Source organism: Carettochelys insculpta, chromosome 27 (genome assembly GCF_033958435.1).
Source record: "Carettochelys insculpta isolate YL-2023 chromosome 27, ASM3395843v1, whole genome shotgun sequence".
NCBI classification, from domain to species: domain Eukaryota; kingdom Metazoa; phylum Chordata; order Testudines; family Carettochelyidae; genus Carettochelys; species Carettochelys insculpta.
This window is the reverse complement of record NC_134163.1, coordinates 8,839,162-8,963,195: the sequence shown is the minus strand read 5'-3', so window position 1 is coordinate 8,963,195 and position 124,034 is coordinate 8,839,162. Positions and strand designations below refer to the sequence as shown.

The following is a 124,034-nucleotide window of genomic DNA, read 5'->3' as shown; positions in this document are numbered from 1 at the left end:
GACCCCGCTATTTCGATGTTGCGGGACGCGGATCATCTACACGTGCCCTACTTCGACGTTCAACTTTGAAGTAGGGCGCTATTCCCATCCCCTCATGGGGTTAGCGGCTTTGACGTCTCTCCGCCTAACGTCGATGTTAACATCAAAATAGCGCCCAACACGTGTAGCCGTGACGGGCGCTATTTCGAAGTTAGTGCCACTACTTTGAAGTAGTGTGCACGTGTAGACACGGCTATTGAGTTTGGGAAGTTTTTTGAGGAGTAAAACAAATGACTTCAATTCCCAAGTACAGATGGTGATGGCTTGTATGAGACAGGTAGCCATATTAGTCTGTAACTTCGAGAACAACAAGAAGTCTTGTGGCACCTTATAGACTAAAAGATATTTTCCAGGTGATGGCTTGGTCTACACTAGGCAGGTAAGTTGATTGCAGATACACAATTCTAGCTATGGCAGCTACGCAGCTAGAATTGACTTATCTGCAATTGACTTACCTGGCTGTCTTCACAGAGGGAGGTTGAGAGGAGAAATTCTGCCATCAATCTCCCTTACCCCTCACAATATTGAGGAGTAGGGGGGTTGACGTCAAACCCAGATAGTTCAATTTCACACATCTCTACCAGGCAAGTGAAACTGAGCTCCAGAAGACTGACCCTGACTGGGTTGATCTTCCACGTAGTTTAGATGTACTGGCTCACAGAGCAGTCTACCCTTTAGCATCCCCTGAATAAGCAGGTACTAAGTGGTCATAATGCATGCTGGGAGATGGAACTTCTGAAGCAATACAGACAGAATCCTGAAGCCCGCACTCGGTGTGCCAAGCAGGAAGAATGCTTGCTGGAGGCCTCACCAGTAACTTGATTCTGAGGTTACACTGAGATTTGGATTTGAACCAAGAGTTTGTGTAATTTCTGGCACTGGCACTAAAAGAACTTTTGTCCCAGTGTCCAAATAGCAGTAATTATAGTAGAAACAGACTTTCTAGGATGTTCACTCTTTGAAAAAAATATTTATTTTTTAAAAATAAATGTTTGAAAATTGGTCACTTTTATAATATAGATGGGCAAGCCTATTATTAAACTTGCCACATACTTCCCATTATAAGAACTCATTTGGCTTATAAGATTACTGCACTTCAACCACTTAACAACTAGTCAGACAAAGTTACAAAAGTAACTTGAATTGCACATAAAGCAGGGATCCAGTCAGAACTCTGGCTTGGATCCAGAAACGCACATCATAACACAAATTGGCTATAACCTGTGGTTTCACCCAACATAGAACCACTGAACACTAGAACTGGAAGGAACCTTGAGAAGTCATCAAGTCCGATCCCCTACAATTGTGGCAGGACCAAGCATCTAGACCATCCCTGACAGGTGTTTGTCTAACCCACTCTTAAAAATCTCCAGTGATGGAGATTCCACAACCTCCCTAGGCAATTTATTTCTGTGGTTGACCACCCTGACAGATAGTTCTTCCTAATGTCTAGACTAAACCTACCTTGCTGCAATTTAAGCCCATTGCTTATTGCCCTATCACCAGAGATTAAAGAGAACAAATTTTCTCCCTCCTTCTTGTAACAATCTTTTAGGTACTTGAAAGCCATTATCATGCCCTGTCTCAGTCTTTTCTGTTCCAGACTAAACAAACCCAATTCTCGTAATTTTTTCTTATAAGTCATAGTTTCTAGAACCTTATTCTCTTTTATTGCTCTTCTCTGGACCTTGTCCAGTTTCTCCATATTTTTTCTGAAATGTGGCATCCAGAACTGGACACAGTACTTCACTGAGGCCTAATCAGCACAGAGTAGCGTGGAGGAATGACTTCTCAGGTCTTGCTTACAACACGCCTGTTAATATATCCCAGAATGCAGGCTTTTGGCAACACTGTCACACTGATGATTCATATTTAGCTTGTGATCCACTAAGATCCCTAAATTTCTTTCTGCAGTACTCCTTCCTACACAGACATTTGCCACTTTGTACGTGTGAAACTGATTGTTCCTTCTGAAGTGCAGTATTTTGCATTTGTTTTTATTGAAATTCATCATATTTACCTCAGTTCATTTCTTCAGTTTGTGTGGATCATTTTGAATTACAATTGTATCCTCCAGAGCACTTGCAACTGCTTCAGCTTGGTGTCATCCATAGGCTTTGTGAGCATATTCTCCATGCCATTATCTAAATCATTGATGAAGATATTGAACAGACCTGGTCCCCAAACTAATCCCTGCAGAACCTCACCTGTTATGTCCTTCCCGCTCGACTGTGAACCATTGATAACTAGTCTCTGAGAATGGTTATCCAGCCACTTCTGAACCCACCATGCAGTAGCCCCTTTTGGGTTGTAACAGCAGCAAAGGGTCCTGTGGCACCTTATAGACTAACAGAAAAGTTGTGAGCATGAGCTTTCGTGAGCACAGACTCACTTCATCAGATGCTGGTCTTGGAAATCTGCAGGGCCAGGTATAAATCAGCCAGAGCAAGGGTGGGGATAACAAGGTTAGCTCAGTCAGCAAGGTTGAGGCTTACTACCAGCAGTTGATCTTAGTTTATTTATAAGAAGGTACGCAAAACTGCATCAAATGGTTTGTTAAAGCCTAGGTATATCACATCTGCCACTTCTTCCTTATCCACAAGGCTCGTTGTCCTATCAAGAAAGCTACCAGGTTGGTCTGACATGATTTGTTCTTGACAAATCCATGCTGGCTGTTACTTATCACCTTATTATTTTTGATATGTTGGCAAATGGATTTGTTAATTATTTGCTTTGTCGTCTTTCCTGGCACAGAAGTTAAGCTGACTGGTCAGTAGTTTCCTATAGTTTAGGGTGATGACAACAGACCTTCCCATCTGCAGTGGCTTCAGCCCCCATGTGCTGGGGGTGGGAGAAAACTCAGAGATCCAAGAAGCAGAGGTGTGGAGCAGCAATCATTTTCCCTTCTTGTTCACAGCAGCTGAGCCCTATATGAGACAAACATAAGGGCACCTACCCATGTTGACTGCTCTTCCAGAGGGGTAAAAACTATTAGGGCACATTGGGCAAGGACTAGCTCTGGAGGAAAGGAGGACTATCATGGTTCTTGGGAGGAATAGCTTAGTGGTTTGAGTGTTGACCAGCTAAGCCCAGGGTTGAGAGCTCAATCCCTGAGGCAGTCATTTAGGGACCTGGGGCAAATTGAAATCTAATTTAAAAAAAAAATCATCAGGCTCCTGTGTTGACCACACATATCCACCAGGGGGCCTCAGAAGCTTTGCAGTGCAAATTTCAGATTGACTCAGTTGACATCAAAACAAACCAGCAGTCATGTACCACTTTAAAGACTAACAAAATGATTTATTAGCTGATGAGCTTTTGTGGGGCAGACCCACTTCTTCCAATCAATAGCATTTCCAGTACAGACTGACATCTATAACTGGAAATGCTATTGATCTAGAGAAGTGGGTCTGTCCCACGAAAGCTCATCACCTAATAAATCGTTTTGTTAGTCTTTAAAGTACTACATGACTGATATTTTGTTTTGTTAGAATACAGACTCACACAGCCACCTCTCTGTTACTATTCAGTTTACATCAGGCATCCAGAAGCCCTACAGACCTACGAAGAGGCATAACTCCAAGTTTGGTAATGTCTGGAGCGAGATGATGACAAGGCAGACTGACGGCATGTGGGAGGCAGGATTGCTGTATTAGTTCTGTAACATTCGGGAGTGGATGGTGTTTGTCTGTCTGGGAGACTCCATCCCCAGCAACTTGGGAGTCTGTCCACTTCCCTGTGTCTGTGACTCTTGATTTGGTGTGTCTGTCTGCCCATGTGTCTCTCAATGTCGGCTCTGCCTGTCCCTGTGCCATGCAGTCTGCTTTGTCTCTTCTGGTATCTCCCAACCTGTAACTGCTTAGTCCCAGGACCTGGAAGAGGGGGAAGCCTGTCTAGGAGTGGGCAGAAGAAGCAGATTACAGACTCACTCTCGTTTGCTGCCTACCCTCATTGCATGGATGGTTTCATTCCAATTTGGCTACACTTCACTCACTGGCATGACAAGTTTTGCAAGCGTTAACTTGACCGTGGAGGGAAAGTCTCACACACATAAATAGAACACTTGTGCCTAAAGCACTCACACTGTCCTCACTTCGAGAAACTTGCACAAAACTTCCATACCATCAAGGTGGCTAAGCACTGGAATAAATTGCCTAGGGAGGCTGGGAAATGTCACTTGTCGGAGAAATTTAAGAGTAGGTTGGACAGACACCTGTCAGGGATGGTCTAAATGGTTCAGTTCTCCAACTCTGGAGCACAGAGGAATGTTTGCAGAGGGGGAGCTGTGAAGCCCAAGCCAGCCCTTGCAGGGAGAGAGTGCCACCCAGTTTTGTCCTACCCCCCAGCTGTTCTGGCCCTCCTACCAGCTGCAACCCTGGTTCCTGGTCCCAACCTCAGCCCTAGCTTCTGCTCCACACCTGGCTGCCAGCTTCCACTGCTGCCCAGCTATGGCTCTGCTCCCACCACCAGACCAGACCTGGTTTCTGGCCGGGGCTCCATTCCCAGCCAGGTCCCATCCCCAGACCTGCCCACCTTTGGAACCATGGCCCTGCTTCTGGCCCTGGCTCTAGGGGTGGGGGAGGTGGAGCATGACCCTGAAACATTGCAGGACTGATGGTTTAGAGAATGCTTGGTCTTGCCTTGAGTGCAGGGGACTGGACTAGAACAGTGGTTCTCAACCTTTCCAGGCTGCTGTAACCTGCCAGGAGTCTGATTTGTCTTGCATACATACAAGTTTCACCTCACTGAAAAAACTACTTGCTTACAAAATCAAACATAAAAGTACAGAAGTGTCACAGCATACTATTACTAAAAATTGCTTGCTTTCTCATATTTACCACGTAATTATAAATTAAATTGATTGGACTACATTGTCCTTACATTTCACTTTACAGAGCAGCATAAACAAGTCATCATCTGTGTGAAAAAAACTTTTGCACTGACTTCCTTAGTGATTTTTTAGGAAAGCCGATGTAAACAAAGCAAATCTTTAAATAAGTTGATATACCCTGGGGAAATCTCTGCATACCCCAAGAGGTACAAGTATCCCTGGTTGAATACCTCTGGATTACAGGACCTCTCAAGCTCCTTTCTATTCCTGTTTCTATGATATGCTGTATTTTGTGCTGCAGGGGTTATGAATCAAAAGACAGCACAGGTTGAACCTTTCTCGTCCAGCTTTCTCTCATCTGGCAACATCCATAATCTGGTATGATTTGAGTTAGCTTGATGACCATTTCTCATGAGCCTGGCCAAGTTTCCTGCAGCCCCATAAAGTTTGTTTCCAGTCACCAGCCCTGGCTCGCAGTGTTCTGTGCTGTTATTTAGCTGTAATTTATCCCTACGTGTCTTCTAAGAGCCCAGAAAGCAGTGGAAGTGTTGATAATGCTGCTACACGGTATCGATCTCCCATGGTCTGGCAAATTCTCTTGTTCAGCACCGGCCAGGGCCTGAGGGTGCTGGACCAGAGAGATTCCACCTGTATTGTTAGTAATCCATTAAAGATGCAGATGAAGTAGTAACACAACTACTGATGGAATGCTGTGATGGTCTCTCGGGAAAGCTATGTTTAAGTGAATTTTATATGTGGAGTACAAGGTAGTGAGGCACCAACCTGCGATGTCAAGCAATCCCATTAAATATAAGTAAAGCAGAAGCTACGAGATCAAATCCTACCCTGCAGTCAATGGATTTAATCTGGGACTTACATCGTAGTAAATAGAAAAGACATAGGAAAAAACCAACAATACCACTGCCCACAGTTACCAAAGGTGTGAAAAAAGGAACAGGAGAAGCCTTTTTATGTTTGGTTCTCCAGCTACAGAACAGGTTGAGTTGTAGGGACACATCTCCAAGGAGAAGAAACATTAGAGTTTGAAGTGAAAAGTGGTTGTGTTTAGTGAGGAGAATTTTGTGGCAAACTTTCTTGGGGTTGTGAAATATTAAAGAGACATACTGTATGCATTTAGAAGACTGTTGCTGTCATTATTGCTATCTTCTTTCTCAACAGTGACCATATTTCTTGAAATGAAGGATTTTTCTCCCCTCAGGAATTCAGCCTTAGAAATGCATTTATTGTGAAACACTGAACACATGTCATTAACATTCATTGCAATCAACAGAATAGGTTTGATTTTCCACTCCAAACACTGTTAATTATGCTGAATGCTAGTCTGATTGGACTTTTTGTTTCTGATACCAGATTAGTGCTGATGTTAGAACTAATTCTATCCACATTGTATAAAAAACCTTGAACAAACCTAATGGTCTGACTTAAAAAAATGAAAAAACCAAACAGTTCTCAAAAGAATTTCCTGGGACACCAAGAACTCACAGGGAATATTGGAATTGTGTTGGTAAAGCTGATCAGTTTAAGTAACTGCAGTCCTGGAAAGCCTTGTGCATGTTCTTAACTTTACTAACGTGACTAGTGCCATCAATGGCCATGATTGTGAAGTCAGTGGGACTATTATAGTGCATAAGGATAAACAATTCCATAAGCCTTTTCAGGATGGTAGGAGACTGATGTGTTAGCAGGACTGACCTTTGGCAGTGAAAGATCTTCTATTCAAGGACTGTGACTTGCTACCATCTATAAAGTGCTTAGGGCCAGAGAAGGTTCACCAGGGTTAGCCCCTGGCAGGCTATCAGACACTTTATTTATCTGAATAGCAACAGAGAGGAAGCCGTGCTAGTCTATACACTATCAAAACAAAAAGCAGTCAAGTAGCACTTTAAAGACTAGCAAAATAGTTTATTAGGTGAGCTTTCGTGGGACAGACCCACTTCTTCAGATCACAGCCAGACCAGAACAGACTCAACATTTAAGGCACAGAGAACCAAAACCAGTAAGCAAGAAGGACAAATCAGAAAAAGATAATCAAGCTGAGCAAATCAGAGAGTGGAGAGGTGGGGGGGAAGGTCAAGAATTAGACTGAGCCAAGTATGCAGACGACCCCCTATAGTGACTCAGAAAGTTCCCATCACGATTTAAACCATGTGTTAATGTGCCAAATTTGAATATAAAAGCCAGCTTGGCTGCTTCCCTTTCCAGAACGGTGCAATAATTCTTCTCAGGAACACCAGTCCTGGAACCTTTCCCTGCAACAAAGCCCGCTGCCAGCTTAGTCCACATATCTTCTCTGGAAATACCATCACTGGACCTAACTAGGTTACTCACAGAATCACGGGCACTTTCTCATGCTCCTCTACTAACATCGTATATGCCATCATGTGCCAACAATGCCCAGATGCTTTGTATATTGGACAGACTTCTAACTCCTTTAGACAAAGGGTCAATGGGCACAAAACGAACATCAAAACACTCCAGATCCACAAACCAGTTAGTCAACATTTTAATGGAATGGGACATTCTGTCAATGACCTAAAGGTATGTGTGTTACTGAAGAAGAATTATCGCACCGTTCTGGAAAGGGAAGCAGCCAAGCTGGCTTTTATATTCAAATTCGGCACATTAACACACGATTTAAATCGTGATGGGAACTTTCTGAGTCACTATAGGGGCTCGTCTGCATACTTGGCTCAGTCTAATTCTTGACCTCCCCCCCCACCCCTCCACTCTCTGATTTGCTCACCTTGATTATCTTTTTCTGATTTGTCCTCCTTGCTTACTGTTTTTGGTTCTCTGTGCCTTAAATATTGAGTCTGTTCTGGTCTGGCTGTGATCTGAAGAAGTGGGTCTGTCCCAAAAAGCCCACCTAATAAACTATTTTGCTAGTCTTTAAAGTGCTACTTGACTGTTTTTTGTTTTTATTTATCTGAGCATCTGCAAACACAGCTGCTTGCAATTCCCATTGGCTGCAGTTCACTGTACCTGTCCAATGGGAGCTGTGGGAAACAGCGTGGGCTGGGCCACCACTTCCCACAGTGCCCATCGGCCAGGAATGGTGAACCATGGGCACTGGGAGCTGCAGGACTTAATGTTTCTGGATGCTTGGGTAAATAAAGTGTCTGGGGCCTTGCCAGAGACTAACTCTGGCAAACCATGAGAACAACAAGAAGTCTTGTGGCACCTTATAGACTAACAGACATTTTGGAAAACAAAAAAGCAATCAAGTAGCACTTTAAAGACTAACAAAATAATTTATTAGGTGAGCTTTTGTGGGACAGACCCACTTCTTCAGACCATAGACATACCAGAACAGACTCAATATTTAAGACATAGAGAACCCAAAACAGTAATCAAAGTTAACAAATCAGAAAAAAATTATCAAGGTGAGCAAATCAGAGAGCAGGGGGTGGGGGGCAGGGAGTCAAGAATTAGATTAAGCCAAGTATGCCAAAGAGCCCCTATAATATCCCAGAAAATTTGCATCTCGGTTCAAACCACGTGTTAATGTGTCGAATTTGAATATGAAAGAGAGTTCAGCAGTTTCTCTTTCCACAGCAGACTGAAAATTCTTCTTCAATAAGACGCAGACTCTTAAGTCATTAACAGAATGGCCCATTCCATTAAAATGTAGTCTAACTGGTTTGTGTATCAGGAATGTTTTTATGTCTACTTTGTTCCCATTAGCTCTTTGTATGAGAGAGTTTGAAGTCTGTCCAATATACCAAGCATCTGAGCATTGTTGGCACATGATGGCATATATGATGTTAGTGAGGAACATGAGAATGTGCCCATGATTCTCTGAACAACCTGCTTAGGTGCAGTGATGGTATCGCCAGAATAGGTAATGCACGTAGATGCATCTGATGAAGCGGGTTTTTGCCCATGAAAGCTTATGCTCCAAAATATCTGTTAGTCTATAAGGTGCCACAAGACTTCTTGTTGTTCTCGAAGCTACAGACTAACACAGCTACCTCTCTGATATCTGGCAAACCATGTCTGTCTCGCAGGCTGCTTATTGCCCACTCCTGGCTAAGAGTGCTGTTGACACTATAAAAATGATAATTAAGAGTAGTAGTTAATAGTTAATAATTGCAGTAACGGTGATGAGAAAATTAATGGTGATAAAGCCATTGGAATCCTGAGAGTAGTGAAAGTAACAGCCTGCAGTCTAAAACCATTATAGTGATAAGTGGTGGTGGCCACAGTGATTAAAAAGAGAGCTACTAACAAAGGAAATTATAATAACGCTTTTGCTTAATAGTGAACATAATAGTGATCGCTATTTACAGCTCACAATCACAAGTGTGCTCACAATCACGACATAACACCTGCTGCCTCAGCCACGCCTGCGGGTTTTGGTGGTGGGGAGGGAGCGCTCTCTGTGGTACTCCTGCCCACAGGGGGCTCCGTAGCAGCACATTGCCTGAAGGGTGACTCTCTAGCCGCGAGTTGACTGTCGGTGGTACTACGCTAGGGTCATTCTCTCCAACGCTCTTATCGATGGTAGCGGCGGAGCCACAGGGAGGCGGTCGCTCCCCCAGGCCGGCAGGGGGCGGAGTGGTTTCTGACGTGGCGCGCCGGGAAGCACGGGGGAGGGGCGTGTGTTCCTCCGCCGTGCGGGCCGGCTTCCGGTCTGGCCAGGGGCGGAAGTGTGCGGCGAGGTGCCATGTAACGTCCGCTGAGGAGCAGGAGGAGGCGGTGGGGGTGGCGGGCTGTGTCGTGTCTGTCTGTCTGTCTGTGGGGCGCTGCTGGGGCGTCCGTCCGTCTGTCCCTCCTTCCGTGTGTCAGGGTCCCTCTGTCCGCCCGCCTCCTCCCCTCGGGCTTTGCTCTGCGTGTCTGCGGGTCTCGGGCTGTCCCTGGCCAGGCTCGGCTCCGTCTGTCCTTGGTCTCAGGCTGGTCCGTGTGTCCGGGCAGCCGGTCGGTGCAGCGCTGGTCAGTGCCTGGGCCGCCGGGGCCGGGAGCGGAGGCAGCATGTCGGTGGCTGGGCTGAAGAAGCAGTTCTACAAAGCGAGCCAGGTGAGAGACCTAGAGACCGACACCCCCTTCTCGTCCCGTCCTTACGGACACACTCGCGCCCACCTGCTGCGGGTTGCCCGCTCCGCTCCTCTCCTGCATGGCCCCAGCTGGGTTACACTTTGCTGGCTTGGCCAAGGGTGGGCGGACTCTTGCTCAGAGTCGCAGGAGTCTGTGTGCCCAGATTGACTGACGCTCAGAGCGGCTCCTGTTTCCAGGGCTCTGCTGTCGTGCCCACAACAGCTCCCCCCTTATTATTGTGCCTTTAGAAATTTCCCCCATTTCGCCTCAGGACAGTGGCACACATGCTGATTCTGCGGTTTGGGGGTTCAGTTAACACAGTGCTCTTTAATTAATGGTTTCCCAAAGGGAAAAGAGAACTGACAGTTGCTCTCTTGAGCCCCCATCCTACAAGGCTGCTGCTGGAAACCTTCCTCCCCCTTTCTCTCCCCATGGGGCTGACATCTCCGCTTGCCCCAGTAACCACTGCACATTCCTCCTCACGCACCTCAGGTTTTTTTTTAAACAAAAATGGGCATTGTTTTCTGTTTGCTCCTGCCAGCTGATGAAGTTAGTAAGAGCAAAAGGGACAAATGCAGAGGTTTTTTTATGTTTAACACCAAATCCAAGACAGGGCTCAGAAATGGCACTGTACCAACCACAACAGGATGTATGGTTACCCTCTCTTTAATTCTTGGCATTGTTTCTCTGTTCAGATTTCTCTACTGTTGTCTCCAGTAAAATGCTGATCCCTACGTGCAATAGACCCTTCCTTCTGGACAGTTGACTCAGTCACTGAATGATTGACAACTGCATTGTTTCATCTCAGTCTATTTTTGAGTCTGGTGAGAAGGGGTTAAGTAGAGAGGGAGACGGCTCAAAATTGCAGCTGTGGTGGAGGCAGTTATGATGGCAAAGGCAGATGTTTCTGAATTAAAAGTGTCATGTTGACTGTGTCACTGCCGACTGACTATACAGTACATCATCTTCTGGAAAAATATCTAGGTTAATGTCTTAAATCTGCTGATGCTGAATATCTCTGTCTTTTCTCACAACAAATCTAGCATTTCTTTTGCATACTAAGTTACCTTTTGAGTAAAGAGGTTTGTTTTGTATTTTGGCAGAAATGATGCAGGCTCACTGTAGTGTTCTCTCTGTAAACAAAAATGTGCCCAGGGAAGCAGCAGGTAAAACGATGGCTGTTTGTTATTCCTGCATCAATTTCTTCTTGCCCCTCAGTTCCTACTTGCTTTACATCCATGGTTCCTTGTAAATTCCATCTGGCTGGTGTTCTCTTCACTTGGCACTCATTTGTTCTGGGAGTGCAGAGAAGGGGTGGAATAAATACCCATGTTATGCTGAAGTTTGATTCAGAAATTAAATGTTTCTGTTTTCATGAAAGATAAAAAGCTCAATCTAACTAGTGACTTGCTGATCCAATTGTGTCAGGAATGCTGTAACGTTTCGTTGTTTTCAGGGGTGAGGAATGCTGGCTAAGACCAGCTGATTGTCACATTCTACACTATTGGTGCCCTTGGGTTCTTCCCCTTCAGCAAAAAGAGAAAAGAAATACTGTCTTGCTAAATATTCATGTCTGTAGTTCTTTTCTTGACAAGTATTGGATTCAACATGTTAAATTGTGGGTTAAATCCACAAATAAAACAATAAGACAGCAAAGAGATCCTTTTCTTAGCCTGCCTTGTGCTCTTTAGGTTTTTATACCCTCACCATGACTATTTATCCTGAACTCAGGAGGAAGATGAAACTAGGTTCTGTTATGTAAAGTGTCATCTTAATTCCTCTCAGATGTAAATTCTACAACTCAGTGTAATTCTACAACTCCGATGTGTCATGTGTTGCTTAGTCGAAATGCTAGCTCAGAGATAGGAGTCTTCCACTGCGGCTAGTAAGTGGAGAGGTATATGGTCCAGAATGACTGTCTGCTAGTGCTTTTGCGTATTTCATTGCTATAAGTGCACCATTCAAAGGTGTATTACAAGTAATGAGTGATGATTTTCATATGTTTTTTAACTGTTTTGTTATGAACAGTTAATTGTGAGTGAACTGCAGTAGTTTTTTGGTTAGCAGCCATAAGTACAACTTATGCCCTGTAGAGTTTCTACTTTAATAAGCTTGACTATAAAATGGACTGCAATTCTCCGCACATTGAATTACGCTTTTTTTAAAAATTGTGAGAACTCTGAAAAGATGGGAAGACTGTGAGGGATACCACCTGGAGTTAAATTCTGGCCCCAGAAGGTGGGTTTGCAGCTAGGAATATCAGGCCCATGTTATACCTGGGATCGAGTAAAGGACATCAGCAAGCTGCAGCATAACCTCCGGAAACTCCCTCTTCCTTGATAGTAACTGGCGTCAGGAAGTGGAAAAGGATTTTGTGGTGTGTGCATGATGAAATATGAGTTTTGGTATGTGTGTGTGGGGGTGTGTGTTTTAAAGGAAATGGAAGCGTTCAGATTCCAGGAGGGAAAACCTGTCCAGTGTGCAATTTTTTTAATGACTTATTACACAAACAGTTTTTTAAAAACTCCCTCAATAGGACCAGGAAAAGCTGTTATCCTGAGTTCAAAGAGTGTTTGTTCATGCTTTCATCAAAAAGGGATTCTACCACTCAGTTATGAGAGCCAAATTCCTCAGATAAACTGAAAGGAAGTTTTTGGGGGTGACTTCCCTGCTTCTCATTAAATTCACACACTAGTTCTTCCTTGTCCTCTTGGCTTCTGCTAACCATGCCTGTCAGAGATGGCTTACCCTTGTGGTTTAGTAATACTTTGTTGGAATGCACCAGGTATCGACAAAGATTTCTTTGTGGAGAACACCCTGCAAATACTCCGAAACACTATAATTTTACCCCCTTTCAAATGACAGTTGAACACTGTGTGCTTCTCTACCAATGGACTCCTTATATTTTCCAGGCACAAAGTATAAACAGTTCCAGCAAAGTTCAGCTTAATCCAAGTTGCAGTGCTTTTTGCCTCCTTTCTCAGTTACATCTTCATAAAGGCACTTTGCTTAAATGGAAAAACAGAAGTGTAGACTGCAGAAGTCTGTAGTTCCCCAGCTGGTGAAACAACCCCCTGGATCAGGTGCATTATGGCAACCCAGCAGGAAAGCTCATACTGGGATCCTCTGGAGGATTTCACTGCTACAGACTACTATGTTTTAAGCAGAGCAAGTATACGTGAAAGTTCATCTCTAAGTCAAAAGCAGTACGTTTCTCAAGATTAAATACATCGCTCTTGAAAATGTGGTGAAAGCTTTCTGCCAATGTCTTGTACACTTATGGAACTGTTAAATTCTGCAGATGATTGAAGCAAGCAATAGCCACAATGCAGAAAATTTGTTGGCGGCCTGTTTGTTTGAGGAGTCCTTCCCTTTTTTCGCTTTATTTGAACATGTAGCCTGCTTCTGAGGTCACTTTAAAAAAAAAAAAAGCGATAAAGAGTATGCACAGTTGCATCTTGAGTCATCATTTCTTACATCTCCCTGCTGCAGCCAAGATTTGCAAATTGACCTAATCTGACTCAGCCTAGTTTAATTTGAGGCTTGCTGCCAATGTTCATGGCATGGTTGCAGAAATGAATTGCGTGTTTCACTGTGACGTGGAGGAAGGCAGTCTGTCCCGCTGCTCTTCTTTTTGAGGATGGACATATCTAGCTGCTCTCAGGTGTTTGGCTTTGACAATAGCACGAGCTGCAGAGTTTCTCTGGGAGGTCAGAACCAATACACCCATTCTGTTTCCCTTGTTTCTGCCCCATGCGTGCATGTACAATGTCCCACCCATTTCTGCTATGCTGTTGCGGGAGGGGGTGAGAATAGAAGACATCACAGACTGTACTTTATTTTTTGGCTCTGACAGAGGAATTGCATCTGCCACACGTGTGTATTTGGCAGTGGCTTTCTTAAAGGCCTGAATTTAATTCCACTTCAGCTGTTGAACAGGGCAAGACATATGAAGATTAGGCCTGTAAATGAATCTAACAATCCTTCCCTCAAAAATACTCCTTTGTTGTGCCAGTAAGTTTAGGATCTTCTGGCTCCTGGCCAGGCCAGGCTGCCAAGTCCTCTTCTTCCAGCTGAGCAGGGCGGTGCTTGTGGCTATGAGGGGGACTTGATCCTGTTCCATTGTGTTCTTTAGAAATGCCTTTTGGCTTCTATTTCAGTGGTCTGCTCTTTTCTTGGGTGAAGCTGCCGGACTCCCACACAGCAGAAAGCAACAGAGCTTGTAGCAAAAAAACAAATCAAACCAACCTCTTCCCCTGCCCAATAACCCGTACTGGCAAACTGTTCCAGGTGATGAATAATTATCCCATGTGCATCTAGAACAAGTCCTGCAGCTTCATAGTTACATATCCCTCTTTTTTAAAAGATGCGGATTTCTCCACAGAGGGAAGAGATCCAGAAATGTGGAAGCTGTTTCTTTGGTTTTGAATTTCAGCGCATAGATTTGGAAGCAAGCTAGGAAAAAATCATTGTAGCACTCTTACCATTGTGTCAGTCATAGATTTGTTCCAGCCTGGCAGTTCCTAAGGTGGTCTTATGCCAGTATCCGTTCTCTGACAGTGGCTAGGTATCAGGTGTTCCATAGTGAGGTGTGAGAGCCCTGCAATGGGCAGATGGGGGATACTCTACCTCCTGTAGAAGTCTCATCCTGCTCTCTGACAGTTAGAGATCATTTTAAGCTCTGAAGCACAAAGTTTAATAGCCATTCCAATATGTTTGATATCATGATATGGATATCCTGAATTATCCTAATTAAATATTGACTCCTTATTGAGTCTTGAGTTAAATCAGACTGGCCTAGTCAACCCTACAATGTTGTACTGGTGTAATTATGTCAAAGGTGTGATTTCCCCCTCCTCCACCCCAGGTTTTGTTGTTTTTTTTTTTTTATTTGGTGTAATTTTACCAGTACAGGCCCTAGGATGGATGCAGTTACATTGGTACAAAGGTCGGTTAGTGGCTAGAGCACTCTGGAATAGAGCTGAGAAGACCTGGGTTTTATTCCCAGCTCTGTCACAGGCCTGCAGGGTGACATTTCACCCCCTTCTGCCCCAGTTGCCCCATATATAAAAAAATGATAAAGATACTGTGATCACCTTTTGTAAATTGGGACGTGGGGGGGGATAACTATTCTCTTATTACAAAGGGACAGTAACCCCCTTCCTGTACTTGTACAATCACCTTTATACAGCTATAACTGCATTGGGCAGTGGCGTGTACCCCTTTACTAGTACTGCTAAAGCAGTACAACTTTGCAGTGTAGACAGGGCCTAACGCAGTGGTACAAAGTAATGTAAACAGCCACGCTTGTCCATCAGGAATGAGGAAATGGTTCTGTCTCGCTAGCACTAGCTGTTTGCCTTTTACTTGATTTCAGTCACAGTGTGGGCAGGGCTGTAAACTGGATCACATCGATTTACACATGCAGTCTGCACTGACTGAAACTGTAACCGTGTGCACACACAATCCTGCCAGTGATATAATGGGGGATTTCTTCTCACTCATCCCTACTACCTAACCTCTCTTGTGGTCCCACCTACACAACAAGACATCTGTTAGCTGACACTGCTTTTATAGTGCTCTCAAGCTAACAAAAGCGGAGAATTGTGTATCTGGGCTGGGTGTTTCAGAGATTGGAGACAACTAGCCCTCATCTCAAATGCCTTCGTAAAACCGGTCCAACACGCTTGGCCTCAATGAAGCTGACCTCACAAACCTTGCTGAACCCTGTCCTTTTGTAAACTGGCTCTGCAAATAGTGGATGATAGGTCTATCTGCATTAGAAACATTCTTCCCAGTTCTTTAGCCCTCTATCCTTTTTGATGCCAGAGCCTGGCTTGCTGGCTTCCTAAACTATATTAGGGAGATCTCGGGACCAGCGGTGTTCCAGTTGTTGAGGAAATTTTGTTAGCCTATCCCCTCCTTGTGAGCTTCTGACGGTCAGACAAAACAAAAAGCTGTCCTTGTTGCAGGTAATCAAAAGAGTTGAATCAAAAGATGCTGTGTAGTATGAAAGCAGCATAACTTGGTCTGTGAAATAAAGATACACTCTCCTCCCTCATCAGGATTGATGGGAGGGACAGCTCAGTGGCTTGAGCATTGGCCTGACTGAACCTAGGGTTGTGAGTTCAATCCTTGAGGGTGCCATTTAGGGTAAATAAAAGGGAAAAAAAATGTTTGGGGGTTGGGGATTGGAGCTCAAGAGGGCAGGGGACTAGACTCAATGACCTCCTGAGGTCTCTTGCAGTTCTGAGATGCGTATCTCCATGTGCATGTGTATATACACACAATAGCAGGATTTGTGAGGAGGGACAGTTACTGCTCCCTCTTTCCTGCTCTGAAATGCAAAGCCCAGCAGTCTCCTGCCCCCATGTATGAAATGCAAGAGCCAGTGGCCAGGTGGGAAGCACCACATAGATCTAACCACCCCACAATCCTATGGCTAATACTGGGACCTCTGAAAAGTGGCTGGTGTCCATAACTCCCCCCTCCCTCTCATAGATACACTTTTGTGAGGCTGATGGCTGCTTTCATGATCTCTTCCTTTGACAGAAGAAAGAGCTTTTCCTTTAGTAGTCTAGCAGCTGGAACAGTTCTCTGTAACCTGATGATAGTTGTAGCTAGAAGGGTCAGGAGATCTCTAGGATCAACTTGCATGCAGGCACCCTCTCCAGCCAGTTGCTGGTGTATCCCAAGAATTTCCTTCCACTTAATTTAGCAGTGCCAGCTCAGCAATGCGGTAGTGTGCCTGTAATGCCTGAGCAGTGTGGTCTAGTTCAGTCCCAGGCATGCCATTCAAGGACAGTTTTGTGGCTGGGGTGTGTCTAGATTGAAGAGATCTGTCGGCAAAAAGATACGCAAATGGCACAACGCATTTTCATGTATTTCCTGCTGACGCTTCTCTTGGGAGAGGCTTTTCCAACATTTGGGACATCCACATGAGGCTAAATGTTGGGAAAACCCCCTCTGCTGACACCTCCCTTCTTCATGGAATGAGGATGACTGGTATGTTTGCAGAAGGCTCCTGGAGTGGCAGTTGTCTGTTGGGAGGCCTGTGTTTCCAACAGAAGCTTGCAATGTAGACAAAACCTGGGAAAGAGAGAGGATTTCTCATTCTTCATTTTTTTTGTTGTTGTTGTTGTTTTTCTCACTCGGGCTAGGCTGATTTCCTTGATTTATTCACCCGAGACATGTTCCTTCTTTTTGTGGCTTTACATTTGCATCTTCATGCATTTTTTTGAGGTTGCTGATTTATAAGAAGTATTAAAAAAAAAAAGTCTGTCTAGCTATGTCAAGTCAATTCCTTATATTGTTCTTTAGAATTTTTGTTGGAGTATTATTTTCCTCTGTTTACTTCCTTCATTCTGCATACGCAGACCAGGTTGTGGGTTCCTGGGGAAATTTGATGACTTGTTTCAGGGTGGCTTAGTTTTGTTAGATTTTTGTCTGCATCTGGAATACTCTGTTTGAGAGGTTTATTTTTAAAATTCATCCTCTCATGGGAGCACTCAATTCCACATTTCAAATCCTAGGCAACAGATTTCCATATCAGAAGACTTCAGTCTATTCCACTTGGCCACCAAAGTTAATGAAAGTGATTTTCCACACACAAAATTAGTTTGCACTCCTGTAGTGTAAGTAAACCTGTTTCACATCAATTGGCAACTTCCCACTGAAACTTTAAGTAGACAAGTGTGTCTATATATAAAATGCATTTGAAAGAAAAAGTGGTAACCTGGTCAGTTGTGATATTAGCCTGGGAAGAAAAATTACATATAGTAAGGAAGGACTAGGGGAGAGAGAGAGAGAGAGGGATTCAACAGAGATTTTCAAACTGTTCCTTTCTGGTGTCAGATTCACTCAAGCGTAAATGGTTTTGAGAAAAATCAATATACAGTCTCAGGTAGAAACATGAAAATATTTTCCAAGTCAGACTAGGACCTGCAACAGAAAGGAGGAAGATGACATTAAATGTCAGGGTTAGAAAGCCACCAAATGAGGGAATACGCTTTCTGATATAGAATTCCATTATGTCTGACTGTGTGTGGAAACGGCGTTCTGTGTAATTATTCCAAACAGTTCCTGGGAGAGGCTGCTCCAGGACAACCTAAGTATGAGCTGGGAATGGCAGAACTGTGTGAGTTTGTATGTTCTGATGATTAGGACTGCAGACAGAGCACAAATGTGTGCTGCACTGAACACCTCAGCTCCCACTGGAGTCAGAAATGTACTGCACCAGGCAAGTTTGGGTGCCAGTTGCTGCATCCATAAGTGTGGAAAACCTGAAGAGGTAAAGTTAAACATTGCTGCCAGAATAACAGTGAACATGACTTACGTGGCACATGTTCTGTTAATATTGGCCCAGCCAGGAATCCTCGGCCATCCTCCAGATCTGGCTTTCAGCATTAATGTGCACCTGTGGGACGGAGCCTGAGGAATCAAGCCAGCTTGAGTCTGGGACAGCGTGGTGTCCCATGTGCAGAATGGCACTCATGTATTGCACAGCATGGAATTTAGCATGTTGACAGGACGTTGGAGAGGGACTCTCCTATTCAGCTAATCAGTTGTAGTTCAGTCATGCGTCATCCTCATCTGATGCTGGGAGGTGCCTGTGAGGTACTAGCTGCTATTGCTGGGGATCACAGATTAAATGATTCATGTGTTTGCCATTCTGTATGCCTCTGCAGAGGTGGGAAGCATAGGAGCATTCAATTCTGTCGCACCCATTTCTTCTACAGTGCACTTGGTTGGCATTGAATTTAACATTCTGCCCTATGTACAGTAACGCTGTTTAACCGCTATTCAGCCCACCAGAATTATCAATTAACTGGGATTCTGTTCCACCCTGGCCGTCGACGCTGCTTTCCCTTCTTACCACGGCAGCCTATGTGCTGAGTGTGCGGGTGGCCGGCAGCTCCTCCAATCTTCTGCCCAGTGCCCGCCACCCAGAGTGGCTCCCTGCATGGCACGGCCATGTGTGAGACCTGCAAACAGCTCTCTGCCACCCCCACGAACAAGGTAACAGGGCAGCAGTTGAACATTATTTGGCGTATTTTAACATACGGCAGTCCGGGACTGCCGGATATGACAGTGTTTACTGTAATGATACTTAGTTCTTATAGAAACGCTTGCCTTTTCAGCCACCTAAAGAGATGCCAGTCACAGTACATTGTAATACTATTGCCCATACAATTGGCCTTCTCCTATTTTGCATCAGTTGTCCGTGGTGAAGTAGTTAAAATAACAGTTTTGGTTATCCTCCTAGATTAGCATTAATAATACCATCTCTGAGCTATGGTTTCAGCATCTCTGCAAACTCAGGCAGCTACTGCTGCATTGGGTGCACTCCCGTCACGTTAAAGGTTTCCTTTGCAATCATAAAGCTGGTAAATTTCCTTTGAATGAAAGCTGAGATTCTTGGCACAGATAAGTACTAGCCCCGTGCCTGCAGCCCAGTTAAACACCTTCATCATGGGTGAGGAACATATTACCCATTTTATGAAGGAGTAGGGCACCACGAAATTCATGGATTCATGGTCCTTTTTTTTGTGTGTGGTAAATTTCACAGTCAGAGGATTTGAAGAAAAAAAAAAAAAAAAAAAAAAAAGAGTAAATGTGATGGTTCCAGGTATATAAATCAGAAATTTTGTGTTGCAACTGTGGGGATCTTAATCCAAAAGGGAAGAGTCACATGGCTCTTGTAGAAGGGCTGCAGTATAAACATTCTTAGTTCTGTGCCAGTGAAGGCAACACAAAAGTGAGAATGGCAATATTGTGACCACCACCACCACGCTCCGGTAGCCAGTTGTCACAGTCTGGGATGTGTTATTCTTAGCTGTGAGTTTGGCAGGGCCCTAGAGGTAAGCGATGCCAGGACATAGAAAGGATGCACAGCTCCTTCAAAGCCAGAGTGGCAGATCCAAGCCTAGGACTTAGGAGTTCTGGCTGTTAGTCCTTTTGGCTCTTCACCAACTGGGACTCGCCCCTCTTTCCTATTTGTATATATTTAAAGTTGTTGAGACCTGTCCTTCTTTCATGAAAGGTCAGTAGGTCATGGGTGAGAGTCAGTGAACTATCAAGTGTCAGAAACAGGAAGGTGGGTGGTAGAGGATAGATTCCTGAAAGCAGAGAGAGGAAATATTTCCTCCCATCTCTGGCCACCGATCTCCTCCCCCAGCAAGGAGGCAGCAAAATAAGGATGAGATAAGGCAAGCTATGTTTTAAAAACAGATTCATTTCTATAGCACATCCTTGTTTCTCTCCTTTCATGTATCCATTAGTGCCTCTGTGTGGGCTTGCTGCTCCATCACACCTATGTGAAGGGGCTCCTAACCTCAGCACAGAAGGTACTGCACTTTTCTGCAGTGGTTGGAGCCAAATAGGTCACCCTCTTTGAGGAACCACTGTGACAGTTGTATAGATGAAAGGCATAATTGTGGGGTTCACCAAACTGCTGTTTCTTAATGTCCTTCCCGGGGAGGCTTTTATGGGAAGGGTAGTGCGCACATTAGGCCAAAGGAAAAGGTTCCCCATCAGTCCCATTCTGGTGTTAAACTAGTAGGGGAGTGGGGGCTTTGAGTTCCGGGCTGTGACCATATTGAGGTGTGCTTAGTGTAGGGCGTCTGCTCCTTAGCAAATATCCTCTTCAGCTTTTCCACTGATCTCACGCTTTGGTGAGGCCATGTACTACTGCTGAACTACTCGGCATAGGTTCTGCAATAGGGGCTCCATGAGGTGCCATGCACAGAAGAAAACAATGTGCTGTGCAGGAGCCCATTCTCCGATACGTGGAGTTTCCAAAACTGGAGTAGCTGTGCCTCCAGTGAGGATTGGCTATGGAACAGGATGGGAGAAAGGGTGCTCAGCCATCATGAGAATATGCTGCTTTCCTGCCCAACTTGGTAAAGTGAGTTGCTGCCCCTCACACCCACTTGTTCGAGTTCCTTACCTGTGCCAAATATGCCTTCTGATTTTTGGCTTAAAAGGGTTAACAGAGTCTTGTGAAGTTTGCTTGTGCAGAAGTGCAGCAGTGCTTTGGGGTCTTCCTTGCTGTAGCACTGATGGTGTGTTCTGCTATCTGCTGTAAATCATTAACATTGTCAAGTCCTGTGACCTGAGCTTAGCATGTGATGAGTGAGTCTACCTTTACTCTGCCAATGTTGGTAATTTAATACATGATCCCTCATGGCTGCTATCTGCCAAATGACGTTTCTCACTGTGCGTGCAGAAATGCTCTCTCAGAAACAGTGGTCAGGCTGCTCCAGCTGGGATGGGGTGAGTTGGATGAGTGCTCAGTTGTGACGTATAGAGAAGGACATTAGGAAGCCCTAGAAATTCCCAGTGGGGCACCTCCAACTTCTTTCTAAACAGGCTTGTGTGTGACACCAGTGGAACTTCTTCAAGTGTTGAGCCTGTTGTGGCCCCTCTCTCTCTGGTTAGAACAGCATCCTCTTCCCAAGTGTGATTTCCTCCTCCCATCCTGTTAAACTGCAACCCCATCAGTTCCAGAAATGGATTGCTGTTGGCAGGAAATGGATGCATTCAGCAGGCAGAGACGGAGCAGTGGTGGGTCCCGAAGCTAGAAAGAAGATAAACAAGTTGTTCCTGGATTCAGTCCAGTAATGGTGTGTGTATCTCGGTTGTGCGTTAGCTGATCATTGTGTCTCGGGTTGCAGAAATGATAGCCATCCTAGCAGAGAGAGTAAGGAGTGTGCAAGTTCTCTGTCTCCGAGGCTGATACAGATAGGTTGGGAACTTACCAGTCAGAGGTGGTAGCAACGCCCGTGCTGATTGTCTGTTATGAAACACTTCGGCTACTGGAACTCAGGCGCTTTGTAGTAATACTACATGTCACTTATCTTCAAAGACCTTTTATTGTCTGATTTGTTTGATTAGCATCACTGCTGATACCTTATTAATAAAACTTGTCTCTTGCTGCCACTGGGAATTTCAGAATCCTCTTGTTGCGTTTGAATTGCCAGATAACACCTCATAATGTCGCTAATATTTAGTGTTCTAAAAGTGACTGAAACATGGAACCCCTGGGAGGTATCTTATAGTTCAAAGGCTTCAGGGTCACGTTGGCTCCATTAGCAAGCTTTAAAGGGGCTTTTTCCAACTATGACTATCCTTAAAAATTTGTTGTAGGATCAGAAAGTAAAGTGGTCTTCTTACTAGCAAGCATCATTCCCAGGCAGTGAAAATTTATTCATTCAATTGATGAAGTCAGAATAGAGTGACAGTAGGGCTAGCAATACTTTATTTTTGTTGTTGTTACCTTTCTCGCTGTGTACAGATGTAACTCTGAATATACACTCATCAGCTCTCAGGAGCCTCCTTTCTCCCCCCTGCCCCCAGAAAGAAAAAATTTCTTATCTTAACACCACATTGAAACTGCTGTAGGGGAGAAACATTTTTAAAAACAAAACACCCACAAACCACATATCTTTTTGTCCCAGCCATACATCTATGCACATGTTTCTGGGGATTTATGAGAGATTGGGCTGGTCTGGCACAAACCTGGAGAACTAGATATTGGGATTATTCTCACTTATAAAGCTGCTCTATATCAGAGAGAAGTAAAATGCTAAGGGATGACTCTTCATTTGTGCCTGCAGGACATAGTGATGTTTAAGAACAAGTTATCTGTTGGATTCAGGTTTTTGAACGTCCTTATGATTGCAGTAGCATGGCAGTTAAGCTACATTCAAATCTTGATAGTGTTCCCTTAAGCATAAAAATGATCTATGGAGAATCTGCGGCATTGTCTGGCATTTAAGCCTTTGTAAAAACCAATGTTAGCAAAGTTGTCTCAATGATTAGCAAAGATGAGCTTTACCTAGGCCAGGGGTCTGCAACCAGAAGAGCCATTTTTTCAAATCCGTTTACAGAATCAATACTTCCCCAGGCTGCAGTGCATGTGAATATTTGATCATCCTTAACAAATAACGTCAGACTGTACTTCTTGTCACCCCTAGTTTAAGAGCAGCAGTGCGCACACACAGTGATTTGTACCAGTTAGAAAGTTTGTTACTTTCACCCTTGGATTGGAGAGGCAAACGCTGTGCTTGGGGATAGGCTTTTAAGCAGGAAGGAGTTGTAATGTTTGCCTCAACCATCAATCCCTCCACCTCCAGGCTTTATCCACCCCAGCCCCAAACCCGTGCCCCCCATCCTCAGGATTAACCCGCCTCAGCCAACGAGCTCCTCCAGCTGCTTGTGCTGCTGCTCCTCCACAGCTGCCACCTCCTTCTCAGCGAGGGAGGGGGAGTACGCGGCTCCAGCAGGGTCAGGCTTGGCCATCCCTCCCCCCAGCTTTCCTGTGGGCTTAGCATTTCCCCCACCTGCAGCTCAGGCAGCTCCCTGCCCTGCCGCTGCTGAACTAATGGAACTCAATTGAATTGGTTTAATGGCCAGATCCCTCCTGCTGCCCTGCCGGCCGTTAAACCAATTCAGTTGAGTTGCATTATTTCAGCAGCGGCGGGGCAGAGAGCCGCAAGAGGAGTGAAGGCTAGAGAAGTGCCACACGATGCCGTACCCTGGTGCTGCAGCATGTCGGAATCTTCCTTGGAGAACAGACACTAGGGGAAGGAACAGATCTTGTTTTGGGTTTTTGCTCTTCCATGAGGTTTTCCCACTATTTTTTTTTTTTTTCAATGTCCAGAACTAAATGCAGTTATTTCAGCTGCATTAAAGCCGGGATGCAGAATCATTTCGTTTGGTCAGAGGCCGCTGACCCACAGAAGAATCAGTCAAGGGCCACGTGCACATGAGAAGTTCAACCCCCCCCTGCAATCCCCCCCCCCCCCCCCAAAAAAGAAAATGAAGAACCCCACACTTCACGAACGTGGCCCTGACTGAGACAGGGCATGGGGAGGACAGTCCTCTCTCATAAAACTTGGGTGTCCGAGTTCTTCTCACACCCCAGCCATGTGGGAGAGGGGGGGCACCAAGACCCAGGGCTTTACCCCAAGGCCTGGGGCTAGTAGATTTTGTGGGGCCTAAAATGTGGGGGTCAGTGTGTGGGAGGTGACTGCCAGGGAGCAGGCTGGGCATGCAGGTGCTGGAGGTGGAGTGCAGGAGCTGGGTGGGGTGTCTGAGCAGGAGATGAGGTGCAGGAGTGGGTTGTGGTGGGAGGTCTGGGCAGGAGGGAGGGGGGCCAGGGGACGGTGGTACCTACCTGGCACAACTCTGGCTGCAGGGTGGGGTGGGTGCCTCCGTGTGCTGGAAAACGCCACCCTCTCCTGCTCTCATTGGCCAAGATTTGCAGACAATGGGAGGAACAAGGCAGAGCCTGCAACCAGCGCAGGAGACATCGCTTCCTGTGGGTTGGGTACCAACTGTAGCTTGCTTTGATCAGGCCTGCAGGGCTTAGGGCTCCTCCCCCTCCCCCAAGAAGATACTGATGCTCTTCCCACACGCGGCTAGAGCCCCAGTGCTGGGTCCCCCCTGCTGGAGAAGGGGAAACCAAACCTTGCAGGCCTCTTCCCCACCTCTGCATTAGAGCTCTCCCCAGAGCATCTGTAACGTACCCGCTGTGCGAAGGCATCTGTGTCTGCAGCCCAAACCTTAGTAGTAATGAGCAAGCTCCTGCCTGCGGGCAACATACGGCCGATCATGCCAAGTGTGTGGCCTGTGAGGCATTGTGTCTGCTGTTGCCCGTGTGCAGGATGGCCATATTCTGCTGGTTTCTGCCCACATGTGGGTGTTTTTTTGTAACAGTGTTACTGAAGTGACACACACGTGAAGTGCGGTGCGTGCTGACTGCACACAGCATTGCTGTGGGAGACGTGCACTCGCTCTACAGGCAGACACTGCTGTAATGGTGCAGCCTGCGCATTCTAGGTGTGCAAGCGCAGTGAGGAAAAGCCCCCTACCTTTGGAGGCAGTCTTGGTTCCAACAATCTTGCTGCCCACTGATTTGAAGGAGGGCCACTCATGTAGCCAACTCACTAGCCTAGGTTGCCCATCCCTGCTATATATAGTATTTGCAAATCTATGCTTAATTACCTGCCTACTTGTCAGCTCTAAATGTGGCTCTTGGCATTCCTGCTTTCCAGCTTTTCATCACCCATAATCCTGGTTGAAGTCACATGCTCTAGAAGTACTTATTTATTTTTGTTAGACCAATATACTCTCTACATACCTTGTGTTTCAGTATTAGACTTTACAGTATGCTGCAGAAGTTAGAGGATCTCTGGATACCGCCATGGTACTCAATCTATTATTAAAATCTCATTAGTATCTGGCACGAGGGACGAGAGAAAATTACAATCCTAATTGGTATGTAGCACTTTGAGAATTGGAGTGATACTTTGAGGTCTGTCTATGAAATGTACCACTGCAGTATCAAGTGCTGTACGAATGTTAGGGATCAGATTTTTTTTAAGGAGGTGCTGAGCACCCATAACTCCTATCACGATGGTTGGGAATTGTGCCTGCTCAGGGTGTTTGGAAACTCAGGCCTTTGTTGATTAAGCCCAAACTCTTCCTTACAGGGAAGGTACATCTCACCATGAGCTCAAGTATGTATGCTGACATTTGCCTCAGCTTGGAATATTTCCTTTACATGGGGCACTGCCACTCTGACAAGGGGTGTCCGGGCTCTGTTGATCTTTATACTTCATCTAAGTGGCTCTCACTTGCCACATCTGCCTAAATGCATCTGCGTGGCAGATTAAAAAGTATGGCAAAGGCAAAATGGGCACTGGCTTTGCTCTTGCCGGGTTCTCCTGCCTTACCTTATTATTCCACTCACTTTCACAGTCCTCTTGCACTAGCTAGAAGAAGTCCTGGTGAACTTCCTCTCTCGCTAGTCTAGGAGTATAGTCCTAGTGGATTAAATCAGTAGTCCATCCAGTCTGTCTCTGCATCAGTGGCTAGTGTCAGTGCATCCAAGGAAGATTCAAGATACTCTGTATCCAGTTATGGAATAATTTAGGCAATTTTCTTCCTAATTTCCATTACATAGTGGTTGATGTGTGCCCTGAAGCACCAGGGTTCAAATGCCTGACAGACTTAATATTCTGTCTAATGCAGCTGTAGGCATAAATGTATATTCCTGTTTTGACTCCTGGATATCAATACTTGTGGCAGCGAGAACCACAGATTAACTGAGTGTACATATATTCTTTACTAATTAAAAAAAAAAAACAGCTCAGTTTTATTTACTGGCCTCATATCGCAAGAGATGTTGAACAGGAGGTAAGAACTTACTTTCTCCTTATCTTTAATATGTCCAGCAAACGTGGTAATCTTCTTTGTCTCATATAACATAATGTTTTGGGCCACATCCATACTGCAGACTGTTGCCAGCACAGCTGTGTCAGAGTATGATGAAGTGTGATCTCTGACCAGCAGATCTGTGTTGGCAAAAGCCCTAGTGTAAGAAGTTCTCTGGGCCAAAAGCTCCTTTCACCAGTGTCGTTGATTTAAACTAGGGCTGTGTCTAGACTGTGGGGACCTGTTGTCAATTTACGTATCTTTTGCTGACAGTTCTGTTGGGAGAAGCTTTTCCAACATTTGGCCCATCCACATGGGGCCAAATGTTGGGAGGCTGTGGCAGGGACACCACACTCTCTATCAAGACATTCCCTTCTTCCTTGTAGAAAAAAGTATGCAGGGATGTTCTCCGAATGCTCCTGACTGGCAAATTTCTTCCAAGAGCTCTGTAGTGTGAACACATGCTCTGTCGACAATACTTCTGTCAACAGAAGCCTGCAGCCTGGGAACTGGTGTGCACAATCCTGGCAGAACTGGTTCCTCAGTGTGAGCTGTGTCCGTGCTAGGAAACTTTATATATATATATATATATATATATATATATATATATATATATATATATATATATATATATATAAATGAAAGTGTTTGCCTCAGTTTAGAATACTTGCTTTACATGGCATATGCCGTTATGGGTTTTAATACTGTCCCACATGACCGCCTCATAAATAAGCTAGGGAAGTGTAAATTAATCAAGCTGTTATAAGGTGGGTTGTGTGATTTGTTGGATAAACATTGCTGAGGTGTAGTCATCAGTGGTTGGCAATCAAGCTGAACGTGCTTAACGAGCGGGGTCTCCCAGGGACAGATCCAGTTCTGTTCAGTCGCTTCATAAGTGACTTGGAGAATAGGATTAAAGTCCAAAATGATCTGGAGAAGATAATAGAATGAAATGACATTCAGTAAGGACAAATGCAAAGTAGTACACTTGGGAAGGAACAGTCAGTTGCATGCAGCCAGAAAATAGGAAGTGTCTGCCTAGGAAGGAGTACTGCAAAAAGGAATCTTGGTATCTCTCATTGACAGTGGATCACAAACTAAATAGGAATGAGGTGTGTAATACCGTTGCCAAAATAAAAGGACAGCAAATACCATTCTGGGATGTTGGACCAGAGTATCGCAAGACAACAGAAGTAATTGTTCTATTCTTCATGCCAATAAGGCCTCACCTGGAGTGTTGTGTTCAGTTCTGAGCACCACACTTCAGGAAAGATGTGGGCAAATTGGAGAGAGTCCAGAGGAGAGCAGCAAAAATGATGAAAGGTCTAGAAACCATGACCCATGAAGAAAGACTGAAAAAGCTGGTTTGGTTTGTTCAGTCTGGAGAAGAGATGATCGATGGTAGCATAAGGTTTCAAGAACATGAAAGGGATTTTTTTTTTTTTTTTTTTTTTTTAAGGAGGAGAATGATGAAGTCTTCTCTTTAACTGCTGGATAGGACAAGAAACAATGGGTTTAAATTGCAGCAAGGAAGGTTTAGGTTGGACATCAGAAAAATATTCCTAGCTGTCAGTGTGGTTAAGCACAGGAATGTATCACTAAGGGGAGTTGTGGAATCTCTGCCCTTGGTGGGTTTTGAGAACTGGTTATTCCTGGTCTGCCTGGAATACGAGACTGGACTAGATAACCTACTGACTACACATGTATCCTCCAGGTCCTGCTGGGCCATGGAAGGATCCTCATCTCTATAGCTGTCTCACTTGCCTCACCTGACTACGTGTATCTGCCTGCAGAAGAAATTAGAGTGTGGCACAGGAGCAGTGGGTGCTTGCTTTTCTTGCACAGTGCTACTGGTGTGGACCTGCTGTCAGTCTCTCTTCACAGGGAAATCTTTCTGAGTTATAAATAACTTTTGCTGCCCGTCTCTGCAGTCCGTGAACTCCTACGTGTTGAACTGAGCACTTGCACGCTGCTGAGTGCTGTGGCAATTGTACGAACATTTTTTGCTTTTTTTCCTGCCTAGTCTTAGTACTCTTACATCACGTGATCTCTAGCATTTAACACGTGCGTCTAAGATGTATGTGTATATGCAATAGAACTGATATTCGCTAGGTCTGCTGTATATTCTCTTGGCTCCTACTGCAGTTGCCCCTATGAGTCTTCCATCTTCCCCAGAATCCAGCTGCTTCTCCCACTTCTTCCCTCAGTAACAAAGATGTCATGTTTTCCAATTCACAGCCTCTTGCTTTTGGTTTGCGTGATGCAAATAATCCAACATTTGGGGCCAAACTTCTCTAGTGTTAGCAGGTGTGACTTTGATGATGTTAGTTGCATTAAGTAAGTTTTTACCAGCAGTTAATGGGCTCCAGTAACTTACGTTTTAGTGGTTTTGGTGGGTGAGTAGGGGAAACCTGTTACTTCTCTCTTTTCATATACACCTATCTTCCCAAAGAGCTTTTGTAAGTTAGATACGGAGTTTGAAACAAGGGCTTTCTTAAATGGCGCACATGGGAAACGACAAATAGGAAAAAGTGTTTATGGTGCAAAAAGCTTGTTTCTAACTGAGGCTAAACATGTCAAGAAATATTATGGGTAGAGATTTAAAATGAAAATGGACGTTGAAATAATTTTTTCCCCAGTGAGTGTCAGTTTTATAGCACAGTTGCACTTTTCCCCTAAGGCTGTATAGTGCACTTATTCCTAATAAGACCAGCCAAGATAAGGTCAAATTGTCAGGTTATTTTTTCCTTTCCTAAGAAGAGGAGGGGACTGCTTTCCTCTTGTTGAGAGGATAACTGGGAAAGCATTGATAAGTTGACAAACGTGAAATATTCTTGTAAAAGCTTCTGGAGCATAGAGTGGTAGCCAGTGACCAGGGAAAGAATTAATCGTGTGTGTGTCTTAGGAGAGGCAGGGATAGGTCTTCTGATTTGTCCAATGGATTTTAGAACTGCGTGGCTGTTTGTTCCTGTAATATAGTATTGCATCCATAGTTAATCATGTCTCTGCAAAAGCAAGGCCTTCAGTGGTTATCTCCTAGGGGGATACTAGCTGCATAAGTAGGAAATCAAAACCCAGCTTGCATAGTTGATGTTTAAACAGTCCATTATTAACCCTCTGACAAAATGAAAACGCTGCAATGGCTGGGCTGCTTCTTACGCATCATCTTCTGCCCAACTTTAGCTTCACTGTCTGTCCTGATGGCTGCTGCTCAATTAGCTATGTGTTTAGGGCGTGTCTGTACTGCAAAATGAAGTCAACCCTAATTTATGTCAGCATCCAGCTGCTGTGCTAATTGCATGGCTTGCCCATGTCTACACTTTGCTCTTTGTCATCAGGAACACTTGTTTTAATTGTCCTGTCAGTGTGGGGGATGTTGTGGGGCGGTTCTGAAAGCGGTAATATGTTGATGTAAGCAGTACAGCATCTACGCTGATAGTGTGTCAACCTTACTGTATTGCTCCCTTTGTGGAGGTGGAGTTATCAAGTAGGTGTAGTGGGGCAGTTACGTTGGTGGTAGCAAAATTTTACTGTGGACATTTCCATAGATAGGTTGATGTCCTCTGCCGTGCGTCAACCTGATTCTGTAATGTAAATGAGGCCTTAGTTCATAGTGAGAAATATTGTCTTGATCTTTTTGAGCCCATTGGTCTGGGATTCAGTTTCTCTTGTGGGTGATTCATGTTAGTGAGGACAAAATTGAATTGTACAAAGTATTTTTAGCCCACTGACAGCTCTTCCATGGACAAGTTCATGGCGGTACAGCAGCACAGCCATAGTACTGGGGTGTGGATGCTTCCTGCCATGACAAAGGGGGGTTTTCTAGCAATGTAGCTAATCCACCTCTACACGGGGTAGTTGCTACATAAACAGTTCTTCCATCACTGTAGCTGCATCTGCAGTGTGGGTTAGGTTGTCCTGACACATTGCATAGCGTGCAGAATTTTCTAAAGTGTAGCTGTGTCAGTCTAACTTCTAGGTATAGACCAGGGCCCTCCTTTCATCCCCTGTTTGACATTTCTTCTGTAAGCTTAATGTCTATTGAAGAGCCCCCTCCTTGATGTCTAGTTTGCTGTTCCTCTCCCTATGAACCAGAACACCAGTTCTCGTGATTCACTGTTAAGTGGGACAGTAAGAACTGCCACAGACGTGTTTGAAATATGATGGGGATATGGCGAACAGTGTGATTGTTTTTATTTCTAGACATGTTTCCATAATGCATTTGTCCAAAGGTGCTGGTACTAACTGGCTATGTCTACACTAGCCCCAGAACTTTGAAAGGGCCATGATAATGAACCTTTTCGAAAGATGCTAATGAGGTGCTACCATGAATATGCAGTGCCTCATTAGCCATAATGGCGGCTGCAGCACTTCGAAAGTGCCACTTTCGATTGTGCATGGCTCGTTTACATGACACTTTCAAAGTGCTGCAGCTGCCATTATGCTAATGAGGCGCTGCAGATTCATGGCAGCTCCTCATTGGCATATTTCAATTAGGTTCATTATCATGCCCCTTTCAAAGTTCTGGGGCTAGTGTAGACATAACCATCTTGATATGAGTTTGCGCAAGAATGTTGCCAGTGCTTTGATTGTTATGAATGAATGAAATTATTCCTACTCTCTGAAGGCAGTGTAAAAAGCAGTGGCGTGATGCTAAGGAAGGAAAAGTAGAGGCTAGATAATGGCAGAATTCCTAATATGAGCAGTTTGGCAATGGACTAGACAGCCAGGGTACATGGTAAAGTTGCAGGGGCAGTTGATACTCCCTGGCAGGCTAAAGAAGATAGTAGCAGGAATGACGTAACAAATACATTATAAATATACTGGTGGGAGAACTGGCTAGATTCTATTATATTTTTAGCACAACTATCATTATTGAATCTACTTTGCTCTCTTCCTTCTGAAGTGAGGTCTGAGAGGCAGAGAGATCTAGTACAGCATGAAATGAATCTAGGATAATCTAGTTGGGCAAACTCCCAAGGAGAGAGGATCCCAGGGACAATTCTTCACTAAAACTAGTCTAAAAATTAATCCTTCCTCTTTACTTACTCATAAGCCCCATAATAGTTACTTGTATTCTTATTATGAGCATTATTTGTGCACAATGATCTGAGCTTTTTAAGAAAAAAAAAAAAAAAAAGTAGGTCATTCTGGCAGTTGATCCTGCTTGAAGCAGGGGGCTGGGCCAGATGACCTCCTGAGGTCCGTTCAAGCCCTATGATTTTGTGATTCTATGATTAGTGGAAATTTTGCTATATACGGTGCTGATCTGTCATCAGACAAATTCACCTAGTGCCACACAATAACTTCCTCCATTCGATTTTCTTGGTGACTTACCCCTGAAAGATTTACTGTGACGCTTTCTTGACCAATGCAAGTTTGATTGGTTCACCACTCCATCAATGGAAAGTGGACAGATATCAGCCTTTGTAAGCTGAACAGTCTTATTAAACACTTGAGTCAAACTCACTGGTAAAAATAAAACTACAGTAAGTGTATTGATTACAAAAGATGGATTTTAAATGACTGTAAATGATCGGCGAAATATAAGCATGCAGTCTGAATTCTTAACCTGTAGATGGACAACATCTAGATTAAGCTGGTTTTCCTCACCCTGTTGCGGTTTGCAGACTAGCCCTGAGGCTTAGAGAGAGAGAGACTGTGACCCATTTCTTTGATTCCAATGTTCTTGTGGCCATTGGTATAGGTGGTTGAGAAGAGAGAAGTGAAGTATCTCGCAACTATGTTCTGCTTTTACCATGTGCTCGGAGAACATAAATCCAGGCATGTCTGTCTGTCTGTCTGGGCATTGCTGAGCTCCCAATCAAGCTTATACAATTCCCTCAGTGAGACCTTGTGCAAGTGAGTCATTTGAATTGTAACTACCTTGCTGGGCAAAGGCTATTGATGCTTGTTCGATATCCGCCCAGGTGTTGGGCACCTCCCATGCTGCTATCTCTGGTGAGCTAACGTTTGGGCACTACCCCAACTCGCAGCATATTTTGGTGACAAACACACAACACAATCTAGTAGCGTCATACACACTAATGATATGCATATTTACATAGAACAGTGGCTTTCAGCAGATCATAACTTTTCCCAGTGTACCTTACATGACAGGCTTTATATGAAGCATCACAGTTATAGTCAAATGATGAATGTGGAGGTTACAAGGGTGCTCCCCGAGCCATAGAGTCTCTCAATTACATTTTTCTGGCTTCTCCTCATCTTCAGCTACGTGCTCAACCTGATGTTCCTTTGGCTTTAGACTCTCCTACGCGAATGCCTTTGGCAGCGGCGCCCAATAGGTATTCAAAGCTCGCCACGTGGTTGTTGTCTCACCATATTCACCACATTATATACAAAATTTTATTAAATAATAAGAATATTGGTAGCTAAATAAATGCCCTCCCTCAGAGCCAGGCACCCCTGCCCCTCCCCCACTATAACTGAATGCTCTTCCCCAGAGCCAGGCACCCCCCTGTTCTAATTCAATGCTGGAGCTGCCACTCGCTTCTCCAACCAAGCAGTGGGATGCGGAGCAGGTGGACGGCATTCGCCGTGTGCAGCTCTCAGGAGGAGCCATATTTAAAGACTCCAGGAGCGACGTGCAGCTCGAGAGCCTCTGGTTTACCACCCCTGTCTTATTATTTAGGTATGCATGCATTTGCCACAATTTAGTGTCCTGCTCACCACATTTGGTGAGTAGCAAATGTAATGGACCCTGCAGGCCTTTGGATTCTTGCTTTATTTCCAGGGACTGCACCAGGTGGGAAGATAGCAACTAACCTTTCACAAGAATGTGCTGAGATAAGGCCATGAAATTTCAGTGTCGGACTTGTTCCCTGTGTAAACACCCATACGGTTCTCACCACGTTTAACATAGAGCACCACCTCTCAGGAGCTTGTTTTGCTAGAACATGGTTCCGTGGTTCCGCTGCTCAGACAAAAGAGGGAAAACTTTGCTAGTTACAGGCCAGCATTTTCCATGTGCCTCATAAGTTCTGCAGTACAACTGACTCCCAACAGGCTTGTTCAGAGTATGCTATTGAAATACAATGGATTGCAAGGATCATTGGTAACTCTGTGGGATGATCGGCAGCGCTTCAGCTGTCCGATACCGTAATAAAGGTTGCAGTGAGATTATGCTTGTGAATGACCGTACCCATTACTCCAAATCTACTCATAGCAGCAGAGTAAATTGTTACTTGGACCAGTGAAACTTGAAATTGTCCCGTCTGCCACTTTTGAGAATATCATCAGCTTCCAGGGAGGATGGCTTGAATTACACTTAATTTTAAGGTGTTCTCCCTTATAGCTGTCTTTAGCATTTGTAGGGAAAGCCCACAGAAAAGTGCGTAGGAGGAGAATTTCTGTTCTTAACCCCATGCTGTGTGTCTCTCTCTGCTGGACTTTCCTGTTGTTCTAAGCATATTGGTCTTGCACTCAAAACATTGTAGCACCTAATTATTTTGTGGGCTTCCTTTCCCCACAGTACTTTCTCTTTCCATTTGAGCAAAAACCAGTTAAGCGGGGGGTGGTGTTTTTGTGGGGCTCCTCTTTATTTGGGAGTCAGCACCATAGGGTCTCAGTACGTGACCCCAGAGTACGCAACCCTGCTCTTACCCGTTTGACCCCCGATTCCTACAGTAAACCCTGGAAATGCCTGATTTCCAGTTGTGCTTAACCCACCCTGGTGTAGCCCCACCTCCCACGGCCCCAACTCACCACCAGGCTTAACCCACCCCAACTGTCCCCCACCCCTGGATTTACCTTTCTGCTGCTTCCCCAGCTGCAGAACATGTGTTCCACCAGGGAAAAAGCCAGACGCCCACTTACACAAAATTCGGGTTACACGAGGGCACGTGGAACAGAACGTTTCCGTAACTCGAGGGCCTGCTGTATTCACAGAAGGCTGCTGTAGGAACCAGGAAGGCTTTGATGTGCTGTGCTCCACAAGGATAGCATTTCCATTCTAGTGGGGGCATTGTTTTGATTCAGTGGTTGGACGGGTTTGTAGGGGAAGGCAGAGGGATGGCCCACATCATCTTAAGTTGATGTTCAGTTGGAAGAGTGTTAAATCACTGCCCTTAATCGTTTAGAAGAGAACAAAATAGCAGAAGAATCCAATATGTAAAACCAGGTGGAAAAGTTGTTTGGTAGCAGGCAGATCAAAATGGCAAAGAAACTGGCCTAAATTTCTGAACTGACTAGTGGGTGTTTTTTTTTTTTTTTTTTTTGGTGCCTCAGGTAGGAGACCCAAAAAAATCTTACAAATCTAAAGGCCTCTAAGTTCTGAGAGCAGGTGCACAGCACTTTGTAAACTGACTTTTTACAGTGCCACAAACTGGGTATCAAAAACGGAGGCAACCAAAAATCACTTAGTGGTTTTGAATAACTTTGGCCAGTGATTTAATATAAAAATCCCACTCACGTGATCTTTTGTAGTGTCTCAGTTTGTCTGTTCTAGCATCCTTCTCTCTGGTGGCAGCCACTACTTGGATACTCTTACTAATGACACAGTCCTGTAAGGAAAATCCTGTTGCTGTCTGGGGTGGGGATTGCATCTTCCACTTTCAGGGAAAGCACTCACAAACTAGTGTTTCCATGAGCTCTCCTAATGTTTGCTGCTGCTGGAAGCGTTTAGGCATGTGTTGGTAGAACACACCTCCAGGTTGTGGAACATGCTGGGATATGTCCTAATGCCCCTTTTTAGCCATTGCAATGTGATTGGAGTAATAATGAGAGTGCAGCGGATACACCGGCTAAATATAATCCAAGGATTTGGGAAGGGCATGTGTATGTTTCAAACATTGCTATTATTTTATAGAAATTCATGGCATGAGTAATAGAGTGGGCAGGACAAAATGCACTTTATATCGTTAACAAGCTTCCTCGTTTCTCCAGTTTGTAATTATTGGATGTATGTGGCACAATATACCAAGTATTCCCCCTTTGATCCTTTTTCTTGCAAGTCAGTTGCCCTCTGCTTGATGGCAGTTGTGTACGCCAGTTGGTGAGCGAGTGATGGCTGGTGTGTGACCTGAACTCTTTAAAGAGTGTTACCTCACCGAGACCTATTTGGTGATATTCCCGTGACTCTAACCTGCTAATGGCATACCCACCCCTCTGACTCCTTTGCTTTAGTCCAAGATGCTACTGCAGCAATCAGCGTAAGGTATGGAATGTCTATTTCTGAATGTTTTCCTCCATGCACAGCCCTTCCATTTCTTTCAAAATGTTAGGAAAAGACCCAGCCTATTCTGATTCCCACCCTGCTCAGAAAGAAAAGAACTGGAAGGCCCCATGACATGGGATGTTTAAAGGAAGGCTGGACAAAGCCATAGGAAAAATACAGTCCGAAACAGCCCATGATTGGCAGCAGGTAGACTAGCTGTGACCAAGCCCGTCTCTTCCATTCCTGAGGACCAGGAGTTGAAAATGAGTTTTTAACAATGGTGCTCATGGCTGTCTCTGGAGGTGATGGAGCTACTGCAACCACAGCTGTGGTCACAGCAGCAGAGGCTGGGTGTGGCACTACACCCATCTGTCATTTGTAATCCAAGGTCATTGCTGTCTCAGGCCTATTTTTAATTGTTATTTCTCTATTTTAAAGGATATGCTGTAAGAGGTTTAGTCCCAGACTTTTGTTCACAAGAGATCAAAAGGAGGAGAAAAGAGACCTAGGTGCTCTCTGAGTATGTCTGGGTCCTTTCTCCCACCTGTTGATTTGCTCTTGACTTCTGAGTTTCACAGCCTTTCAGGGAAATCACATACCTTGTGCTGGTTCAGGGCTCACAACTGTATCACCTTGTGTAAATACTTGTAAGAACATTCCACCTCTGCTGATACAAGAAGAGTGAGTGGCACCTCTGAGATTTGGGTTTGTGGTTTTCCCTTGTCTTAATCTTGCTGTCTGTAATATTCTAACACTTGCTTCAGGGAGCTGGGAACAGGGAAATGTGTTAGAAGATCTTCCGGTCCTGCTCGGATGGGGTAAAGATAAGCAACTAATTTTAATCTTGCTCACTTCTCTTTCACATCTGCTGACTTAGGCAATACTGATTATTTCCGCTGCCCTCTTGATCCTACTGCTTTCCACACTGAGGGGTTCACCTTCCTCAGGGTACTGTTGATCAGGCTCTACAAGTGACAAAGAACAGGCAGTTTGAGGCCATGCCAGCCTTTGTTGGCTTCTCTGCTGCTCAATCTCAGCTGTGACCTCCCGTTTTTGCTGTCATTCCATTTCAAAATTGTATGAAGAAAACAGGAAGGGCAGAAAATGCAAACGGATTGCTGTTCAGCCAGTTCTTGAGGCATCTGGTTGGGACAGCTAGATCTCTAGATCATCAGAGAAGACCTCATTTCATTTTGTCTCTCCCAATATTGCATGGGGGCTAAGCAAGAGCCAGCATCCACTAAATCTTTGATCAGAGACTCAACAGTTCCCAGTTCCATTTTTAATTTCTTTTTCTCAATAGGTATTATTACCATTCTTATTTCTGGGGCACTACCAAATTCATTTTGGTCAATTTCATAAGGCACAGGGTTTTTTAAAGTGGTGAATTTCATGATTTCTTCTATTTTAAATCTGAAATGTCAAGATGTTGTAATTACAGGGAGTTGCATGTGGGTCGTTGGGCCACAGCATTGCCTTCAGAGCTAGAGAGGTGGCTGCTGGCCGGGAATCCAGCTCTGAAGAATTACAATATTGCCACCCTTACTTCTGCGCTGCTGCCTGCAAGTGTTGGGCCCCTTAGTCAGTAGTCGCCACTCTCTGGCCATCCAGCTCTGAAAGCAGTGGTACAGAAGTAAGGGCAAAATGGGTATGATATTACCATCTTTACTTCTGCAAGGCTGCTGGTGGGGTGCTGCCTTCAGAGCAGGGCACCCGGCCAACATTATGACCACCTCTCTCCAGTTACCTAGCTCTGCAGGTGGTGCAGAAGTAGGAGTGGGAATAACTTTACTCTCTTTAAAATAACCTTGTGATCCACCTGCAACTCCCTTTTGGATCGAGGCCTCCAATTTGCGAAAATCCTGGTCTCCCCTGTGAGCTCTGTGCAGTATAGGCAAGCAGTAGGCCAGATTTCATGGTCTGTGATGCTTGTGTGGGATTGTGACTTCGGTAGGCCCTACCTTTTCCATATGAGACATCGACTGAGCTGACATAAATGCCTCCAAGTGTCAGTGACCACCATCCTTGAAGTTCAATTTAGCCAACCCAGATTGTAAAGGGATCATGTGCAGTCACTTTGCTCTATCTTCCCATCTGCCCCAGAAGCCACAAGACAACACTCTGCTCAAGATTGTGCTACTGTTTTCTCCCCGTCATTTCTGAAGGGAGAGGCTTTGCAGAGCCCAAACAATTTGTTGCTTATTGTCCTGAATGAATGCAGGGAAAGGGTTAACCCTTAGAGGGTCCTCTGTGTGTGTGTGTGGGGGGGGGTCAGCTAAACCACTGGGGGGAAGAGAAATTCCTTTAAACTGAGAACAATTGCACTCCGAGGGTTCTTCGTCTCTGTGGCTGACGCAGAGAAGACTGATGTGATGGATCATAAGCAGTTTGAATGAATCCAGTAAGTCTCCTAGCTGTACCCTAATCAGCCATAGATATGTAAGTAGAAAGGAAATGTTTCATTAGATGTGATCAGGTTTTTATTTTGGGACTTGGTGTGGAGTTGCTCTGGTTAATGATTTGATTATTTCCCCTGTACTCTCTAACTTCTAAGTTGAATCCTGGGGAAGTAATTTTCTGTGCTGCAACTGGAATGTTTTGAGTTGTTTTCTCTCATTTTGTGAATAAATTGAGTTTTTTTTTTTTTAAGTCAGTGATTTGATTCCTGTGCTCTAAAGAGGGGTCTGTGTGTATTCATGCCTTTAGAATGGAAGGTCAGCTGTCAGATTACAGCTCTTTGTTTCCAGGCTCTTTCCTAAGGGGAGGTTAAGAGCTTGGGGTTTTCCCCATAGGGCAGTGTTGTCCCAAACAAAATTTAACAATCGCTGCAGGGCCCCCACCTGCACAAACTGCTGGTGACTCACTGGTGCTGCTGGCCGAGCTGCGCCGCCCTCAGTGAGCCACAGGAGGAGCCATCTTTTGCCACTGCCACCACACGCTTGTCCCCCCAAGTGATGGGCCACATGTTCAGAGGGCTGGCGAGCACCCCAAGTGGGCAGCTCTAACACGCTGCTTTGCCACACTGTGCTGCCTAGTTCAAAACTTGTGGCAAACGGACGCTATATTGGGCACCGTGGCCACAGGGAAACCTCTCCAGTGTGTGTTCTTGGTTAAAAGTTTTGTGTTTTTTTTTTTTCATTTGGGTGGTGGCAGTGATTACCCCCCAGGGTCAGGGAATCTGTGACCTTGGGCAGCTTTTTTTGAACAGACCCACAGAGGCAAGGCATTTTTAAGGTTTTTGTGGGCACCCGTTTTCTGCACTGAGAGAGGGGAGGCAGCCCTGACGTGTAAATTTAGCTTTGATCTCCCTTAGATTCTGAGCTAAAGCAGCGTCTCCCTGGCTCAAACCTCTTTAACTGTCCTGGTGGAGGGTCCGCAGCAGACTTTTTTCCTAAGTCTATTACAGGTAGATTTAGGGGCATGGGAGTTAGGCTGCACGCAGAGAAGAGAGACGCTGACTTGTTTTCTTCTTTGGGGAGGAGTAGCTCTTTGCAGTATATTGCCCTTCCCTCGTTCCATTCCTAAGGAAGCCTCCCAGTTTAACTAGACTCAACAGGAGGCAGCATCCATCTCATTCTGCCCACCCAGCAGGAACACCAGTAGAATTTCTTGAAGGGTAAAAGGAGGATTAAATTAGTCTGAGAGTGAGGAAAACTCTGAGTTTGTGGAGGGTTTTAAAACTTCCAGAATCACTGGTGACCAGTGTGGTTTATGTGGCATGGAATGCCTGCCTGAGTACAGGAGGAGCTTACGTCACTGGGGTTATTACAGCCTGTTGGGTAGAAAGCCTGAGTGGATGGATGGATAGACAGGAGACACAAGGAACTGCGTATTTAGTCACAAACATCTCAAATGTATTATTAATAAAAGTGGTGTTTCTCCTTCAACAGATGCAGCCTACACATGCATTGCCTCTGCACTGGCACGGGTTTCTTAAGAATGCTGTTTGGCTATAATGACTAATGCAATCACCTGCTGCAGTTAATGAGTGGGAAGGACAGCCTGGCTGCTGGAAATATACATCTTGGCTCTGAGTCCAAAGACCCACTCTAGATTGTCCATTGGAGTAGGGGAATGGTAGACAAGAGATTCTTGTTTTCCCTGCTTTGGAGTGAAATCTTTGGTCATTCTGTTACAGAATGTCTTCATCTTCCTAGATTAGCAGTTGCTCAGTGGAGATGTGTGCTGCGGGGGGTGGGGTGGGGGGTCTGAGCTTTAACTTTAAAAGTCACCTGACTCCTGGGCCAAAAAAGGTGAGCTACCTTTGTTTGCTGCCTGCAAGTAGATCAGGAGTGATCCCTCCATATATACATCCCAGTCTGCGTTGGTGATGGGTGGTATGTGTTTCAGGTAAATGTCTTGGCTCTGTTTTGGAGCATGCCGGGATTAGTCAGAGTCCTTTCCTAGGTGTGTGTTCTTACCACCTGTCAGAATCCCAGGCCGCCTTCATCATCTCTTTTCTATGAGAGCAGAAGCAAAGGAAGGAAGGAAAAGCCTGATTGCATTAGATGACAGTTGCTCAGAGTATCCCACACACACTTCATGAGGCTGGACAGCCTGGTGAGATTTCCCTTCATGATCTGGATCAATATGATACACAGGAATCTCACCTGGCAAGTGTAATTAATTTGAGTCATGCTGGGTGGACAACCAAAGCCTGAGCCACTCCCCCAGTGTTTAGAATGTCTTTGGTTTAACTACAGCAGCTCTTGTCTGACTGGTGTCTGCGGCCTTCAACTAAACCATTGCTTGCCTTCCTCAAAAAAGAACCTATTTTCCAGTTACTGAAACCAGTCCCCAGTGCGGGTCCCTTATTTGTCAGTTGTATTTTTCATATTGCAATGATTTATCCTGCTGCTTTTGATGAGCACTGTATCCTGTTGGGACAAAAGTGCCATTTGCTTTCCAAGCATTTCTTCCCTAGAGAGCTCTGTTCTGCCTCCTGCGGCTACGAGTGGTCTGATGGCCATTACAAAAGGAAAGAAGATGCGTATCTGGCTTCTAGTACTTTCCTGCTCTTCATAGTAGTTGTCCTCTGACCACAGACATGTAGTATCCATGTCCCCGATCCATAACCCTGCAGGCAGATTCTAAGAATTGTTTGGTGCAGTATTCATTTTCCTTTCTCCTTCTTCCTAGTCCCAGTTCTGAGGCCTGGGGGTTCTTCGGAGCTCTGAAAGTTGTTTTTTCTCCTCTGCTGTAACAATCATTTCTCCTACACGGCTTGTGTGACAACCCCCATCACTTTTTGCTAAGCAACCCAGGGCAGAATTCCCGCTGGAGATAACATTACTAAATCATCCTAACGCAATGATTACCAAAATTATTTGGTTAGAACCTTCTTCCTTGTGGCCAAAGGCAGATTGGAGAGCAGCAGCTGGTGCCCACCTCTGAAGGCAGCACCGTGTCAGCAGCAGCTCAGAAGTAAGGGTGGCAGTGTGAAAAGTGATACCCATTAATATAGGCAGTCCTAGTGCCCCATTGCCATGCTTACTTCTGCACTGCTGCTGCCATCCTGGAGCTGACAGCCAGCACCCCTCTTCCAGGTGAGGGACTGTGGATGGGGCTTCCACTGTCCCCTTTATCACTGCCTGTCTGGTGTACGTGGCCCTCCTGCACAAGTGCAGAGAACAAGGGAGGTGCCTCCCTTGTTCCATTCCTGTGCCTTCCTTGGGAGGCCCCACCCCTTAGTTTGAGCAGCATTGCTCTAAAGAAATCACTTGGTGCACCGTAACCCTTGGCTCCCTTCGCCACAAAGGCAACATGTATTATCCCCTCAGCATTTTGCACTGCCTTCAGCCCATCAAACAGCATTGGGAGAACAGGGTTCCTTATGTATGGACTCCCAGGAAGAGCACTGTTTTAGGCAAAAGTGTATTCAATCCATCTAAGTCAGCAGTTCCCAGCCTTTTCCAGACGAGGCCCCATTTTGACAATTGAGGAAGACTTGGCAACCCAAGGGTGGAGGGAAGGTGAAAATTACTTACTGCAAGAGTCTATTAAGTGGCCTGCCTGGGGTGGCTATGAATATGAAAGGTGGAGAAGCTGTCTTTGTAATGCGTAATTGGTTCTCTGTTGATAGCGATAGCTGCTGGATGTGGCAGCCTTGAGGAGCTGCAAATGGCTTTTTTGAGAGCAAGACAAAAAAGCTGTCAAGTAGCACTTTAAAGACTAACAAAATAATTTATTAGGTGAGCTTTTGTGGGACAGACCCACTTCTTCAGATCATAGCCAGACCAGAACAGACTCAATATTTAAGGCATAGAAAACCAAAAACCGTAATCAAAGTTGACAAATCAGAAAAAAATTATCAAGGTGAGCAAATCAGAGAGCAGAGGGGTGGGGAGTCAAGAATCAGATTAAGCCAAGTATGCCAAAGAGCCCCTATAATGTCCCAGAAAATTAGCATCCTGGGTCAAAACCACGTGTTAATGTATCAAATTTGAATATGAAAGAGAATTCAGCAGCTTCTCTTTCTAAAGCAGACTGAAAATTCTTCTTCAATAAGATGCAAACTCTTAAGTCATTAACAGAATGGCCCACTTCATTAAAATGTAGACTAACTGGTTTGTGGATCAGGAATGTTTTGATGTCTGTTTTGTGCCCATTAGCTCTTTGTCTGAGAGAGTTTGAAGTCTGTCCAATATACAAAGCATCTGGGAATTGTTGATACAAGTGCATCTCCCAGCTGCTGGCAACCCTTAACAAATCTAATCATGACCCATGTTTGGGTCCTGACCCATAGGTTGGGAATCCCTGATCTAAGTGTTTCTGTCTGGACTAGGGCGACCAGATAGTAAGCATGAAAAATCAGGGCAGGGCTGGGGTAGTAAGCACCTATTTAAGGCAGCCCGAATATCAGAACTGTTCCCATAGATCAGGACGACTCGTCACCTTAGTCTGGACAAGCAGATGGGAGCGTTATCTTTTTACAGCTCTGTCAAACACCTCACCTTTTCACCTATGTTGACATAGGCTCCACAGACACCTTGAGGTAGGTGTTGCTGTAGCTTCTTACAGATCTGGGTGTCCTTGGCTTAGAAACTCGGGTTGACTTTCTTTATCTTCCTACAGCAAGGCTTGTTGCTGAATCCCCCAGTTGATGTGGCAGGAGACTGCAGTGTAGGGATTAGAGCAAGTGGCATCTGTTCTGTCCCAGTTATTCTGATTCACTGTGTAATCTTCAGTAGTGTACTTACTCCTCTGTGCCTCAGTTTCCTGTCCGTAAGGTGAGGATGATGCTTACCTCAAACAGGGTAGTGCAGCTTGTTAAGAGCTCTCAGAGATCCCTGTGACTGAAACTGTAGAAGTACATAATATTATTTGTGTTTCTGAGGCAAAAGTGTGCTGGGGAAAAGTATGCTAGATCTGCCACGCTGGTGCTTTAAAGGAAGGGTAGTTGGTTTGTGCCCTTTTTTCTTGGCTTTCTGATGTACGAAGAAGGCCTAAAAATATGCATATGAATAATAAGGAACTGGCATGCAAGGTCTGGTCTTCTGTGTATTTTGCTGGAGGACTCTTTAGAATCTATATTATGGATTGGGAGTGCTCTCAGAACCCTGCATTCCCCTCTATATCCTGTCCCTCCACCTTCCTCTACTGTTCGTGTTACAGGGGTGTTCATTTAAAAAGCTGCTTGGTTTTATTAAGTGAATCAGAAACAGTTCCTTCTCAATCAGGCTTCACACCTAATGGTGTGGCCCTCCTAGTTTGCTGGTAAGTCAGAGCTTTGCAGAGACCTGCTTTTATTTTCATTTTTACATTAGAAATGCAAAATACTTCTTTAAAAAAACCTAAAACTTCCAGCCCTCCTTTACAAGAAACATGCAAGAAAAGAGGCCCTAGCTCAGTTCCTCACGCTCTCCATTTTCTTTGCAGGTCTTTTAAAAACTTTCTTGTTTTGAAGCGCTAAAAAAAACTCATCAGTGTCCCTTTATATTCTTCGTGTACTGTGTGTCTCAGAGGATCCTGCCCCAAGGAGCAGCTGTTTGTGCAGTGTTCTGAATGCTTATACAGCTCTAAGTATTTATTAAAGGCCATCAAAGGGCAAAGATGTGGTTTGGTTTGGTTTTTTTTTCCCCTGTATTCCTGATGCTGTACTGTGCTGCTTGATACCTAGGGACTGGGATTTTACTAAGTGACCAGTAGCACAGATTTCACTGTACAAAATAATGTTAAAATATTCTGAACTAGACTATGCAAGTGACTGCACCGCTCTAGCTCTTCTCTGTATGTAACTCCTCTACAGGTGCAACATAAAATGTCATGCATCCTTTAAAATCTGGCATCCTGACTTGAGAGGAGAAGCTGAGGGATTTGTGCTTTAGTCTACAGAAGAGTGAGGAGGGATTTCATAGCTGCCTTGGAGGCTGTTCTCGCTGGTGACAGATGGTAGAACAAGGAGCAAATGTCTCAAGTCGTGGTGGTGGAGCTCTAGGCTGCATATTAGGAAAAACTATTGCACTAGGAGAATGGTGAAGCTCTGGACTCGGTTACCTAAGGAGGCAGTAGAATCTCCTTCCATAGAGGTTTTTAAGTCCTTGTTTGACAAAGCCCTGGCTGGGATGATTTAGTTGGGATTGGCCCTGCTTTGAGCAGGGGATTGGGTTTGATGACACTGTGAGGTCTCGTCCAACCTTCTGATTCTAATATGAGAAAAGAGAAGCTACAACCTACACCCAACTACCTGGAGAAATTCTTTCTTTGCTTCTCGTTATGGTCTTTTTGCTGCTGAGGTTCTTCTTTGTTGTAATCAAGAGACCTGATTTCCCAAACCCAGAGTGAAAGCAGCATTGTGTCCTGTTTAAATATTTAAACAAAACTCAGTTAAATCTTGCACCCGCCCTTCCCCAACAGCTGTCTTGAAACAGTTCATTGTTGTCATTTCGGAAGCTGCATTGTCGTGCCTCTGAGGTTAGGAAAATGCAGTTTGTTGGTGATGATGTGAGCAACTAGACTTGTTGGCCGTAGTTTTAAAGGTGCACTTGAAGAGGCTGCTGGCTTCCTTGAAGTTCTGATGTGCCCTCAGGTGTGAAATCTAGGAGTACCGTTACTAGGAGGTTGCATGGTGTTGACTTAGGCCAAGTTCCTTGCATCCCTGTAGTCTTCTCCACTCACACCCCTTGTTGTCATCCTCCCAGCCTCTTCTGTTTCAGCACTCAGTACTACACACACTCTCTCCCTCGTATCAGGGGCTTTTCTTCTCCCCAGGTACCTGGGTCCCTCATTTTCCCACCATGCCAGGAACTCTGTATACCCCTGTGCTAGGAGTTGGAGTGCTTCTCATCCCTTTGCTTCAGCAGCGTGTGTCCCCATTACTTCCTTCCCCACTCTTTAGTTATTTGCATTGTTGTCATTTTAACTCCTGTTGGGCGAGGGGCCAAAGAGGAACTAGAGGCTTTATGTGGAAAGGTGTTACCAAATGCCATCAATCAGATCCTTGGCTGAAAGACCATCGGGCTTACAGCTGTGGCTCAGCTAACCCGATGGTAGGGGTTCGGTGTCTCTTCCACCCGCACTCAGAGGGGTTATGTCTCATTAGAAGCACTAACACTAATCACTAGCTTCAAAGAACCACATCTTTGTGGTATTTCCCTTACAGTTGTCTGGTGCTGCTGTAGCCGCTAACGGCCACTGAGGTTCAGTGCATATAAGCAGTACAGGTTCAGACACATGGGGTACGCTTCTGTAAAGTTGGAGTAGGCTGGCGAGGAAGAGCTGGATCAGCACAGTACTGAAATAGCCCCTTGCATGGCTGACACACACCTCCCTTGTTTTCTGTGTCTCTGCAGCTAGTCAGTGAGAAGGTTGGTGGAGCTGAAGGCACCAAGCTTGATGATGACTTCAAAGAAATGGAAAAGGTGAGTTGGGTAACAGATGGCTCCATGCTGCCCCCACATGTTTCAGAGCTGGGTGCTGACTGGGTTTCATCTCTTTTGGGTGTTCCTCTCCCTGCAGAAAGTGGACGTTACCAGCAAAGCAGTCACAGAAGTGTTAACCAGAACTATAGAATACCTGCAGCCCAACCCAGGTAAGTGCCCATAGCTAGCCCAGCACTGCCAGCATCCTTCTGGTGCTCCTCCCATTGCACAAGGCAGGAGACTGGCCTAAATTATACACAGTAGAGAGGCCCAGAAATGCCTGTCCGTTTTTGCTGCAGATTGGCCCCTTTGCAGTGGACATCTGGATTATAAGCATTGCTGCCCTCTAGACACTGGCTGGCACAGCTTGTGTGACAGCCATGTCCTTACCCCTTCCATGATCCAGTGGTGAATAGTCTGAGGGGTAAGTATGTTAGTCTGTATCTTTGCAAAACAAAGCAAGCAGTCCTGCAGCACCTTGAAGACTAACAGTATTGTTTATTAGGTCATGAGCTTTCATGGAACTCTTTCCAGAATCTGAAGAAGTGGGTCTTTCCCATGAAGGCTCATGACCTAGTAACATTGTTAGTCTTTAAGGTGCTACAGGGCTGCTTGCTTTGTTCTGCGATGATATAGTGATGTCTGCTTCTAGCTAATTAGTGCTTTGGGGCTCACATGAACCTAAATTTGAATTTGGTTGCCTCCTTGTGTCACTTCTCTTGACTCTTATCGCAGGGGCTTGGCAGTTGTGACCCTGTCCGCCCTCTAGTTATGTTTCACTCATCCAAGGGTAGCCCATGTCCTTGAGATGTTTTCTCTGAGCCCAGAGAAACAGACTGCCTTTCAAGTAGTCACCTGTGTCCTACAGGTCTGAGATGCAGCAGGCAAGGGAGACTGATTCTGGGGTGTTGAAGAATGGCCTCACCTCCTGTGAGGTACAAGGCAAATATTGCTGACATGCCTGGAGCCTGCCTGCCGGCTAGAGTCCAATCAGACTCGTTGAGTCAAGTACCCTAGGAGTTAACTAGAAGTGCAGGAGGGCTGGTGAACTCTTCTTTTGACCTTGTTGGCAAGCACTGAATTATTTTCTACTTGCTGTCTTGAAAGGGGCTTTTTAGAGCCAGTGATATTTCTGGAAGACTGACAATAAGGTTTCTTGGTGAGGGGAGTAACTTGAAAAACAAAGCTGGCAAACGGTCCCTGTTTACTCGTAAGTCCCCTGATTGCAAACACAGATGTGGCTATTTCTTTGTGCCAGCTTCCCGAGCCAAATTAACGATGCTCAACACGATGTCGAAGATCCGAGGTCAGGTGAAAAACCCTGGCTATCCACAGTCGGAAGGGCTCCTGGGGGAGAGCATGATCCGATACGGCAAGGAGCTGGGCGACGAATCCAATTTTGGTGAGTGTTCCCTGAAGCGCTCCCCTGGGCTGGTCAGCACATAAGTGAGCTGATAGGAAGTAAATTCCTCATACTGGGTTTCCTTCAATTTTACTACAAATGGCTGACCAAGTCATGAGTCAAGTGGAGAAAAAAAGGAAACTGACCAGTTAATATGCAGATAGGGAAATGATAGTTCAGTGGGGTCAGGAGTGGGGGGGCAGAAAATGGGATGTGAGAAGCTCCCTTGAAAGGAGTGGTGTCTGCAAACTGAACTCCTCGTATGCCTCGTTAGACCCCTAAGCCTGCTGCCAGCCATCTTTCTGCTGCTTTAATTTGTTTTTTCACGTGTCCTTTAAAGTGCTAGACGCTCCTCCAGCAACATAAAAAAACGCTGTCGGTCACTGCCATGGAGCAGATGCATCCCCAGAACAATGAGCTGGCATCTAGCCTGTCACGCAGCTGACAGTTCTATGGATGGTCAGAGGTTTGGCCCTGACTTCGGCTGAAGTTGAGCACCTTCTAGGAAATGCTGAGCACCCTCTTGCTCCCAGCGCCTCATGAGAAGTGCTCAGCAGCTTGCAGGATCAGACCAGCTTGTGTCTCTAGGGCTCCCCATGGGATAGGTGGTAGAGTGAGTGTCAAATGCTTATTAACTTTACGGAGGCATCTGTTGCTCCTAGCGTTGTAATGTGATCCTTTCATTCCATCCCAATCCTCTCCATGCCCCTAAAAGCGCTAGCCCCCCCTTACAAGAGGGGCACAGGGCATTTAATTGACTTTCCTAAGACCATTCAGGGAGTCTGGCAGGACAGAGACTGGAACCTAGAACTTCAAAGCCCCAGTCAGTTGCCTCTTCTTCTGAACTATCTTTGGCTTTTAAAGCATCCAGGAGAGCCCTGTGTCTTGGAGAAGCCAGCTTCTGATTCAGACTGAGCAAATTTGACATGGAAAAAATAGTGAGGGAAAGAGATCAAGAGCCATACAATGCAATTTTAACTGTAACTGCACTCCCAGGGGGCCACAGCCAAAAATCTTTCCGTGTGGTAATGCCTCATTCCCAACAACTAAACCACATGTGACTTGTAGGAGGAGTGAAACCATTTAACAGCAATAACAGTCCTCCAAAACATTGCAGCCTTCCCAAGTGGTTGGGTTGAGGATCGCTCGCACCTGTGTGATCACTTCACAGTGTGAGGCAGCACACTCCCTAATGCGGAAGATTAAACAGTAATGGGTTTTGAGGGGGAAAAGCGGACGTGCTCCAGTGATCATGACCAGCTCTCTTGTGAGCTGGAGGAGTCATTGCTGCAGTACAGGGTTTAAAAGCGGTCGAGGGATATTCAAGTTTTAAGAGGACCCTTCAAAACATGGCTTTCTTAAACGTCCTCCTGTTCTTAGAGACACCATGAGGTTTAAAACTTAATGTTAAAAACAAGTCTCTGATTCTCATTTATCCTCTTTTGATTCATACTACTGATAATGGGCCATTTCCACCTTGACTGAATAGACCTTGTCAGCTCTGGCCCTCCCTTTTACTGGGACCCCACTCATTAAATAGCCATCTGAAACCCACCCCCCATGCATCTGATGGAGCAGGTCCTTGCCAACGAAAGGTTATGCTCCAAAATATCTGTTAGTCTATAAGGTGCCACAGGACTTCTTGTCGTTCTGTTTAAACGAGACATCTTTCCCTATGTTTTGATATTTTGGGTTAACAACACTGAAAAACCTTTTTTTTCAAATGGCTAAAAAAGCTTTGTTTTGCAAATTTTTGTTTTAATTGCAGCAACAAAGATATATTAAAAATAGGTTCACTTTATTTATTGTAAATTACACTTTGATATTCGCCTGTTCTAGCTCACAGCTGAACTGCTTGGGTTGCAAACACTGTGGGAAATAATTTATTAATTCATAATCGCTTCCACTGGACTTTTAAAACATTAAATTACATTTTGAACTATTAGCTTGTCAGACTCTGGACACTTTGGTCAGGGAAGGCCTATACGAGAAAACTGAAAATAGAAGGGTTTTGTACAAACGTGGGCATAAATTGTGAGCGTAAACTGAATGTAGCAGTAATAGATTTGAGTTAATTGTCATAATGTGAATGAAAAAAAAATCTTAGTTTGCTGCCAACATGTAGTGAAGTGTTACTTTTAAAACAGATCAGAATGCTGTAAAATACTACCAAGACTTAACTGGGTTCACATGCAAATTTTCCTCTTCTGTAGCATCTTGCATCAGTGTGTTCCAACTGTTTTTATATAGACATTCCTTCATGATGTGTCTCACCCCGGTGAAATAGCAATTTTCTGCATTGTACAGGTGAGGAATTGGAAGCACAGAGAAAGGAAAGGGGTTGCCTGAGAGCACACAATCTGTGTCAGTACTGGAAATAGAATCTAGGACTCGCAATGCCACACCTTCTTGTCTAACCACTAGGCAACAGTCCCTGCCAATTCTCTCCCGTCGATCCACATGAAAACTTTTTGGTGTTTTGATACATGACTGGGGCTCATGCCTGCTCAGTGTCTTAGCAGAATGGCTCTGTGTGCAGCTGCCACAGATTCTGGCTTTTACTGGCTGGCTCTTTCTCTTTTCTTCCGTCACGTGAAGGTGACGCACTTCTTGATGCTGGTGAAGCTATGAAACGATTGGCTGAAGTGAAGGACTCGCTGGATATTGAAGTCAAACAGAACTTCATTGATCCTCTCCAGAACCTGTGTGACAAAGACCTGAAAGAGATTCAGGTAATGAAGAAATTTTTCTCTTTTTTCCCCTCTCTCTCAGGCTCTGGCCCCTTCAGGTTTTCAGCGCAGGCTGTAGGGTCCAGTTTCTCTCCAGAAGCCTATGTAGATGTGCATATACCATCTGTTTTTGTTGTCCTGTGTTTTCCATGGCTGCTCTGGCATTCTCCTCTAGTGTATTTAACATCCACTGCTGCCAGCACTGCTGTTTTCTGAACGACCATGCCATGGCATGTTTCTTGGAACAGTTTCCAGACTGATTCATTCACCCTGTAAGCTACCTTCATAATGTACTTCAGATCTTCTGACTTACATTCTGTCGCTGCTAGTACTTGGATTCTTTGCCTTGTGAATCTCTGAGACTGACAAACTGGTACATTGGTATGTCTTTCTTGCTCGCCTGTGTATCCTCTTGAGAAGCCCAGTAGCTGTCCCACTGAGGAGGTCTGTGCGCAGCTAACTAGCACCTTCCTCACACTCACAAGAGCCAAAGCTCTTGAATATTGCAAGGGTTTGATGTGGAAACCATTGAAACCTCTATCAAACCAGTGATAATCTCCTGAGAACAAGTTCTTGCTCACAGTGACTCCCGAACTAGCTATAAAACACAGAGTTACTGAGTAACCACAATCGTGGTAGGTGCTGTACAGCCAACTTAAGTGCGATGCGATCCCCCTTTGCCTTCAGTGTCAGCACAGATGTAACAAGCACAGGGCCTAAAACCAAAGTGTTGCATCTGAAAACTCTTGGCTGCCCAGCAGAGAGCTGGAGGCAAGGGGCCAGCTGTGCAGCTCTCCCTTAAGAGTGATTTATGGCAAGCAGACCCTTGCTGAACTGTGGCGGTTTGGTTCCACTCCAGCTTATGAACAGAAGGGGGGAAAATTTACCTTCTTGCCAGATTCTTTATGGCTGTTTCCAAACAACAAAAAAGAAACTGTTCCCAGTAGTCATAAACCTTCTGCTGGACTGGATTCAAGCAGTTTCCTCATCCCCTGGCTGCTGTTCAGTCCTGCCTGCTGCACACCCCTCCCCCCCCGTGGAGTGTTGCATTCTGGGATCTGTAGTCCGCAGGGCACTCTCTGTAGGTGATGACAGCAGTCGCCCGCTCTGGGTGTGGGGAGGCTGGGTGGCTTGGTTTTGTTCATTGAACATCTGCAGCCTTGGAGTACCTGGCACGTTGCCAAAGCTGCCCTTCCAGTGGGAAAAGTTTGGGTGACCCAGCTGATGGTTTTATTTTCACCACTCGTAATCATTCTCTCCCAAGCACCATCTGAAGAAGCTGGAGGGCAGGCGCTTGGACTTTGACTACAAGAAAAAACGTCAGGGGAAGATCCCAGATGAGGAGCTCCGACAGGCTATGGAGAAGTTTGAAGAATCCAAGGAAATAGCTGAAACTAGTATGCACAACCTTCTGGAAACTGACGTGAGTGTCCCCGAGGGTCGCTGCTCCTTTCCCTCTTTGCTTACCTGTGCACTGCTGGTGTGCTGCCGGAGTGTCAGCACCCCTGGACATGTATCTGGGGCAGTGGGGGGGCTGTGTGCTTTTTACTGGTGGAGGAGAGTGGGGCTCTAATGCTCACAAAAAAATATACATCTGTTGAGATCGTGCACCTCACACTGGTATTTCCATCCCCCTCCCCACAACAACTTTGCAAATGCCCTTCAGTTCTGACCCGGAGCCCCTCCCTGCTGTTGCAGGCCGGGGCTGGGACTGATTATTATATGAACGAAGTAGTGTGGAGACTCTTCCACATACACGCGTTGGTTGGGCTGTGGCTGACGCGAATCATTCGGTCACAGGGCAGAGTGTCCTCTGAACCCACGTCCCCCAAGGCACCAAGTTATCAGCCGCCATCTCGCTGAGCCTTAGCTAATGGCTGCAATTCTAAAATTTCTCATTGCGTGTAAACGGGAAGCTGCTTTCTGCACGTCTCCCAATGCACTCAACCCCCCAGCGGAGCAGTAGACCCCTCCTGCAGTAGCGTGTGAAAGCCGCTCATCACAGGTTATGACCCTTGCAGATCGAACAAGTAAGCCAACTCTCAGCCCTGGTGGACGCCCAGCTAGATTACCACAGACAAGCTGTGCAGATCCTGGATGAGCTCGCAGAGAAACTCAAGCGCAGGTGAGGCTTCCTAGGGCTGCTGCAGATCCTGCCAGAGGAGAGAAGCATGGTGGAAACTGTAACTTTGGTGCTTGAGGGCAGTAAATATCTGGCCCCATCCTCCACAGTTTGTTCCTTGGCATTAGGAGCCTTCCAGGATCATTTTATCACTGTATCTCTTTGACTTTCCTGGGGAGTGATTGTCTGTGTGATCAGTTTCCTATAGCAGGTACTTTGGGCACTGGCTGTGAAACCTCTCTGCATACTCCCTGGGTTAAATAATTTCTTGCTGCTTTTGGCCATCTCTGGATAAAACATGAGTGCTCCCAGTGCAATGGAAAGTGCAAATTGATTCATCCTTGAGGAGGGTGTGGGGAGGAAGGTTGGGGAGCAGGGCAGAGCACACACAGAATCCTGCATTAATGTAAACGACTGCAGCTCCTAAACAGGCCACTGGCTTGGATGTGGGAGTTGTAACTGCAGTGCTGTTGGCATTTCTGCTGTGGTTCTGTTTTAGCTCAATAGACTGGGGTGGGACCGTCAGGTCTGTGGGCCACACGTGGTTCCATAGGGTTAGCTGCTGGCAGACTGCTAGACTCTTTCTTTCCCTGAGTGTCTGCAGGCACAGAGCCTCACTGCTCCCGGTGGCCATGGTTTGCAGTTCTCTGACTGGCAGCTGCAGGAAACAGCCCCGGCTGGGGCAGGTCACTGTCTCCTGCAGCTTCTGTTGGTTGGGAACAGCGAGCTGCAGGGCTCTGCCTGCAGGAAGTCAGGTAAACACAGCATCTGCAGGCCGCCAGGGGCTAGCCCTGACAACTCTTGTGTGCTGGAGGTTCCTCACCCCCGCAGTACCCTCTGCCTCCATTATCAAGAAGGTGAACTATCATTAGGCTAATACATTTGAATTAGCACCCTCTGGCTTCACTGGCTATTTGAATGCCTGGCCTTGTGTCTGCATTGGTATAAGAGGATTCAAAGGCCCTAATCTGGATCGGAGCTTGTTGTGCTAAGTGCTGGCCCACACATTGGGCAAGGTCTCTGCCCCGAACAACTTATGATCTGTTTAAAGATGGGACACACAGGCTGTGTCTACACTAGCCCCAAACTTAGAAATGGCCATGCAAATGGCCATTTTGAAGTTTACTAATGAAGCACTGAAATGCATATTCAGCGCTTCATTAGCATGCGGGTGGCCGCGGAGCTTCGAAATTGGTGCGGGTCGTCCCAACAGGGCTCCTTTTCAAAAGGACCCCGCCTACTTCGGAGTCCCCTTATTCCCACGAGCAGATGCGAATAAGGGGACTTCGAAGTAGGTGGGGTCCTTTCAAAAAGGAGCCCCGTCAGGACGAGCCGCGTGGTGGTGAGCCGCGTCAATTTCGAAGCGCTGTGGCCACCCGCATGCTAATGAAGCGCTGAATATGCATTTCAGCACTTCATTAGTAAACTTCGAAATGGCCATTTGAATGGCCATTTCAAAGTTTGAGGATAGTGTAGATGTAGCCAGACAGAGCCAGGAAGGTTGTGGGGAAGGAGGGTAACAGGATAACGCTGTGGTGACAGACGCTAAAATAAGGCACAGCCTCACAAAGCAGAGCTGGTGGACCTGGATGTGTGCTTGTGAGAGTCCTTGTTTTTCTGCAAACTCTTGCTCCAGCCTCGGTGTGCATTAATGTCTCCTGTTAAACGTATGATTTCCATATGTGCCCTGGAATGTTGCAGCTGGAGCCCTGGAGCACTGTCTTGTAAATGGAATACAGATCAGTGTCTGCTGTGGAGGAGCAGCAGGAAATGCATTCCCCGAGTGACTCTCTGCAGAGTCCTGGCCTGCACTGAAGAATCTTTGCTGTGGCTATTTGAAGAAAGAGGTTCTTGGGTTAATATCAGCCAGCCATAAGGATCTTCCTCCAGGCAGCTAAGTCTGCAATCCCCCTCTTACCAGCTTTTGCCCTTACTGTGTAATTTTACAGATAACAAGTAGCCCTTTGTCCACTTAGACTAACATGTATTACGTCACGAGCTTTTGTGGGTAAGACCCACTTCTTCAGATGAATGGAGTAGAAAAGTAGAATCCAGGGTTTATACAGTGGGGGTTGGGGAAAAGGAAGGAAAAGAACCAGCTGATGAAGCAAATTAAGTTGGATGTGTTCCATTTCTGCGAATTTCAAAGGCGGGGAAATTGCCCTTGTAATGCATAAGATAGTAAAATAGTGCCTTTTTTTTTTTTTAAACAAAATGACGATATGCAGCCCATCCCCACCTGGCATTCCCATGGGGCAAGTACTGGGGGATGGGGGGGAAAAACCTGTAAGTAAGGTCTCTGTTCAGGCCTAGGTTAAATGGGTCAAATCTGCAAAGGAATTCCTGTTCAGCTGTCTCCCTCTGTGCGTCTTTTGTAGTAGAACGGCTGCTTTGAAATCCATCTTTGAATGTCCCAGGAGATTGAAGTGTTCCCCCATAGCAGGGGTGGGGAAGCTTTTCTGGGTTGGTGGCCACTGACACGCAGAAAAACCAGTTGGGGGCCACACAAGTGGCCAACCAAAAAAAGAATCCTCGCTGATGTGGTCCCCAACTGAAAAACAAACGGAAAAGAGATGAGACTCCCCTCCTTCCCCTTGCACACCAGCCCCAGAGCTGGGAGCAGGGGGACAGGCTAGTGTGTATTTTGTGGGCCCCTCTGGGGTGGGGCCAGAATGAGGGGTTCAGCATGGGAGGGGGCTGCCAGGAAATGGGCTTGAGGAGCAAGGGTCTGGGCTGAAGGGGAGGGCGCAGGAGCAGGCTGGGTATTGGGTGAGGGTGAGAATTCCTGCCAATCAGAGTGGTGGGATAAAGCCTTCACGCCGCTCCCCCTTCCCGGCTGGGAAGAACTCGGCTGTGGGAATGGCAGCGAGTGACAGCAGTGCCACTCAGAGCCACTTCCTGCCTGGCCCCCCTCCCCCCAGCAGAGCCCATGGGCCAGCTCCAGACCGAGGCTTGCCTGAGTCAGCCCCATGAAGCACGAGGTCCACACCCTCCACCTCACCACAGGCCGGGTGCTGGGGGCAGGGGAGAACCTGGAGCCTCAGCACCTGGATCCATGCAAGCTGTGGTCTGGATCTGGACCATGGGCCGGGGGTTCCCCACTCTGCCCTAAAGGTGCGTGTGTATTCCAGTGCCTGGTGTCAGACTTCAGTAGGCCACTTCACTGTACTGGAGGGATCGCTGCATGAAGAGAGTGAAAAAACTAAATACGTGAAGTTCTGCCCCACTGAGGCAGAGTGGGCTAGTGGTTAGAACCAGGGGCCAGATCTCAGTAAACCTGGGATCTCTTCTAAGCTCTGCTGCTGGCATACCGCATTAGCTTGGGCAAGCTGCCATCCCTTGCCTCAGTTTCCCCATCTGCAAAATGGGGGCAATTGTACTGACTTCCTTTGTAAAGCAGTAGGAGAGCTGCTGTTGGAAAGCACCGGCTAAGAGCTAGGGAGTTGTGTGAGCTGCTGCTCATGTATCTTGCCATAGCCATGTTCCCCAGAAATCCTGCAACTTAGTGTGATTGTTCTCCAGCCGCTGTGCCTGAATTTCCCTGGGTCCCCGCTCTGCTGATGTGCTGCAGCCGAGATACTAAGCCACATGGAGCTGCTATGTAAGTGCAGTGACTTGTGTGGTCTTGTTCACAGCTGCTCTCGCAGCTCCCCCTGCCCCAATGAAATGGCCAGGTTGGGTAGCAGGTGCTTGGGATGGTTCTCTGTAGCAGCGAATCTCCTTTGGCACATCTTTGTGGCAGCCGTCCTGCTGTTTGGACAGTGGGGGGGCTGCACTGCCGACCTAGCACTAGAAAAGGGAATACTGTGGTGTGTGTTTGCATTCCTCCTTCATGCATGAGAATGGATGAACGCCAAGCAGCTAGCTGCTGCTTTAAATGAATGTGGGCGAGAGCCAGGAGCATCCAAAATATTAGCAGATGCAAAGTCCTGCTACAGTGTCCCCTGCTGGCCAGAGAGTAACAGTGCTCTGAAGGGAGACCTGGTTTCAAGCAAGAGCTGTAAGAATTTGCTCCTCACTACCCAAGGGCGATAACTGGGGAGCCTTCTGGGAAAAGCAGAGCTCTGCATGGAGGTGGTAGTGAAAAGTGAGCCAGTCATGCTGTGGGGCGCAGTGGATTGAATTCATGCCAATAGTAGCAGAGAGGTAGCCGTGTTAGTCTGTATTCTGACAAAACAAACCAGCTGTCCCATAGCACTTAAATCATTTTGTTAGTCTTTAAAGTGCTGCAGGACTGCAGTCGTGAGTTCATACCAGTCGCTCTGGGGAACTGGTTAGGTGAGACTGGGGTCAGCAACTAAAATAGCAAGAAGAGCCATTTTTTTCAACTTTGGTAAAATCTCAGAGCCGCAATGCATGTGAATACAAAATGGCCATTCATAAATAATGTCCAACGATTCTGTTTGTAACCCCTGTTTTAAGAACAGCGCGCACAATGATTTGTAACATGATGCGTGTTTACTGCAGGGTGTTCCCAACCGTTTTAAAAATTCTATTTCCTCACACGCGGGGGGTGTGTGTGTGTGTGTCGCGCGCGCACACACACATCAATCTTCCTGACTTTCACCCCCAAACCCACTTTTATTAATGATGCCAGTTTTACTTCATTTTTGTCAGTTTTCTTTCTTAAAACGCACATTGCCCTTTGCAGCAGGAATGCCACAAGTTTCCTTTTCCTTTTCAAAATCAACACTTTATTAGTGACAGGGTCAATCAGGAGAGTTGTTTTTTCTTTTTTTTTACTCTGCAATTTCGTGTTGGGAGCCACAACAAACTCCTTAAAGGGCCAGATGCGGCTCTGGAACCTCAGGTAGCAAACCCCTGGGTGAGGCTACTGTGGGAGCAAAGCTGGGGGCAGGGACTGAATTATGTATGACTCAGCTAAATGCTGTGGGGGGTGCAAGGTCTTGTTGTGTAGCGTGGTGGTACCCAACTGTTTCAGTAACGCAGCCCCCTTCAGTGAGACAAACAAGCCCCACTCTTTTCAGCTGAATCGATTTGCTCATAGATGTCAACATTAACTTACGTTCCCGGTGGTTATGGTCTTGCTGGAGAGGTGTGCAGCAGAGTGTGTCCAGCAAGCTAAACACGGGTCGGTTGGGATGTTGAGTAATTGAGTAACTGCTGACCTGTTCAGTTACTGGCAGGGCCTTGGGGGGGACTCCCCTTCCTGCCAGCCTGTTGAAGCTGGGACACAGCATGTAAACGGCATCCCAGCTTCAATCGACTCCTATCGTCCCTCTCCCCTTGCCACAGCAGGGATGGGGAGCAGGCTCCCTGCCAGCCCGTTTGGGCTGGGAAGAAACATTTCAGCTGCCTCCCAGTGCAGACGGGCCCCTGTGGGGTCAGCGTTTCCCCTTGTTGCAGCTCTGCCAAGAGCAGCGGTGGGGGAAGTTGATGAAATTTCACAGCACGCTTGGACAGTTCTCACGGCACGTCAATGTGCCACAGCACACTGGTTGAAAGCCACTGGTGTCGGGTGTACCCTGGGGTGGGCAAGATGTGGGCAGGGCTGGATCCAGCCTCCCAAGCCTTTTAATCCAGCCCCCGCCCTGCTCCACAGTAGGGAGCAACACCACTCCAAGCAGCTGGCTACACCCTCTGGCTCGCTGTTCTGCACATTGTCCCTGCCCCCAGCAAACTCTCTCAGCTCCTGCTGGACAGAAACTGGCCAATGGGAGCTGAGAGATTTGGATTCGGGGTGAGGCAGCTCGCTGAGAGCCACATGGACCAGGCAGTTTTCAAGGGTCTGGGGCTGCTGGCAGGCAGGAAAGCCGGCCTGAGCGTGCTGCAGGCCACAAGCTGCTTAGGTAAGTGCCTCCTGGCCAGAGCCTGCTTCTGAGACCCCTCTTCCTCCAGCTTCTGTACCCCAGCTCCTTCCCATACCCTGCACCCCTTCCTATGCACCTTCCCCAGGTCAGAATCCTCTCCAGCATCCATACCCCCTCCTGGACCCTGCCCCTGGTCACAACCCCCCGCTTCGCCCAAACTCCTTCTCAGACCCCCACCCTCTCCTGCACCCCAGTCCCCTACTCAGCTCCCTTCTGCACCCAACCTCCACCCTAGATCCCACACCCCTCCATAGTAAAGTGCAGCCCTTGACCACATATCAGAATCTTGGCGTGCCCACCGCCGGTATAGCTCCTCTCCCACCACAACCCGTACACAGACTCGTTGTGAACCTGTTAGCAGAGTGCACGCCGCCCTCCGCCGGTCACAGCCCTTCTCTGTAGCTGCTTGGGCAGAGAAGGCAGCTCCGTAGCCTCCTTCCGGAGGAAGCGACCACTCTTTCTCGGACAGTGAAACCACACAGCACAGCCCCCAAAAGTGAGGGGGCTGTGGAGACTCACGAGTTTAACTTTCCTCCCTGCTGCCTCCTTCCGCCCACAGCTTGTAAAATCAGTGGCTCCTGGGGTGGGGCCTTTTCTAGCTCCGTGTGAAATTCTGCAACATAACTGAAAGCTTTATTCCTTATGGAACTGCTGAACCAGGTGCTTGGGGATATCGGTGTCTGTAGGGCTCATTCTTAACGCCTTGTTCTCGTGCTCCTGACACAGCCCTGCGCCTGTCACGGATGAGGTGTAGAGAGGACAGCAATCAAAGCTTTGTGTAGGATGTAGACCAGCAGTGGGCAAGATCTGGCTTGCCAAGGCACCAGATCCAGCCCACGGGCCACCTCAGGCAGAGGGGAGCCAGCCATTGCTTTCAGCAGGGTCCTGCTCCGCGTGGCTCTCTGCGCCGCATGCCAGGAGGGTGGGGGTGGCTTTGCACACTGCTCCCACCCCCTTGCAAAATCTCTCAGCACCCATTGGCCAGTTTATGCTTTGTGACCAATAGGATCTGAGATCTTCGGTGGGGGCTGTGTGAACCCTTTCCCTCCCCTCAGCATCTGGAGCAGAGAGTAGTTTTGAGCATTCTGGGGTTGCAGCAGGCAGAGGGCCTGTCTCAGAGGGCTGCTGTCCCCAGCCTTCCTCTGGCACTGCAGAACCCTCTGTCCCCCACGCCACATAACGCAGCCTCCTGCCCTTCCTCCTGCGCCCACAGCCCCAGGTCATAGCCGCCTCCTTCAGCCACACCTTGCCCCCCTCTACTGGCATCCTGGAAGAGTGCGACCCACGACAGCTCTCCGAAAGGGTCGCCCACTCTGGGTGTGGACAAATCTGGTCTGAAATGGGGAGAGTCGTGTTCTGGCTCTTCCATGGGTGTGCCCTAGTGGGTGGAGGGTGTTGTGTTGTCAGCTCCCCTGTCCGGGGGCAATGTGTGGATAGGGAGGGAGAGACAGTTGTGTGTTTGGACACTGGTAGTGTGCTGTGTAAGGGAGTGAGGTCCCTGCTCCAAAGATCTTACCCTCCAAGCGGGGGGCCCCTTGAAACCAGGGGCAGGGCAGGGCAGCACAATCCTGGCCAGGCCCCTTCGTGTACTTGGGGCCTGACCCAGTTCCCACTGACCCATGGAAAGACTCCCAGGGAGCTGGATGTTGCTCGAATCTCTCACTGTGCGCAGCTTTGCTCTGATTTCACCCTGTCTCTGTTGCCTCTTCAGAATGAAGGAGGCCTCCTCACGCCCCAAGCGGGAGTACAAACCTAAACCCAGAGAGACGTACGACTTCGGAGACACCGACCAATCGAATGGCGGCTTCTCTTGCACCCCCGCCCCCAAAGTCTCAGGTAAAGATGGCCATGGCGTGCTGTCCACGCCATCACCGGTGCCTTGAATGTTCCTGTGTCAGAGCGAGCACCCAGGAGGTGGCAGAACTGTGTAGAAGCTGGGCCCTCTTGCTGCCCTGGTCCTCACATCCTGCCTGTTCTTTGCTCTGGCACGGGTGAGATGGGGTCTGTTTTCAGCCAGTGCTGGCTCCCTTTGCTCTGACTCTGGAGAGCGCATCTCACTCAGTGGCCTGTGGCATTGTCTAATTTTTGGTCTCTGAGTGGTGGACAGGAAAAGTCACGTGTTGTCCTTCCCTCCGGCCCCCTGCACACCCCAGACCCGCTCTGGGCCAGGCCCTGTAACTGACCCAGCTTGGGATGTAGGATACCGTGTCCCTCCCAACTAACAGACCCCTTCCTGGGGCTATACCTGGGCTGTACCAAGGGGTTAATTTTTAGAGTGGTTTTAAGCATCTCTCTCTTTATTTGGAAGCAGCTTCCTCCTCTTTCCGATCCGACAAGCCATCCCGGACCCCCAGCAGGAGTATTTGTGAGTTCCCTCCACACGCACTGCATGCAGTGTGATCTTCCGTCTCTCTCGCTCTCTTCCCTCTCCCCTGCTCTCACCTAAGCTGCCATTGTGGAGCCACTAACACGCGGTCAACCAAATAGCTCATTCCAGTTTTAGTTTGTCCGTTGCAAATCTCGGCTACAGGTCTGCCCAGGCTGACTCCTGCCCAGCTAATTGACTTGGGTTGTAGAGGAGGGAAAGTGTTGGGCTCTTGTCTATTTCGTTCGAATGGACCAAACGCCTGTTGTTTCTGCCCCACCTGGAGACACTGGAGGAAACGTTTGTTCTGATGCCTCTTTCCCCACTTCCTCTGCCAGTGCCCCCACCCCGTTTTGTCCATAAAGAAAATCTGAAATGTCTGTTCCATGTAGCCCACGCAACCAGTACGCTCTCCTTTCCCTCCTCCTGGCGCTGTCTGCCTCGCCAGCACAGCTGGAGCGAAGAGCGCTGGGGCGTGCGGTGGAAGGTTTTGTAGGAGAAGGGGAATGTGGGAGAAATGGGGTGGACCACTGGGGACAGATGGGACTCAGAGTAGATCCATTGAGGGGTATCTGCCCTTACCTTCCCAGCCAGGTAGTGGTGGTATTGCCCAGGAGACGGAAGGGAGAGATGGAGTCTTGTATTTCCCTTGCAGGAGGGGAAGATCAGTGGGGCTGACAGCCACTGCAGGCTGGGGGGAAAGGGAGGGTGGGAGGGCGGCTCCAGGGCAGAGCCTTGGGGGGAAGAACAGGGCCACGGAGAGTCAGCCCTTAGCGCTGCCTGGAGCACAGCTCTGCTCTCTCCCCTCTGTCTCCCCAACCCTCAGAAGCCACGTGGAGCCGTGGACTGATGCTCCCATGGTGTTTCAGAGAGGCCCACAGTTAGGGAGCTCTGGGCCCCTTTGAAAGGCTGAGGACCAACACAGTTGTCCCCTCCCCACACCATTGGCAGACCTGGGGCAGTTCATGCAGGTCTGTTGGGGAGGTGCTGGAATGGTTCTTCAGGTCGGGTGAAGCAGTTACAGGCCCTGGCCTGGTGGAACTGTTTTGCAAGCGCTGGTCTGGGTTGCTGGGAGCAGGAGGAGCGGGCCAGTGTGGAAACGCCGATGAGGGGCCAGTTCAGCTCTCCACGCTGGGGGGGAGAGGAAGGGCTCCGTGCACTCAGGAAGGGATCGGGTGGTGTGGCCCACGCGCTTCGCTGCTGGGGCTTGAGCAGTGGTTGCCAGTGGGAAGCCTTTGCAGCTTGGAAAGGTGAAATCCATTTGGAAGGGCTCTCTGGCCAAATGAACCGCTGCTGCTCATGGTGTTTCCTGCCTCCTCGGCCAGCGTGGGCTGCTCCTGGCTGCTAGTGCCCAACGCCCTGGGTCAGGTCGTCAGACTGGCTCCCAAGTGTGGCCTGGGCCGCGGAGCAATAGAGATCCAGCCGCCCTTGCTTTTGCACTTGCTGGGTTCCCCCTCTGGGATTCCACTTGCTCCGTTACCTGGGTCCTTGCAGTGCCCTCAGGAGCCTGGGACAGCACATGGGCCCGTACAACAGTTACTTAGCATCCCTCTCAGCCCGCTCCTGGACAGGGTCCCCAGGCTGGAAGCTGGGCCTAGCTCACGAGACAAACACTTTTGAGACTCGGCTCCTGAAACCTCCTCGTTCCTGCCTCCGGCGAGTGTGGTCGGGATGTCCCAGGATGCCGCGTCCCGCGTCTGGGAAGGGTGGGTTTGTGGCTGAAGAACACGACTGAACTATCCTCCCAGCTCTGCCAAAAAACTTGAGTGGCCTTGGGCCTGTCCCTGGCGCCTCTCCCCATCTGCTGCTTTTTGTGGCTCAGAGAAGTGCTGCACAAATCTCAAGCCCCTCTGGGGGGCAGCAGAAGGCTTGGTCCATCCAACCCAAACGGCCCTAAGATGTGTCTACACTATAGCAGAACCCGGGGAGGAAAAGGCTCTGGGAACAAAAGAGGATGGGGCTGGGGACACGTTTCACTTGTATTTGAAACTGGTCGTTTTCAGCTTCCCCAGCCATCTCCTTGTTTGTCAGTAACCTCAGCACAGGCACCGAGGCCTGGGTGGGTCACAGAGGTTAAATTCCCCTCGGGAGTGTCTCTGCCTCAGAGCAGCCTCAGCCGTTTCGCTGCTGTCATCCGTGCTGGGTCTGTTCAACCACAGCATTGGGCTCTCCAGGGCTGTCCACAGGGCACTAAAATTCACCTTCAGCTGAAGAGCAGAGACCTGGGAATGTGGCAGATGGGGAGGCGGTGAGTTTATCACATGAGCTGCTCCATGATCTGCCGTCGTCAGCCAAGATCTGAAGACCCACTAATGATGTTTGGAGCCCAGCTTGATGCACCTTAAAGGAGCCCAATTTTCAGGGGGCTCACGGTGCCAGTCGGGCCCCTTGAAGGTGGTTCTGCGAGAGCCCTGAGCAACAGAAGCCACTGAACTCTTTAGTCCGTCCTGGCAGTCTTGGCCTTAGGCTCCATGTGCTCTTTCTACTTCTCTCCAGTGCTGAGTCTAACCCAGTCACCAACTAACCCGTAACAGACCCTTGGCTTCCCCGGGGTGAGCGTTACAGTAATAACAAACTCACATCTGACTTCACTGCCTCCCTCGGTGGCTGGAGTTGAACTGTTGTCACTGACTCACTGCAGCAAACTGCCAGGGACGTGCAGGGACTGACTGAGCCAAGCAGAGCGGTTAGAAAACCCCAGCAGCAGGCAGGCTGAGGGAGCTTTGTGTGACCACAGCTTGTGGGTAACTCCCTCCCAGGAGGCATAGCAGGAGCAAAGGAACACTTGGACTGGGCCTTCCCTGTTACGCTGTGCAGTAGCCTGCAGGGTGGGTGGCAGCTGTCTGCTTGAGACTCTTACAGCTACGTGTGGGCAGGAGGGAGCCATCTGCCCCACTTCTAACTGCTGCTGTAGAGTTCAGGGCTGTGCTGACCGGGGGCCCTGCAAAGATGACTGGGGGTGACCACCTTGTCATGCCTTACGGGAGACCCAGGTGGGGGCGCTGCTCAGTGGCCTGGCGTGTGAGCGTCGGCAGGCGGGGCTCACCTGGGCTCTGCTTGTCTCTTTCAGCTCACCTGGATCAGCCCTGCTGCAAGGCGCTCTACGACTTCGAACCCGAAAACGACGGCGAGCTGGGATTTAGGGAGGGAGACATCATCACGCTGACCAATCAGATTGACGAAAACTGGTACGAGGGCATGATCAACGGCCAGTCTGGGTTCTTCCCGCTCAACTACGTGGAAGTGCTGGTCCCGCTACCTCAGTGAAGCGGCGTCTCTTCACCCCCAGCCCTTCCTCATCCTCCGGCCCCTTACAAACTCACAGCGGGGCCAGCCCTGCCCTGCCCTCCTCTGCATTCCATTTTGTAACACTACTCTACTCTTCTGCCGGGAGGTGGGGGTGTGAGCGCGGGGTCGTGCGCGCTCTGTACCTGCGGCGGATCGGGGTGAGGGTGTCGGCAGGGAACAAGCCACCAGGGCTGGGCAGCTCCCTTCAGATTTTTCTCCTGGGCTTTGAGCTAGGTACTCCCAAGTCTCTCCATGCTCCTCCAGCTTGTTCAATAAGCCAAGTCGAGCATCTCCTTTGTCATTGTCGTTTGTGGGGGAAAGCACGTGAGCTGGGCCAGCCACGCTGGAGATCCTGGGTACGTGGGTGCACCAGGACAACAGTGCAGGTGTCCTACTGGTGAGTGAGCTCAGAGGGCACAGGCAGGGCTGAGCACTGAGCAAGTCCCATGAGAACCAGCAGAGCTGCCCACTCCAGCAGTGTGCGTTGGACGGGGGCGAGAGGCTGGTCTAGGCGGGTTCTAGCCATTAACCCGGGGGAAAGGGGGACAGTTTGCGCCCAGCTCCACAGCAAGGGCCTGGAGAGGCACACGCACGTCAGCTTTGGTTGGGTTGGCATCTGCTGCATGCTACCCGCAAGCTCTCTCTGCTGGTGGGAGCCGGGGGAATGGGCAAGGGGTGAAGGTCAGCCCCTGACTCCTCCTGCCGGGCTGCCCACAGTTCACACCTGTCCTAACACCGAACCTTGGTGCAGGGGCATCGCTTTCTCTGTGCTGCTGAGGGAGGCAGAGGCATGGCTGCATCACATCCTGCTGCCTACGTGGGCCTCCCCTTGCCACCCCCCTGCCCCTGACAAGGACGGCCCTGCTGAGGGACTGTATTGCAGAACAACACTAAGCAGCATGAAAACACTAACTCACCCCCATGTGGGGTCCCCCCACCCCGCTTCCACTTCTGTACCACCTCACTCCTCCTGTCCTGCAGGGTCAGCCCCTCGCGTCTCTGGCCTCTGCATGGTTCCACTTCCCAGCCTGTGAGACGCCAACTGCAGGGATTACTCCCTCTGCCCACAGAAGGCCAAGGTTTGACGTGGGAGAGCTGGAGAGGCTGGTTTTCCAGGAAGGATGCTACCAGCAGCTCGTGTGGTGTTGGGCTTGGGATGATCCATCCCCTCGCCACCAGTGCTCCTGGAACTAGGTGCAGGCACTTTCGCTAGCTGAGAGCCCATAGCACCCTGGCACAAAAGCCTGCCCTTAGCGCCCTTCTTGACCCAAGTTGCTGTATGTTCAAGGGTCTGCCCACCCTAGAGCCGTCCTAGACATCTCCGCGAGGCCGAGTCCAGGGTGAAACTGCTTAGCATGATCCAGTCCAATCAATGTGCCTTCCCAGCTCCCTGCTCCCCAGCTCTGTGGAGCCTTGGGAACAGCTTGGCTTGGCGTGATGGGCCTAAGCCTTGCTGTGTTCATAGACCTAACTCAGGTCTGGTTCTATTCCTTGGAAAGCAGGTCCCGTGGGAAGACGTAGGCGTTCCTCTTTCCACGCCCTGTATTTGGGCTGGTCCTTGCACCTCTTCTCTCCCGCCTGAAGCCCAGCAGTTTTGTGCTAGCCAGGGTGGTGATCCCTGAGCAGTGTCGGGATGGGGAGAAGCAGCCGCTTGGCTGGGGGCCTGGTGTTCGGGTGGAAGGTGAGGTGGGATCGCCTGGCGCTGTCTGTCAGGTGGAATAAGGAGGGAACTCTCTTCTGCCCCTCAGTCTGGAAATACGCTCCCATCTTTGCACCCATCCTGTTGCTGGCAATGGGACAAAGCACAACTACTGGGGGCACCAGGGACTCCTCTAGCTGTCTCACTCCTCCCAGCTGTGTCCCCCCCGCATGGGCTTGAAGCTCAGAGCAGCTCTGTCTGGAGAGAATCCCTGGCCCTGGGGGAAGCTGCTGAGCAGTTACTGCACTTGCTTTGAGCCGCAGCACTCGACGGGAGGGGGCTGCTGCCTCCGAGGGCAACCTGCAGGGGGCACCTAACGCCACAGCTTGCAGGATGTACCTGCCCGGCTTCTCTGAGCCTGGCCATTGAGCTGGAGCTGCAGCACAAGGGCAGCCGCTGTTTTTAGCTGGAGACACGCGCTCCCATAGTGCTGCTGTTGCAGCAAGGCCAAGAGGCAGGGCCCACATCACCCTTCAAGCAGGGCTTGGTGTCTTCCTGCCCTTAGCATCCTAGAGGGCCCAACACACCACGGCTGTAACAGTGACCACTCAGCTCCACCCACTTCAGCCCCAGCCTTGTTTCGCTAGCTGTATTTTTTTTTAAATAGTAAACGCCTCTGCTGGCAGGTGGAGGCTTCTGGCCTGTAGCTATGGAGTCACCACCGAGGCAGTGCTTTCCTCTGCCTTCTTTTGCTAGCCAGATCCAGAGTCCTATTTACATAGAAAACAGAACCCTTTAACTTTTTTAACCATGCATGTTGATATGTTTATTACTCTTGTCACCGAACCAGCTCCCAGCAGAGGCCAAGGCGCACAGGCACTTTATTCAGAGCTAGGTTGTGCAGCCAGTAGCCTACAGGGGACCGAGCCTGTTTCCACTAAGCCATCAGGAGTAAGGACCTGTCCGCAGGCGTGGAGCAGGTAGGTGGACTCAGCTCCCCCGTCTGTCATGGCAGACCCGTGCTAAGAGCTGGTTAGTATTTCTGAGGTTGTAGCTAACTCTCCTTTCCAATCCGTGGCCTGGCCGAGTTGTCTTTGGCACGTTCCAGCGAACACTCAGCTGGACTGAAATGAGTCTGTGGTTGGGACAATTTAATGGAACTTTTGTTATGATTTGTTCCTCCTGGTTTTAGGGGGAACCCCCCCCCCCTCCGAATCTTGACTTGTAATCTCTCAATAAAAGTATTAAATGTTTTCTTTCTAAAGCACATGTCATCTTTCAGGTGGATGCCAGTGGCTCCTTCCCCCACTGCAGTGGAAGGAATCAACGGTTTAAGGGGCAGGGCCACTGGGAAGGGAATACAGACAGAATCTCTCCCTTGCTCAGGCAAACCCTGATCACTTGGCTAACATGCCCAGTTAGTGTGTCCACCTCCTGCTTTGAGGGGCACTGCTGGGTCCCTTGGCGGGGGGCAAGATCTCTAAAGGAGCCACAGTGTGCGTGAACCATCCAGCCTGACCCCCCCAACCAGCCTCTTACCTATGCTGGGGGAGGGAAAGTTTCCAGCCTTGCCTTCCCTCTGTCACTGAATCAGACCCCTGGGATGGGTGGGGAGAGGGCGATGTGAAGTCACATTCACTGTGCTTTAAACCTCCTAGCCTGGCTTGTTCCAGGAGAGAGCCGGCAAGGCTCCTGGCTTGGCTCTAGCTGCTCCTGTTCCCCTGGCCGTGGGGGAAGAGGGATTCATCATCACTCAATTTCCACACCCATCCTCTTCTGTACTCTCCTGGGGCTTCCCCGAGCCCCTTTCTCCCTCTTCACGGAGGGCACGCGGTTACCTGCTGAGCCCCAGAGCCACCGTCTCTCAACACAGGTTTTTAATCAGAACTTCCACAAATAACTTACACCTGGAGCAGGATGGCCCCAGCCCCCTCATCCTCACCTACACACTAGACGAAGTCGAACTACAGGAGTGGCGTGAGCCAGGCCGGACCAGGCCAGGCCCCACCTCCACTGGCGGGCGTGCGGTGCCAAGCAAACCAGAGCTCCCCCGCGGTGGTGGGCCGCACCGCTATGCGGCTGTGACAGACAGCACTTTTTCCGGCTTGGCCTCACTGGCCTTTAGCGCTGTACAGCAGCCATTGGAGGCTCCTTGGCCCAACATGCCTGCAGGTTCATCAGCCCCCTCCGAGCCTCCCCACGCATGGGGCAGCCAAGCCGAGCCCCGCCTGCTGTGAAGGCCCCGGGGGTGAGAGTTTGTTGTCATTCAGGCTCTGGCCTTGCTCAGCTGCTGTGCCTGAGGAGGCTGTAGATCTGTTCCAGAACATGTGCAAAGCCCTGGTCTTTGGGAGCCCTGGAGGCGAGGGAGCCCTGAAATGGAAAAGGGAATTTACCTCCTTTCTCCAGGAGGGGTCAGGCAAGTGTCTGGGCCTACCCCAGCAGGTGCGGAAAGGGTTCTGCCCCGTGCAGACCTCCCTGTGGGATGAGCTAGCTCAGGTATCTGCCCCGGCCACTAGGCCTGTTCTCAAATGACCTTGCTTGAGTCAGGACTGCAGAAGCGGGGCTGGGCTAAGCTATCAGACCCTGCACACCGCATCCACCTCGCTCATCTCAGTGCAGCCTCATACTTCAGTGCAAGTCGCAGTACGGCCACGAGGAAGCTACCGGATTCAAGCTTCCCTAGTGGACGGGCCAAAGGCAAGGACTTGGGAAATGCAGCGGTAAAACTGAGCTCAGAGCAAGGCGAGAAAGCGTCACCTGAACCTCATCCCTGCGGGTGGCGTCTTATGAGTCAGATCCCTGCCCCTGCATCAGCGCCCTTGTCTCACCTTTAGTTTATCTAAGTAGGTCTGCTCCTGGCTCCATAGGTCTTGAAACTTCACCAGGTCTGGGGCCCCCTTGTAAAACTCAACCAGCAGCATCTGGGGCAGCAAAGGGAAAGGGGAGTCAGATGCAGCCTAAGGAGCGCTCCTGGCCACCCGCCAGCAGCAGCTGTGCCCTGCAGTTCTGTCGCAGTGGGGCGGGGAGGCTCAGCCTGTCAGCCCTCGGAAACACCAAGCTTTCTTCTTCCTGGTAGAAGCAACTTCGGTGGATTGGCTAAGACAGGAATCTGTCAGCCTTGGAGGGACTAGCTAGTGACAGCTGCCTCTTCTCCTGCTCTCCAGTCCTTCCTCCCCGCTAACAGGTACAGAAGGGTGTTTGTTGGGGGTTATTGACATTTAATGGGTTTGTGAGCCTCGTTGCTTCCCCCCACTAGCGTAGCTATAACACATGAAGATGTACACCTCAGAGCTGGAAGGGACCTCGGGGTCATCAGGTTCAGGCCCCTGCCCTCTTGGCAGGACCAAGCACTTGTTTTTTCTTTTCTTTTTAAAAACTAACCTACTTGCCCCAGATCGCTAAATGGCCCCCTCAAGGGCTGAGCTCACACCCTGCATTTGGCAGGCCAATGCTCAAACCACTGAGCTGTCCTTCCCCTGCTGGCCTTGTTTCTCCTCCCAATTCTGGGAGCCAGGGGCGTTTTCATTCTCTGAACTAGCTCTGTGGAGGGTGTGCTGGGGAGAGCCTGGTGGAGCTGCTTCATCTGACCAAGGTCGAGAGGGTACGTACACACGTCACCCCAGACTTCTAGAGGTTCAGGCTGAGCAGCAGCGACCCTGACAATCACAGCCCTTTTCCGGAGATACCCTGACCACACCTGCCTGAGCATACGTTGCCCACCTCAGGCTGCCCTCCAGCCGAGGGTGGCTGCATTTCACAGGCAGGTGAAGCCCCACCGTAGTAGGAGGCTTGAAGGTCCTACAAGTGGAAGAAGTGAAGTGACTGACACCAGGAGAGATGCACGATGCTGCTGGCCCAGTGAGGGGCAACCTAGGCTAGTGAGTGGGCTGCATGAGGGGCTCGCCGTCAGGTCACTGGGCCCCAAGATTGTCCTAACCAAGAGGCTGCCTCAGGACAGGACATACCTAGAGTTTGTGGGCTGGGCCAATTGGTTAGCTGCAGAGAGAGCACGGGGGGTCCCACAGGTTTGTGTGGAATCAGCCCCTTGCTTCCCATGGCCATGCTTTAAACATGTGTCACGTTACTAACACGGGTAGGAAAACACACGTGGCCAGAATCTGGCAAGTCGGCATGAGCCTCACCTAGCTCCCCCTCAGGCCGCAGACAGCCCCCCCCACTGAGCTAGACCCTGCCTGGCTGCGGGGGGGCAGGTCTTCCACCCCATCCCTGCCAGGCCCAAGTCAGGGTCTCACCATCTCCTGGAGGATGTCGTTGGTGAGAAACCCGTCTTGCAGGTAGGTGACCTCCACTTCCATGGGGATGCCGTAATCGTTGGGCCTTTGCTGAGCCGGAGAGGGAAGGAAGCAAAGTGGTTTCCAGGTGGCCTCAACTGACGCAGGACGGGTCGAGAAACTGATGGGCTGGTACCACCTCAGCCTGGCCTCCACGGGGCCAGCGTGAGCCGAGGCCTGCTCTCAATTGGCAGGCTCAGGAAAAGGCCCTTTCCTGGCCCCGGCTCCGCAAGGCTGCCAGGATGTTTATCCAGGGATGAGAGGGGTCCTTCAGTATCCCCCCACTCCCTTGTCCCAGCTGGACCCTGGTCCCCTAGCAGGCCAGAGTGGCCCCCCACACCATGGGAACCAGCAGCCAGCAATGGGAGTTGCTGCACTTACATCTCCACCCTGAGCCGGGGTGGTCCCCCTCCCCGTCCCCCTCTCCTCCCCGGCTGCAGGCTGGCCCTGCCGCTGGCACCTTGTGGAACTCACCTCAGGAGGGGGCATGACCCAGAAGGGTGAGATTTTGGACTCCATGCCTTGGTTGCCGGGGTAGTAGGGGGCTGTGGGGGAGAGAGCACCGGGGTTGGAATGCAGCAGAGCCCCCCTGCCCCCCCCACACCCACCTGCCTGGGGCCTGATGGGCAGCGCCCAGCACGCGGGGGGGCAAGGAATTAGAGTGAGCAGCGCTGGGCTGCTGCCCGGCTCTCGGCACGTTATGGGGGAGCCGCTCACTGCCCTGCCCCCCAGGGCTGCCCAGCAGGTCTCCAGGGGTGGGACGAGGAGCAGGGTTCCCAGGGGCTATCCTGAAGCTCCCAGGCCCCAGCCCTGGCTCTCTTGCCCCCTCCAGCCCTGCCCTTACCGCAGATGAGGGCCAGGCAGGGCTGGAAGCTGTTGTTGCTGCCCTGGAGCTTGAGCTGATAGTCCATCTGGGCGTCGATGTCCTGCAGCGAGGGCAGAGCGTGGCTGAAGGGGTGGCTGTGGTACCAGCCCACCAGCGCCAGCCCCTGCAGAAAGAGGTTCTGGCAGATCTGAGGCAGGAGCACAGAGAAGGCAGAGGAGCCTTGAGAGGTCGCCCGAGACAAGTGGTGAAGCTGAGAGCTCCCCCGGGCGCGTGCCCCACACCAGCGCTGCAGGGCAGGGGTGTGAAGCTATAGGGCCAGAAAGATGTCCCTTTGCTGGACTCCCCAGCTTCCCACCCACCACGCCTGGCTCCAGGCTGGGCAGGCGCAGCTGAGTGCGGGCAGGCTGCCTGGCCCGGCACGTTGGCTCCGCTGGCACCACTAGGCGCCAACGGGTTGGGTTGTGAGCTGGGTGCCGCAGCTTTGTCAGGGGGATGGCTCAGGCGCAGGCCCCGGTCAGCTCATCTACCCCCCTGCCCCAGCCCGGCCCCGGGCTGTTACCTCCTCCTCAACGGCGGCTGCTGACTCGGCATCCCCGAGGCGCGTTCGGCAAGGGAACGCTCGCAGCACCGTCAGCACTGCGAGAAAGGCCCAGGGTCAGCTTGGCCCAGCTGAGAACGGCCCCTCAGCCCAAGGCAGCCGGGGAAGGGCCTGGCCCAGCTAGGACATCCCCAGGGAAACAAACGCCCACCCTCGGCCTGTACCTACCCTGGCTGCTGGTGTCCCACCTGCCTCCCAGGTACCCGACCACCTCGCTCCTCGTCAGGTGGCTGTGGAAGTCCTACAGAGGGAACGGGGAGAGTTCACGCCAGGGCAGCTCTCCCCCACCCTGTGCCTGCGCCTGCCCCTCCCCACGCCCCCCAGTCCCACCACCGGCACTGCACGGTGCTCCCTTCTGCCCTCCAGCAGGAACTGTCTGGTTGGCATCTCAGCCCTGAACCTTGTGCAGTCTGGGGTGGGGGTGGTAATTGACCTTCTCTCAAACGTCTCCCACAGCCCCGGGACTCTGATCCTCCCCCCCGACCTCCCTTCCAGCTGATGTTGCTGCAGCGGGCGCAGCCCCAGGCTGTTGCTTTGATTCTGAAGGACTCTCGGGCCCCTGCTACGAGCCTCCAAGTTGATGGGGCCAGCGGGAGATGGGGGGTGGCCCCTGGGAGAGCACAAAGACGGGCTCTCTTTGGGCCGGGGAGAGCTCCCTGCAGTCTTGCATGAAGGCCCAGCCTGCCAGGTCTCTCTGGCTCACGCCTGACACGTGGCCTCCTGCCGGCCGGCTCCGCAGCAGCTCTTCCCAGCAGTGCCCTGGGAGCCCCACGTCCTGTGGCGACCACCAAATCCTTCAGCCGGTCTGTTGTTCACCCAGCGTCTGGCTCCCCCGTCAAACGGCCCCTCCTGTGTGCAGCAGCTGTCCCACCCTCGGCCAGGACAGGGCTGCTCTGAGGCCAATGGGAGTTTCCATCCCCTCTGGCTCTGATCACCAGCAGATGCAGCACCAGTCGGGTGAACCTCCCCTAGGCCCGACGGGCCCACCCTGGAGGGAGCATTGCAGGGCCCTGGGACGTACCAGCAGCAGCAGCACGTTGCTGGAGATGGCCACGTTGAAAGGCTGGAACTTGTTGATTGCCGCGAAGGACGTCACCTCCACCAGGGTGTGGGGGTTCCTGGAACACAAGAGCCCCGTTTTCTGATAAGCACCCCCAAATCCCAGCCTGCACCGTCCCCACACACCACCCGCCTGGCCTACTGGAGGTTGTCTCCCCTAAACCCCGGCATGCCGGGCCAAGGGCTCAGCTGCAGGGAGAGGCCTTTGTCCTGTGGGAGCTTCAGGTTTATTCCTGAGCCGGAACCACTGGAACAGACAGAAGGCCGGCTGACCAGTCAGGGGAGCAACGGGCCAGGACCAGCTTGGATGCACATGGATGGTCCTGTCCTGCCCCCATGGCTAGCGGTGCTGCAGGAAAGCAGCTGAGCTGGGCAGTAGCTGCAGAAGTAGATTGGCTGTGGGGGAGACCACGGCAGGGCAGAGCTTCAGGAGTGAAGCCGCAGGAGGTGCTGCAGGCCAGGAGGGGAGGGGCCTGTTGGCATTGCCAGAACAGCTTAAGTCTCCCGCGCACTTTGCAGCAGCTGGGCAGAGGATGCTGGGAAGGGAGCCCCAGTCCTAGAAGCAGGGGCTGGGGCGGGCGGTGCTACCTGGCAGAGTCCCGGCTTCCCAGGGTGCAGTAACGGACAGGAGTGCGGTTCTTGCTCTCCAGTCTCTTCCCGTGAGGCCCATTATCTGCAAAGACAAGGTGAGTGGTCCCCACGCTCGGGAATCTGGGCGAGAGCATTTGTTGGGGACAAGCTCCCGGGATCCGGCTCGCTTCCCGTGCGGATCTCCAGGCGGAATTAACCGTCCGTTTGTGTCTGCTGGCCTGGTTTCCTGACCTCCAGCGGAAGGAGATTCTGGCAGGTGAAAAATCAAACCAGGGAGGTATCGTAGCCTCGCGGTCAGGCCCATGCAGGGAGACTCAGAGATCTGAGTCTGGCTCTGCCCTTGGCCTGTGCATGACCCTTGAAGGAACCTCAGGAGGTCACTGAGTCCAGTCCCCTGCCCTCTTAGCAGCACCAAGCACCCCCCCCTCCCCGGCTGGTTTTGTTTTAAATCTATTTGTTCCACATTCCTAAATGGCCCCGCACAGATTGAACTCACAACCCTGGGTTAAGGGGGGCCGATGCTCAAACCATGGAGCTTCCCCTCCCCCCATGCACTGAGTAGCAACCTCAGGGTGTGTCCACACTGCTACAGAACACCCTGCACAAGCCTTGCTTTAGCTAGAGCTGCACTAGCAGCCCCAGCAGCACTGGCTGAACCCCTCTCGTCCGGCCCTGTCCGTACACTGGCGTGATTTTAATCAGCCAGACGGCCAGTTATTGTGATTGCGGCCGAGTTTCCCGCGGTCCCCTCAAATTTGTTTGCAGCCCCCACTCCTGGCGGTCAGTGTTCTGGGCTGTTACTTAGCTGTAATTTACCCCTGAATGTCTGCTCAGAGCCCAGAGAGGTCGCCGTCTTAGTCCGTACCTTCACAACACACACCAGCACTCCGGGAGCACTTTAAAGACCCTCAAAATAATTGATTAGGTGATGAGCTTTCGTGGGGCAGACCCACTTCTCCAGACCTGGACGAAATTATCACCTACTAAATTATTCTGAGAGTCGTCCGAGCGCTACAGGACTGCTGGTGCGTTCTCAGAGCCCCGTCAGCGGTGGACGGGTTGGTGATGTTGCTAGACAATATTGACCCCCCAGCAAATCCATCAGGTTCCAAGGGTGCCAGATGAGAGAGGTTCAACCCGTCAGGGCAGAGCTGCAGTCACACAGGCAGTGGTGGAACCAGGGCCCTAGGCAGGTGTGACTGGCTGGGCCAGCTGCCCACGCTGCCGCCGTTTCAGCGCTCTTGCGATTGGAGCGCGTTCCAGCTGTGCGTGCCGTAATCAGCCCTTCCAGCTGCAGGGCGGGCGGGCACCAAACCCTCCCAGAGACAAGGCTCCGGAGGTTTTAACCTCCCTGCAGCTGGTCGAGGCCAGCCCGGGGACCGGGGGCTAGTGCTGGCCAGGAGTAGTGACAGCCCGTTCCTACCCTTTAACGCAGCATTACCGGCGCTGTGTTGCTCGGCCAGGGTCTTGCTTTGCTGCTTCCTGCTTTTCTCCTCCGGTTTCTTGCCGAGCGCAGACTCGGCGACGATGATTTTCCCGTCCCTGGCCTCCTCTTCCTCCTCCTCGGCCAACTCCTCCTCCTCCCCTTCACTCACCAAACTCTGCCACGGGGAAGAGCCGGGGGGGAGGAAGTGGCAGGACAAGCACGCCCCCTGCAGGCCTCAGTGGGAACCTGGTCCTTCTTGCTCATGCCCACCCCGCAGACCTCCTGCGCCCCTATGGCCGAGTCTCCCCCAGCCAAGAGACTGTGCAGGGGGCTGAGCCCCACGGGCACCCTCTGCTGGCACAATAACCCAAGGAAACAACTCCCACCAGCACCCCCTGGGACAAGACCCCACCTGGGCATGCCCCACAGCTGCTGGGCTGCCTGCTCCCGTTGGCATCTGAATGCCGGCCACTCGAGGGCCGTCTCGGGTGAACATAGCCCAGCTGGGAGACTGCCTCCTGCTCTCCGGGGTTCAGACCCCCCAGCTGGTCACATGCAAATGTGTTTAGATGCCGAAGGCCTCAAATCCCTCGTGACAATGAGATCTAGGCTCCTTAAGTCACAGCTTCCAAGGCCAGCAGGGACCACGGGGATCACCTGGTCTGTCCTCCCACAGAGCATCCAGCCTGGTCTCCCACGGAGCCCATCCAATCTGACTGTTAAAATTGCTGCCGATGGAAACGCCATGGCAACCCTCAGGAAATCGCTCCAATGGCGTCCCCCTCCCTGGCTACGCCTACGCCCCACGACCACTCGGAATGCGTTTTGCTTCACCTTCCAGCCAGCGGCTGCCCGGTACCCGCCAGATGGCAGGGCCCCTCCATAAGTATTTCCTTCCCGGGCGGACTAGCTCAGGTGCAGTGACCCTGGGCACGGCAGAGCCTAAGTGCCTTTAAACCCTCAAGACACAAGGCCGGGGAGGTCACGTCTGTTACGGGACCAGCTTCTCTTGGGGCCGGGGCCACGCTCCAGAGAAGCAGGGAGCTCTCCTGCCGCGTGAACGCCCCCCAAGGAGCTGGTCCAGTAACAGCTACGACTGCCCCCACCTGGAGCTGGCACAGCTACAGCAAGACTTTAAGAGCTCCGGTGTAAGCGCCCAGGAACAAGGGAGGGGAACGGGGTCACCTTTGAGGCGTGCCTGCTAACAGGGCTCCCCAGTGGGCCTGGGATTATGGGGAAGCACAGGACCACTGATGGGAGGGAGCTCCCAGCAAGGCGCTGGAGAGAGCAAGGGTCACCCGGCCTGCAGCCCCAGAATCCGGGAGGAACGTCAGACTGCCAGCTGCTCGGGGCAGGGACTGGCACCTGCTCTGTGATTCTGCAGCGCCTGGCGCAATAAGTCTTGGGCCAAACCTGGGGCTCCCGGCTGCTGTTGCATCTCAACCCCTCTTCCTCTGGGGGTTAGGCAGCAGGGCTACAAACTGGGCTCTGCACACACCTGCTGGGGATGACAGGGGAGTCCCCCCAGGGCTTCTTCCCTCTCACTGCAAATGGGCCCCTCCTGGCCATGTGTGCAGGGAGCCCCTTTCCTCGAAGCAAAAGGGGACGCGGCTCCCAGGGCCCCCTCCCTTGCCAGGCTGGGTTCAGAGGTAACCAAGGGAGGGGGCGGGAGCAGGCGCCTGGCTCACCTCCTCGGCCACAGAGGTGTTGGGCTGGTGCTTCTTCAGCCAGGCCGCCTTGCACTGATCCAGCTTCTGCCCCTTGTACCTCACCGAGGCCCAGCCGCAGCCCGACTTCTTCGCTGGGTTCACCAGCTTCTTGCAGTAGGTGGCCCAAGCGCTGGGCGAATTGAAGACCTGCCCTGTCTCCTGCCAGGTGATCTTCCCGTCAGGCAGCAGGTCCCCGAGGAACTTCTTCCCCTGGGAGAGCAGGAGGGAAGCGGCCACCTCCATTAGCACCGCAGCCCTGGGAGGAGCAGGCACCTGCCATCAGCGGTGCCCGACTCTTCCCCCTGGAGGGCTGTGCAGGCATCTACCCGGGACTCCTGCTCTGCATTTATGCTCAGAACGACACAGTGGGCAGCAGGTGCTCCCCTCCCGGCCACCTGCAGGGCTCGGTACAGGAGCAAACGGCCAAACTGCCACTGCTGGGCAGCTCTGGCCCTTGAAGCAGATCAAGGCAAGACCTGGGCCTGGGGAGTGGAGGGAGCTGAGCACAGTGGTGAGGCATCAGGAGTGAAGGGGCAGGCAAGGGCTGGCAAGGCATGGAGGAGTCGGCCTGAGGAGCGGGAGGAAGATCAGAGGCCCCCCAGGTTGTGGGGCTGGGGAGGCTGCCATGTGAGGGTCCCTGTTTGGCCCTATTTGGGCCCCAGCCTGCCCTGGCATTAAAGAAGCGCTGGAAAAAGGCCGGTGCCCAGGAAACTCCAGGGAGCACTAGCTGGAGCATCTGCTCTCACCAGGTAGTAGATGGAGAGCACGCCCTCCCCCGGCTTGATCAGGCCGTCCTTGAGCAGCACCCGCAGTGTGATGCCGCGCCGGGTGAGGATGCAGCCGCGCCCGCCCAGGGCTGGCTTCCCGGCACTTTCCATCTCCGGCTCCTCCAAGCTCGTCTCCAGCTCCTCCTCGTCCTCTTCCAGACACTCCTCCGCTCCGGGAGAACCGGCGTCCAGGGCTGGGAAACCAACAGCACAGCCAGACATGAGGAAGGCGGAGTCAGGACTCCTGGGTTCCATTCCCACCAGCACGAGCACGTGCTCTATAGGTCCGAGCCAGTGATGAGGAGCCGGGACTTCTGGGTTCTGGTTCATGCTTGGGAGGGGAGTGAGGGCTAGTGGTTAGCGCAGTGGGCTGGGAATCAGGATTCCTGAGTTTTGCTCCTGGCTCGGAGAAAGAAACTGGATGGATCATCTTCCTCACACCCCATCGCTATCCACCAGAGAGCTGGAGTGAGTAGAGCAACAGGCTGAGGGCCACGGAGCCCCAGTGTGAGGCTGGAGTGGCCACCTCCTAGCCTCAGTTTCCCCATCTAAACTGGGAATGATAATGCTGATCTACTTAACAAGAGGTAGGGAAGGCTGAGCTCGAGCTTGCAAAGTGCGTTGAAAGCCTCAGGTGCAGGATCAGCATAAGTATTAACAGCGGGTGACAATAACCCTCTGAGTTTCTAAGAGTCGCTGTTAAAAACCCCAGACTTTTAACTTCACGGCTTTACCTGAGAGCTTAGCAGCCTGTGCACCTTTTAAAACTAAAACAGAAATTTCCAGGCAAAATGTTCAGCAGGGACATGTCAGGCACTGGGCAGGGATCTGGTGGACAGGGGGTTAGGCAGACAGGGCCTCCCGGTGATCAACCCCCTCAGAAGGTTCTCAAATCAGCCCTCAAAATCCTTTGTCACCTTTGAAAGGCCCCAGAAACTGCTCTGTGCTGGTAAGTCCTAAAAAAGGAGGAGGAGGAGATTAGGCAGCAACCGGCTCTGCCACTGCCTGCTGGGGGATTTTGGGCCATTCACTGCCCCCTGGGCCTCAGTTTCCCCATCTGCACAATAGGGATAATGCTGCTGCCTTCCTTTGTAAGTTGCTCTGAGGTCAATAGATGGAGTGGTGCATAGAGGAGGCAGCTGTAAGATAAAAACCAACAGGCTACTTCAGCACCTGCTTAAGTGACTGGTTCCAGGAGCTTGTGGGAAGGCCAGGAATTGAACTCAGGTGTCCCACCACCCAGCCCTCTGCTGACTCAGCTGGAACACAGGCCCCCTATCGTTTAGTCCTCTGGATGCTTCTAGCCCAAGGAGACTGAAAGCCAAGCTTAAAAAGTAAGCAAGCCGCAACAGGCCAGCTGGTGGAGATACAGCAGATTAGCGGCAGGTAGCAGCAACTTCCCACGCTCCCTGGGAATTTTCAAGATCTGGAGAAGTGGGTCCATCCCACGAAAGCTCAACACCTAATCAATTGTTTTGTTGGTCTTGAAAGCGCTACAGGGCTGCTTGTTGGTTTCCTGGGATGCTTCCACACAACCAGGCCACCAGGCCAACCCCCGGGGTGTCACCTCCGTTAGAAGGGAAAAAGGACAACGAGGCACCAGCTGACCTGGACTGTCCTCTCCAGAGCTGCCATGATCCTCTCTCCCTGCCCTCTTCTGCTCCCGAGTCCTAGTGTAACGGCCCCCAGGCAGTTGAACCTGGGACCTCTGGAACGCAGTATAAGAGCCTCTACGGTGTGAGCGAAAGAGCCAAGCCAAGGCTGTAGAGGAGATTCCTCCTTTCTCTGTGGAAGTGGCCTAGTTGCCGGTGTGCAGGTTACACTCACCATGCCAGTCCACCCCGTGTCACCCTCCCACCCCACCAAAGCATCCATGCTTGGACCCCTTGGGGAGGAGAGGGAGCTGGACGACCCGCCAGCCAAAGGCACCTGCTGGGCTGCATGGCTGGTGGGGGCTGGGGGAATTCCCTAGACCCACGGGAGAGCTGGCTGCAGTACGCCCCACTTCCCGAGCAGAGGGGGCAGGTAAGGCCCTGCTAGCACAACTCACACAAAGTGGGGATGGGCCCAGAAGCCATCGCAAAGCTCCTGGGCCACAGAGCCCTCTCCTCGAGCCGCTACCCAGCGGGGTTTGCCGGTCCCAGCCTCTCTGAGAGCCGGGTCCAAACTGCCTCAGAATCTTGGTTTGAATTCGAAGGCGAGTTCTGATGCAACCACCTTCGCCCCCCTCCTGGTCCCACATGTGGGCCTCCCCACCGCAGCACCTCCCTGGGGCAAATCCAGGTTGGAGCCTGTGGATTCCCCAGGCCCAGATTCTAAGTGGCCCGTTTGAGGGTCCAATTTCCAGCCGGCGCTGGTCCCGTAAGACATCCAAGGAGCAGAGATGCTACCGTGTGACCCGGCTAGCCCCACACCCGGGGTGCACAATCGGGGGGCGGCCTGCAGTGGGGGGTGCAAGGGCGAAGGACTGCCGGGGGAGGGGGAAATCCCGGCCAAATCCTGAGTAGGGAACAAAGCGGAGAACTTCTGGGACAATTTGCAAGCTGGGCAAAGGGGCAATGGGCTGCCGTTGGGTGCCCTCCTCGCTGGCCCAGGGGCTTCCTGCTTCTCCAGCCTCGCCGCGGTGTCCCAGAGCCGCCCAAAGCCGCTATTTGGCCTATTGGCCTAGGCGCTGCACCTCGGCCTGCCTCATCCCAGCAGCCGGCATTGGAGCTGCCAGAGCGGCTGCTACAGGGAAGGGATGAGACAGCAGCTGCTCCCGGGATGGTGGGACAAGGGACCTGGGGAGATGGCTCTTTCCAGCAGCAATGGGGCAGAGGCCCAACACGCTCAGGTGAAAAGCCCCTGCGGGGGCAGCCAGTGTCTGTCCGCAATCGAGTGTTCTTCAGGGTATGTGTCCCCGGCCTGCGCCTCCCCTGCAGCCCAGAGGGGCTGAAAGCCGCAGCCGTAACCCCCGGCCAGGCCCAGCCTCTCCCCACCCCCAGGTTCCCCATCTGCCCAAAGCAGGAGAAAAGCTGAATCAGGGCCACGATTCCCCCCCAGCCACAGGAGGCCACTGCCCCAAACGCTGCTGCAGGGCGGGGGTCCCCATTATTCCGCACCTCCGGGGCCATGAGGACATGGGGCTGGAATGAGCAGGTGTGTGTGGGGGGGTGTCAATGCATCTCCCGCTCCCCTTGTGGCAGGTGGCTGCCCCCCCCCACAAAGAAACGGTGATTACTGGGGCCCAGATATCCACCCCTCCCCTCCCCCAGGCGGGGGCTCTCTCGCAGCGCTACGGGCCAGGACTCCCCCATGGCTCAGCACGGTGGGAGACCCCCGCCCCCCCAACAGAGCAAGGGGACCCCGGCGGCGGGCGGCGGGCGGCGGGCGGGGGATCTCCCGCAGCAGGAGCTCGCCAAGGGGGCGGGGGGTGCACGGGGGTGGCCGCGCGCGGGGGGTGACCCAGCCCGGGGGGCGGGAGGAGGGAGGCCCCGCCCCGGCCGGTACCTGCCATAGCTCCGCTCGGCCCCGGGTCCTGCTCTCCCGCCCCTCGGCGCAGGATGAATCAGACACTGGGGCTCCGGCGGCGGCTGCTTCCCAGCACGTGATGATGCGGCCCCGCGTGTCTCCGCCTCCCGCTCCCCCGCCGGCCGGCCGGGGACACCCAGCCCCGGGCCGGGACTGCAGAGCGCCTGGAGCCGCCGCGGGGGGCGGGAGGCGCCGGCAGCCGGCGGGTGCAGATGGGGTGTGGGGGGAGGTGCATGGTGCGGGGGGGCGGTGGCAGGTGCGTGGATCCCCTGGGGTGAGATGGGGGTGGTGGGTGGAGCATGGAGCCCGTGGGGGTGGTGGGAGGTGCAGGCAGCCCCTGGGGTGCAGCTGGAGCGGGGGGGGGATTGGGGGTGCAGGACCCCTGGGGGTTCCTCTAGTCCCCCGTTACTCCTAGAAGCCGGCTCCCCGCTCTGGCTGGCCGTGTCCCAGGGGGTTAACCAGCCCCCCTAGCCTGGATCTGCTGGAGAAGGGTCACTGAGTTGTTGATGCTAAGGGCTGGGCCCTGGGGTATTGTGTCTCTAGCTCCAGGATCTCAAAGCACGCGACAGTCACTCCACCTGACCCTTCACCCTCCCCCACCCCAAGTAGCATCACCAGCACCTCACAGAGGGGGAAGCCAAGGCCCAGAGATGCTGAGTGATTTCCCCAAGGCCATGGAATCAGTGGCAGAGTTTGGGATAGAACCCAGGAGTGGTGGCTCCCATTTCTCCCTGCTGTAACCATTAGACCCCACTCCTCTCGCTTAGTAATGGAGAATAACCTCATTTCCCCCGCGGTTGCCATTTTCAGGGGCCTGTCCCATTTCCCAGCTCCATCTCTGACTCCAGCTCACGCAAGTCTCTGTGCCTCAGTTTCCCCAATTCATATAACAGGATGGGGGGGGTATGAACCTCCCCCACCAGTGCATTGTAGGGGTGAGCATGCTGTCACTGTTGCCCCCAGGGGAATCCCGCATCGTGTGTGTTTGCACACTCAGAAGGGCATGAGGAATTCAATAAATATTTCTCCAGAACAAAACAGGATCCAGATGCGCTGTCTTCTTCCTGTCAGGTGCAGGCAAAACTCAAGGGGGCAGAATCCAACCCCAGCCACAGATAGTACAGACAATTCAATCACCAGGACCAGCCCACGAAGCCTGGCTCTTAAAGGGCCAGTGCCATCTTGACACTGTGTCAGTTCCATAACAACGGTCAGGATCTTGTGTGCTTTTAGATTTTTTTTTCTCTCTGCAGTGTTCACGTGAAAGATCCACACAGCGGACAGGGCAGCCAGCCAGACTGGTTGCAGGCAGCGCCCTGTCAAAAGCACAGAGCAAAAAGAAAACAGACAAGAAATTATTTTTGTCCTTTAATCTCTGCCATCTGTGGTGGTTGGTAGTCACACCAGGAGGTAACAAACAGCTGATTGTATGTCTAAGTGGACATTGTCCCCGCTACAGTCTGAACTGTTCTAATCTTTTAAATGACTAATTTGTTTGGCACAGGCCAGCTAGGATCTTTTCCAAGAAATGCAAGAAGCACTGTGCAGTTTGACATGCCTGTTACGTGCCAATCCATTTTTGACCCTGTTGGCCCAAGACATGTTTTGCAATGGACACAACCAATAAAAGCAGGAGACTCCAGGATCTTGGATGAGATCTTATTGCAAGTGCTTTGGGGCACAGACTTCTTATCTGTTTGTACAACACCCAGCACAGCAGGTCCATCAAACAGGCTGAAGATTCCAGTAGTAGAAGCCAGATAAATTGCTAAAGCTCCCATTGGCGTCAGCCTTCAGTTTTTTATGCCTTAAGTCCACTCCCCTTGAAATCATTTTCCTGTTAGGAGATGTTTTCTGGAAGGGCTTAGGAGGAACTCCAGCGGTTGATACACAGAATTAATGCTGGAAGGGTTTTATTGTAAGCCATAATAGTCTATTACAGGGGTCAGCAACTTTTCTGAGGCGGAGTGCCGAAATCTGACCTTTGGACCTCTGTGGATGGTTCAGGTGCTGGTGATACTTTTTAAAGTCACAGATAGTCCTACTTACAACAGCGCCATGAATAGATAAGTGCAGATGCAGAGTGTTACGATTTAGATGGTAGTTGGTAGCATTAACTAGTCTGTTGTTACTGCTGGCTTTGAGTAAGCTCCCAGCTGCATGGGGGAGGAAGGATGGGGCTGAGCTCCTCCCTCGCAGGCTGACGAAAATCGGCTCATGTGCCACCCAGGCATTCATGCTGGGGGTTGCTGACCCTTGGGGCTATTTGCTTCTGTTTCTTTTTGCAGCCAAAAGCCACTGAAAACAAACTTGCAACGCACAAAGTTAAACTCATATGGGACCTGATCCTACAACTGGATTTGCCCAGGAAGACCCTTCCATCTACCTGGATCCAACTGAAGGATCAGGTCCACACTTTGCAGCTGTCAAATGCTCCGTTTTATTCCCAGCGTCAGCTCTGTCATCTGAGAAACGAATCGGAAATGCAACAGTCGTATTCTGCTCTTGTTCTGGCTCACCCCTTTTACAGTTCTGACAGTCCCAATCTGACCTTCCCGCTAAGACAATAAAAAATAGGAGCTGAAGTTTTCTTAAAAAGAAATGATCCTGCCCGTGCAAAAATAACTCACTAAATTGAAAATGGAGTCCATAAAATATACAAAGGTCGGAAATTAAAGTGAATATTTGGAAGAGCTAATTAACAATGAACGCTCTAATCCTTCCTGACCTGTTTATGATCATTGCTGTGAACTGGGGGTTGCCTGGTGTTGACTGGGGAGCCTGGCGTTTGGTCACCATTTCACTGAGAGTGTCTGATTCCAAGGAGCTGCGTATAACACTAGAGGCACCAGCCTCTCGTGGGAAATGCAACTCTTAAAGGCATAGCTCCCTGGGACCACAGACTGGGGAGGATCTGAACTTTGACCTTCTTGTGGCTGGGGATTCAACGATTCCTGTTTTCAGCTCTGCCAAGTTCCTCATTCCTGGCAAGGTTCAGAAGAGTTTAGCAGCCTGGTTTTTTCTGGGGATTTCCTTTGATTGCTTAGCTACTTCTCTGGAACCGGTGCTCTAAAAGGCTGGGGACCAACTGGCTAAACAGCGGTACAGCAGAAAGGGACCTGGGAATTATACCGGATGAAAGGCTGGATATGAGCAAACAGTGTGCCCTTGTAGCCAAGAAGGCCAATCACATATTAGGATGCTTTAGGAGGAGTACTTTGAGCAGAGCTAGAGAGCTTGTTGTTCCCCTCTATTCTGCACTGGTGAGGCCACATCTGGAGTATTGTGCCCAGTTTTGGTCCCCCAGTACAGAAAGGATGTGGATGTGCTCGAGCAGGTTCAGTGGAGGGCAACAAAAATGATTAAGGGGCTGGAGCACGTGACCTGTGAGGAGAGGCCAAGGGATTTGGGCTTATTTAGATTGCAGAAGAGAAGACTGAGGGGTGATTTAATAGCAGCCTTCAACTGCCCGAAGGGGGGCTCTAAAGAGGATGAAGAGAAACTGTTCTCAGTGGTGTCAGACAACAGAACAAGGAGCAATGGTCTGAAGTTACAGTGGGGGAGGTGTAGGTTGGATATTAGCAAAAACTGTTTCACCTGGAGGAAGGTGAAGCACTGGAATGTGTTACCGAAAGGTGGTGGAATCTCCATCCCTAGAGGTTTTTAAGTCCCGGCTTGACATAGTCCTGGCTGGGATGATTTAGTTGGGGTTGGTCCTGCTTGGGGCTGGGGGCTGGACTAGATGACTCCTGAGGTCCCTTCCAGCCCTGTGATTCTATGATTCTGTTGACTCCATGGGAGCAGACCTCAGCCTTGGCTGAGATTGCCCCTAAAATCTCTTCCCACTGCAGCATCTCGGGACAGGCTACTGGCCTTTTAACCAGTGCTCTGCTCTGCTCTGGGTAAGAGAGGGTGGGGGCTCCAAGGCCTGAGCCTGCAGGGGGGTAAAGGTGCAGTGTGGGCTGTATGTACAGAAAGGGGAAGTATCAGGAGCCCAGGGAGCATTCTCAAACACATACACTTTCACAATCCCCAGCCCTACGCTGCGTAGGCCTCTGCACCTTTCCGGCTGCATTTTCTACCTTGGAGCCAGTCTCCCATGTGCTCTGCCAGTCCCTTCAGCCTCCTGATTGGTGGGCATGGGGTCAGTTCCTCCCCAGCACCACATTTTGGGGTGGAGGTGGGGTTAAAATTTTGCTGCTCTTCCCCAGCCCCCTTTATCGGTGGGGTCCTCTCCTGTGAGGACAGGAACATGATCCCCCAGGGCTGCCCCATTGTTCAGAGTAGCAGCTGTGAAACTGACTTGTAGGACCCATACGCTACCCACAAACTGCAACCTCCAGGACCCAGGCAGCCGTCAGGATCGGGAACGGTAGTGGCCAGCCACAACGTGACCATGAGCCTAAATGAGGCCCTTGGTTAGTGCAGGAGAGAGGGCTGGGTTCAGCTGCTGGCTGCCCTCCTTACTAAATGGCATGTAGATCCTAGAGCCTGCGGTGCCTGGCTCTGGTTGGGTCTGGTTCTAAGGTAACTGGCCTGTTCTCAGCATTGTCTGGCTGTTCCCTTGTGCCCTGCCTCCTCCTGTGTCTACCTGCTGTCTGGGAACTTGAAGTGGAAGCTCCTTGGGGCAGGGACTCTGTTGTGGGTTTGTGCAGTGCCTGGTGCAGGACCGGCCCAAGGTGACCACAGGACAAAGAATAACCCTAAACTTCCCAGTGCTGTCTTGGCAGTTTTTGTGTGCAACTGGAAACCACCAGATTAAAGCCAATTGCCTCCCTAGCGGCAGGTGGCCTGGCTCCAGCCCCCTGGGCATTGTGTGCAAGGTGTTGGTTCAGGCGCCCGATTCCCATCTCAGCAGAGCCGTGCACAGAGGAGCGGGTGGCTGTTCCGGGAAGCGGGGGACTGGTGCCAAAGCACACGCAGGAGAGCAGTAGGGGGGTTGCATTTACCCAGGCTGGGGATATGGGGAGGTGTGTGGGGTTCTGCTTGCCCAGGTGGGTGGGGGGAAACAGGGAAGCTGTGCTCACCCAGGCCTGGGGGCTCTGCTTACCCAGGGGAGGGGAACTGGGGGCACTGTCCTTAGCCAGGTCAGGCGGGGGGGAAGCTGGGGGAGCTGTGTTTACCCGGGGGGGCGGGGCTGTGCTTACCCAAGGGAGGGGAACTGGGGGGGGGCTGGGGGAGCTGTGCTTACCCGGGGGGCGGGGAACTGGGCAGGGGGGCTGGGGGAGCTGTGCTTACCTGGCGGGGCTGGGGCTGTGCTTACCCAGGGGAGGGGAACTGGGGGGGCTGGGGGAGCTGTGCTTACCTGGGGGGGGCGGGGGCTGGGCTTACCCAGGGGAGGGGACCTGGGGGGGGCTGGGGGAGCTGTGCTTACCCAGGGGAGAGGACCGGGGGGGGGTCTGGGGGAGCTGCGCTTACCGGGGGGGGACGGGGGGGCTGCGCTTACCCAGGGGAGGGGACGGGGGGGGGTCTGGGGGAGCTGCGCTTACCGGGGGGGGACGGGGGGGCTGGGGGAGCTGCGCTTACCCAGGGGAGGGGACCGGGGGGGGGCTGGGGGAGCTGCGCTTACCCGGGGGGGCAGGGGCTGTGTTTACCCAGGCGGGGGGGGAAGGGGAGGAGCCCCCCCGCGCCAGCCGCGGGCAGGTGCCAGGCTGGGACCCGCCTGCGCTCCCGGCCGCTCACCTGCGGGAGCCGCGGCCCAATCAGGTGCGCGCTGGGAGGCCCGGCCCGGCCCGCTGCCAACCCCCCGCGCCGCCCGCCTGCTTTTCCGCCCTGCGCTCCCTGCGGCGGGACCTCCTGTCCCGGCCCGGCCCGGCCCGGCCCAGCCCAGCATGGCCCTGCTGCCCCCGCCGCTGCGGGCCGCCAAGGCCAAGCCCCGGCCCAGCCCGCCCGCGCACTACTACGAGGGCTTCCTGGAGAAGAAGGGGCCGCAGGACAAGGTAGGGCCGGGACGGGGCTGGGCTCGGCTGCAGGGGCCACGGCTGAGCCAGGGTCTTGGAGCCGCCGGCCCCGGGCGTCCGGACTCGCCCTGTGTGAGCTGCGCCGGCCGGGCAGGAGGAGAGACGCCAGAACCGCCCCCCAGAGGTGGCCTGATCCAGGCGCTCCAGGGCGATGCAGCAAGTCAGACCCTAAACCAAGTCCCGGTCCTGTGTACCAGGCGGGAAGGGATCTGCCAAGCGCCTCCCCGAAGCTCTGGGCACTCCTGGTGCCAGCGGGGACAAGGCCCCCTGGAGCCACCCGCCAGGGCTGGCTCGAGCTCACCTGCCCGCCTACTCACCCCAGAATAGCTATTGCCCTTGAAATCCACTTCCTGCATTAATCAGAATTAACCTTCAGATGTAGACAAACGGCAGAAGCCAGAGGTTGCTGGCAGCCCCCGTTTTCCGAACAGGCCTTAGTCACAGCCGCTGGCTTTGGGGTGCGACAAATCCCCACTGGCTGATTCGGGCTTGAGCCTGTTTCGAAGGGCTTGTCTGGACAAGGGGGTTGCACTGCTTTCGTCGAAGGGGGCAGGTTTACACGAGGCCCCGAGGAGCGTGCTTCTTACTCCCCTTTTGTTCAAGCCTGTTTCCAAGCGACTTTTGCTAAACCGAATCCACCTGCTGGAACCGGAACTCGGCGCGTCTGCGCAGGCCCAGGTTTAAATTCACCCTTTCCCCTCTCACGCAGGGTGGTGGTGTCAGGGGGCCCCAGGGGGCGGCGGCTGTGTGTGCGCGAGTGTACCGGAGCCCCAGGGGAAAATCGATCCCTGGGGTTGGGATGCGGAAGGGTGTTGGCATCGATATTTCCTCCAGCTCTGATATGGAAATGCTTTATCTGGCCTGCGGTTCCCTGGACTCTCCAGCCTCATAAATAAATAACAACATTAACATGGAGATCTACATCTCCTCAAACTGGGAGGTTGTCCAGTCCAGTCCCTGCCTCCTTGGCAGGACCAAGCACCGACCCCTTTTCTTTTAAATCTCTTTGTCCCAGATCCCTAAATAGCCCCCTTGAGGACTGAACTCGCAACCCTGGATTTACAGGAACAATGCATAAACCACCCAGCTTCCTAGTGTTTACGCTTACTTGTCCCAGACCCTTAAGGGGCCTCCTCAAGGACTGAACTCACAACCCTATCAGGCCAATGCTCGAACCACTGAGCTAGCTTCTCTTGCCACTGCCATATTCCCCTCTTGCTTTCTCTGCCCCACCCCCTGCGCAGTTTGCCTGGGTCACTCTTTTTGGAGGCTGTTGGATGACTTATGGGCCTGACCCTGGAGACGCCGACGGAGGCAAGCGGGCCCTGGGCTGGCACGTTGGCGCTGGTGCCTGAGAGAAGGCGGGTCGGTTTCCAAATGCTGCTGTGCACAAGCTGCCACTGAAACATGGTGGGATGTTTAAACCCCTTTGCCTGGGCTGCATTCGTTAACCCGGCTGCCAGTACCCGCCCCCCCCCCGCCGGCGCTGTCAGGATTGCTGAGTGCGGCTGTTTCTGAGATGCTCTCGATCGCGCCGTAAAGCTGGTGGGAAGGGAGGCGCTCCTCCTGGCAGGACAAGCCACACGCCGTGTGACGGCGGTCAGCTCGCTGGCAGCGGGTACAGGCTTTTTCGCAGGCCGGGCCATCCGCTGGGGATGGCTGAGAAGCTTGGGGGTCTCTCGAGGAGCCTGGTGAATTCTAGACACCCCTTCCAGCCCCTGGATGTGGGACTGAGATACCCAGAGTGGCATTGTCCTGTTGGAGGGGGTGGTGACCCTACAGTGTCACTCAGAGTACATTGCAGTCACTCAGCTCCTTGCCAGCCCTACGACTTGCACCCTGGGACCACCAGCTCTCTCCTGCTGCAGCACGGCACAGGGCAGCCCCTGCCGGGCAGGGGGTTGAGGCTCCGGCACTGGCGTGTGCTCGCAGGACCAGCCGTTCTCCTCTCCTGCAGCACGTCCCTTAAATTGGGTTGTGGCCAGGGCTCCCTTGGGGCGCCTAGCCAGGAACCTGAGCAGGAGAGCTCTGCCATAGGCTCCCTCCACACCCCCAGGCCTCGGGGAGACCCAATTCAGCTGCTTTCGCCTGTATGACGGCTGTAGCTGTTATCTCTCTGCACGCACGTGGGATTGTCTCTGACCCAGCGCAACACACAAAGCCACGGGGGGAGGCGGTCTGGCCGGCCGGCTTCCTCAGCGCTGGCTCTCGGGGCCGGGGGGCAGGTGTGACACAAACCTCAGAGAGGTTTACAAAGATGCAGGGAGATGGGGAACCTAAGGCACAGAGTGGGGAGCTGACTTGCCCAGGGTCAGCCAGTAAGTCAGTGGCAGAGCCAGTGGCAGAGCCAGACTTCCCGATCTATCCCGTAGCTCAGGGTTTTTCTTTCTGAGCCCCACCCACCCCACCCTCCCTGCTGTAAGGACTCCACAGCCCCCCTGTGCCACAATAACAGGGGCAGGGCAGGACGCCGGGCTGGGCTTTGAGCCACAGGGGCTCCCACAATGCTGCATTGCTCAGGTTTTGTCCTCAGCCCTGGGCAGTGGGGCTCAGGGCCCTGGACTTGGGCTCCATGTGCTGCAGCTTCAGCTTCCTGCCCTCAGCCCCAGTGAGTCTAATTCCGGTTTTGCTTTCGGCCCCCCCAAACCCGCCAGTAGCTCCCCTAGCGGAGCCCGGGCCCCTGGTAGAGGAGCTCGGCTCTAGCCTTTAAACCAGGGCTACAAACGCCCAGCAAACACCACTTCCGCTTGCGCCCAGCCACGCCCCAGTGTGGGACGCCCCCATGTACGGCGTCCCTGCTACATCTGGCCATGATCTGTCTGCATTCACGTGTGGTGCTGGCCCTGACATCGGCCTGGCTTTGGCGGGTGGACAGGATCGTGGCCTGTCGGTGCCCCTCTGGGACCGATGGCCCAAGGAGGTGTGATCTCGGCATGCGTGTGCTCGATGGTGCCACGGCCGGGGCTGAATTTGGTGCGATGGTGCCTGGATGGCCAAGGGCCAGTGCCAGTCTGTTGGCAGGGGCTGGCAGCGGGGGCAGAGCCGGCAGATCCTTTATTTTGGGTCACAACACTGGGCTGTTGATGGCAAACAGCGAACAGCAGCTTTCGTTCCTGAGTGCTCCCGACCAGCCCCTGTGGGGCAGCCGCTGGGCTTTGCCCTCCTCCTCGCCCCGGCCGCTGCTTCTGTCGTGGAGCAGGTGGCTGCCCCGGCAGGCCAGGATAGCAATGGCCCTTTTCAGCTCTGCTCCCCTGCGGAGGTAGCAGGCTCACCAGTCTGCACCTGCCCCAGGCAGCAGGAGAATGTGCACGACAGCACATCCCTTAGAGACAGAGCTTCCGGCACGGGGATGTTGAATCTGCAGGGGCCAGCCTGCCAGGAGGGCGTGGGCACAGTCCTTCATAGGCCACCCTCCCTGTCCCCCCAAGGGCTGACGAACATCCCAGGCAGGTTCCTGGCTGAGCCCGCCCATGGCACACATTACCGCCTCCCTTGCTGCAGAGGCTGGGTGTGTTTGTGCCAGTCAGCTGGGCAGTTGCCTCCGATCCCCTCCCCTTGGCTGGCCCCCTCTGCTCCCAGCTCTGACGCGTCTCTGCTCTGCCCTCGCAGGAGTTTAAGAAGTTCTGGACCGGCCTGCAGGGACTCGCGCTGTATTTCTACAACACGAGCCGAGACGTGCAGGTATGTGGGAGCTGCCCTGGGGAGGAGCCCCCATGTGGCACTCCCTGCCACGCCTGGCAAGGCCTTGGGGGGTGGGAGGAAGGGCTCTGTCTCCTCAGGAGCTGATCCTGGCGGGTGCCCAGCCCCTGGGAGCTGAGGATGCTCAGCCACTCTGTGGGTCAGGTCCTCCTGGTGGCCACCAGCTCTAGCCAGGGACGTCCCTTGCAGGGCGGCTTCGCTTTCTGGGTGTCTGGTGCACTGACCTCGATTCCTCTGACCTGGAAAATAGTCCCCGCCTGCCCCCTCTCCTCTGTTGGCTCTCTTGGCCCCCTCGGCCGTGGGCCCCATTGGTGCTCACAGACCGGGTGGGTTTGCTGACCTTGCTCCTGCCAGCCAGGCATCTCAGCAAGGCTGGATCTGGACCCGGACCCATGGGGTCCTTTTCTTCACAGCGCAGAGCCAGGGGCAGGGAGCCAGCCAGGGCCCTAGAGGGGACCTCCCTGCCCTGGGCTGTGAGCCGCAGGAGTGGGGCTGGCTGGCCCCCCCCGACCCACAGCTCTGTGCTTTGCCCAGCAGCACATGGAGAAGATCGACCTGGATACCTTTGTGGCCCTGTGCGACAGCCCCCAGCAGAGCGGCCCCCGGGGCAGTGACGATGAGGTGGGGCTCAGCCTGAGGCTGCGGGGGCAAGAAGTGAAGTTAAAGGTGCGTTTGCCCTCTGGGGCCCGGCCGCCCCCCATCCCCCCAGCTGGATTTTACCCCAGTGACGTGTGTTTCCCTTGCAGGCCGAGAGCCTGGAGGCTCGGGAGATGTGGAAAGGGTTCATCCTCACCGTGGTGGAGGTAGCGTGCCCGGCTGGGGTTAGCATGGGCCTTCCTCCCTTCAGCCCCCCCGGGCCCCACCTTTGAATCCTCACACTCCCCGCTCCCCAAGTGGGCTTGCTCCCGCCCTGCCTGCTTCTGTCCCAGCCTGCCTAGCTCACGTGCTCCCCCACTCTGGAGATCTCGCCTGTGACTCTGCCCTTCCCTCGCCTCTCCCCCAGCTACCCTGGCAGTGAGCGCTCCTGCCAGGAATGAGGGACCCTCCAGTCCTTCTTCCGCCTGGAGTCTGTGCTTTTCACTAGCCTGGTCAGGGCAGGTCCCCCCCCACCCCCCGGGTGCTCAGATTCCACCCTGGGCTCAGCTCCCAGCCCTTTGAGGCTCCCTCCCGTCAGCATCCAGGGAGCTCTGGAGCCATGCGGGGCTGGTGGAGCATGAGCCATGCTAGCACCTCCTGCTGGCTGATCCATGGGTGCGCAACCTCCTGGGCTGGCGGGGAGGAGCCCTGTGGTGGAGAGGAGACGACGGGAGCCCCATCTGGTCTGGCGGCTGCAGAGCGCCCGTGGGAGTCAGCGTGTCGGCCTTGTCCCTGCAGATGAAGGTCCCCTCCAACCTGACCTTGCTGCCCGGCCACATCTACATGATGTCTGAAGCTCTGGCCAAAGAGCAGGAGCGACGGGCCCAGCTGAGCCAGCGCTTCCCTGCCAGCTCCCTCGACTATGACTTGGTGGAGGAGCCGCCAGAGTGAGTGGGTCCTGGGCTGGGGCAGAGCTCGGCGCCAGGATGTGCGGGTGGCTGCCTGGTGGAAGGCAGAGGAGCTGAGGTACCCGTCTCCAGCTGGCTGGTCTGGCACCCTGCTCCCCCCGCTGCAGGGCTGGCCAGTCTGGAGCCCCCCGCCCTCAGGTGCATCGCTGGCCCATCGGTACTGGTATTCCCGGCCGTGCTCGGGGCAGGAGAGACGCCTGTTACGTGAGCAGCAGGGCCGGGGACTTGGCCGGCTTGTGGCTAATGGTCTGTTGCCGGTGTCAGAGCTGCAACAGCTCAGAGGTTTCTGGGGCTCTGGGGGGTTCGAGAGTCCCAGGTCACGCCGGGAGGGCCCCGCATGTTGACTGCCTCTGTCCTCTCACCTGCCTTTCCCAGCTGCTTTTTCAAGGTCTCCAGGACAGAGGCCCAGGTCCTGCTGGAGAGGAACCCGGACTGCGGCAACATGCTGCTGCGCCCAGGGAGTGACGGGAAGGGCATCTCGGTGACCACCCGGCAGATGCTGAATGGGTGAGAAGCGGGGGCTTGCGGCTGCCCTCTGTGGGGCTGGCCCCAAGGCTGGTAGGGGGCAGGCCTGAGGCCAGTGTGTGGGGGTGAAGCACATGGGGCTGGCAGTGTGAATCCAGGCTCTGGCGTGGGCTGGGGATCCTAGTGCGCACAGGTCTGGGCATGTGAATCCTGGCGTTAGTGTGGGTGGGTGGAGGGGGCCCCAGTGCACCTGGGGCTGGGAGTGTGACTCCAGGCTCTAGTGCAAGGTGGGGATCCTCGTGCACTCACACCGAGGAGTGCGAAATCTGGCACTAGTGTCAAGAGAGACCTCAGTGCACAGCCCAGCCCTTGTGATCGCAGCCCTTGGTGCAATCTCCCCATTCTCTTGCAGCACGGCAGTGGTGAAGCACTACAAAGTGAGCCGCCTGGGCCAGCAATATGTCATTGACGTCGAGCAGCCGGTGAGTGGGCCTGTCCTGCGTCCCCACCTTAGGCCGAGCCTGGGCCCTGGCCCTGGCCCGGGCCCCAGGGAGACTGAACAACTGGTGGAAGCACAGCCACCGACGTGGCAGCAGCCATAGAAGCCAGACCTTGATCACTTATGCTACAGGAGAATCTCTATAAGCTCTATAGGGCCTAGGACACACATACAGCTGGAGAGACCTGGGCAGCAGTGCCCAGCTGTGCTCCCCTATTCATTCCTGTAACGTGAACCCATGGAACTCCCTGATGCAGGGTAATAATGCGGCATCTAGATCCCTCAAAGCCACAGGGATAGGAATCAGCCTAACCTTGGCCAGTTAGGATAACAGTGCCGGGGCTGGCAACCTGCAGGGCAAGCGCTGGCTGCCAGCTGGGGGTCAGGAAGGAATACCTCCCCCCATGGGGTGATTGCACACGGAAGGGTGTTGTGGGGGCTTTACTTGTCATTGGCTGGAGCAACCCAGATGCTCCGGTCCTCTCCGGTGCGCCAGGGTCTGTCTGAGGCTGGGGAATGACTGTCTTTGCCTCCTTGGGCAGTCGCTGGGGATGTCAGTTGGGAGCACAGAGCCCTGCAGGCCAGGAGCAGGTCCCCAAGGGCGTGTACAAAGCTAGCAGGGCCCGAGGGTGGCCGAGAGCTGAGGCTGACCTGGTCTCCCCACAGCACTACTGCTCCTCCCTGGCCGAGGTGGTGGAATACTTCGTCTCCAACACCAAGAAGACCCTGGTGCCCTTACACCTGGATGAGGACTATGCAGAGAAGTTAGGTGGGTTCCCTCCTCTTGTGAGCTCCAGGCGCACGGGGGCTGGGGTTGTGCATGCCCAGGTGGTGAACTCGGGGGGCACTGCTGTGGGGGCGTGCCAGGGGTCAGTAGAGGATGGGCACCTGACCTGAGCGTGAGCCACACAGCATGGGGGGTGGAGAAGGAGGCGGATGCATCAGGTGCCCGAGGGGGCAGGGTGGGCCGTGTGGGTCGTGGAGAGGGTGCACAGACTGCAGGGGGGAGGACTCAGGGTGCCAGGCAGGTTGAGTGCGAGGTGGGGATGCCTGCAGGTGGCTGGCCCTGCTCGGCCCCCTGCCCAGAACTGGTGCCCTCCCTGAGGTCTGAACCCTTCCCCCACCCGTCACCTCTCCATCCAGTTCCTTCTGCCCCACCGTCCAGGGCTCCCCTCCCAGCCCCGGGCTCCCCAGTCCCTTCCCAGCCGCTGACCCCTCTCTTTCTGGTCTGTTTTGCAGAGTTTGTGGAAACCGACAGGGAGAATGGAGAGAACGTCTGGGGGGCATCCCGGCCCCCCTGCCCCAAGCCCCCCAAAGGTGAATGTGCCCAGCCTGCTGCTGGTGTCTGATGCTGGCTGCAGCTCAGGGACCTGGCTCCTTCTTCATGGCTTGATGGCCCCGAGCCCTGGGGGAATGTGCATGCAGGGCCCCACAGACCTGCCATGGCCTGGCGCCAGCAGGGTACGGGCACTCCAGAGCAGACATGAGGCAACCAGGCCTGGTTAGCCCCAGTGGGACCTCCAGTGCTGTGAGCTTCCCCCAGAGCAGTGCCCTTCCTCTACCAGTGGGGCCTCCAGTGCTGTGAGATTCCCCCCTCAGCAGTGCCCTGCCCCTGCCAGTGGGGCCTCCAGTGCTGTGAGCTTCCCCCCTCAGCAGTGCCCTGCCCCCTGCCAGTGGGGCCTCCAGTGCTGTGAGCTTCCCCCCTCAGCAGTGCCCTGCCCCCTGCCAGCAGAGCCTCCAGTGCTGTGAGCTTCCCCCAGAGCAGTGCCCTGCCCCTGCCAGGGGCCCCAGCGTTGTGAGCTTCCCCACAGCCGTGCTCTTGTGCCTTGTGGCACCATTTTAATGGTGCGTTGACATGTCTGCGGTGCTCCTCACGCTGGTTCTTACATCCCCTGGGATTCGTCCCCCCAGCCCTGGCTGAGTCAGGATGCTCTGGCCTGGGCAGCTCATTCAGAGCCCTGTGTTTTGGGGTCTGTACTTCCCCGCTGTGTACCCTGCCCCTCACCTCACCCTACACGCCTCTGGTTCCCAGCCAGTGCCAAGGGGGACGGGACGGTTCCCCCGGCCTTCAGAAGCTCTCCGGTGAAACTTCCTCTCCCTCCGCCCGTGTCCAAGGAGGAGGAGGAGGAGGAGGAGGAGGAGGAAGGAGATCAGACCTACGTGAATGACAATGGTGAGTCTGCCCCTCGTTGGGGCCGAGCCTTGCGCTGGCACAGCTGGCAGGGCTTGTGCTCTCCCTGCAGGCGGGTGAATAAAAGAACATTGGTGTCATTGCTGCTGCCTGGGCCTTCTCAGGGCTGAATCTCTGGTGCCCTCGAAGAGGGACAGGCAGGTGCCCGGGGCAGGCGTGGGCCCTGCTGCCAGTGTTCCTGCTAAGCCGAGGGCTTGGGCACCACCCAGGGGAGATTCAGGTGCTGCCCAGCTGGTTAGCAGAGCACCCACCGCTGGCAGCGGGTGCTTTTTGTGGGTGGTGCGCATCCTCACATGCCTTGGTGCACAGAAAAAAATTATTCTGCCTGTGGATGGCAAACACTAAAGGGACCCCTGCCTGGCTCTGGGGAAAAATGTCCCGTGGAAACCCCAGTCTGCCAGCCCAGCACAGACTCCCCACCACCCACCCCGCCCTCCCCTTAGAATCATAGAATGCTCGGGCTGGAAGGGACCTCAGGAGGTCATCTGATCCAGCCCCTGCCCAAAGCAGGATCAACCCCAACTAAGTCATCCCAGCCAGGGCTTTGTCAAGCCGGGACCCCAAAACCTCCAGGGATGGAGATTCCACCACCTCTCTAGGCAACACATTCCAGTGCTTCACCACCTCCTGGGGAAAGAGTTTTTCCTAATATCCAACCTACTTCTCCCCCTCTTCAACTTCAGACCATTACCCCTTGTTCTGTCATCTGTCACCACTGAGAACAGCCTCTCTCCATCCCCTTTAGCACCCCCCTTGAGGAAGTTGAAGGCTGCTATTAAATCACCCCTCAGTCTTCTCTTCTGTAAACTAAACAAGCCCAAATCCCTCAGCCTCTCCGCGTAGGTCATGTCTCCAACCCCTTAATCGTTGTTGTTGTCCTTTGCTGAACCTTCTCCAGCACATCCACATCCTTTCAATACTGGGGGGGCCCAAAACCGGACTCCCCTTCTCTCATGCTCTTGTGTTTTCCAGATGTGGCGGCCATCGCGGGAACGAAGCCAAAGCCAGCTCGCTGTGAGTGCGCAGGCTGTGATGGGAGACCCTTTGAATGGGGCCTGTGTCCACTACGAGAGGCTGCACCGGGCCCTGCCCCTCTCATCGCACACCTGGGCTTCGCACTCCCCTTTTCCCACCACCACCCTCAGGACAGGAAGATGCTCTGGCGGCCCTTGGGCCATGCACAGAACTGGGGATACAGGGGGAAGGTGCCGCACGCGCTGGGAGCCCAGAGGAGGCCAGTGCAGGCGGTCGCCTGGGGGACTCCTGTCCACCCGCCCAGGTTGCCAGTGTAAGGTGGATTGTGTCTGGCGCTCCCAAGGCTGCGGGTCTGGGAGATCTACCCCCCGCCTCACGGCTGGCTGGTGACGTGGGGGATCCCTGTGAAAAGGGAGGAGGAGGGAGAGGTGACAGGCCCAGCAGAGGCAGCCTGGCTCCAGCAGGCCCTTGGAATGTGAGTAGGACTGGGAGCCAGGCCTAGTGGGCGGAGCAGGCGCAGGGCTCTCTGCAGGGAGCAGAGGCGGGAGACGGGCTGAAGGGCAGATCCGGAGTCGGAGAGCAGGAGTCAGGCCTCTGGGCGGCGCTGGGGAAAGGCAGGAGCTGGAGTCCGAGCCGGGAGGAGCGTGCGGCTGGCGGCAGTGGTGACTGGGCTCGTGTGCCTGGACCGGTCGGGGGTTCTGGGCTGCTGCCGGTCGAGCTTTGCATGGCCGGGTCCTCGTCCCCCGGGGTTTGGAGCGCGTGGGCAGCAGCGCGGAGCCGGGTTCTTACCCGGAGGGAGGGAGGGAGGGAGGCGGGTGGCACGCGGCAGCCCGGCTGGGGTTGGACAGGGGCAGAGATGCTACGGGGGGGGGGCCCTGGCTAGGAAACTCCACCCCAGCCACGGAGGCCCAGAGCCTCTCAGGCCCCGAGGCGCCGGTGAGGTAAGTTGCTGGTTGGGGTTGGCAGCCGAGGGCCTGGGAAGGGCCCAGGTCAGGGGCTGGGGGGCGGACTGGGGGCAGCTCAGGCTGAGGCTGGCTCGGTGCTCCTTGGCCCCCTCTCTCCAGGTTCCCCGTTGGGCGGCAGGGACCAGCTCGGGGGGCTGGGGCTGAGTGTCTCCCCTTCGTTTCCAGCCACGGTGGGCGCTGTGAAGGTGATGTGGGCAGCGGGCAAAGAGCTCAAGGGGTCGCCCGGACCAACCGGCAAGACAGACAAACCAGGTACTGGCTGATTCGGTGCCCTGGCAACACCCCCCCCCCCCACCACACCTGGGCGCTCTGGTCTCCACCACCCTGCCCCCGCGCTCTGACCGCCCTGTCTCATCGCGCTTGCTGGAGCTCAGCCACGGAGGAGGCAGGCGAGGGCCTGGCGAGCGCCTGCTCTCAGGGGCAGTGGGGGTGCAGCATCCAACAGTTGCTCGGGCTGGGAGTTGGTCAAACCCTGGCAGCCATTTATCTGGCCCCCACAGGAGCAGAGCGCGCCCAAGGGGCCAGCTGTCCCTCCCGAGTGGCCGGCTGTCCCATCCCAGTGGCTGCCTGTGGGGCTGTCTGTCCTGCCCGTGGGGCTGCCTGTGGGGCCTCCTGTCCCATCCCAGGGGCTAAGCAACACTGAGCCCAGCTGACCCCATTGCAAAGCGTTTCTGCCGCCATTCCTCTGCCCCCTTTGGCTAAAAGCAGCAGGGGGCCAAGAGAGGCCTGCACAGAGCTGGGCTGGGGGGATGTGCCCTAGCTGGGGTGGAGATAAAGGGGGAGCTCTCCTGAGTCCCCAGGGTGTGCTCACTTGACTCTGCTGGCTGGGGACCCTGGCATCCGGGAGCGCCGTGCAATTTGGCTGGCGCTCTTCAAACACACACCTTACCCATGCTGCTGGAGATAATCCTCCAGCACGTTCTGTCTGCGGAGCCTCGGTGCCACCAGCTTCATTGCATGGGGGGAAACTGAGGCACAGAAAAGGGCAGTGACTAGCCTGGGGCGTCAGGAGTAGCCCCTAGGTTGTGCCCTGCAGGGTTCCCTGACAGCCACCCCTGCAAGCACACCTGGCCGCAGAGGGATCTCCGGATGGGAGGCGGGACAGGAGACGATGTGGGCTCCCAGCCCCTGATGGCCGGCTCTGCTTTCTCTGTGCCCAGTGGCTACAGGCCCGTGTCAGAGGATATCCAGTAGTGTCTCCAGCCTCCGGAAGGATGGCAGCAGCGCGCCCCGCCTGGCCGCGTCGTGGGCTGGAGACCTCCCCACAAGTAAGGGGCTCCTGGCGCGAGAGCTGGGGCTGCCGGTGGCTGTCCTGTGCCTGAGTGGCCTGAACAGGGGTCAGGAAGCCTGGACTCCTGGGTTGTGGTCCCAGCTGTGGTGGGCATTGTTGGGGAGGGGTTACAGCTGACGTCTGCATGTCAGGTCCCCTGGGCTCCAGTCAGCCCCCGGAGCTGCACAGCTGCCTGCTCTTTCCCCACAGACGTCACCGAGGAGCTGGCGAGGAAGCTCCAGGAGCGAAGGGCCACCCTTGAGGACTGACCCTGGCCCTGCATGGACGGCTGGGCAGGCGGACGTGCGAGGAGGCTCCAGTTGGGAGGGAACACAGGATTTCAGACCTCCCAGGGACCAACCCTCCACCCCGCCAGCTCTCTGGCCCTTTCCCAGCACGGGGTTAGTTGGGCTCCTAGCAGCTTCTGCCTGGCCCTGAGCAGCTCCCCCGGAGAACCTCCGAACTCTTCGCAGTGATTTCTAGGAGCAAAGCCATTGCTGGGTGTGCTACGGCCGGCCAAGGCTGCCACCTTGCACCCTGGCTGTCCCCCTTCCCTGGCGGTGAGTGGCTGCCCCTTAGCCTGGGGGGTTTGCCCTGTGGGTGCCACAAGCCTGGACAAGCAACAGGTGCCAAAGGGAGGAAAAGATGCCCCATGGATGGACCTGGGCGCCCTGACTACCAGAGAGGACGCTAAGTCAGATCCCGGCAGGTCTGCATGCCATGAGCTCTCCGGGCTGTCCTCGAGGGCAGGAATGGGCTGTGTTGACAGCTGTGCCTCTGGGACACCCCTGGGCTGGAAAGGGGTGGCGGGTGGCTGCAGCTCAGGACACGGGGTCACGGGCTGCCCTACGCCTGGGGCCCAGCGTTTGTCCGGTGGGTTAGAAGCAGGGGCGTGGAACATTCTACTGGGCCCTGACTGCAGCCCCCGGACTCCTGGGTGCTCCTTGTCCCTCCACGGCATAACAGATCAGAACCGCTGCACTGGGTGGGACCAACAGGCCGTCTAGCCCAGGACCCTGCCCTCTGCCAGGGCTGCGTGCCCCCTGCCAGGGCTGCGTGCCCCAGCCCCGGGGAGCAGAACAGGGCTGTTATTGAGCCCCCAGCTGCCCAGAGCTTGAGGTTCCACCCCTGCTTGTCTGGGCTAATCCCCTTTGCTGGGCTGACCTACCTGATTCTGGCCTTCGTCACCTCCGCGGGCAGGGGAGTCGCAGGGGCAGACTGTGCACAGTGGGAAGGAATATTTCCGGGGGTTCGTTTTAAACCTGCTGCCTGCTAATTCCATTGGGGGATCCCGGTTCTTGTGTCCTGGGGAAGGGTTAAGAGCTCTTCCTTCTATCCCAGCCCTTCCTGGCTCTTTCCAGCTAGGAAAAGTCCCTCTGGGCGACTTCTCCTCCCGCAGAGCCGCCCCATCTCCTGCTCTTTTCCGTCACCTTCTCTGTCCCTCTGCCCATTCCACGGGCGAGCGGGAAACCAGAGCTGCAGGCGGTGGCCCAGGTGTGGCCCTACCCTGGCTGAAGAAAGTGGCATTAAGTTTTCTGTCTTCTGAGTGGCCCCTTTCCTAACGGTTCCTGACAGCGGTGGCTTTGGGGCCGTGAGCAGCTGCTTTCAGACTGGGACCCACAACAGCCTCAGAAGCGAGCGCTTTCTGGAGGGGTAACAGCTAATTTAGCTCCTTAATTCTCCTCAGCAGCTGCCCCCAGGCTGCCACCCCTCCCTGGCAGGCGGGATCCTTCATTCCTCTCACTGGGAATGGGTTAAACTCCGTATTAAGCCTCAGCCATGAATTGGTCCCTCTCCCAGGCGGGGCCCCGCTGCCCTTCTTGCTGCTCTGCAAGGAGCCTCCTGTCCCTGCCTATCCCAGGCGGCCTAGAGCCTGGAATCAACGTGCTGTATGCTGGCTAAGGACGGGCTGGGGCAGGGGCTCCCCGGCTGTATAGAGGCCTGAGCTTTGGAATGGATTTGTACAAGGTGCTTGTTACCCATGTTGCTAATAAAACTGGCTGTTTTCCTTCTGCCTCGCCTCCCCCGTGCTAGCCCCAGCCACCTGCATCAGAGAGAGGATGGGGTACAGGGGGCAGAGCCCAGGGTAGGGGGTCAAGACGCCAGGCTTTAAGCTTGGGCTCTGCCACTGCCAGGCTGGGTGACCTTGGGTGAGTCACTGGGGAGGCCAAGCATGCCCAGTAGTGTTCAGTGCCCAGCTTGAGACAGCTTAGGCCTGGTTTTCAGGGGGCCGAGAGCCCCAGGTGCCCCTAGAAGTCATTGGGGCACAGGGGGGGTGGGGGGGGGGCTCAGCCCTTTTAAGAAGCAGGTTCCATCAGAGAGCAGGGGTGAAATTTTTGGCCATCCCCTGGCCGGCCCAGCTCGAGGACAGAAGTAATGCAAGAGGTACAGGTGCCTTAGAGGAGCAGATGCTGGGTGGGCCTGTGGCTGTGAACATGCCGGGAGGCGGGGGTGTTACCCCTGCAGGAGGTGGGTTTACCATGCCGGAGTCCAGAGGGGCGCAGCAAACCAGCCAGGGGCTGAGCGATCTCGTCCCCTTGAGGTGCCATTGGGGCGTTAGTATCTCACAGAGCCCGGCCTGGGCTCTGCTGGCCCCCTCCACCCCCCCCCCAGCTGGATGGACACAAACCCTGCAGGCAGCTGTAGTGAGCCGGGCTGATCCCCAGTGCTCTTGGGCAGCACAGTGGGGGGTCAGCCGGGGGGCTGGCGGTGGAGAGTGTGGTGTATGGCAGAGACAAGCTGCTGCAGGGGCTGGGATGAACAGCAGCTGGACGGGGCACGAGAAGGCCGTTCCCACTGCTCAGGTGGAGGGGGTGAGATGTCTGCAAACCTCCTGCCGTGAACCAACGGAGCAGTGCCCAGAGCTGGCCTGGCCAGCCAAGGTGTCCGTTTCCAGAGCAGGCACCAGCATGGCCACACAGGCCTGGATTGCAGACCCAGGGCTGAGCCAGGCTGGGACCTCCCTTGGCTTCACTGGAGGCTGGTGACCACATGTCCAAGGAGGTCTTTGGAAGCAGCTTTGCTCCAGCTGGAACTGAGTTCTTGAGCAGTGCAGCACCTACAGCTGCTGCCCCAGGGCCCTTCTGGCCGCTTGCCTGCTGCTACCCCCGCCCCACCGAACTGCAACACCCCCAGCCTGGCCTCCTTCCCAGGGTGCCAGGTAGGGAGGGCTCCCTGGTTCAGTGCTGGCAGGCAGGGCGATGGGCCCTTGCACAGTTCCAGCTTATTCCCCCTTGCATGGAGCCAGGCGCATGTCTCCAAGTCAGCAGGGCTGGGCGACCCACACCGCGATCCCCCCCAGGGCAGCCAGGCTGCAGGGCTGGGCGACCCACACCGCGATCCCCCCCCAGGGCAGCCAGGCTGCAGGGCTGGGCGACCCACACCGCAAGTCACCCCAAGGCAGCCAGGCTGCAGGGCTGGGCGACCCACACCGCGATTCCCCCCAGGGCAGCCAGGCTGCAGGGCTGGGCGACCCACACCGCGATTCACCCCAGGGCAGCCAGGCTGCAGGGCTGGGTTTTGCACCGAAAGGGCTTCCCCAGGGCCCAGTGGAGGTTGCACACAGCAGGGGGAGACGGCTCAGCTCAGCCAGGAAATCCACTGCCACCCCCCTGCCCTGCCTGCTCGCTCTGAAAGTGCAGCTAAGGGCCCCCGGACTCAGAGCCCCTCCGCCCCCTGCCCTGCGTGAGCAGCTCCGGCTGTCTGGCCACATGCTAGAAATGGACACGAGGGACCAACTTTACAGCCAGCGGCCGAAGCTCCAGCCCTGCACAGCCGGTGGCCCCTTGGGGGCCCATTGCAGCCTTCTTGCCGGCAGCTGTGGGGATAGAATTGCTTGATCTCTTCCCCATCCCGGGCGGGAGGGGGGTTGCCTTGATGTGCAACCTCCCTGTGCAGCACTCAGCCCTGGGTGACTCCCCCTCGCCCCCCCATCAGGCTGGGGAGGCCAGCAGCTTGCAGGGCAGAGCATCGCCGTCCGCACTGTTCTGGCTGTGGAGCTCGGCCGTGCCTGGCGCTGAGCCAGCCTGGGAATTTCGGGAGGAGCTGGTGAGCTGGCTGCAGGCATCTCCCGCTCCCTGTGGGGCCAGAGTAGACAGGAGGCAGCCACGCCCCGTGGGCAGCATGGTGCCAGCTTTCACGTGGTCCCCTCCCCTGCCCTGCCCGCCTCGCACAAGCCCACAGCAGAGGGGACGGCTCGGCCTAGCGCTACGTTTATTAGTAAGGCCAGAAGCAGCATTTGCATCCGGGAGGCTAACGGACTCTAGCAGCCGCCGCAGGCCCCTGCGCCTGGTTCCCCTTTAAGTGTCAGCTTCCCCAACTGCCAGGACCAAACCGAGCCCAAGGCTCTTCCAGCCAGCAGAGGCCACAGCCCCTGGCATGAGATCCCTGCCGGGTCGGCCTCTTGTGGCACAAGTCTGGCTGGCAGGCAGGTGGGTCCCCCCCCGTCTCTTAAAGGCAGGTGAGGCGGGGATGCTCTGCGGGGGAGGGGGGCGACAATCACAGAGCGATGCAGCTCGGTACATTCGGCGCATTGGAGTTGCTGCAGCCCTGCGTGCCAGCCGGCGGGGCAGCCCCAGCCTCTCCACTGGAGCCGGCTGCCAGGGACCAGAGGAGAGCAAACGGAACGGGCCGCAGGGCGCAGGTCCGTTCCGGGGCTGGCGCGAGGGGCCCCGGCCCACAGCAGAAGCTGGGCCCAGTCCTGCTGTGCCGGGAGGCGGCCTGCCTCTAGGTCAGGCTGGCATTGGAGCTGCTGGTGGTGCTGTTCCGCTTCTGTAGGCATTTGACCGTGCTGGGCACCTGCAGGCCGGAGTAGACGTGGAAGCTGCCGCACCAGACCTAGGGGGATAAATGAAGCAGTTTACCCCAATCCCCCCCCCCGCCACCCGCCCCAAGCCTCCGTCCCAAATCCGCCGGGAGGGTCGGGGGCAGAGAGGTAGGCACGCATCACAGCAGGGGGTGTGTCTCGCACTTGTCGCCTCATCCCTGGCTTTTCCCTCCCATGCCTCCCTGAGAGGCAGAGCAGGATTAGCTAGCTAGGGAAACTGAGGCACGGAAGAGCAACGTGACTTGCCCAGGGTCGACCCACTGGCAGAGCTGGGCCTTGTGCAAATGCTGACAGCTGTGACGTGCTTAGAAACGGCCTGGTGAAAAGCACTCTACGGAACTAATCACTATTACGCCTGAGCGCCTGACTTACGGAAACCTCCTCTCCCATTCGCGGTCCTCCCCGGCACACCAGGAGAGACACCACGACACCTCATGAGACACCAGCAGAGCCCCCAAGCTGGCAGACTGTCAGGTGAGCGAAGACAGCTGGGCCTTCTGGTGCTGCGAGCTTCCCCCTGCAGCAGTGTCCTGGCAGGGGGAGCTGGGCCATCCTCTGCCGGCCAACTGAACCTGGGCTCTAGCCCATGAGGGCTTCCCTGGGGGCGGGGGCTGGCCCTGGCCCAGAAAACGACACCGAAACAAGGCAAAATGAGCCCTCGGGAGAGGGAGGCACTGAATCCGGGGGGGGTGTCCCCCCTCTTCCCACCCCACTACAGTGCAGAGGAGGGGGTGGGGGGAGCAGTGCCTTCAGCTTGCAGAGAGGCCAGTTCACACCTGAGGTGATGCTGAGAGGAACCTGTCCCTGGCAGCAACACAGGGCCAGGTGTGGTGCTAGCTCAGGAGACCTGGGGAGGGGAGAGAATTCCGCCCCCAACCACCGCAAACCCCAAGCAGCAGCACCCCGTGAGCCCCGCCCTCACCATGAAGGCAGGAAGCACCGGCTGGCTGAATCTGGCCTTGAACGTATGGAGCAGCTGCTTGGTTCGTGCGTTGTAGAAGGACAGGAAACCTGTGGGCAGAGACAGGATGCTGGGGGAGCTGAGCACCCCGGGAAGTTGGAGAAGGGGATTTCTCACCCCCTGACTCAGCCCCCCAGCCAGCCCCGGCCCTGCCCGAGGAACTGCAGCCCCTGTCCGAGACTGCCACCGCCCGCGGCCACGAAGAGCCTCGTCTGATCACCGGGGCGGCTGGGTGGAGAGAGCCACAGCCAGGCAAAGCCCCAGTGCTGACTCTCAGCGCCGGCAGGGAAGCAGTCAGCATCAGGGCGAGCTGCTCTCCATGCCCGCTGGCACTGCACTGCCAGGGACCTGCCCCAGCCTGGGTCGCCAGCTGGCATCGAATGAGGCGGCAGTGCCAGGACGCGGCGCCCAGCTGGTGGCAGCCCAGACGAGCGGAGGCTCTCGGGCAGGGAAAGCAGCACCATGGGCACAGGACAGAGAGGTCCCTGCCACCCCCGGGATCCCGCTGAGGCAGGGCTGGGATCCACTGGGAGGAAATCCCCTGCTGCCGCCTGGGCTGGGGCTGGAAAAAGCCCTGGGTCTGTGGGGCCGCTGACGTGCACAAGCTGGGGCAGCAGGGTGCAGAGAGACCCTTGCAGGCTGGAGCTCAGCTCCCCCACACGCGCCCAGCCTCACCCTCGTGGAAGTTGCAGTATACGCCGATGCAGTCGGGCACGGGCACGTCCAGGGCCTTGGCCTTGTTGTTATGCTTGGCGGTGAAGCTGACCTGCAGCCAGTTGTTGAGGTGGACGCACCAGGACGACGAGGTCTTGCCCAGCTGGTCAAACTTGCCCAGGGTCCGATAGGCCACGCCCACCCCAAAGGCTTTGCTGTCCCGGTCATACCGCACCTCCCAGTAGTGGTCTGCCCCGTCGATCAGCGTGTCGCCTGCGGAGGGACGGGGCAGGGGGGATTCCAGGGACCGCCCGCCCGCCCGGACACAGCTGGGCAGGTGTCCGCACCTTGGATCGTCCTGCATCCCAGGCTGCCCCGCTCCCCGAGCCCCCTCCTGCAAAAGTCTGAGCAGGATCCCATCACCGGCCTGCAGCACGACGCCAGCAAAGGGCTCGCAGCGCCAGGCGCGCGACTGGGGCTTGTGACCCCCGGCCCCCCACCCCACTCACCAGCAGGCAACGCTGCTTCCCCCACGGGAGGGTGTAACCTGCCCCACGCCTGTCCCCAGAGACGCCCTGGCTCCAGCTCTTACCCAGAACTGTGTAGGACTCGGCTGTGAAGCGGTCCCGGCCCCCGCGGGCTGAGGGCATCCTCTTGGGAGACTGCAGGCACCTGCGGGACACGGGAGAGGCCGACGGCCTGAGGCCGCACTCCCTTCCCCATGGATGGGTCCGGGCCCTCACCACGAGGCTCCTGCTGGGCCTTTGCCATCACTCAGTGCCAGGTCAGGGCCCGAAGCCCTGGCTACTTCCAAGCCTTGGGCCCGTAGTCCCAGATCCCCAGGTCCTGGTCCCCAAGGGTGGCTTAGAGGGTGAATTTGCCCCCCCTCCCCCGACCGCTTCCTCCAGGACTCCCTTGGATCCTTCTCTGAGGACTGGTCCCTGGCTGGGCTGGTACCTCCCCAGCCCCCTTCCCTGGGCTCATGGCTGGGTTTGGCCCAGGGCCCATGGGACAGGACGTGGCTGTTCCGGAGCCTCTGGCTGTGTGGTGGGGTGGGGTGGGCTGGGGAGGGGGGACTCATGGGTTTACCTGGCGGGGGAGTTCACTGGGGACGCCGTCCGGCCTTTTCCGTCCTTCTCCCGGGCCTTGATGTCCTGCACCTTGCCCCCCATGGCGTCCCACTCCACGCTCAGCTCCTCCACCTTCAGGTTCTGGTGACAGGTGCTGGCATCCAGGCGGAACATGAAAGCTGGCGACAGAGCCCTGGGCACGGTCAGGCCTGGCCAAGCCCCCCATCCCAGTGACACCCCCCACCCTAAACACTACGGGGAGGGGGGCTCCCCTACCAGCTTCACACTCCATCTCAAGGGGGACACCCCCAGTCCCTACCCCTCCCCTCACACGGACTCAGTGAGGTGATACGGGGGGCTGAGGGTCCCGGGGGTCCCACGCTGGCTGCCTCGCCCTGATTGGTGCTGGGGGAGAACAAAGCAGGAAGGCAGAGGCTCGACAGTGCCCCGGTGGGCAGGGCAGCGTTCGGGGGTGTCCAGGGGGACCTGCTCCCACCCAGGAGAGTGGTCTGGGAGTGGCTGGGTGTCACCGACGTAGGATGAACCCCTCTATTTCCACCCCCGCCCCCCGCAAACAAACACACCTCTGGTTTCCAAGGTGACCGGCTCGGAGAACTCGCCCGCCACAGCCTTGTTACAGGCCTTCACGCGGAAATTCATGTACTTCATGTCGAACTTGAGCCCTGAGGGGGGTTGCAGGGTTAGACGGGAGTCGGGGGGTCTGGGCTCAGCAGGGCCCACACGACCCCGGTAGCCGGCCCTCTGCCCTGCTCCCTGCAGCGCCTCCTGCTGGGAGAGAGCGGAACTGGCGTAGCTGGGAGCTCCCCCTACCCCCAGTGCTCCTGGCCCCCCCCACAGCGCCTCCTGCTGGGAGAGGGCAGAACCGAAGTAACTGGGAGCTCCCCTTACCCCCAGTGTTCCTGCGCCCCTCCACAGCGCCTCCTGCTGGGAGAGGGCAGAACCGAAGTAACTGGGAGCTCCCCTTACCCCCAGTGTTCCTGCCCCCCCCCACAGCGCCTCCTGCTGGGAGAGAGCGGAACTGGCGTAGCTGGGAGCTCCCCCTACCCCCAGTGCTCCTGGCCCCCCCCACAGCGCCTCCTGCTGGGAGAGGGCAGAACCGAAGTAACTGGGAGCTCCCCTTACCCCCAGTGTTCCTGCCCCCCCCCCACAGCGCCTCCTGCTGGGAGAGGGCAGAACCGGCGTAGCTGGGAGCTCCCCTTACCCCCACCCCCCGTGCTCCTGGGCCCCCCACAGCGCCTCCTGCTGGCAGAGGGCGGAATTGACATAGCTGGGAGCTCTCCCTACCCCCCCGTGCTCTGCCCCCCCACCCGGCCACAGCGCCTCCTGCTGGGAGAGGGCGGAACCGGCGTAGCTGGGAGCTCCTCCTACCCCTCAGTGCTCCTGCCCCCCCCACAGCCCCTCCTGCTGGAAAATGCCAGGATTGGAGCAGTTGGGAGTTGCCCCCACAGCTACTGCTCCTGGCCTGCTTCCTACAGCGCCTCCTGCTGGACCAGGCTGGTACAGGTGCAGCCAAGAGCTCCCTCCAGGGCCAGTGTTCTTCTTCCCTTCCCTGTAAGTCCCCCCTTTGGGGCTGCCATGAGTAGGTGCCCCCGACTCCCCTCACCAGTGAGGGTGTACTCAGTCTGCTTGATGCCCTCGATCACCATCCAGGGCTGGTCCTCCTTCACCCGCGGGGGCCCCTCGAAGTTGGTCTTGCGGTACTCCAGGACGTAGTGGTCGATCTTGCTGTCCTCGTCAGGCATGCTCCAGACCAGCGTCACGCAGTTGTCGGCCACCAGTGACTCGGCCATGTCAATCTCTGGGGCGCTGGGAACTAGAGCCAAGGACGAGAGCAAAGGAATGGCAAACGTAGGCCACCCGGTCCCTTCCAAACCCCATAATCCCCACCAGCCGTGGCGCTGCCCAAACCCCTGTGTGCTGTGGGCATGGCACGGCATGGCCCGGCCCCTCCCAATCCCCCACCTCCCAGGGACCTGGCACGGCACGGCCCCTCCCAAACCCCCCACCTCCCAAGGACCTGGCACGGCACGGCCCCTCCCAAACCCCCACCTCCCAGGGACCTGGCACGGCACGGCCCCTCCCAAACCCCCACCTCCCAGGGACCTGGCACGGCACAGCCCCTCCCAAACCCCCACCTCTCAGGGACCTGTCACGGCACAGCCCCTCCCAAACCCCCCACCTCCCAAGGACCTGGCACGGCGTGGCCCGGCCCCTCCCAATCCCCCACCTCCCAGGGACCTGGCACGGCACGGCCCCTCCCAAACCCCCCACCTCCCAAGGACCTGGCACGGCACGGCCCCTCCCAAACCTCCACCTCCCAGGGACCTGGCACGGCACGGCCCCTCCCAAACCTCCACCTCCCAGGGACCTGGCACGGCACGGCCCCTCCCAAACCCCCACCTCCCAAGGACCTGGCACGGAACGGCCCCTCCCAAACCTCCACCTCGCAGGGACCTGGCACGGCACGGCCCCTCCCAATCCCCCACCTCCCAAGGACCTGGCACGGCACGGCCCCTCCCAAACCTCCACCTCCCAGGGACCTGGCACGGCACGGCCCCTCCCAATCCCCCACCTCCCAAGGACCTGGCACGGCACAGCCCCTCCCAAACCCCCACCTCCCAGGGACCTGTCACGGCACAGCCCCTCCCAAACCCCCACCTCCCAGGGACCTGTCACGGCACAGCCCCTCCCAAACCCCCGCCTCCCAGGGACCTGGCACGGCACAGCACAGCCCCTCCCAAACCCCCACATCCTGCCAGCAGAGATGACATCCCAGGGCAGCTGCACCACCAATAAGTGAGACCACGCGCTTCCCTCCCCACCTCGTTTACCTGGGAGGAACTTCAGGGACTGCAGCATGCGGCGCTCCTGGGTGAAATCCACCATCAGGTGGCTCATGTTGTCGCTCACCTTGGCCTTCAGCGAGAGCCGGAACGCAGGGGCCATTGTCACACTGGGGGGACGGACACCAAGAGCAAGAAGGGCTCCTTAGCAGAGCACACCCACACAGCTGAGCCCCGCAGCTCCCTGCACACCAGGCAGGACAGGGGCGCCTGCTGCCCACAGAGACCATCTGTGGTCCTTCAAAGCCAGGACCCAAGTTGTCCCATGTCTCCTGCAGCCTGCCCACTGCCAGGGGTGCTGGGGTCAGCATCAGCCTCCCATGCCCCAACATTCTGCCCCCATCTCCACTCCGGACTGGACGGCTCTTCCCCAGGGCTCTGGGCAATAGGAAGAGGCTACTGAGCTAGCCTATGCTATGTTAGTAAGACAGCTTAGCATGCGATGAGAAGCAGCGGTGGCACAAGGCAGGGTGAGAGACGGGGCGCGGGTACTGTACCTATCCTTGATCTGCTTGGCAGCCTTCGAAGCAGAGAGGAAAAGAGAGAGAGAAAGGGGGGGGGACAAAAAAAGAGAAGAGATGAGGGTCAGATGGGGCAGCCGGGTGCGTTAGAAGAAATAATCACCAAGCTCTGCACTGCTGCAGCGCCCCTCAGCCGAAGGTCTCAGAACCCTTCGGAGACCTCAAACCACAAAGTTGTGAGGTCAGGATTTTAGATGGGGAAACTGAGGCACGTGGCAGGCACGTGGCTTTCCCCAGGTGAGCAAGTCAGTGACAAAGACAGGAGCAGAGTTTCATCTCGCCATGCGACAATATTCCCATCCCAGAACCAGGACTAGCTCCTGGGTCCTCTGTCCACCCACTAGGTAACACTATCCTAGAAACCCACAGTCCTGACTCTTGGTCTCTGCTCTGTCCGCTAGGTAACACCTCAAAGTCTTCCTGAAATCAGCAGTTCTCTTTGTTATAAGCCACTTTCCAGGACTCCAGCTCAACCCGTTTCTCTGGAGAGGGTGGGCCATGTTGCCTGCACTGGAGCTGCAGATCGCTTCTCACCCAGGCGGGGGTGAGCTCCCTCTACACCATCCCATAATCCAAAGCAGCGTTAACCTACGGACCTCCCTGCCGCTGGAGACTACCGAGGCAAAGAGCTTCGTAAAACTTCAAGAGAGGAGCAAGAATCCCCAGGAACAAGGGCAGCCTCCCCAGCTGCAAGGCACAGCGAGCTCCGTGCTTTTCATTTGCAGCGAAATGGGGGCCAGGCAGGCGTCTGCTGCCCGGAGCGTGACATTGTAGGATCCAGGACATTACTGGGCGGGGAAGGTGAGGGGTTAGTCTTCATCCAAAGTGTCCACCAGTGGGGCCAGACTGGGGTCATCAGCGTAAGTTCCGGTGTGGTAATGCACGTGAAATTAGGGGAAAACAGAGCCGAGGTCGTGCGGGGATGGACGACCCTACACCATCGACCCTCCTTGGTCTGTCCCCCAGTGCAGTGCGTGGCTTGGATTTAATAACCCTCTGCACTGGGCCCGCCATACTCAGCTGCACAACCCCCTCCCGCCCCCACACATTTCCCATAGCCTGGGCCTGTGGGGCTGACCGCAGCTAGGCTGTCGGTACAGTCAGCACCTTGCGGAGCTCCTGGAGAACCTACGCCAGCAGCCCAAGTGTGGCTGGGGCAGGAACCTGGGGGATGCATGGGGGGTGTCAGGCACCGGATCACAGATGTTAGGGGCTGGATGTGGTCTTAGCACCCAGCCTGCCCTCACCCCCAGGGGTCTGCCTCTCCACCTCAGAGGGAGGCTGCTCCCCACGCCATCAGGGGGCCTCGCATGCTGTGCCCCTGACTGCTGCACCCCAGAGCTTAACACGCCTCCCCCAGCTCACGGGGTGCCCTGGGGATCACCTGGTTGAAGTCGTGGTTCTCGGCCCCCTCCAGCGTCTGGTTGGCCATCTCCAGCAGCTCCTCGGAGCTCTCCAGCGCCTTGGTGCAGGCAGCCAGCTGGTTCTGCAGCAGAACAGACCATGAGGGGCAGCAGGGTCAGGGGGCTGCCAGGGGATCCAGCCAGAGCAGGCGTGGGGGTGTCTCACCTGCAGCTCGTAGGTGCGGCTGGCCCGGTCCTGCTTGATCTTCATGAGCATGCCTTCCTTCAGCTCGTCCAGCAGGGAGTACAAGGACTGGAACTCCCCCTCCAGGTCCTCCTGCACCCTGGTGGAGTTCGCCTGGGCGAGTCGGGCCAGGGAGAGAGCGGCACAGGCCCCAGCTCACGACGACTACCCCAGCTGTGGCTTACGGAGCTATCTCCTTCCTGGCTCCTGCCCTTGCTGCTCCCTCCCCCTCCGACGCTCTCCCCAGCTGGCCCCCTCCCCAACCTGATGAGTCCGGGCGGGCCCTCAGGTTCGCCATCACCATCGGTGGCGCTTTACGGAACTCAGAAAAAGTCGAGCGGCAAATTCCCTCCCCGAGAAAACACCAGATGGGCACAGGGGACAGGTGCGCGGGTGCGATGGGGCTGCTGCTGTGCCAACGACGGAGGATTAGCGGGGCAGGGGCAACGTCATGCCAATCCGGGGGGCATTGGTGGGGCAGGGGTACTGTTGCACCAGTGCCAGTGGGCTGGTGGGAAGGGGAGCGCTGGCAGGCGAGGGAGATGATGGGAGGAGGCGGGGCATGCAGGAGGGTGATGGGGTGCTGTGATGCCAACCCCACCCGTCAGGGGGCAGCGGGCGGAGCCCTACAGAGCCAGGTGCACCAGGCAGGATCCCCGTTACCTCCACATTCTGCAGCATCTGCTTGAGGGCGTAGATGAAGTTCTGGATCTCCTCATTCTTCACGGCTAGCGTGGTGATGATCTTCCGCAGGGCATCCTGGGCAGAACAAAAGCCCCATGCCTGCTATCAGCCCAGCCCCTGCACCGAAGCCAGGGCAACTCCCCACTCCCCCAGCGACCAGCTCGGAGCTCCACAGGGGGACTCTTGCCTGAGATGGGGACACAAACATGATGTACAAGTATCTCTACAAGCATCCCAGCCAGGAGGTGCCTAGGCTGCCAGCCCCTCTGGGGAGTAACATTATATTACCTCCCATTAAAGAACTGGGGAAACTGAGGCAGGGTGGGTGAATTAACTTGTATAAGGTCACACAGGAACTCAGTGGCAGGGTCAGGAATAGAACACAGTAGTCTGGATTCTTCGTCTTACTCAGGTGTAGCCCTGCCCAACCCCACTCACATGTACATTACCATGAGGCTGACAAATGCATTCCCAGCTCAGCCATTAGCCAGCCTCCTGGGTGACCTTGGGTAAGTCCTGTCCCTGCCCAATGCCTCAGTTTCCCCTCCCAACCTTTGTGTTTTGTCTGTTTGGAGCGTGAGGACTTTGGGGCTCAGCTGGTGGCTCAGTATGCGCCTGTGCCACACTGGGCAAGGTGGAGCCCCGATCTCGGTCTGTAACTTCAATGAAAAGAGTCAAACTGCTGTCTCTGGCTGGGATGTGCCCCTATATAGTTTGCAGCAGGACCAGGGCCTCTTTCTGTACCTATGTTTACACCACTCCCAGGAGACAAACACAGCTACCTGCCCGGGAGTCTGCTACCAACAAGCACTACATTTTCACAGCACCTTCCACTGAGCTCTTAGCAATGGGCCCCCATCCCAGGGAGGCGTGTGAGAATCATCCCCCCCCAAAACACATACACTTGCAGATATCAGCACGCTAGCTGTGTTAGTCTGTACCTGCAAAAACAACGAGCAGTCCTAAACTAACAGATTCCTGGCGTATAAGCTTTCCTGGGCACAGATCCACTTCGTCAGATGCCTCAGATGGGCTTCGTCTACACTGGGGCCAAACTTCGAAAGGGCCGTGCTAATGGCCAAATCGGAGAATACTAATGACGTGCTGAAATGAATATTCAGTGCCTCATTAGCATGCCACTGGCCGCGGCACTTCAAAAATGCCGCGTTTCGCTCGCGCACGGCTCATCTATACGGGGGTAGGAATGAGGGGATTTCGATGTTGGCAGAGTCCTTTGGAAAAGGACCCCTGTGTAGACGAGCTGCGCACGAGCGAAACACGGCACGGCTGGCGGCATGCTAATGAGGCACTGAATATTCATCGCAGCGCCTCATTAGTATTCTCCCATTTGGCCACCAGCATGGCCATTTCAAAGTTTTGCCCAAGGGTAGACACGGTGATAGGGAAACTGAGGCACGCAGAGGGTGGAGGTTTTCACAGGAACAAGGCATCCTGACTTCAGCTGCACACCAGGGCACTCAGGCCAAGGTCAGCCCTGTACAAGTGGATCCACACTGCACATCCTGCCCGTCTACGTCCAACTCAGCTGCAAGGTGACAGGCCAAGCTTGGAATTGAATCCAGGAGCCCAGGTGCCCTGTCCTATCCCAACCATGAGCTTGTCTGTCCTGCCTGGCGGACACTTTCAGCCCCAAAGGAGCTAGGAGGCCAGCAATGCATTCCCTGCACACTGGGAACCCCCACTGGAGTCACCAGGAGATTGGGGGTTGCTGGATCTGATGCCTTTAGTGCAGGACAATCTGGATGGTGGGGAAAAACATTCTGGGGGAGGGAAGCGTCCAGAGTTCTGTCCTGCCAGAGGCTGGGGAAATAGGCCAGGGGTTGGGGATGGAGGTGGTCGTGGTCTGTAGTTCTGTCCAGCTGGGGGAAGAGGCTCTGAGTGTGTGTGTGTCTGTCTGTCTGCAGTTACTAGTTCTGTCCAGCTGGGGGAAATGGCTGGGTCTGTGCGTCTGTAGATCTGTCCAGCAGGGGAAAGGGCTGGGTCTGTGTGTCTGTAGTTCTGTCCAGCTGGGGAAAAGGGATGGGTCTGTGTGTCTGTAGTTCTGTCCAGCTGGGGAAAAGGGCTGGGTCTGTGTATCTGTAGATCTGTCCAGCTGGGTGAAAGGGCTGGGTCTGTGTGTCTGTAGTTCTGTCCAGCTGGGGAAAAGGGCTGGGTCTGTGTGTCTGTAGTTCTGTCCAGCTGGGGAAAAGGGCTGGGTCTGTGTGTCTGTAGATCTGTCCAGCAGGGGAAAGGGCTGGGTCTGTGTGTCTGTAGTTCTGTCCAGCTGGGGGTTTGGCTGGGTCTGTGTGTCTGTAGATCTGTCCGGCCGGGGAAAGGGCTGGGTCTGTGTGTCTGTAGTTCTGTCCAGCTGGGGGTCTGGCTGGGGCTGTGTGGCTGTAGATCTGTCCAGCCTCTTTTATTCTCACTTCTGAACCCGCACTGAGCAGAGACGACCCCGAATTCCCCCCCGGGGTGTTCCACCAGCCGGCTCCCCGGAGGGACGGCGGCGGCGGGGGGGTCACACCCCTTCCTTTGTTGCACGTTCTCTGAATCACCCCCCCCGCCGCTTCCAGACCCCGGGCCCGCCGCCCCCCGGGGAGGGAGGAACCAGCGCCCCAGGCCGGGCGGAGCCCCGCGCACCCCGGCTGCAGAGGCCACGCAGGGAGGAGGCGGCAGCCCCGGCCCCGGCGCTTGGACCAGCTGCTGCAGCATCACCTGGCGCCGGCTCCAGCCCCGCCCCCGCCTCCGCCTCACCTTCTGGTCCCCCATCCTCAGCGCTCCGCTCGGGGCCCGGCGACGGGAGCCGCGCCGCGGCTGGAGCCTCCTCGCCCGGCCCGGCCCGGCCCGGCCCCTGCGGCCCCCACAAAGCTGGTGGGAAACCAGCAGCCCCCCGACTCTCCCCCCCGACTCCTGGGAACTTGCACGTCCTCTTCACTGCGCAAGCGCAGGAGCATGCTGGGAAGTGTAGTCCCAGCCCGAGGGTGTGGGAGGGGGCGAGCCGCCAGGCCCTGGTCCTGCAGGGATGCTGGGGAGGCAGGAGCAGAAATCACAGATCACAGAATCCCAGGGCTGGAAGGGACCTCAGGAGGTCGTCTAGTCCAGCCCCCTGCTTCAAGCAGGATCAGCCCCTACTAAGTCATCCCAGCCAGGACCGTGTCCAGCTGGGACTTAAAAACCTCAAGGGATGGAGAATCCACCAGCTCTCTGGGCAACGCATTCCAGTGCTTCACCACCCGCCTGGCGAAGAAGTTTTTCCTAATATCTAACCTACACCTTTCCCTCTTCAGCTTCAGACCGTTGCTCCTTGTTCTGCCATCTGACACCACTGAGAACAGTTTCTCACCCTCCTTTTTAGAGCTCCCCTTCAGGAAGTTGAAGGCTGCTATTAAATCACCCCTAGGTCTTCTCTTCTGTAAACTAAACAAGCCCAAATCCCTCAGCCTCTCCTCATAGGTCATGTGCTCCAGCCCCTTAATCATTTTTGTTGCCCTTTGCTGAACCTGCTCCAGCAAATTCACATCCTTTTTATACTGGGGGCCCCAAAACTGGACACAATATTCCAGATATCGGAGGGGTAGCCATGTTAGTCTGGATCTGTAACAGCAACGAAGGGTCCTGTGGCACCTTATAGACTAACAGAAAAGTTTTGAGCATGAGCTTTCGTCAGCACAGACTCACTTCTCCAGCACCTGAAGAAGTGAGTCTGTGCTCACGAAAGCTCATGCACAAAACTTTTCTGTCAGTCTATAAGGTGCCACAGGACCCTTTGTTGCTGTTAACATTCCAGATGTGGCCTCACCAGTGCCGAATAAAGAGGAATAACTACTTCTCTAGGGGTCTCAGGGGCAGCCCTGCCCAGGCTGCCTGAGCTGATGGCACTGGGTTGGCCAGTGGGGGGTGTCCTGTGGGAGCACAGAGCAGTCCCTGGGGCTGGGCTTTGCTGGTGGCTGTGGGTGACGGGTGCGAGCAGCAGCTGGGCAAGCCGAGGATGGGGCCCAGGCCTTTGCAGGTGTGGTGGCCCCGCACGTGGTTCTGCGTGCACGGCAGGTGTGATTTGGTGCATGGGCATGTGGCTGGCGCCTTGCTCGCGTGTGAAGGTGGCTGCAAGGATGGGGCGCAGCTCTTCCTCCCCAGGGTGGTGGGGGCGGTTCTGCGGGTGCCTCCGGCCGGCTGCCACCCCATGTGCAGCGGGTGCTGGGTTTGCCCAGTGGCTCACACGTGGGCAGTTAGGGTGGGGTGAGGTGGTGGTGTCACTGTAGCTCTGGGCAAAGATGGAGAGATTCTCTTGAGGGTGATTCCATACCCCGGTGTGTGTGTGCAGGGTGGGGGAGAGAGGGCACCACAGCTGCAGGATGGGAGGGGGTATCTGCCCCCCATGTAGTGGATGTGACCTGGTGTGTCCCCATAGCTACTGCTGTGCTGGGACAGTGTGAGTCAATGTGGAGGTGTGACTGCCCCGTGCAGTGGTGTGTGTGTGTGTGACCCCATGTAGCAGAGCGGGGCCGCTCATTGCACAGCTTAGTTGTAATTTCCAGGTGCCCTAGTTCTACGTGCTGACTTTGGTCCTTTTAACCGTATGTCGCTAAATGAGACCACACTGATGTGGTCTACCTCAAAGGCTGTGCCTGTGAGCGAGAGCAGGAACACAAGGGCTGATGCTCACGGGAGATGTGGGGGTGTTTTAATAGCAGCCTTCAACTTCCTCAAGGGGAGCTCGAAAGTGGATGGTGAGATGTTCTCAGTGGTGTCAGATGGCAGAACAAGGAGCAATGGTCTGAAGTTAAAGAGGGAGAGAAGTAGGTTGGATATTAGGAAAAACTACTTCACCAGGAGGGTGGTGAAGCGTGGGAATGCGTTGCTTAGAGAGGTGGTAGAATCTCCATCCCTTGAGGTTTTTAAGTCCTGGCTTGACAAAGCCCAGGCTGGGATGATTTAGTAGGGGGTTCATCCTGCTTGAAGCAGGGGGCTGGACCAGATGACCTCCTGAGGTCCCTTCCAGCCCTAGGATTCTGTGATTCTATGGTATACCCCCTCATCTTCAAAGATCTATTAGGGTTGTAAACAGAGCAGGGCAACAGAAATGGCAAAGGATCCAGAAGAGCTTCCTGAGGAGGAGAGATTGAAAAATTGAGGGGCTGGATTGTTCACCTTGGAAAAGAGCTGATTAAGGAGGATGAATCTGATAGGAGGTCTATAAAATCATGACTGGTATGGAAAAAGCAAATAAGAAATCATGGCTATGTTTGCACTGTGGAGCTCTTTCGGGGTACCGAGCTTTCCCGAAATAGGAACTCTGTGTCTAGGAAACATGCCCGGTATTTTAAAATATTTCAAAATACCAAGCGCGCCGTTTTGGCAACCTGATGCCCCTTGTTGTGGGAGAAGTCAGGAAGGCCTCAGAATAGTGCAGTAGTTTGAAATGGACTTAAAATAGCATGTGCAGGTTGCACAGCACAAATCGCGTATCTTACTTTGAGGGACGGGCACCGTGTAAACACAGCCCATGTGAATGGTTTACGTAACACAAGAACCGGGGGTCACCCAGTGAAATGAATAGGCAGCAGGTTTAAAACCATCCTAAGTAAGTGCTGCAAACAGCACACAGTCAGCCTGTGGAACTCACTGCCAAGGGATATTCCGGAGGGCAACAGGGTTCAAAACCAAGTGAGGGACATCCCTGATGGATAGGCCCCTCAGCAGCTGCTACCTGAGATGGTCAGTGACAAACCCCATCCCCTGTGTGTCCCTCGACTCCCTCTGCCAGAAGCCGGGACTGGATGACAGGGAAGTGGGTCACATGACTCCTTGCCCTGTTCTGTTCATTTCCTCTGGTGCACCCGTCACGGCCCTTGTCTGAAGACAGGATCCTGGGCTAGATGGACCATTGGTCTGACCCAGTGTGACTGTTCTTAGGATCAAAGCACGGAGCAGGGAGTCAGGACTCCTGGGCTCTGCTACTGCATCATTGGGTGACCTTGTGTTGATTGTGGCTCGGTGCTTCCGTTTCCCCACCTCTCACTTGGGGACTATACCCTCCTTAACCCATCGCAGTGCCCTGAGCTGCAGGTTGTCATTACCGGAGGTGATGGGCCTGGCTGGAGACACTCTGACTCTTTGCTCCCACACTGAGTAAGTCATGCTGGCGCTTGTGCAGCCTGTGGCAGGAAGCTGTGTCTCTGTGCGGCACAGGGAGGTGGGGGTGAGGGTTAGGAGACGTACTATAAAGATCTCCGCCAGATGGGTCAGTCAGAGGCTTAGTGACCAGTGCTGGAGACAGCCAGGGAACCAGCTGAGCAGAGCCCCTCTCCCCGCACCTGCTGCAATGGAGGGGCTGGCAAGGTTTCTCCTCCTATTCCCCTTAGCAGGTGAGTGCATGGGAGTACAGCAGTCCCTGGCATTGAGGGCTAAGGTTTGAGTGAGTCAAGGGAGCACACAGGCAAGACCTGCTTTCCAGAGGGCTCCAATCCACCAGCCTGGCCCTGCATGCCAGCTGGGGTTCGGGGTGTCTCTGCCAGCTCCATCCGGGCTGGTCCCAAAGGGCCCCAGAAGCTGAGCTCCAGGGAAGCAGGAGGCAGGATGCCCTCTGTGCTGGGGAACGGCCGGAGTGGAAGATTCATCACAGCTGGGCACGGCACTGGCTGGGCCTTGGTACCAACTAGGTGCACTCAGAGCCGGTCTGAGTACTGCCCCTGTGCCCTGTAGCCTGGTATGGCTCCCGCAAGGCTCTGGTAACTCCCCTGCTGTATGGCTGCAGAGCCAAGGGAAGGCCAGGAGACAGGCAAGGGAGAGGGGCGTGTGACCTGTGGGGATGGGGACTCAGCTACCGCACCTTTGCTCCTTTCTCCCTCCCGCAGCAGCCGCTTTCCCTGGGGGCTCGTTAACTGCACCCCGCTCTCCTGCCCCTCCCCCGGCCTGCAGACCAGCCTTTGTCCTGCTGCCACCTTGGGCCCTGTTGTTCCCTTTGTTCTGGTCCTGCTGCAATCCCTCACCCTCACAATTCTCCAGCTGTCACGATACCGCCCCCATCTCAGGAACAGGGGGCCCTGCCCCTCCCCTCCCCCTGCTCATTGAAGCTGGGCAATTTGGGGGTGTTCTAAAAGGCCACCCCCCTTCCTTCGAGGACTCATGCAAAACAGCTGGGGCTAAATTTTCATCAGGCAGGTGAAACATCTGGGCCCTCCGGCACTGCGAAGCTGCCCCTGCTTATCCCATGCCTAAGACGCGGCCAGCAGGACCTAGGGGTCAGCCAGGGTCAGGCCCCACTGTGGTGGGAGTGAACAAACAGTGTATTGGGCAGTTCCTGTTCCAAAGGGTCTCAGGGCAGATCCAGTGGCTGCCGGTGGGGGGGCGGGGGCGTTTGCCTTCCTGGGGTTTCCACATGAAACTGCTAGAGGATTTTTCAGACATCCTGGGGGAAAACTGGGGGGCGTTTCCCACACTTTTGGGGGCCCTTTGGGAAAGTGTCTCCCCTTTTGTCCCCAATTCAGGAGAAAAACCGAACGTTTCCTTCGTGTTCCCCATCTGCGTCTTTCCTTTCCCAACCGATGAGAGGCGGAATGTGCCGTCACAGGTGCAGGGGTGGGGGCTGCTTTGCCCTGGGGGGCCCCGATCCTGTGAATGACAGCAGGCAGGTGTGCCATCAGGTGAACACACCGGCCTCCCGGGATGTAACATTCTGCACTGAGATAGTCCCAGGAGTGCAGCGAGGCTGCTGCCCTGCCGAAAATGAATTAGAATAATTGTTAGGGATGTGTTCAGAGCCCCGAGCTGTAGCCTAAGACTCCACTGAGATGGGCATGGCACAAACAGACCAAAAAGTAGGGGCTGAGCATAGATTTTGCAGGAGCGGGGACTTCCGCAGCTGGAGCGGGGGCACCCTGGGTGTTCGGAAGGGTTGGCAAATTCTTTACTCCTCTTTTTTAGGCTTTTGGGTTTAATGTAGTTTAACCCTCTCCTCCCCACAAATTCATTTCTAGCTACTCCTAGCTCCACACTAAGCAATTACTCCAGGGCTGACATCTGTCCTCAGTGATACCTGCTGATCTCTGAGCAAGTAGAATGTGCCAAGTCGTCCTTGTTCTGCTTCTGGGCAAGAGACGCCCAGCACATGGTCTGAAACAGGATCAAGCTTTCAAACTGCTGGTGCCCGGGTAGACACACTGGCTGGGCCTGTTCTTTGGGGAAAGACCTGGGGCAGCGGCCACATTCTGGCAAGGAAGGGAAGCTGGGATGGCTGATCTGGGCTTGTCAGACTTGGACATGTTCTGGTGGGGTCCCCAGAGCTGCCAGTGGGATTTCAGAGCTGTTGCCTTTGACGGCAGGAGTTCAATCTGAAGGTGGTGTTTCCTAGTGGTTAGAGTTCTGGGCTGGGTTCTGGGAACGAGTGTGGGCTGGTGGTCAGGATGGGGTGAGAGAGGACTGGGAGTCCAGGGCTCCGTACACACAAAGGGGCTGATTATATAAGTCCTTCCTGGTGTTGTGCCTCAGTTTCTCTGCCAGTAAAAGGTGGGTGGTAAAACCTGCCTTTGGGGGATGCTTCAGATCCCCGCTGGGAGCACGTCTGCGTGGGGTTTTATCGCCCGTCCCGTCCACCTCTCTTCCTGCAGCCCTGGAGCAAGCAGCAGACCTGCAGGTGCAGCAGAATCCTCCCCTGATCCAGGCCTCGCCGGGGGACTCAGTGGAGCTCTTCTGCCATGTCAACGCCACGCCTTGGGAGCGGCTCCGTGTGGCATGGAGGAGGTACAGTGACCGCCCCTTCTGCCAGGTCCTGCTGCACAACGTCAGCGTCTCCAACTGCTGCAGGGGCTCGGAGGCCTGTGACACCCGCTTCAGCTTCAGCTGGCACCTCCCGACGTTCACCCTCAGGATGGGCAACCTCCGGGAAGATGACGTGGGGTGGTACAGGTGCGAAGTCACCGTGGAGATCCCCATGTACAAGGAGGCCCAGGGCAACGGGACAATGCTGAATGTCTCAGGTAGGGGGACGGGGTGCAGTTTGGCCGGGGCGAGTTGCGGGGGAGCACACCGGCAACTCACAGAGTGGCCAGATCAGGGATCAGCCCCAAAGCAGATCAGCCCCCAGCTGAGCGTGTGTGTGGGGAAGGGCTGGGGTGGCATCTGAGAGAGCAGCCTGCTCCCATGGAGAAGTAGGGGGGGCCGGTTTTATAGCCCCATCTATGGGGACAGTCCTTCCCCTCCCCCAGGCACTGGGCAGGGGTCTCTCCAGCCCCCACCCCAGCGGGATGTCTGGTTTCTTACCTCCCATCAGGGGCTGCTCTTCCGTTCTCATGTGCCTCCCACGGCACAGAGGCGGCACGAGGTGTTGAAACCACAATGCAAGCCGGCCGAGACCTGCATCCTGCAGCCCCCGGGCTGCCTCTCTCCTCCCCAGGGCAGGCTACGTGTGCACCTTATGGGCCCTGCCTGCCCTCCGCCCGGGTGGGCTCTGCAGCTAGCCTTCTTCCAGCCTCACCCCCAAAGCCACACTCCCTTTCGCTGCCTTGGGGCTCCGTGCACACTACAGGCTGGGTTTGCCTGTGTAACTCTGGCAGACCCCCAGAGCACCCTGCCCTCTCGGCACCCTGCACCTGCATCCCCTGTGCCCTGCTCTGACCCCCTGGGATGCCCGTTGCCCTGTGCACTCTTCCCCTTGAGCGCCTGAGACTCTGCCCCCAGAGGCCAAGTTGCCCCCGTGTTCTACCCCTCGGGAGCTCTCGGTGCTGTTGCTGGGATTTCACCAATAGTCCAAGGCTCTTCTCCTCTAGCAGGTTTTCCCAGCCAGGGGCCCCTGAGAAAACAGGCCCTGGGCCCAGTGTTCCCTGTAAGCCGAGGCTCGGATAGCAGCTCAGGAGAGATCCAGGTGCCATCCAGCCAGTTCCAGGCTGCCCAGCACCTTGCAAACTGAATTCAGCAGCTGGGCACCTCTGGTCAATTAACAGCGAACGCAGGTGGCCTGGGGGCTAATTACAGGCTGGTCTCTAACGAGTTCACTGTAGCTGGCTTGCCCCAGCCCTCTCAGTGTGCTGCGGAACTGTGACACGAGAGCCTATCTGGGCAATGCCCTGTCCGCAGCCGGCTCCAGCATGGGGCTTGACGTCAGCCTGGCCCATGCGCTGGGCTCTCGCCGCTCCCGGCGCTGGCATATGCTGCTGTCATGGCACGTCGCCATGGCGACCTCGCAGGTGGTGATGAATTTCCCTCGCACATCACATCGTTGCTGCGGAAATGTCTGATGTGCCAGTGAGAGCTGGGTTGGCTGATGTAAGCTGCCTGCCCCCAACACCCCTCACCCGGGCATCTGGCAGCATTCGGGGATGGCTCACGAGTAAGGCTCTACTTGATTCATGGGCTGATCTACAAATAAGCGCAGCCAAGTTGCAGGCAAGACATGGAAAATCATAGAAAAGTAGGAGCGGGTCTTTATTAATAGACCTGTTCAGTCAAGAAAAATTTGCTGGAGTGATATAAACGTTGGAGTATTACATTTGCCTGCAAAATTTTGATAACCTGACATTTTTCTGCCACTCTGGGGCATTCAGTAAACAAAAATAAAATATTTGGAGCAGCGTCCTTCTAATTTTTCCAGCTGTGGGCGGAATAAATTTTGCTGTGCACCAAGGCAGGTGTGGATGTGCACCACCCATAGAAAGACGCTCTGCCGGTGGTGGGCACTCTGCTAATTGGCTGGATGGCACCTGAATCTCTCCTGAGCGGCCGCCCAAGCCTCAGCTTGCAGGGAACACTGGGGAAGGGGGATTGACAAAAGCCTCAGGATTTGTGGTTGACACAGAAGTTTGAGTGAAGCAGGGCCCTGTTCAGCAGCACCCTGAGTTCTGGCCAAGGCAACAGGCTCAGGACCACGGCACTGCAGGGGCGAGGGAGTGGCTCAGTGGCGCGTGTTTATTTCTCCACAGCGGCCGGAGGAGGAGGGGGAGAAGAAGGAGGAGGAGGGCTGAGAAATCTCATCAGAGGTGAGCAGCATTAAGCACACAGGGTAACACCCATCACTCCCACGCAGGCCTCCCTGCCCAGGTCTCCTGGGGTCGAGCCCATCCAGATCTCCCCTTGCTTGTCCCCTCCAGGGACCCAGCTCACCCACCCTGCCCACCACCACCTCTGTGGTCTCTAGATCTCTCACTGCTGCACTTGGACCCAGGGTCAGAGCGCCTGGGCCAGGCCCTTGCTGTGGCTAACGAGCCCTGGCGCTGATCCTGGAGCATCACTTTGCCCTCTGAAGCTGGGAGGCCCCTGCCTAACCCACCGCTGCCCCGCCCCGGGCAGTCCCATGGCAGAGAGTGACGGCAACATCACACAACATGGGGCCTGGGGCAGAAGCCCCTGTGCACTGCGAGGCCAGGCCAGTACGTCTCCTCGGAGGGGGCTGCCTGTCTCCAGGAGCCGGTGCGGGGGACAGGGCAGGCTGGATCACCCAGCCTAAGGCAGGGGGCTGATGCTCCGTCCGGCTGTTTCAGATCCAGTGCTCTGGCTGGGCCTGGCAGGGGCGTTGGCCGTGGCTGTGCTGCTGCCTGCCGTGATCTGCTGCTACAAACACAGGTGCAAAAATGCAGGTAACAAAGCCTTGGGGACCCTGCTGCAGCCCGTGTCCCCACCAGGGAGGGAGCAGGGACCCTGCACATACAGTCGCCAGCTGGCTGAGAGCCCGCTGGGCTGCGGGGGACTCTAGGGATCTGTGACCTCCATGAGTGATGCCCCTGCCTGCAGGAGTCCCCCAGCAGAGCGCCCAGCTCTTCTTCCTACCCCCAGGGGTGGGCTGCAGACTGCAGGTGCTTTCAGAAAAGCTGTGTCCCTCGTGCAGATTCCATTCTGCTTCTTGAAAATCATCCAGACAGGGGACTCTTTTTCATGGCCCGTTAGTACCCTGTGCATGGTTCTGTGTGGCTGTTAACCAGCTGCTGGATCCTGCCCCAGAACGGGCTGCATTCCAGGGGGCAGGCGAATGCAGTTCTTGTGTGTGGCATTTGTCAACAAGTCAGAAGCTCCTCCAGGAGGCAACACCTTGGGTGAAGGGCAGATCACGTCTGCTGTGAGTCATGTCCCTTTGGCCTGAGTGGGGCCTGGCTGGCTGGTTTCCAATAAGAGAGTCTGATGACCTGAGTCAGGAATTTCTCTGATGCATTCCCAAGAACACCCTGTTTCCCTGAATGCAGCAGGGAAACGCATCACACAGTTTGCTTTCTTGTAACTGCCAGCCCCATGGAGCTCTCGCTTACCCTCTCAATGCCAAGCCCACCGTGGCTGCTCTTGATAACTGCTGGGTTACAGCCTCTCTCGCATACGAACAATCCCCTAGCCCTGGTGTTCGTATCCTGTCCCGGGGAAATCCTCCAGCTGCACTAGCTCTGCACAGGTTCGCCATGTGGTCAGTGGCCTTGGGTGGGGGCTTCTGTGGTCTCCCGCTACCTCACTCCACCAAAGAGTTTAACTGCTCCTTCCTTTCAGGCTGAAAGTAGCAGGCTTAGCATTCCCAGCAGCTTTGACCTGGTTTGTGAGTGTTCATGTTTGACAGCCACCATTAAAGCTTTCCTGCATAACCCCTCCTTGAAATCCAGGCCAGGAGATCTACGTCAACGTGCTGTACCACCAGAAGCAAGCAGAGAAGAAAGCCGAGGCCCAAGCCGATGGTGCAACGAAGCACAGCAGCATCTACACCCTGGAGTTCCAGCGAAGCCGCAAGCCGCCCGTGGCGAGACGAAGCCCTGGCCCCGCAAAGGCTCCCCAGCTGGCTTCCTCCTTCGAGTCGAGGGCAACACAAAGGCCATGAAGAGCCACCCAGAGCTCAGGTGTCCCCAGACAGGGTCCTGCCCCTTCTCCTCCGGTGGTTCTAAGCCTGCCCCTCTCCAAGTGGATCCTGGGACCGTCTCTCACGAGGGTTATGTGGCCCCGTGTGTCCCAGGCTGCGCACAGCCCTGCCCTGCCCATGATCAGAGAGACTGAAGTGGGAGGCCAGGGCGGTGCTGAGGAGCCCCAGGGGAGGGATCCCAAAGCGGAGAGCGTTTGGTTTGTTTGCTGTGGCCGGGGCAGGACGCAAGTGCAGAGTTGACGGGAGAACATCAATTTGGAGTCTTCTGCATGTTGAAATCCTGCCTCACCCCTGACCAGGGAGCACACAGCCTCCTCCCCACCCCACCGCCATGGCTGTTCCCAGGGAGTCACCCTGAAAGGGTGCGTGAGGGTAGATTCAGCCATAGGCGGGACTGAACCAGCAACCTTAAGGGCTAAAGCTACCAGCCTCAACTTCACGAGCCGGTGCCTTCACTCTCCCTTGTTACTGGTCTCACGGCCTGCTGGCCCATCCAGACATGGGACCCGCTTCATGCCCTCTTAGTACTCGGTGCAGTGTTCTGTGTGGCTGTTAAACAGCCGTAGGTCCTGCCCCAGAATGGGCTGCATTCCAGGGGGCAGGAGAATATTACAGGTTTCAGGAGGATTGGCCAAGAGGGAACCTGCATGCTGGATGCAGTCCTGCCCTGAGTGACATCAATGGCAAAGTGCCTAGTGAGTGGAACAGGGTCTGGCGTTCACCCCAGGACCACATCTGCCTCACCCCTTTAGCAAGTGAGGTGCCAGACATGAGGGGCAGGTCCCTGTGGTGCCCGTCTCAGCTCTGCCCCTCCATCCTGCTGACATGGGGCATTTCAACAGCCACCTGCTAGCATTGACCAGCTGGGCTGATGGACAATATGCAGCTTGCTGGGGAGCTGGTCCTGTCACCCCGGTGGGCAGGGGAGCCCTAGAACGACGGGGACGACCTGGACTGGTCAGGACAACAGTGCCCAGGTGGACGGGCTGCTGGACGATTTGCCCTGGCAGGAAAATAAAGCAGATTCCGTTCACGTGTAACCGGTGCTGCAGTTTCGGGGTCACTGCCCTGTTAGTGCCGGGCTGTGCACCCTCAAGGTCATGTGCTTAAGGTTCCAGGCTCTTCACTGGCCTCCTTGGGAC

The 124,034-nt window shown here is 53.9% G+C and overlaps 4 protein-coding genes across 13 annotated transcripts; 2 read left to right on the top strand and 2 right to left on the bottom strand.

The window, feature by feature from the left end:
• The first annotated feature begins 9,536 nt into the window (after positions 1–9,536).
• Positions 9,537–65,813, top strand: SH3GL1 (SH3 domain containing GRB2 like 1, endophilin A2). Of its 3 annotated transcripts, none has more exons than XM_074978642.1 (10): positions 9,537–9,907; positions 45,116–45,184; positions 45,282–45,354; positions 46,443–46,586; positions 49,185–49,318; positions 50,580–50,738; positions 51,337–51,440; positions 58,980–59,104; positions 59,577–59,633; positions 62,704–65,813. In XM_074978642.1, the coding sequence occupies exons 1-10, from the start codon at positions 9,863–9,865 to the stop codon at positions 62,898–62,900; spliced, it is 1,107 nt and encodes a 368-aa protein (XP_074834743.1). In that variant the 5' UTR covers positions 9,537–9,862; the 3' UTR covers positions 62,901–65,813. The 3 variants fall into 3 exon arrangements, with proteins under 3 accessions (XP_074834743.1, XP_074834744.1, XP_074834745.1); XM_074978643.1 differs by having other exon boundaries at positions 59,580–59,633; positions 62,704–65,811; XM_074978644.1 differs by lacking the exon at positions 59,577–59,633.
• MPND (MPN domain containing) lies at positions 52,925–79,449 on the bottom strand. Of its 5 annotated transcripts, none has more exons than XM_074978637.1 (13): positions 79,318–79,449; positions 75,808–76,022; positions 75,041–75,271; positions 73,350–73,527; positions 71,924–72,008; positions 71,298–71,394; positions 70,445–70,517; positions 70,238–70,314; positions 69,697–69,865; positions 69,327–69,397; positions 68,814–68,903; positions 67,389–67,481; positions 52,925–53,988 (listed from the first exon to the last, which is right to left on the bottom strand). In XM_074978637.1, exons 1-13 carry the CDS (start codon positions 79,322–79,324, stop codon positions 53,785–53,787), a joined length of 1,590 nt encoding a protein of 529 aa, XP_074834738.1. In that variant the 5' UTR covers positions 79,325–79,449; the 3' UTR covers positions 52,925–53,784. The 5 variants fall into 5 exon arrangements, with proteins under 5 accessions (XP_074834738.1, XP_074834740.1, XP_074834739.1 ...); XM_074978639.1 differs by having other exon boundaries at positions 69,697–69,778; XM_074978638.1 differs by having other exon boundaries at positions 73,368–73,527.
• Positions 79,450–85,089: 5,640 nt separating this feature from the next.
• STAP2 (signal transducing adaptor family member 2) lies at positions 85,090–98,912 on the top strand. Of its 4 annotated transcripts, none has more exons than XM_074978329.1 (14): positions 85,090–85,277; positions 88,908–88,979; positions 89,532–89,663; positions 89,744–89,818; positions 90,372–90,520; positions 90,917–91,048; positions 91,419–91,488; positions 92,172–92,274; positions 92,745–92,822; positions 93,538–93,678; positions 94,669–94,710; positions 95,802–95,888; positions 96,797–96,904; positions 97,117–98,912. In XM_074978329.1, exons 1-14 carry the CDS (start codon positions 85,170–85,172, stop codon positions 97,173–97,175), a joined length of 1,356 nt encoding a protein of 451 aa, XP_074834430.1. In that variant the 5' UTR covers positions 85,090–85,169; the 3' UTR covers positions 97,176–98,912. The 4 variants fall into 4 exon arrangements, with proteins under 4 accessions (XP_074834430.1, XP_074834433.1, XP_074834431.1 ...); XM_074978332.1 differs by having other exon boundaries at positions 85,094–85,277; positions 89,535–89,663; positions 89,744–89,800; XM_074978330.1 differs by having other exon boundaries at positions 85,094–85,277; positions 89,535–89,663.
• A 2,195-nt stretch (positions 98,913–101,107) lies between these two features.
• Positions 101,108–112,955, bottom strand: FSD1 (fibronectin type III and SPRY domain containing 1). Its single transcript, XM_074978365.1, has 13 exons — positions 112,827–112,955; positions 110,052–110,147; positions 109,371–109,502; positions 109,186–109,287; positions 107,778–107,800; positions 107,269–107,390; positions 106,041–106,250; positions 105,001–105,099; positions 104,436–104,595; positions 103,939–104,018; positions 103,368–103,619; positions 102,654–102,742; positions 101,108–101,742 (listed from the first exon to the last, which is right to left on the bottom strand). The coding sequence occupies exons 1-13, from the start codon at positions 112,839–112,841 to the stop codon at positions 101,632–101,634; spliced, it is 1,491 nt and encodes a 496-aa protein (XP_074834466.1). The 5' UTR covers positions 112,842–112,955; the 3' UTR covers positions 101,108–101,631.
• Positions 112,956–124,034: the final 11,079 nt, after the last annotated feature.

Excerpts from the sequence above, each read along its gene's own strand:
- FSD1 (XM_074978365.1), bottom strand. Across the intron at positions 109,288-109,370 it reads GCCGCACCTACGAGCTGCAG|AACCAGCTGGCTGCCTGCAC; the intron begins GTGAGACACCCC and ends GTTCTGCTGCAG. Across the intron at positions 103,620-103,938 it reads CGAGTCCTACACAGTTCTGG|GCGACACGCTGATCGACGGG; the intron begins GTAAGAGCTGGA and ends GTCCCTCCGCAG.
- STAP2 (XM_074978329.1), top strand. The coding sequence starts at position 85,170 with ATGGCCCTGCTGCCCCCGCCGCTGCGGGCCGCCAAGGCCAAGCCCCGG. Across the intron at positions 89,664-89,743 it reads GGCAAGAAGTGAAGTTAAAG|GCCGAGAGCCTGGAGGCTCG; the intron begins GTGCGTTTGCCC and ends TTTCCCTTGCAG. Across the intron at positions 94,711-95,801 it reads GAAGCCAAAGCCAGCTCGCT|CCACGGTGGGCGCTGTGAAG; the intron begins GTGAGTGCGCAG and ends CTTCGTTTCCAG.
- SH3GL1 (XM_074978642.1), top strand. The coding sequence starts at position 9,863 with ATGTCGGTGGCTGGGCTGAAGAAGCAGTTCTACAAAGCGAGCCAG. Across the intron at positions 45,355-46,442 it reads ATACCTGCAGCCCAACCCAG|CTTCCCGAGCCAAATTAACG; the intron begins GTAAGTGCCCAT and ends TCTTTGTGCCAG. Across the intron at positions 50,739-51,336 it reads ACAACCTTCTGGAAACTGAC|ATCGAACAAGTAAGCCAACT; the intron begins GTGAGTGTCCCC and ends TGACCCTTGCAG.
- MPND (XM_074978637.1), bottom strand. Across the intron at positions 68,904-69,326 it reads GGGTCATGCCCCCTCCTGAG|CAAAGGCCCAACGATTACGG; the intron begins GTGAGTTCCACA and ends TCTCCGGCTCAG. Across the intron at positions 53,989-67,388 it reads CCTACTTAGATAAACTAAAG|TTGGGGACCACATCAGCGAG; the intron begins GTGAGACAAGGG and ends TTTGTTTTTCAG.